General features: G+C 44.6%; 1 protein-coding gene across 2 annotated transcripts; it reads right to left on the reverse strand.

Annotated features, from left to right (window-relative positions):
- Window positions 1-27,449: 27,449 nt before the first annotated feature.
- On the reverse strand, window positions 27,450-104,731 carry LOC147457206 (Cytidine/deoxycytidylate deaminase family protein). 2 transcript variants are annotated; one of them, XM_086513543.1, is made up of 10 exons: window positions 104,487-104,731; window positions 104,086-104,402; window positions 99,360-99,435; window positions 98,391-98,430; window positions 40,502-40,560; window positions 40,392-40,429; window positions 40,252-40,315; window positions 40,061-40,114; window positions 28,614-28,719; window positions 27,450-28,537 (listed from the first exon to the last, which is right to left on the reverse strand). In XM_086513543.1, exons 1-10 carry the CDS (start codon window positions 104,616-104,618, stop codon window positions 28,491-28,493), a joined length of 933 nt encoding a protein of 310 aa, XP_086369669.1. In that variant the 5' UTR covers window positions 104,619-104,731; the 3' UTR covers window positions 27,450-28,490. The 2 variants fall into 2 exon arrangements, with proteins under 2 accessions (XP_086369669.1, XP_086369670.1); XM_086513544.1 differs by having other exon boundaries at window positions 28,614-28,712; window positions 104,487-104,730.
- Window positions 104,732-144,179: the final 39,448 nt, after the last annotated feature.

The raw sequence follows: 144,179 nt of genomic DNA on the forward strand, positions 1-144,179 counted from the left end.
CGGGAGTCTCCACAAGTGGTTTTTGTTTCATGCTTGGAAGTTCATGTATATCATGGTTGAGCAAGAAGCAACCTACTGTGGCCACTTCTAGTTGTGAGGCTAAGTACATAGGCAGTCTTCACACCTACAATTGAGTGTGTATGGCTCAGACGCCTGATGACTGATTTGGGTGTTGGATAGGACACTGCCAACACTATCTACACTGACAATCAGAGTGCATTGGTAGTTGTAAGGAACCAAATTTTTCATGCTCGCACAAGGCACATTGAGGTGCATTACCACTATGTCAGGGAGAGGCTCTCAACAAGATCAGCTTGGCTTATGTGCCAACGCAGGACAACCTTGCAGATCTTTTCACAAAGGCATTGTCTCGTGAGAAGTTCGAAGATTTCCGCAAAGCTTTGGGCTTACTCCCCTTTGTGGACTGATCATATCCTCATGGCATGGAACTTCCCTTTACTCATGTGCTAGCTCTCGTTCACCGCATCACTCCAGGGGGGATTTGTTACGATATACATGTGGTAGTGATGTGTGTGAACACACTAGGACCACTAGGGCATTTTTTCCCTCTTTAGGAGGTTTTCCCCCCCGTGCATTGTATATACGCCGATTCATTCTAGGGCTATCCATCTTTCCATTGCACAAAAGTAATACACTCTCTATTGTGTGCCTTGAGCTTCCTTCATCTTCTCGAAGCTGTGTGTGTTTTCCTGCAACCCTAATTCCAACACTATGGGTCTCCTGCTTGAAACCTACAAGCATCATTGTTTCTATCATCATGTGCATGGCTTCAAAAATCTTATATATGTACGTGAATTTATCGTTCTCATGCTTTAAAGAACTTACTCTCATGAAGAAATTTCTCTTGCTTTTGGATTATACCAATCGAGTAATTGAGCCACCAAGGACATAAGTGTTCTTCCCATGGCGCCACATTCTTTTCAAACAACGATGGAGAATACATAGTACTCTTATGGTAGAAATCAACCCAATCTTTTGTGAATTCTCGAACTACACCCAATCTTCTTTCTTCTACACATCGCAGAACCTGCAACAACTCTCAAAGAACAAAGCAAACAACAAGTATTGATCAACATAAAGAAACGCCCTAGCACAATTTTTTCGGTAGAGTCTTCTTGCTTTAGAAATCATGACTAAAACCTCCCTATCTTGGGCTTCCATGTGGAATTTAAGGCAATACAATGATGAAGAAAATCAAGACACAATTTTTTTTGACATTATCTCCTTTGTCTTAGTGATTCTATGTCACAAAATAAACAAACCACCCTATCTTGGGCTTTTACGAGGAATTTAAGGTATAATATATTGAAACATTAATGGACCTCTACATAGACTCCGTACACTTACTTCGGGATTGCCCAAAGCTACAAACATTCTAAAAGCAAAGTAGTACTTCTCATGCATGCATATCACAATATACAAACCACCATCAATAGAGAAGTAATCTTAGAGTCAAACCTATACACCACCTGTTTCGTCGACAACACAAGCTCAAGCATCTTCTCAACAACATTAGAAGTCTTCACCCCATCCATAAGATGCACAAAAGCTTGAATAGAAGTATCTCAAAATTATTCTACATGTAGACATATTCAGCAATTCAACCTAATCATTCACATTATGTGTACCTACACGACTTGATTCTTAAAGCTTATCTTGAAAAAAACCATCAAATGAATCGAGTAGTTGTGTACCTTCAACTTGTATCTTTTGGATTAAAGTGAGGCCTCAAAGTCCAAATGAACCCAATATGTCTCTTTCTTCACGTAGGTCCGAAATGCCTTATAATCTTGAAATTGAGGACATTGGGGGTCTTTGGATTTTTTCAAGATGCAGTAATATTTTCTTTTTACAATGCATATGAATTTCAACTTTAATAAAACATTGAATAAGAACAAATATAGACACATAAATGCATCCAAATGACCTCTCAGGAGAGATTTTAGAACTTGTAAGGCAGTACAACTAGTCTCTTGTAATTTTGTACATGCTTGTATCATCCCACTTTATGCCAATCAACACTTCGAAAAAATCCTCTCCATTGTGGGGATTTGCAATGCATAGGTACTTGTAGCCTCTGTCTTTGAGAAGCTCCTGATATGCTCTTGTAGCTTTATCTAAACATTTCTTCCTCTCGAACTCATCTAAACCAAGTGCCTGAATCTTTACCTTTTCCTTTGAGAGTAACACTTGAAATTTATCCTAACATCATAAAATGAATATGTAACCGTTATGTAATACAAAAAACTATAAATCAAAGGAGGAATAAGGAGAGTAGTCACCTTGCAAACAGGCTGTGAAATCAATCCGCAAGGAGAGTTATACCATGGGGCAACACCATGATAATATCGAACCTCTACATTCATCTCAACCTCTATCCACTTCTTCATTTCTGGTGTCAGTCTATCAAGAATAGATTCTTTGTTGGCAATACCAAACTTTTGGAACATGGATACCTCATACGAAATGCTTGGTGTCACATGTGCTCTAGAATCCTATTGAAAACAATTAATTATGTAACATGAAAAGTTAGGCACAACATAGGTCACCATGGAGCAAAGTTGATGTTAAGTGATTCACGCATTAGTTGTGTCTAACGCGAGAAGGATCTCTACCTCCTTTGTCTTTGGTACTTCAGTGAATGGACACCACACACTCACATGGTATTTAGCATCATTGGAGTACTCTGCCTATTAGAACAACAAACACAAGAATGATATAAAAGCATCATTCAGAACATGGATATGAGAAAATGTGAAATTATCATGTAATTTCTTTGATGCATCTCCGCCACGTCTTCAACCTGTGGTTACCATCCCAAACCAAAAATTTCTTACCATTTAGGTCATACCACTCTTTCCCAAGAGACACAACAAGAGTGTATTATTTAGTGTGCAATGGAAAAGATAGATAGCCCTAGAATGATGGGCGTATATACAATGCACGGGAAAAAAAACCTCAGCGGTCCTAAGTGTGTTTTCACACATAACTACCACATGTATATGGTAACTAATTCCCCCTGGGAGTGATGCGGTGAACGAGAGCTGGCACATTGAGTAAAGGGAAGTGACATGCCTTGAGGACATTATTCAGTCCACAAAGGGGAGTAAGCCCAAAGCTTTGCGGAAAGCTTTGAACTTCTCACGTGACAATGCCTTTGTGAAAAGATCTGTTGCAAGGTTGTGCCGTGTTGGCACATAACCAAGTTGATCTCTTTTGCTAAGAGGTTCTCCTTGACATAGTGGTAATGCACCTCAATGTGCTTTGTGCGAGCATGAAAAACTGGGTTCCTCGCAATTGCCAATGTGCTCTGACTGGTAGTGTAGATAGTGTTGATAGTATCCTGTCCAACACCCAAATCATCCATAAGGCATCTGAGCCATACACATTCAACTATAGTTGTGAAGAATGTCCTGTACTCATCCTCACAACTAGAAGTGGCCATAATAGGTTGCTTCTTCCTCAACCATGATATACATGAATTGCCAAGCATGAAACAAAAAGCACTTGTTGTGGACACTCACGTGTCAAAACAACCAGCCCAATCTGAGTCCGAAAAAGCATGTAAGTCTGGCGGCAATGATCCCCGCTTGGGATAAAACAAGCCAAGATGTAAACTGCCACTCAAGTAGTGGAAAATTGTCTTGACAGCCTGCCAATGCTTCGACCTTGGGCTATGCATAAATCTGCTGACTTGTGAGACTGCAAACTGAATATCCGGCCTCGTGCTGCATACAGAAATGAGGCATCCAATAGCAATTTGGTAAAGAGTGACATATGCATGATCACCAACATCATTGAAGACTCAATTTTAAACTTGTTTCCATTGGAGTGGCAATAGGTTTGCAATTGTCAAGTTCAAACTTACATAGCAATTTCTCTATGTAACTTTTCTAACACAAGGCAATACCACCATCACACTACTTAAGTTCTATATTCAAGTCATGATGCAACATCGCCAAATCTTTCATCTTGAAGTAGCATTCAAATCAGCCTTAAATTCAACAATATGTCTCTGATTTGGTCCAGTGATCAACAAATCATCCACATAAAGAACCACAATGAGAAGTACATCACCCTCATGCTTTACATATAATGTGCTTTCTGTTGGACTATTACAAAAGCCCCGTTTGACCAAATGAGTGTCATATTTCTCATACCAAGCATGAGGAGATTGCTTCAACCCATACAAAGCTTTCTTACATCTGCACACGTTATGCTCTTGTCCTTTATTGACAAAACTGCGAGGCTGCATTACATAAACTTCTTCAAATATGTCACCATTCAAGAAAGCAGTAACAATGTCTAATTGATGTACATCCCAACCAAAATGAGCTGCTAATGGACATAGAAAACGCACAGTAGTCATATGACAAGTGGGAGAAAAAGTCTCTTCATAATCTATGCCTTTTTGAGGTGCATAACCCTTTGCAACAAGTCGAGCCTTATAGCGATCAATCTCACCATCATCTTGCGTTTCAACTTGTAAAACCATTTTGTACCAATGGCCTTTTTTCAAGGAGGCAAATCACAAAGTCCATGTGTCCTTTTCTAGAAGTGCATCATATTCTAATTGCATGCATCATATTCTAATTACATAAACTTCTTCAAATATGTCACCATTCAAGAAAGCAGTAACAATGTCTAATTGATGTACATCCCAACCAAAATGAGCTGCTAATGGACATAGAAAACGCACAGTAGTCATACGACAAGTGGGAGAAAAAGTCTCTTCATAATCTATGCCTTTTTGAGGTGCATAACCCTTTGCAACAAGTCGAGCCTTATAGTGATCAATCTCACCATCATCTTGCATTTCAACTTGTAAAACCATTTTGTACCAATGGCCTTTCTTCAAGGAGGCAAATCACAAAGTCCATGTGTCCTTTTCTAGAAGTGCATCATATTCTAATTGCATGGTAGCCATCCAATTTTTTGAATTCTGTGCTTCATCAAAACATAGAGGTTCCTCAACATCATGTAAGCTAGACACAACCAAAGCATAACAATCTGATGCATGGCAAGAATCTAAACGAGTATGACTAGACAAAGGTGCATCCAATTTATTGTCACACAAAGTATGCACTAGCCATTTAGGCATACCTCTAGCCTGCTCATTCTTAGCCCTTCCCTCATCAAGTACATCATGTATATCTGCATCCGTAATAGACTGATCTGTAACATTTTCAAAAACCCCATAGGCTGTACATTTTCCTCATTGAAATTTACATTATAACTTCCACTAGTGAAAAGAGGCAACAAAGTGTCATAAATGTCATGTGAGCTTACATTACTGTCTCTAGTACATGACAACAAGGCCCGAACAAAATCTTTCACAAACACAACATCCCGTGAGACCAAGATACACATTGCTTATGTATGATACAACATGGAACCTTTGCTTTCAGCACTATAACCAACAAAATATCATTTGAGAGCCTTATCATCCAATTTCTTGCGCTGCGTTTGTGGCACCAAAGCATATGCCAAGCAACCAAAAATACGCATGTGCTCAATAGAAGGCTTTCTATCATGCCATGCTTCATATGGAGTCATAGATTGCAAAGCTTTCGTAGGACACCTGCTTAGTACATAAGTGGCACACATGATGGCTTCAAGCCAAAATGAATGTGGTAAAGCTTGACTCTTGACCATACATCGTGCCATTTTTGTAAGTGACCTATTTTTCCTCTGAACAACACCATTTTGTTGAGGAGTATAAGGCACTGTACATTGGTGTTTTATCCCATGACTAGCCAGAAATGCATTAAATTCATGAGACATATACTCCCCCCCTCGATCGGAACGGAGGGTGCTCATAGTACTTTTTGAGACATTTTCAGCCATAGCCAGAAATTGTTTGAAGCACATAAATAGTTCGGACTTCGCATTAAGCAGAGATACCCATGCATGCCTGGAGTAATCATCAATGAAAGTCACAAAGTAAAGGTAATTTCCCAAGGACAGAGTTTGCATGGGCCAACAAACATCACTATGCACAAGCTGCAACCTGCATGTGGCCCTAAATGAACCATCCTTTGGAAACTTCGAACGCTGCATCTTACCCAAAATACAGCCTTCACAAACATGTTTGACAGGTGCTTCAAGAGGTGGCAAAGAAGAAACCATATTAAATGTCATTAAACGCAGCAAACTGGAAAAATTTAGATGACCAAAACGTGCATGCTAAAGTTTTGCATCTGAAATAGCCTTGCTGAATCCACAATTGCATTTGAAAAATTTTTCCCACACTTGTCATACGAATTGAGCTTATACAGCCATGACATAAAATGCCAGATGCAACAATTTCATCACCAAAATTGAGATCATGTACTGTACATCTGTTATCCACAAACTTAACTACAAGTCCAAGTCTAGCAAGTGCAGGTATAGACAAAAGATTCTTCCTAATCCCAGGTACATAAAGTGCATCAACAAGTATGAAAGAACTGCCATTTGTAGCAGTAAGCACAATCTTTCCAACTCCTTGAAACAAAGAAGAGGCATTGTTGGCACAAGTAACTGAATTCCCATGAGGGACAGACTCAAGGAGAGGTGAACAAATCACTATGTGGTGTAATGTGCTTTGTAGCACCACTATCAGAATACCACACATGTGAATCTATAGCAATTGACATGCATGCATCATGGACAACAAGATTATAGGTACACTCTGTACTAAAAGCCCATTCTACATCAACATGAGCATCACAGTCTCCTTTCTCAGAAGACTCAACAATAGCTGCATTAGTAGTGGAACCAGCATTAGTAGTGGACCGGCCTCTTTCTTCTTAGCCTCTTTGGCCTTAAACTTAGGACACTGTTTGATGAAGTGATCATTAGCTTTACAATAATGGCAACGCATCTTGTTTTTGCCCTTATCACCAAAATTCCCAGACAAATTGCTGGCAGCAGAAGCATTAGAAACATGTGATTTTCCACTCGCAAAAGAACCATGAGAAGTGGTTGCATTGCTATTACCACCTTTTCTTTGAGCAGCAATAAAAGCATGTTCAACTGCACGATGTCTAGTCCTGTTTTTTTTGGAAAGTGACTCTTGCAACAACAATGTGCACAATGCATCAAACTTGACAACTTCAGGATTTCCTTGTGTCATGAGTCTCCAAGTACTAGCAAAAGTCTGCCAAGAATCTGGCAAGCCATCAAGGACAGTTTGCACAAGGGAACTGTCTGAAATGACTTCAGTGCAGAAAAAAGTTGCTCATTGATATCCTTGACACTAGCAAGGAAAGTGTCCATATCATCTTCCTTGCATATATTTGACTCTAGCTCTTTACGTAGCAATGCAATTTTGCCTCATTGCGACTTGCATAAAGAGCAATCAGAATATCCCAAGCCTGTTTTGTAGATTTCGCTGAACGAATGTGGGGAGTAATAGTGTGCTTCACAAACAACACAATCAATGCATGAGAATGCACATCTTTTACATCCCAACGAGCTTGCTGAGCCGTAGGCAAAACAACTCTAACATCAATAATCCTTGCAGCAAGACCTGCAACATCCTCAACATCGTTTGTATCCTCAAAATCAAGACGTACATCAATGCCCTACACAATGTTCCAAACGACCTTCGACACAAGAACATGTTGCATCATATAAGCCCACATAGGGCAATTGTCCCCATCCAATGTGTCCTCAGCCCAACAAACATTTTGAACACATATGTGTTTTTGTTAGCTATGGTAAATGCTGCACCTGATGTGAAAACTACCCGAAAAGAGGAGAAATAAAGCAAGAACAACACATGCTATATAGCACAAACCGTAGAAGACACTGGCAGAATTTTTGCACAAAATGACGAAATAGTATGTGTAGTACTGCCTGTAGTGGAAACGAAGGCTGAAATGAGCCCGAATAAAAAATCTGAGGAGATTGAGCTCTATGAGTGCACCCAGAGTATTTGTCAACTTGCGTACGCTCTCCAAAGCTCATTGAAATCAGAGAAAGTGAGCAGGTGTGTGTTGGAGCTGCTGGCGATTAAGCCTGGGAGGACGCAACCTGCTCTGATACCAACTATTGGAATTAGGGTTGCATGAAAACACACATGGCTTGGAGAAGACGAAGGATTCTCAAGGCACACAACAAAGAGTTTATTACTTAGTGTGCAATGGAAAATACAGATAGCTCTAGAATGATGGACGTACATAGAATGCACGAGGGAAAAAACCTCCTAGTGAGGGAAAAAAATGCCCCGGCGATCCTACACACATCACTACCACATGTATATGGTAACAAGTTTCCCATACCACTCGCATCATCTCTCCTCTAGCACCCTAAAAAAAAACATAAAAATGATCCATAGTTTCAAGGCAAGCAAATGAATCAAAAGAAGGTATCAACATGGTGCATCATTCGTTAACAGCTTCATGAGCCACCAATCTTCATAGAGGCATGGGAGGAGGCATTGTCCTTTTCTTCACAAAAAATTGGCTCAACACATCATGCATCAACCCAAGAGACACTTTTTTGCCTAACTGTCTTGAATGTTTCTTTTCCTTACCATACTCCTCTCCCCTTGATCACTATCATCACTCACCTCTTCATTTTCATCAAGACCCTCTTCATCTACATTAGCCTCTACTTACACAAACCCAAAAATAATGATCGTCTCAAAATATAACGAAGAAAAATAGACAACACTATAAACCATTACAATGGGTTAGTCACTCTCTTCATTTTCATCCAGACCTTCTTCATCTACATAAGCCTCTACTTACACAAACCCAAAAATAATGATTGTCTCAAAATATAACCAAGAAAAATAGACAATGCTATAAACCATTACAATGGGTTAGACATACCTGTGTGCTCTACTTCACCTTCAATATTATTAGAGTCTTCATTTATTTCTCCTTCATCATCAATGAAGACACATTTTTTTTGCACATGTGGGCCTTTTCTTTTTGGGGGTAGTGTCTAGGGGATGCACACGTAATGATGCTTCTTGTTCTATCATCCTTTTAGAAATACATCTTGAACGTAGTTTCATGTACACTTGGTGGCTATTATGTTGAAAGACATGGAGCTTTCTTTTCGTATTCTTCCTCTTGGGCACTGTTAAATACACTACAAAAATCATATAATCAAGACAAAATTGGTTTGTCAAAACCAAAAAAGAATCCAAGTATAAAATTAATTAATTAATAGGTAGAGTCTCCTTTGTTTTAGCATAAAACTCTCAAAAAACCCTCTCCACCTTCATCATGAAGGCCTCCACAAGAGATTGATGTTCATTACGATAAAAATACCACCAAAAATCTTATTAAATACATATTTTTGGACTAGTACCTTTCTAAAAGGTGGAAAAAAGCTCTCCATTCATCCACATGGATGCGGATGATCAAGGAGCTTTGGTACTTATCCATGATGTTGACATTTAACCACTTTTTCAAGAAATCATTTCTCAGTGTTAAATATATCATATGAGGTGTTCGCGCTCTCTGATCTGCATGCATGCAGATATAGGCAACAAAATAACTCCACTTCATGTTCCAAATTCAGTTTATGCTCATTTGATTTTGAAATAATTCTCATGTCCCCTTTTTTATCAACATATTGAATGAAATACATAACTCATCCACTTTTTGGCTTTATCAAAACCATGATTACGCTATTCACCATAAATTTTTGGTGTTTAAGATAACATTAATAACCATAAAAATGCTCATGATCTGCGATAGTTTTTACACATAGATGAAAAAAAGGGGGATCGAAGCCTCACTATCGTCCGCACGCACACAGACACACACACCCACACTATCGGAGCCCCCCCCCCCCCCCCCCCCCCCCGCCTTTTTTTTAAACATTTTTGTGTAAAAACTATTGAAGATCATGAGCATTTTTCTGTTGTCTCTCGAATGCCATTGATACATTCTTAGTACAAACCACAATAGCTCAAAAGTTTGTTGCATTCTATGCACACAAAATGGAGAAAAATGGGGGGCAGGAGCTTGTGTGCTTATATCTCATAGAGTGCAATAGCATAAGAGGATAATTGCTATGTAAGATAACATTGCAAACCAAGGAGATTTATAATGCTTCATCTTAGCAAAGTATCAATGCGCGGAGAAGTGATGGCAAAAAGAGGGAAGTCCAAAGCCCCCAGTCGTCCGTGTATGGAACCCCCCCCCCCCCCCCCCCCGCCCCTTTTTTTTTTCACCATCGCTTCTCTTTGTTGATGCTTTGCTACGGTTTACACATACCTTGCTCGGCAATGATGCTAATGGGTGGAGACCAGGGCAGAGATGCCAAACGACCTGGGGAACAATCACAACAATGATGATGAGGTTGACGATGGCAAGCAAGGCTACAAGAGAACATTGCAATGGAATATAATGGTTATGATAGAAAACATTGCTAACATACTAAAATTGGAAGTGCTTGATCTTATGAAAGCGTATCTCAGAGAATTAATGGAGAAAAGAACGGGGGGATTGGAGTCCCCCTGGTTGTTCACGCCAGGGGGCTTTTTTTCCCATTTCTTTTGCCATTGATTCTTTGAGATAACGCTTAGCTAGGAATTTTGCAAAGCTAGGGTCTACACACTTGCTTCTGCCTGACGATGGCGGAAATTCTAGACGAAAATGTTCAATCCTCCCAGGGCGGCAAGGCTAGAGGGCAAGGGCACAAGATTGAGATGGCGTAGGAGCAAAGGGGCAGAGAGAGCACATGGCTGAGAGGGCGCAAACCAAGGGGCATTGGAAGAGGGAACGGGGGGAGAGGGGCGCAAACGGGAACGGGCCGGGAGTAATGCCGATGATTGTGGAGAGAGGTAGCGAGGTGTTGGGCGCAAGAGGGAGGGGGAGACGACGGTGGCGACATGGGAGAAGAATAGGATAAAGAAGGTAAGAGAAAAGATTTAGGTTTAGTAGGATGTTCAAACTAGTACACTCGGTCAGATTGTTTCATAAAAAATGTTTTTGGTTTAAATTTAAAATAGAAATTATTAACTTTATATAAATCTTTCATTGTATTGATTTATTAATGTTTATATATGTATAGTAAGAAACACAAATATATAAGTGTGTGCATATATGTGTGTAGGAAACACACAAAATAAACTATATATTTAGGTATAAATATATACGCTTTAAACATAGTTAGATATTTTATACATAATTGATATATGTATATTTGTAAGCTTGTTTATAAATATATAATTTTAGACCCATTTATATTAAAATATATAAATTTGCACACACACACACACACACACACACACACACACACACACACATATATATATATATTTTATGTATGTATGTATGTATTTATGTATATATACATACATACATACATACATATATATATATATATATATATATATATATATATATATACATACATACATACATATATATATATATATATATATATATATATATATATATATATATATATATATATATATATATATATATGTGTATGTGTGTGTGTGTGTGTGTGTGTGTGTAGCTATTTTACTTATATAATAAAACGCAAATGAACTTTTAAGCTCAAAAGACAGGTGGCTTTAGACAAGTGACAATGATTAGTACGCAAACAACTCAGTCTTAGAATTATGTTTGTACGTTGCTATAAGAATGAGGTCTCATTCTAGTGTAAAAGTACAATAGCTGATCTAAAAAGTATATTCCAAGAAGTAGTAAGAGCCTGTGATGTCAAGGCCATACATTTGCTTCAAGCCAAAAAAATTCCAAGAAAGGATAGAATCCTCACCTACATCCATTCAAACAAGACAACATATACGTTAGCCTTGAGTGCGTTTTAAAGGTGTCAATGGACTATATCAGTTGTTATCCATGTCTAACTTACAACTTTTTTAACTTTAAAACAAATTTCCAAAGTACTCATATAATTCATATTTATTTTAAAAATGTTTTTTTCTTCTTTTTAAGGCGATAATTTAAAATATGGTTTCTATATAGCCCTAATTTTTTAATAGACCTTAATAAATATTATTGTACATATTATTTTGATCAGAGGACCACCACCCCTTCTGATCCAAGTGTCATAATAATAATTATATCGACAAAGAAGAATGAGCCTTACAGTGTCCAATTTTTTACTTAGTCGAGGAAGTTCAAAAACACTCTTTTTCAAGTGACCTTATTCTTGGTATTGAATACCTATTACATTATATCTTTGCATGGATTACTCATTAGACTTAACCTAATTAAATCAAGTAAAAACTGGAACTGATAAAAGCCCCTTAATTTGGGTTAGAGACATCCTCATCATACCTTGGCATTCATCTATATAAGTGTTACACAAAAATGAGGAGATTTTACTCTTGCTATCCTACTCAGTCATAGGAAAAAAGGCCCAATTTTGGTGAGAAGAGAAAAAAGGCCTACATTTTTATCACATAAGCATCCTGGCAGTTAATGGTATCACACAAAGTCAATTAATGCGGCATATGCCAACAACCCTAAATCAGAGGTGCTTCGAAAAGGTGGCAACCTTATTTTGCAAGCAGCCAGACCTTAGTTCAATCGAATATAGTCTCATCAGAACGCAAACATCAAAGCGGCTAAAGCCTTTAAACATAAGCCAGGGCCAAAAAACCAGACGCCCTTGGGGGCAAGGAACATCACCATATAATACTATGGTCAAACAACCATTAACCACATAACCTCCCCCTATTTTTTACATTAATCAATCAGCACAGTAGAGAATTTTTTTAATGCAATATCATGTTAGAGGACCAAAAACAATGCAGACGTACTAGAAATAGGCCGTGGTACTCGTAATTATAATATAAATAATATAAAGAAATAAATAAATTTAAATGTATATAAATATATTTGAAAATAAATGTATAAATGTGTTTATAAATAAATAAATAAATAAATAAATAAATAAATATATATATATATATATATATATATACATATATATAATTGTATATTTATGTATAAAAATATACGCTTTAAACATTTACTCAATAAAATTCTTGAATTAAAAAATAAAATAAATTTTGTGATCTATATGTATTATAAGCATCATTATGTGTATGTGTGTGTGTGTGTGTGTGTGTGTGGGATGGGACTTCAATTTTTCTTCTTTGGACGTCTACACAGTTAATGCCCATTAATTTCTAGTCCTCTCTCTCTCTCTCTCTCTCTCTCTCTCTCTCTCTCTCTCACTCTCACACACACACACACACACACACACACACACACACACACTCATTTTATTATGTGAGATCTTCTCAGTCATTTTAATCTATGAACTAACATGTTGTCCTTTGAGTTTGTCACAAAGAACAAAATACTTTTTTGTTTTTGTGTCTCTCACATTTTTGGTCCTCCATAGCTAACAACTCTCAACCATGATTGCTTCAAGCTTTGTGATGCTCTCTTGGCAAGGTGATGATTTACTATGTATTCCCTTTGGATGAGAGTTTGACACAAATGATACTTCATATTGGCAATCGCCAGTGTTTAGCTAGGAACCTTAAGAGCCAACAAAAGTGCAGAATTTGGTTTGTACAGTTCTTAAAATTGAGAAAGGTGGACTGCGAAAAATACAAATGCTCGTAGCTCGACAAATTTTGTTCAAATCTTTAACAAGAGGAGGTGAAGGTCACAATTGAGAGAGATCTACTTGGTTTTCTGGAGGAGATGATGCCACTAGTCCAGAAAAACGAGTATCGTGGAATAAATATAAGCAACTTTATATTCATGTGTCTTATATATGCCTTTGGTGTTTTATGTTATTCACATTGATATAGATATTGCATGTAGATTTAAAGGTCTAATAACCAAAGAAGAGGCAAAGCAAGGTGTTCATATGGGTGAGGATATGACAATATTTTTCAGCTGCAACGATGTATGTTTTCCTTTTTCCATGCTAGTAGATTCTTAGGACAAGGCAATGGTAGATAAAAATGCTACATTTTCAAGATGTCTACAAAAGGTCTTGCACGAGATGTGGATCTAGTCAATCAAATGAGACAAATTGGACAAGATGATTTGAGGAATTCTTGGGTTCACTTTAATTATACGCATAGGATAGACGGATGGGCAACATCATATTCCATGTATGATTCGGGGTATGTTTGTTTATGATTGGAAATATGAAATATTTGTCCTCCAAAAGGTTTGTCCTAACATTTGCATCATATTTGGCTAGCATGAAAACATTGTGGTTATTGAAATTTGTGAAGCAAAAGAGGAGGATGAAGAGTCTCAAGTACTGTTTTAGGAAAATCTCAATGCTACCATGGCTCAATGTGGGCAAGAACCTCTTGATTTTGCATAGTTCATGTCAGCTGGGGAAGGGGAAAATTGGTTGGCAATAAGGACAATGTACAATGGAGCAAAGAGGCTGGCGATAAGGAAAGTGTACAATGGAGGCCCACACAATATTATAGAAGGTAAAAAACGTTCTTTCCTTTTCCATTGGAAGCAAAGCTTGCAAAAGTACACTAGAAAATTTATGCGTGCACCATGGCAAAAATATCACATTGGGATATGTGAAGCGTGGAGACTCTCAACAACTGTAGAAGAGGCTACAATTCAAGCGAGGCATACCAAAGATTGGTGGTTGATTCATGTCCCAAAAGAGAACATAGAGGTGGGAACAATGATTGAGCATTGTGGAAAAATCAACAAGAATGTAAGTTTTTTTCTTTCTTTGTGATCCAAGAAAATACATGTTCAATTACTTTACAGTTTTATGGATAGGCTTATAAAAGTCTATTGGAGCAGGCACAAATTTCAAGCATAAACTTGTCTGAGAGCATCCATTCTAGCTAGCTAGCTGGTGAAGGGGAAAGAAGGAAGATTTCCTTACATGATGCATGCGTTAGTGATTTTTTAAACTCCTATATACAATATTCAAAGCATTTGGATTCTTGTTAGGTTGTTATATAGGCATGGGTCCCACACTTGGATCTGTGCTCTCAAGAGTTGAGAGACAGCAAACTCCAAGTTCACCCGTCACTGCAAGGGTGGTGCAAGGAGCTGTCGCAAGCACCCCACTGTATGAAGAGACCACACTACTTGGTGACAAGGAAAGCGTGCAACAACAGAAGAGAGGGGCAAGTAATGATGTTAGTTCTCATCATCCAACAATGCATAGTTTGAGATCATCATCCATGACATATTAGATTCAAAACCATGTACTTGAGCAATAGTGAAGAAGAGGAGATTGAAAAAGATTGTACCCCTAAAAATGATCATTTGACATGCAACGAAGAGCACTCAATCTACCTAAAGGAAGCTGATGTTTTCTGCGAACAATGGGCTTTGCGCATGATGTCAATTCATTGTATTAGAAATTTTTTGGTGTTGTGGGTAGAATTTTTTTTTATAACACTCTTAATAGTCGTGGCACAAGTTTGGTCATAACATGCATTTGTTGAGAAAGATCCTACAAAGACAAAACTATAGCGCAATGGCTATGGTTTTGCAATTATGATATGGAGTACACAAAGGCAGCTAAAAAGCAGGTAAAGGAGCTCTTGATTGCCCTTACAATTCGGCCCATTGCAAGGGGAGAAAACGTCTCAAAACAAGAGTTGGATAGTCTTACAATGATAGGTTTTCAAGTGGCTCTTATTACTACACCAAACTGCAAGAAGCAGGGTTTCCTTGCAATGTGAAGAAGGAGGTTGAAGTAGTAGGCGACGAAAGTGGAGGCATGGTATTGCAAAAGAAGCACAGAAAAGGAATGAGACAAATGGAGCGATGGTTGCAACCTTTTTGGAGGAAGTCTCTTTGATTCCAAAGGAACATGTCGTGTTTTGTATACTCATTGAAAGTTGTTAAGATGTTCCTATAAAAGATGAGCCAAAGCTGTACATTTCCAGATTTCCACAAAAGGGTGATAGTTCAAAAGTTACTCATTGCTTGTAAGCACATGTATTATGTGTATGTGCATGTCTTGGGCCTATGATTTAAGGAGCACATGATAATATATCAACCTACGCTGACCCTGATGGATGTTGCCTTCATACTTAGTCAATCCTGTATTGGAACCCCTATTCTGTAAACCCCTAAGTTTCAACATAAAAAATAGGCAACCCCATTTTGCCCCTTTCCCCTATTTAGTGAACTAGTATTCTCTCAAGTTTTTGATCACACAATGCTGGTTTTGTAGTGGTTTAAATGTTAAACGGTGCTATATATATATACATATACATATATATATATATATATATATATATATATATATATATATCTGTATATATATATATATGTATATGTGTATATATATATATATATATATATACATATATATATATATCTATACATATATATATATATATATACATATATATATATATATATTGTTGGGGTATAAAGCCCAATGTGGTCGCCCAGGTAAGTGGGCGGGCCGCCAAGTCTGTAGACATATTCTTTTGTAAAAACCTAATAAGAACTCACTATGCTCTACACATTACAGTAGAGTGAGTTCACCATATCGTCGTGCTCTTCTTCTCGCACTCTCTCTCGCGTCGCACTTCCGCTCGTACTCCTTCAACTGGTATAAGAGCTCAGATCGAGGCTCGGGGCAGCACTGCAGGAGGCTACAGTCACCAGCTCAGATTGGAGTGAAATTCGACAGGCGAAAACACGGCCCCAAATCTCGTGGGAGATCTCGAAGGGCTTGGTGTTGTCAGAATTTCATTCTGAGGTCATCTCGGCCACCGTTCGGCTACGACAAAGGTCTGCGCAGGCCATTTTCGACTACGTGGTCTCGGCGGGTGCAGATCCGACTCTGCAAATTTGGGGTTTTTCGGCCTACGACTGCAGGTGCTGAGGATATCGACACTCCCACTCCCAGAGTGCTGATTTGTGGCTGTCTACACATCGAAGGACGGCTCACAGTTCTTGGAGGCGTGTCACATACGACACGGGCACATCTACACACAGACTGTAGGCGACATCCACTAGTTCATCAGGTAGCTTGTGTTTGCTGCTTGATATTCCAGATTTCATCTTGACATTGCAGGTACTTCCACATGGGATGTATTGTCAGAGATGATGTATGTTTGTTGAGGGTTTGCTGGCTGTGAGTCACGCAGCAAACAACCGCAGCAGCGGTTACAGCATACAGTGGGAAATTTGTGGATGTATGACTTTGTGGGAAGTCTATGTACTGTCAGATTTACTGCAGCCTTTGTTGAGGGTCGAGTGAGGTTTTATTGAGCTGGGGGATTCTCGAATGTTGAGATCCTTTCGGTGATACAGGTCTTGGAGCGATCCCTCGAGCACCCTTAGATAGGCAGCTAGGATGTATTGACTGTGAGTTAGACAGTTGGGATTGCATCTTTGCTTTACTGCCGTTGAGGCATTGTCGCAGTCTATGCTTACAGGACAGTGACAGAACAGTCAGAGACAGTACAGGTGCAGGACAGGTTTACCCACAGCTTACAGTGTCAGAGAGACAATGTTTTTTTGAGCTGTTTTTGGTCTGTTTTTAGTACACCAGAGCCATTTTACAAAGGAGACTCTGCCAAAGTTTATGCAGAATCTGAAGCTTTCTTGGTTCATTTGACAGGTTGATATTGGTTCAAAGGTCAGTTTACAGGGGAAACTCTGCCAAACTTTTCCCAGGAAAGTAAACTACTGTGAAGCGTAGCTATGGCTGGATCACAGGACACTGCTCTTTACAATATCAAGAAGCTGGATGGAACCAATTTCCCATTGTGGAAGAAGCAGATTTGGCAAGTGTTGGAACAAAAGAAGCAGATAAAACCTATAAAGCTCAAAGGGATAACACTAGAAGATATGGACGAAGATGAATGGAGCGAAATGGATGAATTGGCACTTTCTACCATTATGCTGACTTTGGCAGAAAGCGTTTACTTCAATGTAGCAGACGAGATGTCGGCTTATCAAGCATGGTTAAAGCTGAGTGATCTTTATGAGAAGCAGAGTGCAGCTTCACAGGTATACTGGCTTAAGAAGCTTGTTGACTTGAAGATGAAAGAAGGGACACCTATGTCCAATCATCTGAATGAATTCAACACAATCTATAGTCAGTTGTCAGCTCAAGGTGTCAAGTTTGATGAACCTGTTAGAGCTATGTTCCTGTTGATCACATTGCCGGAAAGTTGGGACACTTTTCGCACAGTTTTGAGTAATTCTGCACCTCCAGATGGTTTGAGCATAGCAGGTGTAGAAGGAAGTCTGCTTACTGAAGAAACCAATAGAAAGACAATGGACAAAGACAAAGGAACAACCTTAGTTGTCAGGGGAAGGACCAAAGAAAAGTACAAAGGTGGAAAGAGGAATCAGTCTCGTAGCAAGTCCCGTAGTGCTAAAGGCAAGAGTGACATAGAATGCTACCATTGTGGCAAGAAGGGTCACATGAAAAGAGACTGCAGAGAATGGAAAGCAGAAAAAGGCAAAGAGAAAGCTGAAGACCATGGTGAGAAGAACAAGTCCTTAGTGAAGATTCAAGAAATAAATGTGACAAACTCTGTTGCAGAGGATGACAGTCTAGTGTCAGGAGACATCTACTTCTTGAAGAATACAATGGACTCAGCTCTTCTTACAACATCTGATGGAAATGCACTGAGTGACTGGATTATAGACTCAGGGGCATCACTTCATGTGTCTCCAAACAAGGAGTGGTTTACCTCTTATGTGACCACTAAAGATCATGTTCGGCTAGGCAATGGGCAGACATGTGAGATCTTAGGTGTTGGAGATGTTCAATTGAAGTTTCAGAATGGCTCTTCTTTCACGCTGAAGAATGTGAGACATGTTCCCGCAATTACAAAGAGCTTGATTAGCACAGGTTTACTTGATGATGCTAGCTACGTCACCACTTTTGGACAGAACATGTGGAAGATATCCAAGGGCTCTATGACAGTAGCACATGGAGTAAAGTCTGGAGGACTTTACATGATTTATGTATCAAATGTCTCTAAAAATGTAATCAATGTAACCAAGCAGCCGAACGTTTCTTTGTGGCATAGCCGGTTAGGAATGGTAAGCAAACACAGCAGCCACATAAGCATAGAAGCAGTAGAAGAGATACACAGTTGGCACTTGTTCTGCTGCATAGAAGCAGTAGAAGAGATACACAGACCAATGTTTGCTGTGTTTGTAGCAATGATGTTCACTTTAATGAATCCAAATATCATTCTAAACCAGAGAGGGTTGAGGAGATTAGAAGAGTTGTCTTCCAAGAAGATGGACCTGCACGTGCAAGACAAAATGTCAGAGCTCAAGAGGAGCAAGGACAGGATAGAGTGGAACCACAGGTTGTGGCTGAGCCTGAGCCACCTATTGTGCGTAGATTTGGACGTGTCATGCGACCTCCTGATAGGTTTGTTCCATCTATGAACTATGTCATGTTGACTGATTGCAATGAGCCTTCATGTTACAAGGAAGCAGTGCAAATGAAGGACTCCGGGAATTGGCAATTGGCCATGCAGTCAGAGATGACAGCTCTGCATAAAAACAAGACATGGAAGGTAGTTAAATTACCACAGGGCAAAAAGGCTCTACCTTGTACATGGGTTTACAGGTATAAGATCACCGCTCATGATAGTTAGCCAAAGTACAAAGCAAGGCTTGTTGCCAAGGGCTTTAAGCAAGAACAAGGCATTGACTTTGATGAAGTCTTCTCTCCGGTGGTCAAGATGACTACATTGAGATGCTTTCTTGCATCGGTTGCCATATTAGATTTGGTGTTGCACCAAATGGATGTCAAGACAGCGTTCTTGCATGGTGATTTAGATGTGGAAATTTACATGCAGCAGCCAGAAGGGTTTGTTGAGAAAGGCAAGGAAGATTGGGTATGCCAGTTGTTAAAGAGTCTTTATGGCTTAAAACAATCACCGAGGGCATGGTACCATAAATTCCACAAGTTTATGCTTTCTCAAGGCTACAAACGTAGTGAGTTCGATCACTGTCTATATACAAAGAAGGCTAAGGATGGCAGTTGGCTGATCCTTATTTTGTATGTGGATGACATGTTGATTGATGGCAAGCACTTGGAAGAAATTTCAGCTTTGAAGTCAAAGATGGCAAAATCGTTTGACATGAAAGACATGGGTGACGCAAGTCATATACTTGGTATGCGCATTGAGAGAGACAGATCAAAGAAGTTGATTTGGTTATCTCAAACAGAGTATATTTACAAGGTTTTGCAACGTTTCAATATGGAGAAGGGAAAGGCATTGAGTGTTCCATTGCCACCATATGTGAAACTTAGCAAACATGATTGTCCTGTGTCTGAGGAAGAACAGGCTGAAATGGATAAGATTCCATATGCGTCTGCAGTGGGTAGTTTGATGTATGCAATGATTGCTACTCACCCAGACATTGCATTTGCAGTGGGAGTAGTAAGTCGATATATGTCAAACCCAGGCAAGAAACATTGGGAGGCAGTGAAAGGAATATTGAGATACCTGAAAGCTAGAAAGAGTATGCGTATATGCTATGGGAGTCAGGAGCTAAGTGTAAAGGGTTTTACAGACTCAGATTATGCAGGTGACTTAGACAACCGAAGGTCTACGTCAGGGTATGTCTTTACATTGGCTGGTGGAGTAGTATCATGGCGTTCTAGATTACAAGATTGTGTTACTTAGTCTACTACAGAGGCTGAATATGTTGCAGCATCAGAGGCATGCAAAGAATCAATTTGGCTTAATCGACTAGTAACAGATTTGGGAATCAAAGAAGAGATGCCTGTGTTATATTGTGATAGTCAAAGTGCTATACAATTGGCTCGCAATCCAGTTTATCACTCAAAGACAAAGCATGTGGATGTGAAGTATCATTTCATCAGGGAAATGCTCGAGGATAAGCAACTTCAGCTTGTCAAAGTTCACACCACAGAAAATCCTGCTGATCTACTTACAAAAGGACTTCCCTCAGAGAGCTTTGCACATTTTCGCAAGCAGTTAGGTGTAGGGTAGTACATCACTTCTCTATATATATATGCTCTCAAGAGTTGAGAGACAACAAACTCCAAGTTCAACATTGCAAGGGTGATGCAAGGAGCTGTCTCGCAGGCACCCCAATGCATGAAGAGACCACACTACTTGGTGACAAGGAAACCATGCAACGAAAGAAGAGAGGGGCAAGTAATGTTGTTAGTTCTCATCGTCCAAAATATGTAATGGAGTCAAAACAATGCACAGTTTGAGATCATCCATGACATATTAGATTTAAAACAATGCACAGTTTGAGATCATCCATGACATATTTAGATTCAAATCCATGACATATTAGCTTGCATTCCCGATTGCCCCTACACTCTGGCCCATTCCAAGGGGGACAAACGTCTCAAGAGAAGAGTTGGCTAGTCTTACAATGACAGGTCTTCAAGAGGCTAGTATTACTAAACCAAACTGCAAGGAAAGTAGGGTCTCCTCACAATGTGAAGAAGGATGTTAAAGTAGTAGGTGACGAAAGTGGAGGCATGGTATTTCAAAAGAAGCACAGAAAAGGATTGAGACAAGTGAAGTGATGGATGCGACCTTTTTGGAGGAAGTCTCCATGATTCCAAAGGAACATGTTGTATTCTATACACTCATTGAAAGCTATTATGATGTTCATATCAAAGGCAAGCCCAAGCTATACACGTCCAAATTTCCAAAAAAGGGTGATAGTCCAAAAGTCATTTATTGCTTGTAAGCACATGTATTATGTGTATGTGCATGTCTTGGGCCTGTAATTTAAGGAGCACATGGCAATACATCAACCTACCATGACCCTGATGGATGTTGCCTTCATACTTAGTCAACCCCGTATTACAACCCCCTGTACTGTGAACCCTTAATTTTCAACATAAAAAATAGGCAGCCCCATCTTTCCCCTTCCCCCTATTTAATGAACTAGTATGCTCTCAAGTTTTCGATCACACAATGCTGGTTTTGTAGTGGTTCATATGTTAAATGGTGCAGCATATACATACATACATGTATGTGTATCTCCACACACACACACACACACACACACACACACACACACACACACACACACACACGCGCACACACACACATATGTGTGTGTGTGTGTGTGTGTGTGTGTGTGTGTGTGTGTGTGTATATATATACATATATATATATATATATATATATATATATATATATATATATATATATATATATATATATATATATATATATATGTATGTATGTATGTATGTTTTTTTGGTTGATAATACCTTTGTTTTTTTATGCATGCACTATAAGAGACAAGATCTAATGCGTAAACTTGTCAGATGGTTTTGGATTTATTGTTTAGAGCATGTATATTTGCACTAGGAAACGACTCTAAAAGGCTCAAAAAATAGCGCAACGTTTAAAAAGCACGAAAATAGAAGCTCATTAAATAAATGCGCTCACATGAAAGCATTCACTATTGATAAAACACCATTCACCAAAATTGTGACCTCAAATTTGGATAGTCAAGCTCCAAAATGGCATCTCCTTAATGTCATGTTGATACTTGCAATTTTTCTTTTAAGGAGCAACAATCAACAAGCCTCTTTAGTAGTGAATTCAATTGCACTACCCACAATAAGAGGACAATTTTCAAGTCATGATTGATTGGTTGGCTAAGATATTCACCTCAAACCTTGAAGTCGTCTATTGTTGCATAACCCTAAAAAATTCATGTTTAGTCTATATTTTGGCTAGTAGAGAGCTAGGGCTAATGTGCTAAATTTATGTAACCACATGCTTAGCAAAACCTACATCATTTAATGTTCCCTAGGAAGATAAAGTAGTTTAAGGGCAAGAAACTACAACTAATTGGGGAATAATAAACAACGTTTCAAAAGCTACACTTAAGTGTGGGGGACACTCCCACATTTAAAAAGGGTCTCTTTTTGCCACTATTCCCTTGGAACAATTTCCATAGCGAAGCGATGGGCCTCACAAAGAGAGCAACCGTCTTCTTTCCTACATACACATCAAATGTTGGTGAATAGATGGGTGGCCTTCCAAAGGGCTTGTTCATAGCGATGGGCCCCACAATGAGAGGATCCAATTGTCTTATTTGCTACATACACATAAAATGTTGGTGATCTGATGAGTGGCCTTCCTAAGGGCTTGCTCTTAGTGATTGTTATCATTTCCATTGTTGTAGCTATACCACCATAAGGAGAAAATATAGTAATCTATGATGGTATCTACGTTTAAATGTGTAATGGGTCATTGGATTCCTAAATGGCTCGCTCTTAGTGATTCTTACCATTGGTGTTGTCGTAGCCCTAGAACACTACACTGATTCATCTTACGCCTTCACCATGTCTCATGACATATTTGATAGCACTACAATGTACCCATGAGTACCATCACCTATTATAAAGGCATCATTTCATTACCACTACCTTTGTCTATTATGTAATTTTGTCTATATGAACCAAAATGTGCAAAGTGCTTTATTGCTTCTCATTCATGTCACCACTAGCTCAATTGGAGATTATTCAATTGGAGATCCCCTTACCAAGAGTGCATGAAGAAAGTAGTACAAGAAAGGTCAAAAGGATTTTTTGGAAAACTCGGTCAAAGTCCTACAAAGGGGTTATAGAGAGTGTTTAAAGGGGATTAAAAGGGGTTTCAAAGACCATAAAGTGGACACACCACTTTCCATATGCCTTAATGGAAGCATGGTCAAAAGTAATATTTGTATAGCACTTGAGCACATGGCTCTACAAAAATTAGACACTTTTATTTTTTAATCTTTGTGTCAAATTAAGTTGGGCCTCTACCTCAAACCATGTCTCAAGTGAGGTGTACTACTATAGGATGTGACTTTTATTTATCCCTTTATATTGAAATTAGGTTTTCATTAAGAGCCCTACTAGCGTGACCTCTAAGATCAATGTAAGAAGCCATTTTAATGAGCTTAGTGCTTGAACATGAATATCTATATGAACCATGCTTGTTTTTAGTGATTGTGTATGACCCATACATAAATGACCTATAATTATTCTATCATGGATAAAATTGTAATCTTGTCAGTAGTCCATGCCATGCCTTATTGTCATGCATTAACCTTATTCCTCCATGTTTTCATGAGCCGATCTTTGCAATAGAATTATCTACCACATCGATATGGAGTTGATACATCACTTCCTTGCATAATCATTCAAAAATTCACTTTTTGTATCTTAGATTAAGCAACCTATGATTCAAAGAGAAGGGCTTGTTTTATGCATAAGAAGCATACCTATTATTGATCTTATCTCTATTTGAGATAAGCCATGATTTCGTCCTAAAACATGCATTGGACAATGGGCCTAAAAAGTTCAATGTACCATGTGGCATTACTTGTATGCTTTTTGAAATCTAGTGATCTTAAGTCTTTGAAGGAAGAAATGGACATCAAGAAGGTTGATTGGTAGGCCATAAAAGAGGAGATGAAAAGGAAATTGGCCAAAACCATTGAGCTTAAAGTGAAGGCCACCAAAGAAGGACGCATGGATGTTCTTTAAAAGAAAGTGAATTGCAGAGGTGAAAGAGGAGCACCACTACTACAATGAAACCATATGGGTTAAAGAAACCTTAAAGTAAGAAAGGTTGAGGAAATTTTAAAAGCTCAATGTGCAAGTGATGAGGATATCAAAGGCTTATGGAACCTCACTTGAACAAGAGGCCAAGGAATTATGCAAGAAGTTGGGCTACTCTCAAGACAACATGAGGATGGATGTAGGAGGAAGGAAAAAAACGCAATCTCTTCCTTCACTTTGGGAGTGAAGAAGAGGTGACATTTGCACACAAGAAGGCAATGCTATGAGGCCTCTCATTAATTCCTATTTATTTGGATGATGATCTCACAAAACTCTAAGTGAGGCTTCCATGCCGAAATCATGCAAGGTAAGAAGGACTATTATAGAAATGGGAAGGTCTACATTGATGGGATGCCATTTGCACACGGATTTTTTGTCTATGAGACAAACGAGGATAAACCACTTGAGCTCACATTTACTGTATGAAAAAAGGATGATTCCTTGTGGACACATCTGAAGAGGGGATATACAATAAAGTACTTAAGGATCAATCAATGAGATGGATCCTTTGAAGGATCTAGTGGGATTGCCAATATATTGAATCTAGTGTTGCATAAAAGGGTGAGTACGGTGAGCAAAGATGAGGAGGTTAGATACACATGGGTTCTCTAATAAGGACCATACCTTCACACTTAGATGTTGATAGACAAGGCTAGCTTAGAGGGGCTTTGTGGATTCTTGTAAAGCTGTTGACATTGTTCTCAAGAGATTTGTTAAACAACTCCTATCTTTGGAAGTTTTGTTATAGATGACATGGGGGATATATGTATTGTCACTTGTAGAGTATGCTACCCCATAGGCCTATCCGATAGCATCATTAGAGCCATGGGTGTAAAGCAAGGCTGCCCTCTATCACCAACTCTCTTGGGACTACACATAGACATGGTGGTTGATTACATACACTATGGAGGTGATGATGTGCTGAAATGGTTCGCATACACGTCCACATCATGCTATATGCCGTATTGTCTTGATGTTTGAGTCACAAGAGGTCATGATAGCATTTACAAGTAGTGAAGTTTAAAATCTAGACAGTTACCTCAACGAACCTTAGGAAAACCATGGTTATGGTTTTCCACACCTCGACATAGATAAGGAGATGGTCAATCTTCATCTTTGAGGGTTGGTAAGTGGAGGCTTTAGACTCACATGTCTATCTCAAGATCACTCTCAGAAGTAGTGCAAGAAGGTTCTTTAGCATGCCTCTTAATGCCACTTGAAACATGCATGTGCTTCCTTGGCCATGCTTGACAAGCAATGCCATTAGGAAAATTGTTGGGATTTCTACACTGTCCTATGCCTTGTACCTTTTGGTGTGTATCTTCTCTAGTCTACTAGAATGCTTATGTGACATAAATCATGTGAAAACCATGTGACATGTGTCTCCTTTCCACCTATGATGATGATGTATATGGTGAGGTTTCACCACATGATGTCACTCTATGAATGCCTATGTAAGGCTCATAAGCTCTCTTTTCTACTACAAAGTCTAGTGCTTACTTGAATCTGCATCGAATCTCACACACTCGTGCATGCACACACGCACACACCAACCATGAATGCTACTCACTAATGCACCCTAACCTTGCAAGTAGTATCAAAGCTTGAAGGAAAGCATTTCCTTTAGTAATTAGTATTGTATCTTTCTAGTTAGAACTTCTACTTAGTCTCCCTTTATACTCATCTCCTGTGATTTAGTGCCCACTCAACTCATAAATGTGGGATATGTTCATAGCAAGCAATTAATGTGTGCGTGTGCGCACACGCATAAGAGAGAGAGAGAGAGAGAGAGAGAGAGAGAGAGAGAGAGAGAGAGAGTCTTTGCAATTGCATTTTAGCAATCTCATTAAGTTCACTAATTGAGCCTTTAAATTTCATCAGCAATGTGTATAGCTTACTTCAAACCACATGTGTGCACTGCTTTTGTAGTTTGATAGCCCCATTGAGTCAAACTCTATGGGGCTTGAGGGTCATATGTGCACATAATTTTCTTCCAATCTAATCTCCAATTTCAAGTTTCTTTCGCAACTTATCCTCTCAATTGCTGACTTGTGTGTGGATTGCTCTTAACAAGGACTTCCGATCGAACCCAATATCCTGGATTTTAACCTTATTTGACCATTCAATTTGAGCTTTAGGAATTCACTAAAGTTGACTAACTTAGCTGGTTTTTGTATGTGTTATATTTGATGTGAACCCTCCATAGGCCTCAAATGGAGTTAATTATCTTTGGATTTAATAAACTGCATCAAGTTCATTGACTAGGTTGAGGAGCATTGAATTTATTGAATCAAATGAAAGGGCAACTTTTTTAGTTTCAGGTTACAATGGTATATACCAATGCTACGTCCTACTTATTTGGAACAAGGAATGTAGAGAAGCTACACTACCAACCCACCTCAGCAATTCCTTTCGGCCACTAGTAAACATAAGACTAAGGGAAACCTAGCAAGGTCCATCATAAAAAAACATGAATCATAAAAGACAATGTCTGGAGTAGAAGTTACAAAGGATAGGTCAACTACTAGTAGGAAACAAAAAGTTTTTGTGGCTGTATACAACATCACCACTTAGCTCATGAACCCTACAATAATCAACCACCCAAAAATACTATGATTTTACTTCAATTTTGAGCAAAATTATAGAACCTAGTAAAGCAAAGCTCACTGAGGCTAATCATCAAAACAACACAACCCAAAAAAATAGTACTACTCGAGTCAAATGGTTAGCCTAGTCTTGTAATTGAAGCATGAGGAAGACAGGTAAGCCATTCAAGAAGAAGAGAACGCAATGCTCGCAAAGGGACTAAGGACCTCTCTTGTATCAACATAAGTGAGTAGAGCATCGTCCTCTTTTGATTGATTGACTTTCAAAATATGGCTTTAGCATAACCCTCTAACAAGAAAACAGAAAACTCAAAAAGAGATTCCCAGTCTTCACCTTAGCATTCTTGATCTACTCAAAACTATACATGATCTCAAGGGCATAGATTACAACAACTGTAGGTGTAAGTTTAGTGTGTGATGCTTGATTTTGCGCCTGGAGAAGCATGGATGAGGAGTGCAGTCACATTTGACTCGCTTAGTCACAAAATCTCCATGTGGATCCAAGAGTTTTCCATCATCAAAGGGACATAACTGAGTTAAATACTAAAGAAAGGAAAAGCAGTCAACCCATCTCATTGGGCCCTTTGGATTTGTATGCCAAACGTAACATGGCATTCGAAGTGTGATAGATTGGTTTATCCAATTCCCTCTTGAATAACACGTCTTGAGTTCACAGATAGATCTTTAATATTCCTTGGGATTGTTCCTACAACATTAAAAACTTCTCTTCTTTTTGTTTACACAGATGCACTCCCATTGTTCAAGGTTTGATCTTTAGCCTACCACCTCCAACTTGTCTAAGACACATGAAGAGATAGCTGGATGAATGCTTCAGCTACTAAGGAAAGAGCAAGTTACAGACTCATGGTAGTCATCTAGAAGATGCCACCGTCAGCTCCACCATGGGTTGTATTGACTAAATGCTACAACATCCCTGGTGAAATCTTGCACGGCCAAAATACTGTCGATAAATCACTTGCCTTATCAATGCCTAAGAGGGCAGAACTAGGAATCAATATATGCTCTCCCCGACACTCACACAGATGAATGAGCATACATACATACAAAGAGTTGGCGTACGGAATTTCCGCCATGGGTTAGTAGATGCATGTCTGACCACCATAATAAAGCTTGGAGATTCCATACCTCATCCTAGCTTTAAAAGGCTTTGAGTTCCCCTTTCCATTGAGGGATTTCCCCAAGCATCCCATAATCATGGATTGATGAGCATGTATTCTGGGACACCAGTAAGGCAACAAAGGATGTGATGGAAACTCTGTCTCAGAGTTTCATGGACTGGAAGGAGCACCACAAGGGCCTAAAAGGCTCGTCGGTAGATAGAAAATTCATTTAAAATCTAAAATGAGTCTCTTTTGTTGAGGTTGATGTTGCCAAACCTGCATTGCACATGAAACTAAGCTATCTCAGCCACAACATGGCAGTGTGTGTCTTGTTTTCAGTAGAGAAACGCACCTTGATGCCTGCCATAGATAGCAGTTTTTGTGATGCAATGTACGAGCAGTCCGACGATGAACTCTTGCCAGTGAAGTAAACAACTTCTGCTACACCTGCCTGCAAGCTAAACCATCAGTCAATGAACCTCTGTTTTGACTTGTTTTGACAAGACAAATTTCAGATGTTCGATAAGAGAAGAGAGCCAAGAGAAAGTTTTGATGTTGTATGAACAATCCCAAGCCACCCAAAGATCTATCCAACGATCCTTGAACTCAAGACCTAATACTCTGGAGGGAACTACGATAACAAATCTAACACAGTCGGGTAATAAAAAGGTTATTCCAGTTTCCTCTTCTTATGTACGCGCACACATATCCGAGGGGTCTCTTGGGATTGTTCCACGACGTTAAAACTTCTCTTCTCGTGTGTGTGTGTGTGTGTGTGTGTGTACGTGTAACAATCCCAAGAGACCTCAAATATCTATCCGACGAGTCTTGAACTCAAGACCTGATAAGGAAATAAACTTGTATGTATGGGCAACTTGCTTAGATATCAAAACTGATTTTCCCACAAGGTCATTAAAATGAACAGAATTACCAGTCACATTTCATCGTAGCATGTCAGTGTTCGGGAAAAGCATGTTCCGACTACCAATTGTGCCGCTTGAAAATTCAATAATACCGGTTGAAAGCAAGAGGAAAAGGAAATATACCACCTAAATTTTACTCAATAAAGTGAAAAAATAGCTAAAATCAGCATGTGCATTACCTCCTTGGAATGACTACACAGACATAAAAGACATCATAATGCCACAGATATTTTTTCAAAACACTCACCCAGGCCCCAGCAGTACAAGTCAGATGCAGTTGCCGGAGTGAAGAACGTCCGCTCACTTATGCACACGATAGCAAGCAAGGTGACACTGAGCCTTGCTGTAGAGGCAAAACCTTACAATCTCCCTCATAAAACCAAGGTAATGGTGCTCAATGCCACATAAAGCTTGGGTGATTTGAGTCAATCACCTTTGGGGCCGAGCTCATAGATTGCATACAGAGCCAATAATGCTATGCTAAGGGCTCTTACACGCCGAACTACCGCTCGCCAGCAAGTTGCCAAAATGAGCGGGTGGCCTTCACAGATAGGCCACCCGCTATTTTCAACATTTAAAACAAGACAGTCACTCCCTTTAATTACAAGCTCTACTGCCCTTTTTCAACCTTAGAATTGGCCTTCACTAGAATTCGGACTTCTTAGTAGTCAAGACATGGTCTTTGCGGGACCTCACTCTAGCTAGTGGCAATTGTAATCAAATTCCTTTATTATGAAGAAATTTAAAAAAACCTTTCAAAAAGTAAAATATGTTCCCAAGAGGATTTTATTTGTCAAGAAGCAATAGAATCTTGTTTCATCTTCAAATCCAAAGTCATAGTTTTTCCTTGCTGTGGAATAAAGTGATCAATATCTTTTGAGAATAGTCTTGTCCTTTAACTGGTAGGGGATCAAATTTCAATCAGTGGTGAAGCAAGAGTCATTATCTCTAGTGGCCAATTATACGGGAACTGAATGAGCAAGTTTGACATGGTCAATGTCTATTTCTCCTGCAAAGTGTTCTCATTGGAGATTCTCTGAAGCTTTTCGATCGAAAAAAATCAAAACTCTCTTTCCTTTTACTTGTCCCCAAGCTCTAATTTGCAGGACTCATCTTGAAAAGAAGCCACTAACTTATCCATAATGAGTTTGATAGAACGTTTAGTTTGTTTAAGAGGAGGTCAATTTGAAGTGGGATGTGGAAATCTAATTAGTGAACGAATACAAAAGGTGTGACCACTCTGGAAACAATGATGACAGTGGTTTTTGCATGTGACTCAAGGCATACATTGAAAATCCATGAGACTTGTCAAAAATGGCTAGGTGTTGCACGCATTTTGAAGACCCTTTTTTTTTTTTGCAAACATTGTATATGGATATGCTATGGAGTTACATGAGAGCGTGTATGCTTTTGTTTTGTGATATTTTAGCTTGGTGTACCAAGCACATGGACATACAAGGCAAGTTGCTGCTATAGTGCCAGCTAGCGGGTTTTTGAAGGTGCCCGTATGTGTGCAGTTGGAAGTGCTTTTTATAAATGTGACATTGCCCACATCCTGAGCTGCCCGCATTGCACTATAGATGTGGGCATAGTGGCCTCAAGGGCCGCAAGATGCTATAGGAGGGCCTTAACAGCTCAGGAATAACATCCGTGCATTGTCTACTGGGAGTTTTGGTTATAGCCTTTCCATTGGCAAAACAAAGGTTTCCTTTCATCATCTGACATCCTATTGCCACATGGTCCATCAGCTATTGCTTGTAAAGGAGAGAGTAGTCCATAAATATATTTCTCAAACCGATGAGGAAGAGTGCATTCCTTCAATATATATGCTATTAGATATGCATCTCAAGAATTCTGGTTGAATTTATCTATCCAAAGTCTTTAAGGATACAGTTGTAAGCTGATTCCAAGCAGAAAGTATGCCTTGTTCAAAGATTGCCTTCAAATACTTCTTGGTGAACCTTGAAATTGATTCCAAAGTCTTGGGTGCATCTTGGCATGCAATAAGTGCTTGTACTGCATCCTCCTTCAAGAATCCAGGAACTTGAGCAATCTTCGAGTCCTTGATATAATTTCCGTTGTTTGAAGACCTCATCAAACTGTAAAAGCTATAAAGCTTGATGACTTTCTTAATTCCAAAGAAGGTATCAAATTTGAAAGTAGAACCTTCATTTCTAAAGAATTTAAGATGGGAGTCATTGCCGGTGGATAGTAAGGGTAGTAACTGTCAATAGCAGTGGAAAAGATGAATCGGACAACGAACGGGGTAGCAACTAGTGATGATAGCCACTTTCCCTCGCATGGCTCATTGTGGATCTCACTCCACATCAAAGAACAGTCACATGTCAGTGTCACGGTGTGGATCTTCAACAACAGATGCATGGTGAAACGAATGCAAGGAGTGGATCTCCCGGCTACACGGACCTCCTACAGACACGCGCCCGACCATAGCCACCATCCGGCAGCTCCCCCGTGCTGGGGCCAGTGTCCGAGGATGTAGGCATGCACCTGTAAGACCCGGCGTCCCATACCACCCGGCCTCACCTCCTCGAGGTGACCTCGCGCACTCCTAGCCTCGCAGGCTAACCACTGGCACTCTACCAGTGGGGTCGATAACTACAAATGAGGCCTTGGCCTCCCTTTTATAATAATGGCCGGCCACACTGGCCGAGTTCACACTACTCCGTCCGGACACTGGACGCCCATCCCGACGACCTCTGGGCTAGATCCCCTCTCCCAAGAGCGGAACATAACATACTTCCCCCCTTAAGAACCATTGATATCCTCATTAATGAAGTGGGGATATTGAGCTTTTAGGGCTCCAACTGGTTCCCAAGTAACAAACCTTTTAGATTGACCCTTCCATTTAATTAAGTACTCGTCATAAGCTTTTTGGCATGAATGACGGGTACGATGAGCTAAAACTACCTCTCATTCTCGAGGAATATACTCAGTTTGCATATCTTGCCATACATTTTTCTCGATAGGCACAACAACGTTGGCTTCGCCTAATTTTACTTTAAGGCGGCTGACATGAAACACTGGATGTACACTAACATCCAAAGGAAGAGCCAATTTATAGGCAACTTGGCCAATTTTCTTTGTGATCAAGAACGGACCACAATATCTAGTTGAAAGCTTATAATGCTTTCCGGTTTGCATAGTCTTGGAATCCTTGGGTATCTTTAGATAGATCCATTGTCCCACATCTAGAGTCCTTGGAGATCTCTTTTGATTAGCATAAGTAGTGACTCGATCACGAGTTGTTCTTATACTATCTTTAGCCAATTCGAGCATTTCTTGCATGTCATACAGGAAATCACGAGCTTGGCGTTCCTTGACTTTTTCTAAGCCAATAGCAATTGGGGATTTAGGCTCAAATCCATACATTAGCATGAATGGGCTGAATCCAGTAGCAGAATGCTTGCTACTATTATAGGCAAACTCTAACTGTGGAAGATACCTTTCCCAATCAGACTGCCTATGGGAGACATAAGCTCTCAACATGTCCTCTAACGTCTGATTCATCCTCTCAGTTTATCCATCGGACTCAGGATGGTCAGAAGACGACATACTCAACTTCGTCTGAAGATGAGCAAATACATCTCGCCAAAATCGGCCAGTGAACTTAGTATCTCGATCATTGACGATATCCTCTGGCAAACCATACAGTTAATAAAGCTGATCGACAAATAAAACCGCCAACTCATGGATTTTCATTGTCGACTTCGTTGGTATAAACTTCGCCATTTTTGTGAGTCTATCGACCACAACCCAAATAGCGTCATTGCCCGGACTAGTATTTGGCAAACCAACGATGAAGTCCATGGAAATACTCTACCACTTGGCATCCGGGATTTCCAATGGATGTAGCAGGCCAGCTTTCCTAAGGCGCTCTCCTTTATTGACCTGACACTGAGCACATCTCTTCACAAGCTCTCTATGAAAGAGAGCATCCTTGGCCAATAGAAATATCCCTTGACCAAAGCCAAAGTTCTTTGAACGCTTGGGTGCCCAACGGTAGGAACATCGTGGCATTCGCACAAAATCCTTTGTCGAACCTCATCGATTTCCGGTACGCAGACTTTACCATTATTTACAGAATTCTGATTACAAAGTGACACAAATACATGAGGCATGTCATGCTTAATAAAAACAAAAGAGTGATGTACATAGTCTATATACAATGAGTCTTGTTTATCATAAAACCATGGAATTCCTAAAATAACATCTGCCCTATCCAAGCGCATGATGTGGAAATCTAGGCTCTTGTAGCGCGGATAGTGTGTCGTGCTCTCTACAGTAGGTGCTCCTCAATGCAATGTGTGTGACAATCTCACTCAAAACAGACTGAAAACAAAGAATCAATAGATAACAATTGAGCTCACAGAGACACAACAACAAACCAGAACATATGAAACATATGACTCGACTATCTCAAAGAACCGATACAGACTCTGGCGTGGCAACACACTCAGCTCCAAACCAAGACTCACAGTTACAATGGGGGTGTCGAGGCTCAGATGTGCAGGGATGGTGAAGACGTGCTGTGTGTATAGACTCGCTACTCTAGACGACGACATTGGACCCTATATGAAGAAGATGATAATCATAACCCCACAGCTACTCCTCATATGTACAACCATAAAGAGCCACCAACGGCTCATAAATGTCAGCCATCTAAGTCTATCCCCAAACTGAGCGGTGGTGACCTGGCCACGATGTCCACTAGACCACCGTCCGTATCCCTGCCACATATCACTGTCCAACCCCAGAGAGTCCGTCCAGTGTGAACTAGACCAGACCAATTGTACTAACTGTGTGTCCTGTGAAAGTGACATTGTAGCCTTGCTACAAGTTGCCCGCCACAAAACCACTCACCGTCTCGGTGAGAGAACCACCGAAACTGCTAAAAGACTGAACTGCAATAATATATGACTACTATACTGCCATGGTGAAAAGACTGTCAATCATCATCCCAGAGAAAGAGTAGTCGCTACAACTGCACCCGAAGGATCGGTCTCCGGAGGTGGAGCCATCAAATCAATGGTGGAACTTCGCTGCTGCTGGACTAGAGGCTGCTGGGCTCCGTTGTCCATAACCTGGCCGCCTGTGAAAGGAGTCGCCAGCTGCTGCAGGGCAAAGGGTAACACCTGTCCGGTGGTGTACTGAGGACAACGAGTGACACAACCATGGCGGTGTGCACCAGCAACACCGTCGCAACAAGGAACGCTATGCATATGGGACAATGGCGATGACTAAAAACCCCTGTTGACTGTAGTACTGAACTGGAGGCTGTGTGTAGAGTCCCATAAAGTGTTGAGAAGGACCTACAGTATGCCATGGTGGCCCGGATCCAGTCCATCCAAACCCCACGCCTGAGCTTGAGCCTGAGCCTGAGCTTGAGCAGACCTATCTCCATGTAGAAGCATTTCCCGAAATCCTTGTACTTGTGCTTTAAGGTCTTCAATGATGTCTGACTTCATTTTCAAAGCTTGTTGTAGAGCGAAAATCGTAGCATCCTGATCCGAGATGGCACTTTCGACAACCTTCAGAGATCTCTCCATAGCTGCGTATGGCAGAGTTGCGTTGGTGCGTGGCAGCTAACTGTTCCGCTCCAAGCTCTATGGTAGCGATAGCATTCCTAAAGTCTTGTAATACTTTCTCCGAAAGGTGTAACAGAGAAGTAGAGTCGGCCACCCCTGAAGATTATACTGGAGGACTCCTAAGTGGCACAGGGGGCTCGCTAGGAGTAGGTTCTACTAATGGAGTAGGAGTTGAGATGGTGGCCAATTGAGAGCGCCGCGGAAGATGTGTCACCTTACTTTGTTGGCTCTCACATATTGGCAAAGAGAGTAGAGACTCTGCTGTATCTTTCGCCACCTTTGCTTTGATCTTCTTTTTCTTCGTTATTTTAGAATCAGCATGAATGTTTAAGGATTTCCTTTTCCCTTGCACACTTCGTGTATCCTCATCTACTTCGTCTGGTGTAACATGTATACTTATGACCCACGTCAAGAGAGGGGCTGCGAAACATTTGAAGCTGAGCTACAGAGACCTCACCTGGGTCCGAAACCTTTTGGCCCTAGACTGTAACGATGAAAACAGAGCCTGGTGAAAACCACAGGGTTTGGCGTGGAGCAAACAATAAAGGCCATCCCAATGGGATAATGTAGTGGGCAGTTCACACTTTTCTTCAAGGTTGATGTGTACGTACTGTACGTTCTGTATATGTACGTACTGTACGTTGTTCCGTACAGGAAAATTTTTTATGTACGTAAAAATACGTACCATTGGTAAAAAATAGGACATTCAACACTTTTCTACATTTAAGAGACCTCAAACACTCAAGAACCAAAACAAACCACTTTGCATGTACTAATTTCAAAACACACATCAGATACATCATACTTGACACAAATTATAAATCCGAGCATTGAGCCGCAAGCGGCAATACTAAAAGCACATTGTACCATATGACATACTGCGAGAAAAGATGGATCATGGTCCACATACAAAACTGTGTCAACCAAAAAAGGCTCATACTAGAGCATACAAGTAACAAATGTCTGATGTCAAGACTCAAAAGTAACAAAGACTAAGCAATAACAAACTGTCTGGAATCTACACTCAGGACTCTACTCTCTGTAATCTTTGGGACTTAAATATTCGCCAAACATCAAATGGCCAGGCCCATCATATAGGCGCCCTAAAAAAATACTCTCGTTGGCAAGCGAATTCCCGAAAACCAAGAAAAAAAAAACTCACATACGGATCGATCCGTACGCGTACAGATCCGTACAGTACGGCCGTACGGTACGGATCGGATCCGTACGTACGTTTATATCAACCTTGCTTTTCTTTATCTTGCTGGAGATGGGTTTCACCCTCGGAAATTCGCGTAGTCGTCGATTGAGCCGTATTTTCCAGAGCGGTAAGTCAGGAACTAAGCCCCTTGCACAACCCTTCAAGAGAGGCCAAACGAATGTTCGTCTGAATGTTCGCGTTTTCCAGAGCGATAACACGCTAGTCGGAGGGCTGGAAGGTACTTGTAATCCATGTGTATAGAACATGCGTGAACGGAATTTGAACATTACCTGGCGCGTCGTCACGCTGCACATCCGAGCTGGAGGAATCCATGGCGAAGTCCGTGAAAATTGAAGGTTTCACGCGAAGCTGGGACCTTTTCTGCACTTTTCGATTGCGAAAAGTTGTACTGTGAGTAGCTCTACGCGTCTACGTGAGCGTTTGAAGGCAAGCAGGTGACGGCGGGAGCGCGAGAGGGTGAGAGACAGGAGCGGTAGGAGAGAGGTAGAGGGCTGAAAACTGAGTTCTTCTGGCAAAAACTCACTTTCTACAAGAGTTTTTTAATAGTCTGCAGGTTTCACACTTTTCTTTAAAAATTTTAAGATGTCCACACTTTAAAGGCCTGGCCATTTGAAAACATTAAAATGGTCACTTCATAAAGGGGCAGCGTTAAAAAATTGAACGTTCGCTGCTCGTACAGCTTGCCGCGTGGAGTCAAGGAGAGAGCGCACTCGCATGACTTGGGAGAGCTTGTGCTCGCGTGTGTCAAGCACACGATGGGTTGCTAGTTGAGCACCACACTGGAAAAAAAACAACCCACCCTAGAAGCCAACGCTGGCAGCAATTACTTTGCGCAAGGATCTTCTCTCTCTCTCTCTTAGATCCACCTTGGAGGTAACAGAGAGGAGAGCCAAACTCTCTCTCTCTCTCTCTCTCTCTCTCTCTCTCTCTCTCTCTCTCTCTCTCTCTCTCTCTCTCTCTCTCTCTCTCTCTCTCTCTCTCTCCAACATCGAAGCCCTGCTCAGTCCAACGAAGCCCGAAGCCCTACTCTGTACAGCCGCGGCCTGTTTCGGCTCTGCTCAGTCCAGCGCGGCCTCTGCCCCTTAAGCTTGAAACTTTGCTCAGTCCAGCGCTACCTCTGCCCATAAGCTTGAAGCCCTGCTCTGCACAGCACGGCTGTTTCGGCTGTTGTATGGCCCCGACCTCTGCTGTACGACACTGACCCGGTTCTGCTAGACTTGGCTCTGCGAAGATCTGGTACGAGCTTGGCTCATCAGCCGCCCACTCAACCCAAGCCCAATCTAACCTCACCCAATCTATTTGGTCCGATCCAAGCTCTGTTCGACCGGAGCTCTGTGACTCCACCCAAGCTCTAAAGTTAACATTTGATTTTTGGAAGAGTATGTTCTCACCAAAGAATCCAGCAAGGGAAAAGACGACGATCAACAAACCATTGGGAAGGGTACCGGATAGTTTTGCTGCTGCCCTTGCGGCCCCGAGCAAGACGGATCACATTGGACAGTTGCAAGCTGCCCTCGACATGGTCATGGACGAAAATCGTGACCTCAAAGCGCGCCTTAGCACGCTCGAGGCACGATTTGACTCCATGATCGGGCTCACAACAGACAAGGTGAAGGAAGTCGAAGAAAAGGTCACTCAAGTTCACACGATCGCAATCGCCAAAGTGGAAACCTGTGTGAAAACAGAAATAAGGGAACATCAGCTTCAAAAAGAGAATGCCCTCAAGCTTCGCATCGGAGGGCTGCCCCAAGCCTGGGATGAGTGCCAGCAAGATTTCTGCAAGTTAATCGATCTTCTCAATGAGACTCTCCAACCGGTCCATGTCGACTACGATGCAGTAGAATGTATCGTCAACAAGTTCAACACCAAGCGCACACCTAGTGGACACGCTATTCTTGAGTTCAAAGACAAAGAGGAGCGGCTCCGACTACTCCAGCAATCACGTCTACTTCGAGACACCAAGTTTTGGATCGCCGAAGAACTCACCCCGACACAAGTCAAGCACAAAAGTGAAGAGTTGAAAAAAGTACGTGAAGCACGAGCCAAAGGCAAGTGGGCAGTATATCGCGGAGGGAAGGCCATCATCCAGGAGTTTCGAACCCCTAAACTAGCCCCTGATCCATAGGACCCCCCCTTAGACTTTTCTTTTTCTTTTGATAGACCCTCAGTCCTTAACTGATATGTATCGACTGCCCCTACTTAGAAGAAGCGGTTGTAATGTTTTGATTTTGGTCCCATGGGTCATATCTGACCTCCGAGGACGATAATTCAATCTATCTATCTATCTATCTCTCTCTACTTCGCACAAAGAGCATTACAGAGAGATTTTAAAGCTTTCATTTGCTAAATTTAGTGTAAAATCAGTAAATCAATGAATAAGTCACTGATTTACATCAAAAATCAGCAAAAGCAATAAAAATCCACTGAGTTTTAGCACTTCCACCTGCTAAATTGCTGAATTTTATCAAATATCAACGAGCGGCTCATTAAATTTCACCTACAAACATGCTCACGAGAAGAAAACAATCAATTAAACAATTAATTCATCAATAATTGCATGAAAAGATAATTATCCGACTCTAACCAGCCCGTAGGTGTGCACACAGTCCATTCCATAGCCAAGCCGGCTCTGATACCATGAAACAAACGCAAGGAGTGGATCTCCCGGCTACACGGACCTCCTGTAAGACCCGACGTCCCATACCACCCGGCCTCACCTCCTCGAGGTGACCTCGCGCACTCCTAGCCTCGCGGGCTAACCACTAGCACTCTGCCAGTGGGGGTCGATAACTGTAAATGACTTGGCCTCCCTTTTATAATAATGGCCGGCCACACTGGCCGGGTTCACACTACGTCCGCTCGGACATTGGACACCCATCCCGACGGCATCTGGGCTAAATCCCCTCTCCCAAGAGCAGGACATAACACATGGGTAGCAAAATAATCCTCTAATCACACGTCTGAGCTGGCACGAATTGCCCCCTAAGCTCGGTCCCAACCTACACTAGGGGTGCCTACCCTTCTGAGAAAGTGTAGTCTGTTGATAACTAACGAAGAAAAACTGTGGTGATCCACATCTTGCTGCCCTTGAGGCCGCTATGCATTTCTATCATCTTAAAGATTATGGTACTTATGCCAATCATGTACAGCATGGCCATAGTACATCCATTATATTACAACTGTGCAGCTTTTAACCTTGTCTACATGAGAAAGGGAAGGATGGAAGAAGACCTTCAACCTCATGAATGCTGGAAATTTTCACCTTATATATATGTTTTAACTTCAAGAGCATAAACCAAGCCCCTACAATCTTTTTCCTGTAAGGCTAGAGCCTAGCCCTCTTATATTATAATCATAAAAAAGAATTGTTGCTAGTATCCACCAAAGTAGAGTGAATGTGGCTTTCCTGTCAAGAGCATGTTCTGCTTTGAAACCAAGAGGCTTCCTCATATGATTGCAGAAGCACCGTTTCCATCATGGAAACATGGAAAGGGTGCTTCTGCAATCATTTGGAAAAATCCTTTGATACAGACGTAGATATTCACAGCTGGATGTTGAGTTACTGTCATAACGGTACACTGGATCATTCAACTACTTAGTACTCTGCTGGAGGGTCAAGATTGACAAGAACCACGTAAGCTGGTAATCCATAAGCACACTCATGAAATCTCTGGCCCCTTGAAAAGGACGAAGCTAAGCTCTGGGGTTATGATTGGATTGACTCCATATAGTCCAGCATGCAGCACACTAAAAGACGACCAACATAACGCAACAGAAGCCATTACTACTTGAAGTCCAAGTCATGTGCCCAACACTACGTTTTTAGACGAAACTTGAACAATAACTTGGGAAATGTAATGCATGGGAATCAAATTGATCCCCATAATATTGCATGCAATATTATGGGGATTGCATGCAACCTTCCAGATTACCTTCTGAGAAACAAGCTTAGTCAAAATCATTACCCAGTCTAAAACAAGGATTCATTATTCAACATTTATTATGTAGCCAGCCAAATCTTAATTTGAAGTCTCAAAAAAGAACGAACCTGAATGATGATTTTGGCACACTCATTGCAAGGAAACATTGTCACATACAAACGCTGCAAAACAATCAAGTAAAACATCCTGAGTTTTGATTCTAATAGACACTATGTTCCTGCACATGCAAAGCGTATTGAACTATCGCATCTAGTGAAACTAAGAAGTTAGCAAGGAGAATCTTGGACGAGGCATTTACCTGACCACAAGCTGAGGCATGATTTTTATTAAGAATGGCATTAACCTCTGCATGGCACACATACCTGCCAAAGAAGCATCCATCTTCAACCTCAATGGAAGTGAATTCAGAACGCTCATGACGTTTAATGAGTCACTTACGGATATTTAGTTTGGAGTGGGTCACCATTCACTGCCATCTGGAACAAAATTAGAAATAAGAATGCTACTTAAAACTAGACATTGAGATTCTTATTGAAACATGATGTAACCTTTGCCCATGGAAGTTCATCATCTGAGCAGCCTCTAGGAAATCCATTGTAGCCAATCCCTGCAAAAAAATATAAGCCTCAAAAGCCATACTCGACCAAACGCCAATAGGAAAATATGTCAGTCAAATATTTGATTACCATGAAAGCTTCTCAAATAACATAACAGTTACATAGAGAAATGAAATGAAATGATATATTAACGTCTTCAAAAGGCCAAAATGACCTATGAGACCAATCCGTTACAAAATGGTGAATCTGATACCATGTCTAGGACCTAGGTACAAAAAAAGAGATACTAAAATGAATCTAAAAGTGCTACTAGCTGGAACTGTGTGGGGTATGTGTGACCACTGATACAATGGGTGCCCAATACAAGAGGGTGATATAATGGGTGATGGATCCATCCTCATCTGCACTCTGGATGTCGCAAAGCGCTCGAGACAAGCCCTGTTTACAAGGAAGGGAGCAGCTTGCCCCTCTCAAGCCAATTGCCCCATAGCCCCGCCCCATTACACATGTGACACAACACCACTAGATGATGATATATGGGAGTTTTCTAGGGATGGTGATATCATCCTCCTAGGAGACTTCAATGCCAGAATGGGCAACTCTCAGACAATCTTCTACGGCAATTCAGATGAGATGCTTAGAGAGCTGGATGTGGGTGACTTGGGGCTTGATAGATGCTCACAATTGTGCATGATGTCCGTAGCTTCTTGGGCTTACGCTCTTACTACAGAAGGTTTATCAAGAACTTTGCTGAGATTGCTTCACCCCTGCATGCTCTACAAAAGAAAGAGGTCACGTCAAGTGGACACAAAAATAGATTTCAGCTTTTGATCTCTTAAAGGAAAAGATGACTTTGGATCCAGTAATTGTCTTACAAGACCTCAAAAAGTCATTTTGTGGTCCAGTGTGATGTGTGTGGCAATAGTATTGGAGCAGTGTTAATGCAAGGTGGTCGGGTAGTAGCTTATGAGAGCAGAATCTTGCAAGAGCTAGAAAAGACTATGCAAATCTATGAGAAAGAGCTATTGGCCTAGATTCATGCGCTTTCTAGTTGGAACTACCTGTTAGGTGTTGATTTTAGTGTCCAGACAGATCATCTTCATGATCCACTGGGGTGGTGTTAAACACCATAACCTTGGTTTTACAAAGGTTTACTGACAATCCACTATCCTCCGCAAAGCTATGTAATGCATCCAAATGTCGCTGCATACCCTCCGATGAGTCAGAGATCAACACAATATCATCAGCATATAACAATGGAATCCATGCCCCTCCCAGCTAGGCACCTCTGTCACCCTCTCTGTCAATGTAATCGGAAATCTCATTTGTATACATACCAAATAGAGTAGGAGGCACTGGACAACCTTGTTTCACTCCAATAGTGGAGTGAACTAAATCAGATATCTCCTCTAGAGTGGGTACATGTCCCACTATTAATTTGTATAGAGGCATGATCCCACAAATCAACTCAATGGGCACTCGCATCTCTTGTAGTCTATGCTTCAATCTGGCTCTGGGCACCATGTCAAATGCTTTCTAAAAATCCACAAAGCTACAATAAATCCATCTCCCATGTGCCCTACTCTCCTCAATGATGGCTTTAAGTGTCCGAATAAAGTCAAGAGTGGAGAAGTCTCTCTTGAAACCGGCTTGTCCCGTTGCTCGTGTGCCCTAAATCTTTGCTCATCTGCTCAACTGTTCCTTAAGGATAGATGCATACGCTGTGCCAATGTGTGTCCAATCATAATAGTACGGTAGTTTCCAAGATCCGTAGGGTCACGTGCCTTGAAGATAGGCACAATATCAGACGGGGAGGGGAGTGCTCATGAAAGAAACGCCATGCCTCTCATGAGTCTACTCAAGAACAATTGGTATAAGTCTCGCTCCATCTGAGCTAGAAACGCTCGCTTCTTCCATTGCACAGGGCGCAGGCGCCGAGACTGTCTGTGATTGATGACCCCTAGGAGAAGATCCCTCTGAAGCTGTGCTCTTGTCTATCTACACTAGAACGACATCTCTGATCAAGCTAAGTGTGTGGGTATGCCTTTGCTATTGCATCATGCAATGTCTCAGCCAATAAAGTGGTGATCTCCACAGAGTGTCCAAGCCTGGCTGCTATACATAGATGATAGACGACTATAGATCTCCTCTGTATAAACAGAGTCAGTCTCTGTTATAAATGTATAGCGGGTATGCGTCCTCCTTGCTGACACCTTGGCTGTACTCTACTGAAAGGAGACGGAAAGTGTCAAGAGAGCATGATCGATTGCTCCACCCATTGCTTTGGGTTCGATTGCAGATTTCGTGTCACAGCTGGGATTGCCTCCGCCCATCTCTCGTTTATCCATGTTAGAAGAAAGCCGCATATTAGCTTCCCTCGCTCTCCAAGCAGAGCAACTTCGTCGCAAAGCATGGCATGATTGTCATCTTCGCAAGCCTAAAATAGTGCAAGGCTCGTTGGTGTTGCTCTATCAGGCACACTACCAAAAAAAAGCAAAGAAGTTGGTTCCAGCATGGCAAGGGCTATACAGAGTGCAAGAAATTTTACCACAAGGAGCGGTGCAATCAGCCACTCTTGATGGTGTTCCTTTGCCGTTGGTAAATGGCTCTAGGGTAAAGTGCTATTATCCCTCGAAGTGAGGCATATGTGGCTGTTCTTCTTTCTAGATAGTTCTTTTAATCCCGTACCCTACCCACCAGATCGTCCCCTACCCACTTACTCATCCCTACCCACTAGAGGGGCAAGTCAAGTGGGTAGGGCGCGATCTTGTGGGTAGGGACGAGTAGGTGGGTAGGGTACGAGTAGGTAGGTAGGGGACGACTACCCACCTACTCGTTCTAACCCACCAAGTCGCCCCTTGCCCATCTATTCGCCCCTACCCACTTACTCGTCCTCTAAACGGCTACTCGTCCCCTCCTTACCTACCTCCTCGCCCCTCTCTCACCACTCGCCCCTACCCAGCCCTCTCTCAACCGTCGCCCCTACCCACATCTCTCGTGCCCCTACTATCATCCTCCCTCACCACCCCTCTCTCACCCCTGGCTCTAGCCGCCTCTACCCACCTCTCTCCCCCTGCCCACTCCGCCCTACCCGCACCCTCAATCGCCCCTTCACCCCTTCAAACTTTCAAAAGTTGCTGCTCGAAAATTCGTCGCCCTCGCCCTATCCCAAGAATTGAAGGCCCTCTCAGTGCGTTATATTTGCATCACCCATCAATGTGATAGTGATTCAATCCTCTATTATGCTGAAAAATCAGCAGGAGCTATCTAAGTAAATATCAGCAAAAGACAGGTGCGATAGATACCTTTGGACAGATTGCATCATGAAATGCAAAGAGTGGTGTATGTTATCTAGGGATTAGGTGTACATAAATTTTGAGACTATGTGGTTGTTGTGAGCCTATGTATGCACTGTGAAGAAAAGGATTTGTGTACAGTACATATATAGTGGCAGTGTGAGTGCAGGTGTGCAGTATCAGACACAAATTGTACAAGAGATTTTTTCTGGCAGCATGGTTGGCAAAGCTAGCTGTCGCCAGCAAGTGCGTGCTTGCAAATTGCAAAAGTTAAAGGCACAGGTTACTGCTGCTAGTGAAAGTGAGGAAGAAGGTAGCTTCACTTCGAGTCCCAACGATGATAGCTGAGCTATCAAGTTGTGAGGAATATGAATCAGACACCTCTGCTTCCAGTGACAAAGACCGCACGTATCTCAGACTGTCAAAAGAGGCTATTATTTAGCCGTGTTAGGATCTATTACAGCCAGATCATCTCTAAATTTATGCATAGCTAAGCAGTTTTTGAGGTGTTTCGCTATTACCTATTACTGTGGAATCAGTCGCCGCGAAAGAAGAAGCTGGATTTTCCTACTACTATCGAGCATTGTGATGCGTTGTACTGTTGGTTGCATGCAATGCCTTGTAGGTATCACCAAGTACTCTACACTGCTCTACTGTCACGAGCTAAATGCTACTACACTCAAGTGCTATCAATTTTGGTCAGCTTTCATTGCTCTGCAGCCCCCATGTTGGCCTTGATCATCAACATCCACGTTAGCCCTGTCGAAGTGGATGATTCACAACAATTGCCTTTCAAAGGAAAAAGAAAATCTCTTGGCACTGCTGAAAATCGACCACAAAAGAAGCAAAAAAATAGGGCCAAGTGATGAAAGATATAGCGGAGTCACTACTTCCTTTGCCATTCTCCGAGAGCAGACTAGGGTGACAAACACTACATGCCGCTCTTCTTCTACTTCCCTCCCTCGTTCTACAGAGCAGGTAGTCAGCTCTGCCCTTCCCGATCCACCCCTTCCTATTACAGTTGCGGCCTCTCTCTCCCATGCACCTCTACCTACTACTCCTGTCTTCACCCCTGCCATAGTTACTACTTCCCACTCTCCACCTGTCACGTGCACATCTAACCCTATGTGCATGTGGACAAGCTATCTCAGGTCTAGGGTTCAGGTTAGCCTAGGAAGTGTTCTGGCACCTTTGTGAGCCTGTGCGCAGGCCATACATGTCCAAGCACTTAGATTAGTTGCATATCCTTTTATTGCACACATCATGATCATGAGCATGACATTCAGTACCCATCAGGAACATTTTTCAAAGCATAGAACCCTTTTTCGCAAAATACACATTTTTCACTTATTTATTAATAAGTGACTTTTGTTGGAAAAGTAACTAGGGCAAATTGTTAAGGAATTATTAAAGAAACCCAGTGGTCACTCAATACAAGCAGAAGACGCTGCAAAAGGAGCTCAAGCAACTTGCAATGCATTTTCTCAGCAAGACCGCCGGCAGAAGACCATCAGCGTTTTCCGCCCAAGTACCCAGCATTTTTGCATTTGCAAACCAGCTTGGCGTTTTTGAACTTGCAGATCAGCTTGACGTTTTTGCAACTCAGCAGATAAGCCTGGCGTTTCCTAGCTTGCAGAATTAAACCAGCATTTTCAGTTTTCAGCATTCCGCAGCAGTAGACCAGATCAACGTTTTCAATTTTCAGCCCTCTGCATCTGTAGATCAGCCCTCAGCCTTGCAGATTTCCACCTCTGTAGCAGATCCTCATCGCGTCGCCGAATTCAGCCAGCGTTTTCCAAATCAGCCAGTGTTTTAGAATTCAGTGCATCAATCCTTTCATTTTCAGATTTCAGTCCGTCCTCGTCGTTGCTATCATAGTTTTCTACATCGTCGGCAAGTCCATTGCATCTAGACTATTGTACCAGATTCGTGCAATCTATAGCATAGACCTCTCTCGCCATAGAGAGGGGGGCCCTTGGAGGAGGGTTTGGACACTGCTTGGTGTCGTATCTTTCTCTCTCTCTCTCTCTCTCTCTCATCTCAGCACTCTCATTCACAGTAGCATTCACTTTGTTTGTGATCATTGCACTTGCACTCTCTCTCTAAAAGGAACGGAAGGCTCTCTCTTTCGCAAGTAAAAGGAACCCTTGAGCACAGTTCGGAGCACTCATCCTGAGTACGATCAACATTCACTTCCGCTACACCTTACATTGGTATCAAAGGATTTTGGTAGTGTTCTGTATCACTCAAGGAAAGAACCACATAAATTTTTTTGCTTGTTGTGGTCGCACGTAACCCAAGTCCACTCGGGCGTGTCGATTCCTAATCGTGTTTTTGAAGAGTGGCAGGTAACCCAAGAAAGAAGGGCTTGTCCAGTCTCCCCTTGTTCCTCTTTTCACTTATCGAGAGCAGACCGTGCACTTAGCGGCAAGCCAATCGACGTGAGGTGGGAAAAAGCAACCTTGGTGTGAGCGCAAGGCCGCCAAGGGGTGCGCCCGCAAGGAAGAGTCGACTCGGGTAAGAAAAACCTTCTCAAACACCGATTGCAAGCTAGGAACTCAAGAGCCTCAAGAACCCAAGTCCATCAAGAATCCAAGTACCCAAGATCTCCATGTATGGTCATCACCCGAAGCGGAATGGATACTTTGCGTGAAGGTGATGAGAGTGGAGTTGGAGAAGAAGTTTCTACACCAAGATGATTGTTCCTCGATCCTCCCCCATCCCCATCTACACCACGGATTGCACCAAATCCTATGGAGGCTTTGGTCAAGACGATGATGGACATGATGCTACAACAAGAGGCGCAACGCGCCGCCATGGATCGCAACCGCGAAGAAAGAAAGGCAACCTTGGAGCGTGAGCGTGAGCAAGCGCGCTTGGGCGCCGAAGAAAGAAAGGCAACCTTGGAGAGTGAGCGTGAGCAAGCGCGCAAAGCTCTACGCATTGCAGCCGAAGAAAAGCGAGCGGCTAGGGAATTAGAACGTGAGGCGCAGAGAGACCAATGCATGCAAGAGTTGGTCCTACAGGCACTCACCTCGAAATCCGAGCCACTCAAGAACGTGGGCGATTCATCACGTAACATAAGTAGAGTGGCGGATTCCAACAACCTAGTCACTGAGAAGTTGACATTCAGTAAGTATGACGGTAAGATGGATGCTAATGTTATTCATTCTTGGTTGCATCAATTTAATGCTTACTTTGCGACAACTAAGAAAACAGGAAATAGCAAAGTTTTGACGGCAGCCACGAATCTTGCCGGTGATGCCATTAATTGGTCCCAAGTGTGGCAAAAGGCACAGTTGGCCGCGCACCTAGAGGAAGCCGAGGAAGGCGTGCCCTTTCTTTCAATTGGGCCGACTTCAAAGTTGGAGGTTGAAGCCGCAACAGATCATTTTGTGTCGCTTTTGGCACGGCCCAAAGAAGTAAGCATTGCAAACCTTCATAAAGTTCAAGTATCGCACAACCCACGCATCAAAGTGGGCCGGCGAAGCGTCTTCGCAGGATTCCAGGAGTTGTTGGCGTACTCCCTCGACGCCATACAGCTCGATACCAGTACCTCACTTTAAAAAGGAGGGTATGTCAAGTGCACATCTAACCCTATGTGCATGTGGACAAGCTATCTCAGATCGAGGGTTCAAGTTAGCCTAGGAAGTGTTCTGGCACCTTTGTGAGCCTGTGCACAGGCCATGCATGTCCAGGCACTTAGATTAGTTACATATCCTTTGATTGCACACATCATGATCATGAGCATGACATTCGGTACCCATCAGGAACATTTTTCAAAGCATAGAACCCTTTTTCGCAAAATACACATTTTTCACTTATTTATTAATAAGTGACTTTTGTTGGAAAAGTAAGTAGGGCAAATTGCTAAGGATTTATAAAAGAAACCCAATGGTCACTCAGTACAAGTAGAAGAAGCAACAGAAGGAGCTCAGGCAACTTGCAGTGCATCTTCTCAGCAAGACCGCCTGCAGAAGACCATCAGTGTTTTCAGCCCAAGTACCCAATGTTTTTGCATTTGCAGACCAGCCTGGCATTTTTGAACTTGTAGATCAGCTTGACGTTTTTGCAACTCAACAGATCAGTCTAGAGTTTCCTAACTTGCAGAGTTAGACCAGCATTTTCAGTTTTCAGCATTCCGCAGCAGTAGACCAGATCAACATTTTCAGTTTTCAGCCCTCTGCATCTGTAGATCAGCCCTCAGCCTCGCAGATTTCCACCTTTGTAGCAGATTCTCATCGTGTCGCCGAATTCAGCCAGCGTTTCAGAATTCAGCGCATCAGTCCTTTCATTTTCAGATTTCAGTCCGTCCTCGTCGTCACCATATTAGTCATCGACATCGTTGGCAAGTCCATTGCATCTAGACCATTGTACCAGATTTGTGCAATCTATAGCATAGACCTCTCTCGCCATAGAGAGGGGGGCCCTTGGAGGAGGGTTTGAGAACCGCTCGAGGTCGTATCTTTCTCTCTCTCTCATCTCGGCACTTTCATTCACAGTAGCGTTCACTTTGTTTGTGATCATTGCACTTGCACTCTCTCTCTAAAAGGAACGGAAGGCTCTCCCTTTCGTAAGCAAAAGGAACCCTTGAGCACAATTCGGAGCACTCATCTTGAGCACTACATTCACTTCCACTGCACCTTACAGTTTGGAGCACTCATCATGAGCACTATCAACATTCACTTTCGTTGCACCTTACACCACTTGCAATCGCCTCAACCATCATTTCTTATCTCAAGCTCAGCCTCTGAGCATGTTACTTGATCACATGTAGTGCCCCTTGAGAGCCCTCCACTTCCAGGCACTACTGTTGCTGCTTCGGTTGGGACTGACTCTACTTTGCTCTTCCAACTATCTGAAGGAAACTTGCACGAGTCAAAGAACGCTATTGCCATGATTGAGCTTGGAGCCGAGCGGTTGGCTGCTACTCACCAACATCACTCAGCCACATATGCAACCATAGAGGGTTGCCTGCGTGTTGCCGAGAGCGCAATAGCGGATTGGGATGCTACAATTTTTGCTTTGCGCCAGGCCTTGAGAGTAAACTCACAAATCATAGACGATCTAAAAGAGCAAGTGAAGGGATTTCGGGAGATGCTAGTATAGTAGCCTCATGTTGCTATGGGGGTATCGGACTCGTCCAGTGGGATAGGTACAGACTCATGTGCAGACTCCTATAGGGTATGCACATCTAGGTTCTTCTCCGCAGTTCATGGGACCTTCTACACAGTTCATGGGAGGTGCTCAACCTCAGCTTTTCCACTACTATCCTCGGGGGTTTCGATCGTCGGCCCACACAAGACACATACAACCAACACGGGGAGTTCCTTTCGACGGCTTTGCTGGTGCACATCGCCATGGCTATGTCAATTGGCGGCCTTAGTACACTTTAGTACAAGTGCTTTCATCTGGTGACATCAGATGGCTGCTTCTTTCACAGAGAGCCAGCTTGTAGAGAGCAAGGTGCAAACGCCTATAGTCCGGCGGCAAGCTCCCAACATCGATTTGATGGCCCTCCGGAGGTTGATACTTTGGGTGCGGTAGTGGCGACGGCTCTTTCTCTTGGGTGACAAGATCAAGATGTTCAGCTCAGCCTCTTTATTGTACATATGAAGTTCCTTCTTTCCAGCTGTTTCAGTGCACTAGTGATTTCTTTTTGCAATTTCAGTGTTTCTCTCACCAAGACGGTGAGTGGTCTTGTGGCGGGCAACCTGTAGCACGGCTACAATGTCACTGGCACATGACATGCATAGTTATAGTTAGTCTAGAGTTCACACTGGACGGACTCTTGCCTAGGCAGTGACACGTGGCAGTGATACGAGTGGCGGTCTAGGGGAAACCGGGGCCAGACCACCACCACCATTATTTGGAGATAGACTTAGCTGGACTAGGATATTTTGCTAGCCGTTGGTGGCTCTTTATGATTGTATATATTTGTAGTTGGTTCTAGTCGAGGGGGACGGCATCATTATATACTTCTATGGTCTAGCGTCGTGAGTCTTGAGTCTTATGTCCAACACCGCACATTAGCACTCTCCCTGCACTTTGCAACCTCTACACCCCCATTTTACTTGGGAGTCCTCGGCTTGGAGCTGAGTGTGCTGCAAGCCAGAGTCTGTATGGTTCTATGAGTTTGTTGAGTTCCATTGAGTTCTAAGTTTGTTGTTGTGCTTTAAGTTGTTGTTTCATTGCTATGTAGTGTTTATTTTCTGTTGGGGTGAGGTTTCATGCATATAACACTGAGGAGCACCCATAATAGACAGCACAATTCACTTTTCTTGCTACAAGTGTCTGTGATTGATGACCCTAGGAGAATATCTCTCTGAAGCTGTGCTTTTGTCTCTCTACACCTCGTTATACCAACTGTTCTGAGGCATGCTCCCAAAATGGCGTCTCTGAAGATCAGGCTGAGTGTGTGGGTAGCCTTTGCTACTGCATCATACAATGTCTTAGTTAGTAAAGTGGTATGTCTCTGGTGTAAATGTATAGCAGGTATCTATGCTTCCTCTTGATACCTCGGCTGTATTGTACTGGAAGGAGACCAAAAGTGTCAAGAGAGCATGATCCACTACTACACCCACTGGTCTAGGTCCTAGTGTGAGATTCTAAATGCAGGGAATGAAGCTCGGCTATGCCATGACATAGTCCACTGTGCTGGCCCCATGCCTGTGTGGAAAGCATGTAAAACCGGCCGCTCTAGCAAAACGTTGTAGGCCATTAAGTATGGCCAGACCATGTGTAGTCGCCATCTCCGTGAGATGTCTCCCATACTTTGTCTTGCGAATGTCTGTCAAGCCCCAAATCTCCTACATCCAACTCTCTAAGCATCCTCTCTGAAGTGTCATAGAAGATTGTCTAAGAATTGCTTGTCCGGGCATTGAAGTTCCCTAGGAGGAGGATGTCACAATCCCTACAAAACTCCTATATGTCATTGTCTAGAACAAAGAAAGATGATTGCCATCTAGGCCCAGCATAGACTAACGCAATAGGGGGAAAGTAGCATATGTCAATGTATAAAAATCAGCCTGTGTTGGCCCTCAACCTCACCCACATTTATCTAGCATGATCATCTCTTTGTACAATGTGTAGAAGTGGCTATAGCTCCTCTCTCTGTGTCACGGGGACGTGGCAACTGTTAACTATGTCACGAGGACGTGGCAACTGCTAACTTTAGTTGTTGGTTTCTTTCCAAGGGGTTTTGTTTTATTTTTGAGACCCTCTTCTTGAAGTAGCAAACGGTCGGACATTGCATGGCCAATGTGAACGGTAGTTTCACCCGCTGATGGGTAGTGGTTGGCATTGGAATTCGTATGGTAAGAGGATGTCTAGGCTCAGAGCAAGATCATATAGGTCCCCCCGTCGCACTTAGCAAGTTGGTGGATACTAGGAAGTGAACTCAATTAAGGCGTAAAGTCAAGGTGGGACTACCAACAAAAAGTATCCGACAGTTGGGCCACATTGCACTTTTGGATGCGGTCCCAATGAGGATAGATGGTTAGAAGACCAGTGGGAGCCCAACGGAAGCATCTCCTAAAATTTAGGGAACTGCTATTTTGGGCCGTGAAATGTGTTCGCGTCATTACCTCCGGTATGACTAGGGGAACATTTTACAACTCTGCCGCGAAGTCAACTAGGCAACCGGTCAGGATATTTTTAAGCGGCGAACCCGAAACGAGCAAATGCTTGTAAATGCGCCGAGTGTCGATTTTTCATGAACTTTCCCCTTGCAGAAAAATGGGCGCTGATTTTTAAGCTGGGAGAGGCCTCATTTCATCTTTTGTCACAGGTTAAGAGCTATGGAGTGCTTCCTTTCCCTCTCATGTACAGTGTGGTGCTAGGAGTGATGCCCTGCACACTACACACTGCTCTCTCTCTCCCCTACGTGTAGTTATGTGATGCCCCACAAGAGGGCTCCTCATTTGACTGATGTACAGCTGTGTGGGTTCATGCTTTTGTGCTGAGGCAAGAGCCTCCTTGAGCAGGAACAGGGATAGCTAGCTGCTACTCCAAAGCAGGCACTGGTGAGGGTCATAACCTCACCATACAGGTGCAAAATCAGCGTTGTGTTTGCGCTGTAATTTTACTGTTTTTCAGCCATACGGACGCCAGAACCTTTGGGAATCGTGCCCCACTGGCAGAGGACAATTAGGGGACTGTTTGGGGCTGAAAACAGGGCAAAAACCAGTAAATACAGCGTGCTGAATTTACTGTTTTTGGGCAGGAATCAGAGGGTATACGCCAGTAGAAGCGAGTTCCAGCAGGGGAATTGGTTTTGCGCAAGTTTAGAGGCTGTTATGCTGCCGAAATTTGTCCAAAACAGGCGGTATCTAGTGGGATACAGTCAAAGGATTCCCAGGACTCTTCTTTTTTGTACTTTACCCTCCTAAAGAATAAAGAAATACCGAAAGGAGCGCCAATTTTGGGAACTACAGGTTGTCGACGTCTGCTCCGAGCATTCTAGCTTCCGAGCCGTGTGTGTGATTAAGTGTTAATTCCCGTTACAGGTCTCCTTTGCAAAGTGCTCTGTGTGTGTGTCTAAAGTAAAGAATTTCGGGTGAAAGCCAACGTCTACCGGCGTACGGGCCGGTTTCATGGTTCGGTTGCCAAGACATCAATCACTTTTTCCTTAAAGAGTGAGCCTGGATTGTTTAGGGTAAAGACACAGAGTGCAAGAACGCGGGGATTACACTATGGCCGACAAGGGGAAGGGAATTATGGAAGAGGGTTCCTCTTCAAAGGACACGCAGGAGATTCCTATGGTTTTTGAGATTGGCGAGAGCTCACGGCGACGTTGGTCTGTACCTCCTGTCAACGTGAATGTCTCTCCACTAGTACAGGGCTTTATGACTCGGCAACTTGAGGATGATGCGTTCAAGACTCAGTTAGTTGCCACGGTGAATGTCTTTTCGCAGCTAGTGCAGAATCCGAGGTTTATGGAATTCTTGCAAGCGCCACCAATGCAACAGCAAAATAGGCAACCTACGCCGCGTACAGAGCTTGTTGATGCTCAAGCCCAAGTACTTCATGTGGCGCTGGAGAAAAGAGAACACTCGCATGTTGCAGAGTCGGGGGCTCCAAAGCAGGTTCCTCCCGTGCTTGAACAGGTGGCTAGAACGCCTATTCCACAGGTTATGCCAGTTCAGCCCGCCACCTTTCAGAGCTAGCATGCTGTCTTGAATGGACAGGGAGCTAGATACCAGGCTATGCACTCAGTTTTTCCACAACCCACGGTACATCCTGAGTATTTCGGGGGTGGATCAGTGTTCCAAAGTATGGCTGGTTATGTGCCTGAAAGTCAGCCGTACATGCCAGGAACAGTGTTCGGGGGTATGCAAGGCATCATGCCAAACCCCATGTATGGTAGTATCGACATGCAGCAAGGTTTCCACTGCAACCAGGGCCAGTTTGGGGTGCCACACGGTTATTTTGGCATGGCTCGTTTCTATGGACAGCAACCAAATATCGCACCTCTGACGCAAAATGTGAATGGCCAAGACGTGCCAATCATGCCTACTACAATGCCCATGTTGCAGACCATTCCGTATGACAACTTGGGGGCACTAGAGATGCCGAAGGCTTACAAAGAAGGTGGTGCAGCGGTAAAGTTCAGTACCTTCAGTGGTTTCGAGGATAAGACAAAGACTCTCACTTTCCTCCAACAGTTTGATACAGCTTATGCGGGAGGGAATTTTACAGAGGCCTCGAAGGTCAGGAAAGCTGCCACTTTCTTAAAGGACAATGCGCTTACATGGTGAACGACATTGTTAATGCAAGGACAGGCACCCGCCACTTGGGTTTACTTCAAGCAAATGTTTGCATCTGCTTGGCTATCAAATGAATTTGAAGCCGACGTCCTGACAGATTGGCACCAGCTTACTTCAGCTTCGTGCAAGAGCTTGTTGGAGTACAATAGGAGGTTTTGTAAAGCGTTACTCTCAGTGACCTCCTACAGATTTGTGCCATTGACAGAGCAGATAGAGAAGTACTGTTGTGGGCTGCCTAAAGGGCTTCGCGATTACTGTACAAAGAACAGAGTGGCTACCCTTACTCAGCTTATGGAAGTTGCAAACACTGGTCTTGCCTTGTTGAAAGGAGAGGACAGTGGATTTCCGAGCAGTGACAAAGGAGGGCAGCAAAAGAAAAATTCAGCGAAGAAGCCCATTGTGAAAACAGCTCTTGATGCGTCACAGGGGTCAGAAAAGGCCACCAAAGACAAGGATTCAGCCGGGACTTCTGGAGCGCAGGCAAAGAAACAGAAAAGCAAGCCTTTTGTGCGCAAGTCGCTGGAGGAAAAGAAGGTCCTAATGGCTGAGAACAAATGCTTTATATGCGAGCAGCCTGGTCACTTTTCTATCAATTGTCCACAAAGGAAAAGGCCAACTGACGCAGAGGATAAAGAAGACCAGAAAGGCAAGAAGCCAAAACCCACGGCAGGTTTAGTGCCAGACATGGTGGGTGACAAGCCCAGCACAGATGCCAGTGAGTTATGCAGGGCATGGGGTAAAGTTAGGGATCAGACGGCACTTATCTTCTTTGATCCAGGTGCCAAAGCCAACTTTATCTCACCAGAGTTAGCTATGAAGTTGGGCATCAGAGCTGAAGAGATGGGGTACACAGCAGAGGCAGGGATGGCATGTCCTGGCCACTCAGAGTGTGTTACTCCCATCATTGGAAAACTACGTCTGCATATTCAGTCGTATGTGGACACTGAAGAGTTTTACATCATGCCGCTGGAAGGTTGTGACGCCTTGTTGGGAATCCCGTGGATGTTCCGAGTGCATGGAGTCTTGGATGCCTACAACAAAAAGATCACTGTACAGCATAGAAGCAAAACTCACATCTTGGATGTAAAGCTTAAAGGAGAGTCAGTCCCTATTGTATCTGCTTCTGCTATCACATCTGTAATAAAGAATCATCTTTCTGTGTACTTGATTTTTGCACATGATGTCTCAGATAGTGATCAGTCAAATTTATCTGTGTTAGATAAAGAAAGGTCAGCATTTTTGCAAAAGTTTAGTGACTGTTTTTCTGATTCATTACCGTCGCAATTGCCACCAGAGAGACCTGAGGACCATCGGATAGATTTGGTGCCAGGGTGTAGCCCACCAAATAGACCTCCCTATAGGGTTAGTGCGACGTAGCAGAAAGAGATTATGGGCCAAGTTGAGGAGTTATTAGAGAAGGGGCTGATTCAGCCTAGTTCTTCACCCTTTTGCTCCCCAGTGCTCCTAGTGCAAAAGAAGGATGGCTCATGGCGCATGTGTATTGATTACCGTGCGTTGAATAAGAATACCATCAAGAATAGGTTCCCTATTCCTAGAATTGATGATATTCTCGATCGTTTAGAGGGTGCTACAATTTTCAGCAGGATAGACCTTAAGAGTGGGTACCATCAGATTCGTATAAGGCCAGAGGATGTGCACAAGACTGCGTTTAGAACGACATTTAGTCTTTATGAGTTTCTAGTGATGCCGTTTGGGCTAACAAATGCTACTGCCACATTCAACAGAATGATGGACCGGATTTTCCGCTTGCATCAACAGTTTGTTGAAACGTTCTTCGATGACATGACAGTGTATTCAAAGAATGAAGAGGAGCATAGGCGTCACTTGACCATTGTGTTCGAAGAGCTGCGCAATCTCACAAGTTACTTGTCAATCCTAAGAAAAGTGAATTCTTCCTCGAAGAGATTCACTTTCTGGGCCACATAGTCTCAAAGGATGTTGTTAGAATGGATCCCGCAAAGGTCGAAACTATCAAGACATGGCCAGACTTGAAGACTGTGCACGATGTCAGAAGCTTCTTGGGATTGTGTTCCTACTATAGAAGGTTTATCAGAAATTTTGCAGAGATAGCATCGCCTCTTCACGCATTGCAAAAGAAAGAGGTCACTTTCAGATGGACCCAAAAAGAGATTTCAGCTTTTAGTCTCTTAAAGGAAAAGTTGACTTCAGATCCAATTATTGTTTTGCCAGATCTCAGGAAGTCATTTGTGGTCCAATGTGACGCGTGTGGCAGTAGCATCGGAGCAGTGCTAATGCGAGACGGACGGGCAGGGTTGTTCTCGTCCGTCATACAGCTCGTCCGGTGTCGTACCGTCCAGCCATTTTTTTTATTTTATTTTTTATAAAGTCTGTTTGATCGGCTTAAAAAACGTTGATCTCGGACGGACTTTTCAGGGTGGTCTCGTAAACAGGGTGGAAGAGGATCGTGAAAGCTATTGCGGCTGTCGGTCCATGAGGGGTGGACGGGTCCATCCTATGCGGACATGCGCACCAAGAAGCTCGACGAAGAGCGGACTTGCAAGTTGCCTTCTTGTCCAATGGGATAATCAATTCTCTAATTGTCCCAAGTGTAAAATCTGGGGTTAAGAATTGCGTGTTTTTATTTTTGAACGTACGTAACCATGTCGTACGACATAAAATTTTCTAGTTCGATGAGTACCGTACGTCTTCGTACGTGGACAAAACGTACGTGACCGTACAAGACCACCCTGCGGACGGGTAGTAGCTTATGAAAGCCGAATTTTGCAAGGGCCAGAGAGGACTATGCAAGTCTATGAGAAAGAGCTCTTGGCAGTGATTCATGCGCTTTCTAGCTAGAAGCACTACCTCTTAGGTGCTGATTTTGTTGTCCAAACAAATCATCAGACCTTGCGATACTTCTTGACACAGTCAAAGTTATCCGAAAAGCATATGCGATGGGCAAACATTCTTTCCATGTTCAACTTCCAGATTATGCATGTGGAAGGCAAGAAGAATGTTGTGGCTGACGCGTCATCAAGAAAGCCACAAATTTCACCTGTGTCAATTATTTATCATCATGAGTTAGATGACATGAAGGAACAGTATACTGCTGATGAAGATTTTGCAAGGATCTTTGAACAGTTACAAGACGGGCAACATCACGAGCACTACCTCCTCAGAGATGGTTTTATGATGATGCATGGCAGACTTTGTGTCACTAGGCCACTGCGACATAAGGTCATGGAAGAGAGTCATGTCCCACCGTATGCATGGCATCGTGGCATTGATGCAACAGTTAAAGCGGTAGAGGCGCCTACCTTGAGGACAGATGTGGATGCCTTTGTGCGAGCATGCATAGTTTGCCAAAAGGTCAAGTTTGACAAGCAAAAGGCACCAGGGTTGTTACAACCACTGCCGATTCTGGATAAGCCATGGGAAAGCATTGCTATGGACTTTATATTTGATCTTCCAAGGACGCCAACAGGGAATGATGGTATATGGACCATTAGCATTGCTATGGACTTTATATTTGATCTTCCAAGGACGCCAACAGGGAATGATGGTATATGGACCATTATCTGCAGGTTCAGCAAGCAGACCCATTTTATCCCTGTCAAGAAGAAGATAAAATCTGATCAGATGGCACGCTTGTTCATGTACAAGGTGTTTAAGTACCATGGTATGCCACAATCGATTATCAGTGATCATGATCCTCGCATGACCAGTTTGTTCTCGAGAGGATTGTTTGAGAACATGGGCACTACGCTCAAATTCTCGTCTTCGTTTCAATCACAAACTGATGGACAGTCAGAAGAGGATAATTCTATTGTCTTAGATCTGCTCAAATGCTATGTGTCAGATAATAAGGGCAAGTGGGAACAATATTTGCCTATGCTTGAGTATGCATACAATAATACGGTGCATTCGTCTACTGGCAAAGCGCCTTTTGAGATTGTTGAAGGCGGCAAAAAGGTTCCTCCCATTTTGCATACAAAGGACAAGATCTTTGAGGCAGATCGATATGTTGAGAACATGGATGAGATGTATAAAAAGATTAAAGTTGCCTTGGAGAAGACTCGGGCAAAGAAGAAAAAAGCTGCTGATCGTCACCGTCATGAATTGCTACTATCACCTGGTGATTGGGTTCTGTTAAGGTTCGAAAAGGCAAGGTTAAAGAAGATGAAGAGCAAGGAACGGCTGTTTCCTAAGCTCAGCATGCGTTACTACGGGCCTTTTCAAGTGCTTGACAAGATCAACGATGTGGCTTACAAGCTGAAATTGCCTGATGCATGGAAGATTCATAATGCGTTTCACGTGAGTCTTCTAAGACCCTTCGTGGGTGATGTGCCAGAAGATATGCCAGATGAGGATCAGCCAGAAGTTGAGAAACTTGATGAGATCTTGGTACCTGAGCAAGTTTTGGCACATAAGGACAGAAAAGTTAAAGGACAAGTTGCAAGACGCTATATGGTGAAGTTCAAGAACTATCCGCCTATGGATGCAAAGTAGATGGAAGAGCATGAACTGTCAAAGTCACCAAATGTATTGCAGCTTTACCTTGAAGCCTTTGGGTTGCAGCCTACTTATGCCCCAACCCAACGTGTGCAAAGGAGGGGTAATGATAGAGCTAGCACATCAAATGTACCTATGAATTCAGTGTAATAGATGGAAATGACAAAAGTATGAAGGCCTCATTAAGTCATTTGTATCTATATGTTATGACCTTTCTTGCGGATACATGCGATGATAAAAGAGTGTTGATAGCACAAGATCATCAGTGGCGTGTATTTATGGTATGCAATCAAGGACGTTTGCGATTTCAAGAGGGGGGTATGTCACAGGGACGTGGCAACTGTTAACTATGTCACGAGGACGTGGCAATTGCTAACTTTAGTTGTTGGTTTCTTTCCAAGGGGTTTTGTTTTGTTTTTGAGACCCTCTTCTTGAAGTAGCAAACGGTCGGACATTGCATGGCCAATGTGAACGGTAGTTTCACCCGCAGATGGGTAGTGGTCGGCACTGGAATTCGTATGGTAAGAGGATGTCTAGGCTAGGAGCAAGATCATATAGGTCCCCCCGTCGCACTTAGCAAGTTGGTGGATACTAGGAAGTGAACTCAATTAAGGCGTAAAGTCAAGGTGGGACTACCAACAAAAAGTATCCGACAGTTGGGCCACATTGCACTTTTGGATGCGGTCCCAATGAGGATAGATGGTTAGAAGACCAGTGGGAGCCCAACGGAAGCATCTCCTAAAATTTAGGGAACTGCTATTTTGGGCCGTGAAATGTGTTCGCGTCATTACCTCCGGTATGACTAGGGGAACGTTTCACAACTCTGCCGCGAAGTCAACTAGGCAACCGGTCATGATATTTTTAAGCGGCGAACCCGAAACGAGCAAATGCTTGTAAATGCGCCAAGTGTCGATTTTTCATGAACTTTTCCCTTGCAAAAAAATGGGCGCTGATTTTTAAGCTGGGAGAGGCCTCATTTCATCTTTTGTCACATGTTAAGAGCTATGGAGTGCTTCCTTTCCCTCTCATGTACAGTGTGGTGCTAGGAGTGATGCCCTGCACACTACACACTGCTCTCTCTCTCCCCTACGTGCAGTTATGTGATGCCCCACAAGAGGGCTCCTCATTTGACTGATGTATAGCTGTGTGGGTTCATGCTTTTGTGTTGAGGCAAGAGCCTCCTTGAGCAGGAACAAGGGTAGCTAGCTGCTACTCCAAAGCAAGCACTGGTGAGGGTCATAACCTCACCATACAGGTGCAAAATCAGCGCTGTGTATGTGCTGTAATTTTACTGTTTTTCAGCCATACGGACGCCAGAACCTTTGGGAATCGTGTCCCACTGGCAGAGGACAGTTAGGGGACTGTTTGGGGCTGAAAACAGGGCAAAAACCAATAAATACAGCGTGCTGAATTTACTGTTTTTGGGCAGGAATCAGAGGGTATACGCCAGTAGAAGCGAGTTCCAACAGGGAATTTGGTTTCGCGCAAGTTTAGGGGCTGTTATGCTGCCGAAATTTGGCCAAAACAAGCGGTATCTAGTGGGATACAGTCAAAGGATTCCCAGGACTCTTCTTCGTACTTTCCCCTCCTAAAGAATAAAGAAATACCGAAAGGGGCACCAATTTTGGGACCTACAGGTTGTCGGCGTCTGCTCGGAGCATTCTAGCTTCCGAGCCGTGTGTGATTAAGTGTTAATTCCCGTTACAGGTCTCCTTTGCAAAGTGCTCTGTGTGTGTGTCTAAAGTAAAGAATTTCGGGTGAAAGCCAACGTCTACTGGCCTACGGGCCGGTTTCACTCTGAATCCTACTCCCCCAACTTCTCGGTTGCCTCCACTTTCTTTTGTGTCTGGGTGATGACCTCGACCCAAGATGAATTATTTTCCTCCTCCTTGATGACCCGCACTTGTTCTTTGATTGTGTTCAGCTCCTCCATCACGGAAGGCTGAAATTTCCCTTCTTCAAGTTGCCCATTTTTGGCTTAAAGAAACTCACCTTGTAAATATTGAATGATGGAAGCTTGGATGACCACTTTCTGCTCGAGCGAAGTGATCCTCCTTTGCATGCCATCTCTTTCTTCACTCCATCTTTGAAGAATAGCGCTCCTCTTCTTTCTCCACTCTTCCACTTCGTTTCTCCATTTTCTCATTTCCTTCTCTATTGTCGACATCCTCTTCCCTGCCTACATGAAGGAGGCTTTGTGGGCGGCTGGTCAGGTATGCGTCTTCTTCTTTTTTCCGAGAAAAAGATCCTTCTATTAGTTAATGAAACTGCCCACATGGCTACAACCACCTCTTCGAGAGAGGGCTACAACAACCATGAAGGGGAGACTCTCCCAATGAAAAAACAGCATATGTACAATGGGGCTAAATCACGAAATGGGAGGAGGGAAAAGCCACACACGTGGACGGGAGTGCCATCTGAGTACTCCCTGGACCATGGTGAAAAAAGGCCTAGGACGCCAGAGTCGAAGGAAGGCCTCTCTACGCTCCCGCCTGCGGTCGGAGCTGCCCTGGAGTCTCTCTAGCTGTCCTCTAAGAGTGTGGATCAACTCTAGCCAAAGATCGCGAACAGTCTCTTGCTGGTGGTACAAGGCGAGCCTCCAAGATGCGGAAACAGCGGGCCCGCCAGATGAACCAGAGTGTCAGGACACAGATGAGCTCCCAACACTCCTCTCTCTCACTACACCACTCCTGTGGAGTAAGCTCTGTGGCAGGCTGGAGTGTAGGCCACCCCCCCAGCATCACTATCATCCTGCTAGTGAAAGATAGCTCAAACTGAAGTGCAAGGCCCGTGAGAGTGGACCAAGCCGCTGCCCCCCAAGTGTACTGCCGAGCCGTGGAAAGAGCAGGCATCAGCCGAAGAACACGAAGCCACACCTGCTGTGCCAAAGGGCAATCCCAAAGACAATGACGCTGACTCTCTACAAGGTGGCCACAAGCTATACATGCGGCCGAGAGACCACTATGCACCAGCCAACTCCCAGCTGTTGTAGCTCTGTGTGCGACCAACCACTGAAACAAAGTGACTCGCCTCGGCTATCTGGAGTCCCACAACCTCTCCCAAAAAACTGTCAAAAACTCAGCTGTGAGACCCTCCTCCTGCCAATGAGGTTCTGAAGCGGGGTGAGCCTCTCTCTATGCTGTCAGTATGTGACGTCCCAATCGAACATTGTACTGAAAGAAAGGGACGCTTGGGTGGTCTGCAGAAGATCAAGGGTCCCTCCAAAGCCACTCTCCAAGGTCCCACTGTACTCGTGCCAGTGGACAACACTACCAGGCCCACAGCCTCCAATGTCCAGTCTCAAGAGCTGCTAGGTCAAGATCGATGACACAAGTCCTCCACAGATGCCCACCACTCGAATCCTCTGAAAGCAACACTCTGCCACCTGCGGGGCCTCTACTGCAACTCGCTGTAACCGTCCCTCTCCCTGTAGCTCGAAAAACAGGGAGGGAACAGTCTCTGAGCAAGCCCAAACAGAGATGAGAACCTCCGGTCGCGTGAAGACTCCCATCCATCTGCGTGCTGTGGACTCTAGAGGCGTGAGCCACTCAGCTGGTACTGCCTCTGAAATGTCTTGACACATGCTCTGCACCCCTCTCATGCCCTGTCGCTGAAAGCCGTGCAGCTCCTCTGACAAGCCTGAAAACTGTAACCAGTCACCTAAAGAGCGTGTTGGACCCGCTGCCATGGAACCCCAGGAAACATGAGGCCGACTACCAACCAAGTGCCCTCTCTGAGTGCTAACCGTGGGGTTCCAAACAAGTGGCTGTCGTAGGCGCTCCTCTGTGCAAGTAGATTGGCGCTGCTCCACGCCTCGACGCAAGTGCTCCCAAGATCGAAGCAACCCACAGCAAAGCGATCCTCCAGTCTCTTGCTCAAACCAACTCTACGCATCTCTGTGAAGATACATCTGGTCGAAGGTTGCCAGGGTCCTCCTGCCTAAGGCACCCTCGCAAGAAGCCGCTGTAACAAGAACTCCTTGCAGGGCTCCTCACCTGGAAGAAGACCTCGGACGATGAACTTCCCAAGAAGGGCTCTGCTCTGTTGTGCTGGGTCTATGATCCCTAGCCCTCCCTGTGAACAAGGAAGAGTGATGACCTGCCAACCCACTTTGGCCCGGGCTGTGAGTGTGTCTCGCCCTGACCAAAGGAAATTCCTGATCAGCCGCTCTACCTGGCTGATACAAGAACTCGAGAAGATCCAGCAAGAAGTGATGTACCACATAGTAGCCAACAGCATCTAGTTGGCCACTACAACTCTGCCAGCCAACAAAAGTCGTGCGGAGCTCCAATGTAACAACTTTCTCCTGATGGACAAGAGGAGGGGAGCAATCTGCTGCTCGGGAGACAAGTCCAAACCAACCAGACAACCCAAGTACCGAACTGCAGTCCTTGGGGGAATCCACCGGAAACCCTCACCTCGCGTCCAGTCAGGGAGCACTACCAACCGAGAAAGCCACGGTCTTTCTCCAGTTGATTAGTGCGCCAGATGCACAACAAAAAGTCTCAAGAGCCTGCTCACACCTGTGAAGGTTGGCCTCCTGGCCATCTAAGTACAAGGCTGAGTCGTCAGCAAACTCAGTGTCCCGTAGCTCATCTCCCCAAATAGGGAGTGCTAAGCCCCGTAGACCAACCTGCTGCGACACCAAAAACCTACTCATGGCCTCAGCATAGAACAGAAAGAGGAAGGGGGCAAGAGGACAGCCCTGTCAGACCGAACGAGTGAGCATGAAACGATCACCTCTACCTCCTGCCAAAAGAACCTGACTGTCTGTCTGTCTATACAAAGCTGACACCCCTCTGATCCAAGCATCTGAGAAGCCCATCCTGCATAGAGTGCCCTCTAAAAAGTCCCAATCAACTTTGTCGTGTGCTTCTCAAAATCGAGAAGAAGAATCATCAGGTCCTCACCACGAAGCCACGCTAGGGCAGAGATCTCCCAAAAAGAAAAGATGTTGTCAAGGATACTGCGCTCCTTGACAAAACCAATCTGAGTCCCATGTATAAGGCTCTCTAGAAGTGGCTGGATCCTCAAACTCAACGCCTTGGCAAGAATTTTGTAGGCTCAATTGAGGATGGTGATGGGACGCCACTGTCGAATCTCATCCAAGGAGCCATCCTCCTTGGGAATGAGGTAAATCAGACCCTCACTCATGCTGTCAGGCATCACTCCTGTGTGCAAAATGTACTGAAAAGCACTATAGAGAACTGGGCCAAGCAAGTCCCAATACTCCAAGAAAAAACTGGAGTCAATCCATCCTCACCTGGACAGCTACCCCAGGGGAGTGCACTAAGAGCCCTGTGCAGCTCCTCAAGCTGAACTGGCAGCTCAAGTCTCTGACGCATCTCCTCAGTCACAAGGAAAGGCATCTGTGCCCACACCTGCTCCCTGCAAGCATCCCGACGCTCTGACTGAGGCTCTGTTGACAATAACTCTCGGTAAAAGTCAGTAGCAACTACACGCATGTCCTCTGGCTCAGAAGCAACTGACCCATCCGGCCTCCTCAATTGATTGACCTTGGCATGCGAATGCCGAGGTCCCACTACCTCGAAGAAAGCACCAATCACACTATCCCCCACCTGTGTCCACTGAGATGCGTGTCGATGGAAAGTAAACTCATGTCGCCGCTGCTCTGTGCTAACAAGCTCCTGCCGAGCCTGCTGTAGCTACTTCTCCAACCAAGGACTGTCTGGACGCTGCTCCTGCATCCTCTGCAACGAAGCAATGCTCCGTCTGAGACGCTGCTCCTCTCTCGCTATAGCCAGGCGAGCCAAAGACTCCTGGAGAAAGAAACGACTAATCTGAGCAAGTCCTGAGGCCACTCTGTCAACAGGAGAATCCTGCATGTCCAAGCTCTCTGTCCAAAAAGCCTCAACTCTCTCTCTGAGTGCAAAGTCCAGCAAGACCCTCTCTGGGATGCGAAGCATCGTGCTCCCCCTCCTCTGCCTCTCTGCCACTGTGAGGATCACTGGTGCATGGTCCGAGAAGGACGTCCCTACCAGAATGCCAACTGTCCCACCCAAGTCACTAAAATGGTCACTAGTGTAGAAGCGATCTATCCGCGATAGATTCACTCCTCCCACTCTGCGGTCCAAACGAGAGAAGGCTAGGCTGTCTGGGAGCCTCACAAAACTAGAGTGCTACCACACATTCGAGACCCTCAAAGTCGTACAAAACCTCTCCCAAGCTGCTAACTCAACTCCATGCACAATAGCATGGCTACCACCAATCCTCTCAGAAGGTCCTCTTAACATGTTTGAAGTCCCCCCCATGCACCAGTGTTCTGTCTGCGAGACAGAGACTCAACTATCTGTGACCAAAACTCTGCTCGTGCACTCGCCACATTGGGCGCATAGATGTTCAGGAAGCCTGCATAGTGATCCACTGAGCCCTGCCGGGCACAATAATCCCTATGCCCACAATGGCGTGCTGCAAAGAATCCGCAATAGTCATACATACCCCACCCTTGATGCCTCCAAGTGCAAAATTTGCTGACCAAAAAGTGTCATATCGACCACGCAAGAGCTGACCACAACGTCTAATGCGGCTCTCACACAAATGGTGCTCCTGTAGCATAAGGAGATCAATCTCTCCTCCCTCAAGGCAGCGTTGATGCTCCTAACGCAGTCGGCCCCGCTGACGCTGAAACTGGGGCCCACCAAGTCCGTGCACGTTCCATGAGACGATCCTCATGGGGAGCGAGAGAGAACAGATGCTGCCGCAGCAGCTAAACGTGCTATCTTCGAGGCTGGCTTGGATGGGGAGTAATCCTCATCCGAGTGTCGTCTAGATAGGCGTGACTACAACGAGAGCCTGGCCCAAGCCCAAGTAGAGCGAGCCGTACGTAAAGCAACCTCCTTTGTCCAGGAGTCCTCATGAATGTGTACATAGCATGGCAAGCATTACGTATCGGCAAAGAAGTAAACCACAATGTGTCTACATCCTGTTGTATGTGGAGGGGTCACCGCAAACTTGGCCAATGGCCACAAAGTCTGAAGCATGTCTGTAACTCCTAGTTCTCCCATGTGGTGAGAGAACTCTAGGACCTGTGTGTGCAACCACCCCAACACTGAGTCGAGAGTCCACTCAGTCTGGTCCCTGCCGCAAAGGGGAAAAGAGAAGCCAACCGCTGAGTCCAAGGCCTCTGTCCCCCTAGCTGCAAGGAACAAAACATCGACCCTGAAGCAGGCTGCCTCGTGATCTGCTGAGGGGTCGCCGAGAAAATGAATAAAGTCGTAGTCGAAGAAGGCACATCGGCGCCGGATGTCGATGCTCGTCAGACCACGATGGATAGCTGCAAAGGGAAACGTTTGTACCTGTAGAGGGGGTCGCAAGAAAGGTTGTCCCTCTCTCGCCAAGCGACTCGTCGCTAAGGCGCTGCCAAGAGATCTCCTAGCAGCCGGAGATGGCCCTGCCCCTTGGGACAGCTGTGGAACTGGAGCGGGAGGGGGGGGGAGTAGGAGCAGGGGGCAGAGGTGGAGAGGAGGGGCGGGGGGAGCGGCAGAGGTAGAGGGACGGGGGGGGAAAGAGGCAGCGGGAGCAAGAGGTGGGGGGAAGGATGATGAGGAGGGGGGAAACTCTGGGGGCGAGGGATTGTCGAGGGTGAAGCTTTGGTGGGGTTGGAACAAGGACCTCATCTTGCTCAAGAGGAACGAAACAGTTCCCCGTGGGAACCCACTGTTGCTGGGCAATCGCCTGAGGATCACTGTGAGTGCCAGGCTGTCGCTGTGGCCCCTACCTTCGTCAACCACGGACCTGCTGTCATCCCTTCTCCGCTGGAGCCCCAAGCTCAGAGGGTGGCTCTGCATGTGTGCAATGTGTCTCTGTCTGTGGCTGCTGGCCAACCCTTGCAGGCTGGGGCTAAGTCTGTGGTGTAAGTCGAGGCCTTCTCCGTGGACAGGCCTTCGCGAGATGGCCCATTCGACAAACGAATCACTTGTTCGCGAGGACCGAATACTCCACGCTCTGTCTAAACCAACGCCCACTCACCCGAGGCAAAAGAATGACCTTCAGGAGCATGTGAGTGTCCCTAACCAGAACGCGAATTGAGGGAATGTCAGTCGTCTTGGCAGCTATTGAGGCTGCCGTGCGAGGTGTCTGTAGGACAGTCCCAATCGCTGAGCCTATCCTAGACAAAAGTGGTAAGTACTCCCTCCGCAAACCAGGAAAGCAGACGGAGGTGGGGATGTCTGCCTCCTCTACCAGAGCATCCGAAGCAGGGTCAAAACCATGTCTCCACTGTTCGAAAGTGGGCTCGAGCTGCTCGGATGGTCAATGGACTCATGGCGATGACCTTGGACGCCATGTCGGAGGTCTCAAACTCGATCTGATAGTAGCCTCATCCGAGTATCTGTACGTCCAAGATCTTGCCCACCTTTGCGAGAAGGGGGGCCTGGAGAAGGTCACGCAGCTCTCCTCTGCTGGGTCGAGTGCCGAGAATCTTGCAGATGACAGAAGTCGCCTACAAGCGCTCTACCTCTGCGGCTAGGCTCGCTTGCTCTGTCGGTGAAAGAGCAAGTCGAATGGTGGGCTCAGCGGGGTCGGGCGAGGGGGCTTCGACAGAGTCCCTCTGTGGCGGAGCTGGAGCCTCCATCTGTGTCTATTGTTGTCGGAGAAGCGGATAGAGTAATTTCGTTGCAACAAACCATGACGAGCACTGTCCAGAAAACCAGCACTGCCAAAGACAGTTGAAGGAAAGCTTCGGGAAGAAAGGCAGAGCGAAGAAAGTGGCGCCGGGGGGGGGGGGGGGGGGAGCGGGCAAGGTGGCCTGGCTGGGAAGCGGGCAATGGGCGGGGCGGGGCAGGGCAACGGGAGAGGCAGCGGAAGGGGAGGCTGCGGGCTGGGAAGCGAGTGGCAGCAGGCGGGAGGGTGGATTGCGCACGGGGCGGGCAGGGGCTGGTTGCGAAGGGTGGGCTGCACAGGGGGCGTGCACGGAGGGCTGCGCGAGGTGAGGCGAGAGTTCTACGCAGGGACAGGGGGCAGGCAGCGATGGCGAAAAGGGGGGGGGGGGGGGGGGGGGGGGGGGGGGGGAGAGGGTGTGGGCAGCAGTAGCGAGCAGCAGGACCGACGCGCGTATACTCTTTTGGGTATGCGTCTTCTTACACGTGGAGGAAAGGCAATTGGCACTTCTCCGCTGCTTCCCATGAGAGATAAATGAAATGAAATGTTATATTAACGTCTTCAAAAGGCCAAAGTGACCTATGAGACGAGAAAGTTACAATGTGGTGGATCAGATACAAAGTTAGAGTAACAAGATGACAGAATGACAAAATGACAAAATAAAATACTATGGAATCCTAAACTGCTAGATGTGGACTAAGCAGCTAAACAACTAGCTGGGATGGGTAAATCACAGGAGATCCAGCATCGGTCGCTAGCGGATCTCATCAATCTCCACCATGGAGAGAGAGAGAGAGAGAGAGAGAGAGAGAGAGAGAGAGAGAGAGATGATATGAAATGTTATATTAATGTCTTCAAAGAGCCAAAATGACCTATGAGACCAAACTGTTACAAAATTGTGCGCATTACCTCACATCGTGATTTGTTTACCTCTATTGAGTCTGTCCCTCATGGGAATACGATGACTTGTGCCAACAATGCCTCTTATCATGTTCAAGGAGTTTGAAAGATTATGCTTACTGCTGCAAATGGCAGTTCTTTCACACTTGTTGATGCATTGTATGTACCTGGAATCAAAAAGAACCTTTTCTCTGTACCTCCACTTGCTAGACTTGGTCTCGTAGTCAAATTTGTGGATGACAGATGTACAGTTCATGATCTCAGTTTTCGTGATGAAATTGTTGCATCTGGCCTTTTGTGTCATAGGCTGTATAAGCTCACTTTGTATGACAAGTGTGGACAAAATTTTGCAAATGCAAGGCTGGTTGAATAAGGAAAGATATAATAAGAGTGGCCCAAGTACGACGACCTCGACGCTCGTTGTTGCTGCTCCCGCACCTCGCCTGCTTTGCCCGCTATCCCCAGCCCAGCCCCGCCCCCCCCAACCGCTCCCCCCCCTGCCTCGCTGCCCTCCTCTTTCGCCCCGCCTCGCTGACTCCTCCCCCTGCTGTCCCCCTGCTCCTGCCCGCCACGCTGCCCCCTCCCAAACTCTCCCGCTGCCTCCTCCCCCGCTGTCCTGCTGCCTCCTCTCCCGCCTCGCTGCCTCCTCGCCCCGCCTTGCTGCTCCCACACTCTCCCGTTGCCTCCCCCTGCCCGCCACGCTACCCCCTCCCTCACTCTCCCGCTGCCCCTCTCACGCTATCTCCTCCCGCCCTGTTCGCGCTGCCCCTTTCCCTTCCCGTCATTTCCCGCTGCCCCTCCCCGTCATCTCACTCCCTCCCCTTGCTCGCACGAGTCTGTCTTCATGGCCTTCTGGGAGCTTCGCATCCTTCTCGCCTTCTTCAACTCAGCAACAGACACAAATGGAGGCTCCAACTCCGCCACAGAGGGACTCTTCCGAATCCCCCTCGCCCGACCCCGCTGAGCCCACCATTTGACTTGCTCTTTCACCGACAGAGCAAGCGAGCCTAGCCACAGAGGTAGAGCGCTTGCAGGCGACTTCTATCATCTACAAGATTCTCGGTACCCGACCCAACAGAGGAGAGCTGCGTGACCTTTTCCAAGCCCGCCTTCTCGCAGAGGTGGGCAAGATCTTGGACGTACAGATACTCGGACGAGGCTACTATCAGATCGAGTTTGAGACCTCCAAGATGGCGTCCAAGGTCATCGCCATGAGTACATTGACCATCCGAGCAACTCGAGCCCACTTTCGACAGTGGAGACATGGTTTTGACCCTGCTTCGGATGTTATGGTAGAGGAGGCAGACATCCCCATCTCCGTCTGCTTTCCTGGTTTGCGGAGAGAGTACTTACCACTTTTGTCCAGGATAGGCTCAGCGATTGGGACTGTCCTGGAGACACCTCGCACGACAACCTCAGTAGCTGTCAAGGCAGCCGGCATTCCCTCTGTTCGCGTTTTGGTCAAGGAAACTCGCACGCTCCCTAAGAATTCTTCTGCCTCGGGTGAGTGGGGGTTGGTTTAGACAGAGCGTGGAGTATTCGAGCCTCCCGAACCAATGCTTCATTTGTCCATAGATAGGCCATCTTGCGAAGGCCTGTCCACGGAGGAGGCCTTGACCTACACCACAGACTCAGCCCTTGCCTGCAAGGGCTGGCCAGCAGCCAGAGGCAGAGGCAGAGGCACAACGCACACATGCAGAGCCACTCTCCGAGCCTGGGGCTCCAGCGGAGGAGGGATGGCAGTAGGTCCGTGGTCGACGACGGCAGGGGCCACAGCGACAGCCTGGCACTCAGAGTGATCCTCAAGCGATTGCCCAGCAACATTAGGTTCCTACAAGGAACCGTTTCGGTCCTCTTGAGCAGGATGAGGTCCCTATTCCAGTCCCCCACCAGAGCTTCACCCCCGGCAGCCCCTCCCACCCCACAGTTCCCCCCCTCCTCATCATCCTCCCCCCCACCTCCTGCTCCCCCCGCCTCTCCCCCCCCCCCCCCCCCTCCCGCCCTGCGACCCCCTTTGCAGGTACAGACGTCTCCCCTTACAACTATCCCTCGTGGTCTGACGAGCATCGACATTCGGCGACGATGGGACTTCTTCGACTACGACTTTACTCGTTTTCTCGGCGACCCCTCAGCAGACCATGAGGCAGCCTGCTTCAGGATCCATGTTCTGTTCCTTGCAACTAGGGGGATAGAAGCCTTGGACTCAGCGGTTGGCTTCTCTTTTCCCCTTTGCGGCAGGGACCAGACTGAGTGGACTCTCGACTCAGTGTTGGGGTGGTTGCACACACAGGTCCTAGAGTTCTCTCACCACATGGGAGAACTAGGAGTTACAGACATGCTTCAGACTTTGTGGCCATTGGCCAAGTTTGCGGTGACCCCTCCACATACAACAGGATGTAGACACATTGTGGTTTACTTCTTTGCCGATACGTAATGCTTGCCATGCTATGTACACATTCATGAGGACTCCTGGACAAAGGAGGTTGCTTTACGTACGGCTCGCTCTACTTGGGCTTGGGCCAGGCTCTCGTTGTAGTCACGCCTATCTAGACGACACTCGGATGAGGATTACTCCCCATCCAAGCCAGCCTCGAAGATAGCACGTTTAGCTGCTGCGGCAGCATCTGTTCTCTCTCGCTCCCCATGAGGATCGTCTCATGGAACCTGCACGGACTTGGTGGGCCCCAGTTTCAACGTCAGCGGGGCCGACTGCGTCAGGAGCTTCAGCGCTGCCTTGAGGGAGGAGAGATTGATCTCCTTATGCTACAGGAGCACCATTTGTGTGAGAGCCGCATTAGACGTTGTGGTCAGCTCTTGCGTGGTCGATATGACACTTTTTGGTCAGCAAATTTTGCACTTGGAGGCATCAAGGGTGGGGTATGTATGACTATTGCGGATTCTTTGCAGCACGCCATTGTGGGCATAGGGATTATTGTGCCAGGCAGGGCTCAATGGATCACTATGCAGGTTCAGGATTGCCTTGTAGGCTTCCTGAACATCTATGCGCCCAATGTGGCGAGTGCACGAGCAGAGTTTTGGTCACAGATAGTTAAGTCTCTGCCGCAGGCAGAACACTAGTGCATAGGGGGGACTTCAACATGTTGGAGGACCCTTCTGACAGGATTGGTGGTAGCCATGTTACTATACATGGAGTTGAGCTGGCAGCTTGGGAGAGGTTTTATATGACTCTGAGTGTCTCGGATGCGTGGCAGCACTCTAGTTTTGTGAGGCCCCCAGACAGCCTAGCCTTCTCTCGTTCGGACCGCAGAGTGGGAGGAGTGAATCTATCGCGGATAGATCGCTTCTACACTAGTGACCATTTCAGTGACTTGGGTGGGACAGTTGGCATTCTGGCCGGGACTTCCTTCTCGGACCATGCACCAGTGATCCTCACAGTGGCAGACAGGCAGAGGAGGGGGAGCACGATGCTTCGCATCCCTGAGAGGGTCTTGCTGGACTCTGCACTCAGAGAGTGAGTAGAGGCTCTCTGGAGAGAGAGCTTGGACATGCAGGATTCCCCTGCTGACAGAGTGGCCTCAGGACTAGCTCAGATTAGTCGTTTCTTTCTCCAGGAGTCTTTGGCTCGCCTGGCTACAGCGAGAGAGGAGGAGCAGCTTCTCAGACGAGGCGTTGCTTCCTTGCAGAGGATGCAGGAGCAACATCCAGACAGTCCTTGGTTGGAGGAGCAGCTATAGCAAGCTCGCCAGGAGCTTGTTAGCACAAAGGAGAGGCGCCATGAGTTTGCTTTCCATCAACAGGCATCTCAGTGGACACAAGTGGGTGACAGAGTGACTGGTACTTTCTTCGAGGCAGTGGGACCTCGGCATGCGCATGCCAAGGTCAGTCAGTTGAGGAGGCCCGATGGGTCAGTTGCTTCTGAGCCAGAGGACATGCGTGCAGTTGCTACAGAGTTTTACCGTGAGTTATTGTCAACAGAGTCTCAGTTAGAGCGTCAGGATGCATGCAGGGAGCAAGAGTGGGCACAGATGCCTTGCCTTGTGACTGAGGAGATGCGTCAGAGGCTTGAGCTGTCACTTCACCTTGAGGAGTTGCACACGGCTCTTAGTGCACTTGCCACTCCCCCGTGGTAGCTATCTTTCTTGGAGTACTAAGACTTGCTTGGCCCAGATCTCTCTAGTGCTTTCCAGTACATCTTGCACACAGGAGAGATGCCTGACAGCTTGAGTGAGGGTCTGATCTACCTCATTCCCAAGGAGGGTGGCTCCTTGGATGAGATTCGACACTGTCGCCCCATCACCATCCTCAACTCAGCCTACAAAATTCTTGCCAAGGCTCTGAGTTTGAGGATCCAGCCACTTCTAGAGAGCCTTATACATGGGACTCAGACAGGATTTGTCAAGGAACGCAGTATCCTTAACATCTTTACTTTTCGAGAGGCTTCTACCTTAGCGCGGCTCCATGGTGAGGATCTGGTGATTCTTCTTCTCGATTTTGAGAAGGCCTACGACAGAGTTGACTGGGACTTTCTGAAGGACACTCTTCGCAGGATGGGCTTCTCAGATGCTTGGATCAGAGGGGTGTCAGCTTTGTACAGACGGGCACACAGTCAGGTACTTTTGTCAAGAGGTAGAGGTGATCGTTTCATGGTCACGTGTTCGGTCAGACAGGGCTACCCTCTTGCCCCCTTCCTCTTTCTATTCTATGCTGAGGCGATGAGCAAGTTTTTGGTGTCGCAGCAGGTTGGTTTACGAGGCTTAGCACTCCCTAATCGGGGGGATGAGCTACTGGACGCTGAGTTTGCTGGACGACACAGCCTTGTACTTGGATGGCCAGGAGGCCAACCTTCACAGGTGTGAGCAGGCTCTTGAGACCTTCTGTTGTGCATCTGGCGCACTGATCAACTGGAGAAAGACAGTGGCTTTCTCGGTTGGTAGTGCTCCTGTACCCAATTGGATGCCAGGTGAGGATTTCAGGTGGATTCCCCCAGGGACTGCAGTTCGGTACTTGGGCTGTCAGGTTGGTTTGGACTTGTCTCCCTAGCAGTAGATTGCTCCCCTCCTCCTGTCTATCAGGAGGAAGTTGCTACATTGGAGCTCCGCACGACTTTCTTTGGCTGGTAGAGTTGCAGTGGCCAACCAGGTGTTGTTGGCTACTATGTGGTACATCACTTCTTGTTGGATCTTCTCGAGTTCTTGTATCAGCCAGGTAGAGCGGTTGATCAAGAATTTCCTTTGGTCAGGGCGAGACACACTCACACCCCGGGCCAAAGTGGCTTGGCAGGTCATCACTCTTCCTTGTTCACAGGGAGGGCTAGGGATCATAGACCCAGCACAGCAGAGCAGAGCCCTTCTGGGGAAGTTCATCGTCTGAGGTCTTCTTCCAGGTAAGGAGCCCTGGAAGGAGTTCTTGTTACAGCAGCTTCGTGCTAGGGTGCCTCAAGCAGGAGGCCCCTCACAACCTTCGACCAGATGGATCTTCACAGAGATGCGCAGAGTTGGTTTGAGCAGTAGACTGGAGGATTGCTTCGCTGTGGGGTTGCTTCGATCTTGAGAGCACCTGCGGCGAGGCCTGGAGCAGTGTCGGCCTACTTGCACGGAGGAGCGTCAGCGACAGCCCCTTGTTTGGAACCCCATGGTTTGCACTCAGAGAGGTCACTTGGTTGGTAGTCGGCCTCATGTTTCCTAGTGTGCCATGGCAGCGGGTCCAGCACGCTCTTTAGGTGACTGGCTACAGTTTTCTGGCCTGTAAGAGGAGCTCCAGGGACTTCAGCTTACAGGGCATGAGAGGGGTGCAGAGCATGTGCCAGGACATCTCAGAGGCAATACCAGCTGAGTGGCTCACGCCTGTCAACAGCGCCCAGATGGATGGGAGCCTTCACGCGACTGGAGGTCCTCATCTCTGTTCGGGCTTGCTCAGAGACTGTTCCTTCCCTGTTTTTTGAGCTACAGGGTGAGGGACGCTTAGAGCGAGTTGTTGTAGAGGCCCCACAGGTGGCAGAGTGCTGTTTTCAGAGGATCCGAGTGGTGGGCATCTGTGGGAGGACTTGTGTCATCGATCCGACCCAGCTGCTCTTGAGACTAAACATTGGAGACTGTGGGCTTGGGAATGTTGTCCACTGGCATGAGTACAGTGGGATCCTGGAGAGTGGCTTTGGAGGGACCCCGTCTCTTCCGCAGACCACCCAGGTGTCCCTTTCTTTCAGTACATTGTTCGACTGGGACATCACATCCTGGCAGCACAAAGAGAGGCTCGCCCTGCTGCAGCACCTCATTGGCAGGAGGAGGGTCTCACAGCTGAGTTCTTGGCAGCTTTTTGGGAGAGGTTGTGGGACTCCAAACTGCCAAGCCGAGTCACTTTGTTCCAGTGGCTGGTCGCACACAAAGCTACAGCAGTTGGGAGCTGGCTTGTGCATAGTGGTCTCTCGTCCACATGCACAGCTTGTGACCATCTTGTGGAGAATCACCGTCACCCTCTTTGAGACTGTCTCTTGGCATAGCAGGTGTGGTTGCGTGTTCTTCGACTGATGCCCGCTCTTTCCACCGCTCGGCAATACACTTGGGGGGCAGCTGCTTGGTCCACTCTCACGGGCCCGGCACTTCAGTTTGAGCTATCATCCACCAGCAGGATGATAGTGATGCAGGGGGGCGACCTACACTCCAGCCTGCCACAGAGCTTACTCCATAGGAGTGGTGCAGTGAGAGAGAGGTATGTTGGGAGCTCATTAGTGGCCTGACACTCTGCATCATGATTGTTGTAGTCCTCTCTTGTAGAGGAGGTTGTAGCCCTATGGACAGTTTCATTAACTAATAGAAGGGTCTTTTTCTCGGGGAAAAAAAAAATTGCAAATGCAATTGCAGATTCAAGGGTTGTTTCAGATGCAAAACTGTGGCATGCACGTTTTGGGCATCTGAATTTTTCTAGTTTGTTGCGTTTATAGAAATCTAATATGGTTGCTTCTTTGCAACCTCTTGAAGCACCTGTCAAACATATTTGTGAAGGCTGTATTTTTGGGTAAAATGCAACGTGCTATGTTTTCAAAGGATGGGTCAGCTCGTGCTACATGCAGATTGCAACTTGTGCATAGTGATGTTTGTGGGCCTATGCAAACTCCGTCCTTGGGAAATTACTTGTACTTCGTGACTTTCATTGATGACTACTCCAGGAATGTATGGGTATATCGGTTGAAAGCTAAGTCCGAAGTGTTTATGTGCTTCAAGCAATTTCTTACTACGGCTGAAAATGTCTCAAAATGTACTATGGGCACCCTCCGTTCCGATCGAAGGGGGGAGTATATGTCTCATGAATTTAATGCATTTCAGGATAATCGTGGGAAAAAACACCAATGTACAGTGATGTATACACCTCGGCAAAAATGGTGTTGCTGAGAGGAAAAACATGTCTCTTAAGAAAATTGCACGATGTATTGTCAAGAGTCAAGCTTTACTACATTCGTTTTGGCTCGAGGTTGTCATGTGTGCCACTTATACACTCAACAAGTGTCCTACGAAAGCGTTGCAGTCTATGACTCCATATGAAACATGGCATGATAGAAAGCCATCTATTGAGCACATGCATGTTTTTGGCTATTTGGGATGTACATCAATCCGATATTGTTACTGCTTTCTTGAATGGTGACATTTTCTAGGAAGTCTATGTAACGCAACCTCGCGGTTTTTTTCAAGAAAGGACAAGAGGACAAAGTGTGCAGATGTAAGAAGGCTTTGTATGGGTTGAAGCAATCTCCTCGTGCTTGGTATGAGAAAGTTGACACTCATTTGGTCAAACGAGGCTTTCGTAACAGTCCAACAGAAAGCACATTGTATGTCAAGCGTGAGAGCAATGTACTTCTCATTGTTGTTCTTTACGTGGATGATTTGTTGATCACTGGTCCCAATGAGGCACATATTGCTAAATTTAAGGCTGATTTGAAGATGAAAGATTTGGGGCTATTGCATCATTACTTGGGCATCCAATTTAAGCAGTGTGATGGTGGTATTGCCTTGTGTCAGAAAAGTTACATAGAGACATTGCTATGTAAGTTTGGACTTGAGGATTGCAAACCTATTGCCACTCCCATGGAAACAGGTTTGAAGTTGAGTCTACATGATGTTGGTGATCATACTGATGTCACTCTTTACCAAACTGCTGTTGGCTGCCTCATTTATGTATGCAACAGTGCAGAATCCTAGGTTTATGGAATTTCTGCAAGCGCCAACTGTCTCATGTAGTAGAGCATATTGAGGCTGAAGCCCAAGTCCCTTGTGCGTCTCAGTGGGGCAAGCAGCACTCTCATGTGGCGAAGTCAGTTGGGGCTCCAAGACAACTTTCTTCTGTCCACGAATAGGTGGTTGGGACAGGTTTTCCCGCCACCCACGCTATGGTTATCCGCTTGGAAACCAGCAATATATGCGAGGAACAATGTTTGGGGATATGGAAGGCATGATGCCAAATCCCATGTATGGTGACACTGGCATGCAGCAAGGGTTTCAATACAATGAGGGCCAGTTTGGAGTGCCACAGGGCAATTTTGGCATGGCTGGTTTTTCCGACCAGCTGACATATATGGCACCAGTGACGCAAAATGTCAATGGGGCAAGGGGCGCCAATGATCCCTATTACAGTGCCCATGTTGCAGACGCTTCCCTATGATAATTTAAGAGCATTGGAAAAGCCAAAAGCATACAAAGAAGGTGGTGCAGCTGAAGTTTTATACTTTCAGCGACTTTGAAGATAAGACAAAGGTTCTTACTTTCCTCCAACAGTTTGATACAGCTTATGCAGGGGGGAATTTTACAGAGGCCTCCAAGGTCAAAAAAGCTGTCACTTTCTTGAAAGGCAATGCACTTACATGGTGGACGACACTTGATGCAAGGACATGCACCTGCCACATGCGTATACTTCAAGCAAATGTTTGCATTTGCATGGCTATCAAATTTTTTGAAGCCGATGTCATGACAAATTGGCATCAACTCACTACGGCTACTTGCAAGAGCCTACAGGAGTACAATCGGAGGCTCTGTAAAGCGTTGCTTTCAGTAACCTCCTACAGGTTTGTGCCATTGATAGAGCAGATTGAGAAGTATTGTTGTGGGCTGCCTAAAGGGCTTCGAGATTACTGTACAAAGAATAAAGTGGCTACTCTCACTCAACTTATGGAAGTTGCCAACACTCGTCTTGCCTTGTTGAAGAGAGAGGACAGTGGGTTTCAAGGCAACGTGAAAGGAGGTTAGCAAAAGAAAAATTCAACAAAGGAGCCCGTTGTGAAAGTGATTCCTTAAGCGTCCTAGGGATCAGAAAAGGCAAACAAAGGCAAGGATTCAGCCAAGACGTCTGAAGGACAGGCTAAGAAAAAGAAAAGTAAGCCTTTTGTGCGCAAGTCGTTCGAGGAAAAGAAGGCTTTAATGGCCGGTTTCATGGTACAAGAAAGGCAAGAAGCTCAAACCCACTGTAGGTCTCGTGCCATATATGATGGGTGATAGGCCAAGTTCAGATGTCAGTGAGTTATGTAGAGCGTGGGGTAACGTCAAAGACCAGACAACACTTATCTTCTTTGATCCAGGTGCTAAAGCAAACTTTATCTCACCAGAATTGGCCATCAAGTTGGGCATCAAAGTTGAAGAGATGGGGTACACAACAGAGGTAGAGTTGGCATGTCCTGGCCATTCCGAGTGTGTTACGCCTATCATTGGAAAGCTGTGTCTCTATATTCAGTCATATGTGGACACAGAGGAATTTTACATCATGCCACTGGAAGGGTGCGATGCGCTGTTGGGAATCCCATGGATGTTTCGTATACATAGAGTGCTGGATGTCTTCAACAAAAAGATCACCCTTCAGCATAGGGACAAAACTCACATCCTTGATGTAAAGCTTAAAGGGGAGTCTGTCCCTATTGGATCTGCTTCGGCTATCACTTCTGTAATTAAGAATCATCTTTCTACGCGCTTGATTTTTGCACATTTGATGTTTTAGATAATTGTCAGTCAAATTTATCTGTGTTAGATAAAGAAAGGTCAACATTTTCGCGAGAGTTTTAATGACTGTTTTTCTGACTCGTTACCGTCTCGGGTGCCGGTGGAGAGGCCCGAGGATCATGCGATAGATTTGGTGCCAGGTTGTAGCCCACCAAATAGGCCTCCCTACAGGGTTAGTGCGGCTCAACAAGAGATTATGGGCCAAGTAGAGGAGTTGCTAGAGAAAGGATTGATTCAGCCTAGTTCTTCACCCTTTTGCTCCCCAGTGCTTCTAGTGTAGAAGAAGGTGTTGGAATTAGGGTTGCAGAGAAATGCACACAACTTGGAGAAGACAAAGGAGGCTCAAGGCATACAACAGAGAGTGTATTACTTAGTGTGCAATGGAAAGATAGATAGCCCCAGAGTGATGGGCGTATATACAATGCACAGGGGGAAAAAACCTCCTAAAGGGGGAAAAAATGCCCCGGCGGTCCTAGTGTGTTCACACACATCACTACCACATGATGGTAACAAATCCCCCTTGGGAGTGATGCGGTGAATGAGGGCTAGCACGAAGAGTAAAGGGAAGTGCCATGCCCTGAGGACAGGATTAGTCCACAAAGGGGAGCAAGCCCAAAGCTTTGCGGAAAGCTTCGAACTTCTCACGAGACAATGCCTTTGTGAATAGACCTGCAAGGTTGTCGTGTGTTGGCACATATGCCAAGCTGATCTCTCCAGCTGAGAGCCTCTCCTTGACATAGTGGTAATGCACCTCAATGTGCTTTGTGCGAGCATGAAAAATTGGGTTCCTTACAACCGCCAATGCGCTCTGATTGTCAGTGTAGATGATGTTGGCAATGTCTTGTCCAACACCCAAATAAGCCATAAGGCGTCTGAGCCATACACACTCAACCGTAGCTGTGAAGACTGCCCTGTACTCAGCCTCACAACTAGAAGTGGCCACAGTAGGTTGCTTCTTGCTCAACCATGAAATACATGAACTGCTAAGCATGAAACAAAAACCACTTGTGGACACTCGCGTGTCATAACAACAAGCCCAATTTGAGTCCGAAAAAGCATGTAAATCTGGCGGCAATGATCCCCCTTGGGATAAAACAAGCCAAGATGCAAAGTGCCACTCAAGTAGAGAAAAATCCTCTTGACTGCCTACCAATGCTTAGACCCTGGGCTATGCATGAATCTGTTGACTTGTGAAACTGCAAATTGAACACATTCACAGTGGCAACCAACCGTGTCTTGAACGCATCCTCGTCTAGTTGCCCAGTCATATACTCTTGACCTTGTGGAGCATTCAAATCAACTAAAGGTACAGACAGGGGTGGCAGTGAACTCTCGCCACGCTCGAACACTGGAGGAGGAATAGCTTGTCTATCCTGTGAAGAGGAACCCTCTTCCCTGGCGTTGTTTGTCCTCTCAGCCATAGTGTAATTCCGAGTTCCTATGCTTTTTGTCTTCGCCGTAAACCAACATCAAGGCTCACTCTTTAAGGAAAAAGTGATTCTGTCCTGGCGACGGAACCAAGAAACCGGCCTGTACCGCTTTATCTTTCACCCGTATCTTTACTTGATAAACTTTACTTGACTTTACAACACAGAGGAAAACTTCATGAATAAACCTATGACTGGAATTAACACTTCACACAAACCACGGCTCGGCAGCTAGAGTGCTACCAAGCAGACAATGACACCATGTAGGCCCCAAAGACTAGTGCCCCTTTCGGTATTTCTTTGTTCTTATAAAACTCAGGAGAAAACCTGCAAGTTCCTACGAGCTCTCCTGCTTTTATCGGGCTGAAAATGGCCTACTCTAGCTCGATTTCGGCAACATAACCGCAATAGGAGGCTTCCCAGACAAAATCCCCATGCAAAAGGTGACTTCCCCGGCGCATACGAGCACTTTCCCAAACCTGGCGAGAATCTCCGGCCTTAATCGAGAGAGGAAGAGAAATCTTTCCAACCTTCTCCCCCTTGATGCCCGTACCACCTCTCCTACCAGTCATTCATCTCCTCTCCTCCATGACTCCTCGTTGCTTCCTTTGCTTCCAGCCCTTCGTCATGCCATCTCTCCTATTTTTAGGCTGTATAAAAAAATTCCCTTCTTTGCTTGTCACGGCGGCGTGACAAGCCTCCTATTGAGTGGCAGGCCGGCTTGGGACGAGAGCGCTGAATTTTGCAAGGCTAGCATTGACGAACAAGGGCGCCCCAACATGCTCAATTTTTTTGCCTTCTTCCTCGGCTTTGTCTGAGCACCGTAGCGCCGGCTACAAGCTCCTCCTTCCTCTTTCCTTTCTCTGCTCGCTGTCATTCGACATCGCCCTCCTTTTAAATTTTCGCTTATTCACACTATAATCCCTCAATTTTCATTGTCCTTGGGCGGCCTATCTTTGTGTGCCTATGGGCAGCAATCATCCTTGTGCTTTTGGGCGGTCCTGTAGCCTGCTCTACAGTGTCACTTTCACTTTCATACGACATTAGTTTACAGTTGGTCTTTGGTCTGGTCGGTTCACACTTGGGCAGAGACACGTGGCAGGGTGGTCTAGTGGACATCGTGGCCGGGTCACCACCGCCAACCAAATTGGGGATAGACTTAGATGATGTTCTTTATGAGCCGTTGGTGGCTCTTGATGATTGTACATATGAGTAGTCGTTTTGGGCCAAGTGGCATTATCTTGTACGTAGTCGTCTAGAGTGAGTCTTACACAGAGCACTGCTTCACCATCCCTGCACATCTGAGCCTCGACACCCCCATTTGTACCTGTGAGTCCTGGGCTGGAGTTGAGTGTGCTGCCACGCCAGAGTCTGTACATGGTTCTTTGAGCTAGTCGAGTCCACATGTTCTGGTCCACTGTTGTGTCTCTGTTGTTATCCATTGTTTCTATGTTTCATTATGTTTGAGAGAGTTTCCATTTGTTTGAGTGAGATTGTCACGCACATTGCACTGAGGGGCACCCACACTGTAGAGAGCACGACACATTATCCGCGCTACAGGTGCTCTCATTTTGGCGATCACGATGGGACCTCAACTGAAGTCTCACTCTGTTGAGTAGCTGGTTTCTTCGCTTCGCCTGTGCAGCCTGTTGGTCTGGTCCAGTTTCACCCGTGACAGCTTAATCTAGCTGGTCTAGTCTCTCGCCTTGTTGGTCTGGTCCTCTCTCGCCCTGGTCCACCCAGTCCTCGTCCTGGTCTAGTCCTTCTCGTCCTTCGTCTAGTCCTTCCTCGTCCTGGTCCAGGCCAAGTGGTCTAGTCACTCTTCCTAGTCTAGTAGAGTCTAGACCAATGTTCAGCCAAGTGAAGGTTGTCTTGCCCAAGTGAAGGTCTTCTTGCCCAAAGCTTCGTGGGGTTGGCGGTTACTGCATGACACATACAAGGAGGTCATTGGAGCGTTAAAGTGCACTACTGAGTCCTCTGAAGTACTACCACAGACGGCGTCAACCCTTGGTGCCCAGTAGAAGCATATTGACCCCATCACCCATACCTACTCATACGGCTACCTCCATTCCTTCGACCGGTTCTACATCCTCCAGGTCACCTTCTCCGGTAAGGCTCTCCCCCATTTTGTTACAGCAAGCTAGTGAGCAACAGACTCAGGAGCAAGAGGCCATGGAGGAGCTCACATGTATTCTGGCAAAGGTGAACATCAAGTTCCTTACCTTTAAAGGTCTCTCCACAGAAGATGCAGACGACCATGCTCGGAGGTTTGTCTCTCTTTGCAGAGGTCGTGGCCTCAACAGAGAAGACGCATACCTGGTGCTCTTTCCGTCCACCTTGGATGGTCTTGCAGATAAATGGTACAGTCAGTTTGCTGAAAACCACTTTACTACTTGGACCATGTTAAGACAACAGTTCTGTGAAGCTTTCCGACCAGGGGATTATCAAGAGAAGATTCTAGATGAGTTGGCCAACCTGTTGCTCCAACCCAAGGAGACATTTGCAGAGCTCATGACCAGAACAAAGTCCCTGGTCGCCAAGCTACCTCAGCAACCAGGGGAATTCATGGTGAAGAAGTGGGTAGAGAAGGCTCTGCCTAAGACTTCTCAACAAAAGCTCAGAGAAAGTCTCCGTCTTGAAGCCAGTCTGGAGGACTTTGTTGCTACTGCTACTAGAATAGAGGGAGCAAGAAGGCAGTTCGCTGACTCTCCTCACTTAGATACTGCCCCTGTACTCGTGGACAGTCCATCAGACCCCTTGACTTCTTTACGAAGGGAACTGGAAGCCCTAAAGTTACAGCGGGCCCTTCAACAAGAGAGATCCTTCTCTCTCAGACAGGAGAAGCCTCCACATCAAGAGGCTTATAATCAACTTAAAAGAGAGTTAGAAGAGCTCACGTCTCAGCAGGAGATTAAGGCTATGGTATGGTGTAGTTCATGCCGCTCTCCAGGACACCCTCCACAGGACTGTCCCCTTCGCTCTTATTGTCACTTCTACGAAAAATCGGGTCATGAAGATAAGGATTGCTACTATATAAAGGGATTGCACAAAATACAGCAAAGTCTTGGTTCTACTCTCCAACAGGGGTTAGCACCAGCATCCAACATGGTTTCCCACTACGGCCATTCCAACTACATGCCACCTTTGCTCAATACCCCTGTTGTCCAAAGTATGGCAAGTACTTTCCCGACTCAAAGTTTTTATAATGCTAATGCCACCTCAACCCCTCAGAGCTTCTACACTTCAGCCTCCAACTCCATGCAGCAACCACCTCGTCCCCCGTTTCGTCCTTCCAATCGGCCCATACTCTGCTACAGATGCGGAGAATATGGGCATTATCAAAGCAAGTGTCCTTTACCTGAAGGGTCCCCTCCTTGTCGTCATTGCCCTGATTCAAAGGATCACTACAGTAAGGATTGTCCCACGCAAAGGGCATCCACGTCTTCAGGCTCGACTCAGAACCAGCCAAATTTCACCTTCCCGAAGATAAATTTGATTACTGTGAACACCATGCCTCAACCATCACCTGCTACTCATGTGGTTAAGCCACTGCAAGTGGAGGAGCCTGCTGGTGTCCTTACTCGGGCACAAAGAGCAACTCTTGGTCTCAGTCTGCCCAAAGGACCACCTCGCCAGTTCCCACTTCCTCAATCTGGTCTACCTGACCCAAAGGACGAGTCCTTCAAAATTGCTCAGAGCAAACCAACTTCCCTGTTATCTGACATTGATGGAGCCTTCTTGGAAGCAGTGGCTGACTTGGAACAGATTAAGGTCCCAAAGGGAGCCCAGTTCGAAGGCGACAAGCCCGCAGAAGAAGCCATCTTGAAAAATACTTTTCAACAGGTGTCACTATACGACATGCTAAGGCTCGACGCAACACTTAGAAGTGACACCCTGTCAGTCATTCAATCTTTGTACCCGGGGGCTGGGCCTAGTGGCGGGCACCTCCCTGTACAGCCCTCAGAGTCTTATTTGATTTCCTATCCAACTGCTCCCCTCACCGATTATAAAAGTCCTCGTCTCACTGTATCTATTCTGGGGCACCAGCTATCCGGCGTCATCGTTGATGGTGGATCTGGAATCAATTTGATGCCCGAATTCACTATGATGGCCTTAGGTCTAAAGCCTACCCAACCTGCTCCTTTCACTGTTACATTGGCCGATCAGAGAACACTCTACCCAGTGGGCATAGTCGACAAGGTGCCTCTGAAGGTACAAGATTTCACTTTTAACTTGGATTTTGTGGTAGTTAATCTTCCCCAGGTAGAGGGAGGTTATCCCTTGCTGATTGGTAGGCCATGGTTGCGACATACGAAAGCACTTCACGACTGGGAAAACGACGCCATGTGGATACATGCTCCTGGCTTTCCAATGCAACAAATTCGTCTCGAAGGAGGTATGGATCCGGTCGTTCAGCATAGCTCTTTGTCAGTAGAGTCCAACCCTGACTTGGAGCAGCCGGTCCCTCCTGATGGGTCCGATGAAGACTTACTGCAGTGGTTAGAAGCTACCTCTTCGATGCCATGCTATGTAGTCTCTCTTCAACCTTTGCCAACAGATTCACCCTCTCCCCCTGATCCTACACCTGAAGCCAGTAATCCCAATCAGCTAAGTGCGCCAGAACCAAGTGGACCGGTCTCTAGTGACCATCCTTCAAAGGGTCCCTTGATGGAAACGGTCGGGCTGGGTGAGCCTATAACCCACCATAGAAGGGGGAAAAAGTCTCCCTTGCAAGAGTTGGCCAACACCCTAGCTCCTTCCTTAGCCTCTACTCCATCTGACTCTCCACCCATGCCGGAGCACTTTGAGGTATCTGAGGATTTACCATTCGCAAAGCTTCCATTAGGATGGTTGCAGGAAGAGTATGCTAATTTCAACATTGATCAGACGCCAGCTCATAATGTCCAGAAGCTCACAAAGGCGGCACGGTCTTCTCTCCTCGACGAAGCCCCGCCCACGGCACCGCCTGACCCAGTCAGAGAGGTCAACCTAGGCAGCCCTGACAACCATCAGCCCATCTTGTTAGCCGCTTGGTTATGGGATCACCCCGCTATACTCGACCTGGTAATCTCTTTCATGCGCTCTTTCAAGGATGTGTTTGCCTGGTCTTACCACGATTTGGAAGGAATCCCAGCAGAGCTAGGAGTCCACAAAATTCCTCTGGTTGAGGGGGCTAAGCCGGTTAGAGGACGGGCTTACAAACTAAATCCCAAGTATGCAGCAGTCAAAATCGAGTTGGAAAAAATGCAAGAAGCAGGTATTATTGTACCAGTAGAGCACTCAGAATGGTTGTCCCCTATGGTTATTGCCCCAAAGAAGTAGTCCAACAAAATTCGAGTTTGCGTCGACTACTGGGCTCTGAATAAGGTCACAATCCCTGATGGATTTCCGACCCCTTTCACTGAGAGAGTCCTCGAAGATGTCGTTGGCCATGTACTGTATAGTTTTATGGACGGGTTCAGCGGCTACAATCAGTTAGGAATACATCTTGACGACCAAGTCAAAACAGCTTTTGTGACTCCCTGGGGTATTTTCATCTACACTAGAATGTCTTTTGGGCTTAAAAATGCACCGCCTTCTTTCAATCGCATAGTATATCTCATCTTTTGTCCTCTGCTTACTGATCACCTTTGCATATTCATGGACGACTTTTCCACCTTCTCGGGTGCTCAATGTTCGACCCCAGTAGAAAATCTAAAGGAGCATCTTGCTCAGCTCCTTGCAGTCTTCCTCAGGTGCAGAGAGGCACGTTTGAAGCTTAATCCGAACAAGTGTCATTGTTTAGTCACCCAGGGCACACTGTTGGGCCATGTGGTGTGTGCTCAAGGTTTAGCACCTGACCCAGAGAAGATAGTGGCCATCTTGAAGTTACCTCCTCCCATAAATCCCAAAGGTGTTCAGAGCTTTGTGGGCCACACCTGCTATCATCGCAGGTTTATACGTATGTATGCACAGGTGGCTCAACCATTGACCCAACTCACTAGTGTTGTTGTTCCCTTCCAGTGGTCAACACCTGAGGCCGAAGCATTTGCATACCTCAAAAAACGCCTCACTGAAGCGCCTATTCTAGTTGCCCCGGATTGAGCCCTACCTTTTCATGTGCATACAGATGCCAGTCTGCTGGCTGTGGATGCTGTGCTGACTCAGCCTAGCAAAAAGTTCAACTTGGATCGCCCTGTACATTATGCAAGTCGCCTGCTCACCAAAGCAGAGCGCAACTATAGCACCACAGAGAGAGAAGGTTTGGCTATAGTGTATGCTCTACAAAAATTTCGTCACTATTTGCTAGGGGTCCACTTCACAATTATTACTGATCACCATGCCTTGCGCTATCTGCTTAATAAGCCACAGGTCGCGCAGGTCGAGTATGGCGATGGCTCCTCCTATTCCAAGAGTTTGATTTTGAAGTGGTACTCCATCCTGGTAAGTATCATGTAATGGCTGACCACCTCTCTCGCATTCACACAGGTGAAGAAGCTACCGGGATTGCGGATGACTTTCCACATAGCAGTCTTTTTAAAATCGATACAACACCGGAATGGTACGGTGAGGTCTTACATTTTCTATCTACTGGGTTGTACCCAGAGAAGGCATCTCCACTGCAGAAGAGGAGATTGTTGTTGAAGTCCAGGCCTTTCACTCTGATTGGGGGCCAGCTCTACAAATCGAGACCAGATGGTGTTCTGAAGCGTTGTGTCTCGCCTCATGAGGTGGAGCATATTCTGGAGGATGCCCACAATGGTCCCACTGGTGGCCATTACCCTGGTCACATCACCGCCCAGAAGATTCTCCAATGTGGCTTATGGTGGCCCTATATTTTCTGCGTTGCAATTGCCTATGTAAAGGTATGTGATGTATGTCAGCGATGTGGCCCTAAACCAAGCAAACAGTCAAACCGTCCTCTGCAGGTCTCTATGGCATGGCAACCCTTTGAGAGATGGGGCATAGATTTTGTAGACCCAATTACTCCCTCTGACCAACCCGGCAATCGGAAGTATCTCTTGGTGGCTACCGACTACGCAACAAAGTGGGTAGAGGTACTTGCAACAACGGACTGCACTGGCACTACGGTAGCCAAGTTTCTCTATGAAAATATTTTGTGCATGTTTGGATGTCCCTTGGAAATCACCAGTGACAGGGGTAGTCACTTTGTGAATGAAACAATTTCTACCTTGCTAGCCAACTATAAGTTTTTTCATAGAAAATCTTGTTCCTATTACCCTAGAGCAAACGGGCAGGCAGAGAGCACTAATAAGGTTCTGATAGCACTCCTCCGGAAAGCATGTCATCTTCATCCCTCAACTTGGGCTCAAGCTATCCACGGTACACTTTGGGCATATCGAACTTCTTTCAAAGCCACAACCAATCACACCCCATTTCAATTGGCTTTCGGTTTAGAAGCGATAGCACCTTTCGAATTCAACTCAGGATCCCCGCGAGTGGGGAGTCTTCGTGCCAATGGAAATTTGGGGTCAGCATCTGTCTCTCGTCTTTTCCTTTTGGAGGAAAGCCGAGGTTTGGCTTCACTGGCTCTAGAAGCAAAGCAGCTTCGTCGTAAAGCTTGGCATGATCGCCATCTCAGGAAGCCGCAAATAACGCAAGGAGCACTGGTGCTACTTTATCAGGCCAAGTTTTTGAAAAAAGCAAAGATTGGTCCCAGCATGGCAAGGACCATATAAGGTGATGGAGATTCTACCCCACGGCGCTGTACAATTAGCCACTCTCGAAGGAGTTTCTCTCCCTTTAGTCAATGGCTCTCGAATCAAATGCTATCATGCTTAAGAAGCCGCTCAAGGGTTTAACCGCTCATAGGTTCGATTCTGGATTTGGATCAACTCTATCCTACACTATCTCTGTCTTCAATCCCTGTTGGTCTTAGACATAACCAAATACCCTCAATCTCTACTCAATTCCTTTTCTTAGCTTTTGCCTCTCAAGTGAAACACAATTCTTTGGTATGCATAAATGCCTCTGTACCTTTGAGTGGGGTAGTGATTTATGAAAGTTTCGCATTTTATCTGCGTTTTATCTGCCATTTCTGAAAACCTCGAATATATCAATGCTTCTTATTATCTGGTCGTAGCTAAATCTTAGAGGTCTCTAGGTTAGTTTTCTAAGCTTTAAAAACTCCCTCCTTAATTTTCTATTCTCTAGGTTGTCTCTCCTCTCAACCCCATCCCCTAAGCCTAATGCTCGCCCTAGCGCATCCCAGCTCTCCTCGCCTGTGCCCCTTACTCTTGCCCTCGCCCTAGTCTTGGCCTTCCTCATCCTTTCACACTCAAAAACCCCCAGCTCACCAGCCTCCTCAAACTCCTCCTGGAAAATGCTGCACTTAATCTCTATCTCCTGAGGAACATAGCCACAAGTGACCTCTCGAGACGAGAAACACTCTACTCGTACACTTTTATCGCTCTCCCCCTCACCCTAGCCCTAACCCTCGCACCCCCTAGCCCTCACCCTCTTCCCCTCGCCCTAACCCTAACCCTCTAGCCCTCGCCCCTAGCCTAATCCCCCCACCCCTCACTCTCTCACCCTCGCCCTAAAACCTCCCACCCCTCGCCCCTCGCCCTAACCCTAACCCTCTCCCCCTCGCCCTAACCCTAACCCTAACCCTCTAGCCCTCGCCCCTAGCCTAATCCCCCCACCCCTAGCCCTAAAACCTCCCACCCCTCGCCCCTCACCCTCTCGCCCTCGCCCTCACCCTCCCGCCCGCTCTCACCCTTGCCCTCGCCCTCGCCCTCGTCCCCCTCATCTTCTCGCCCCTAGCCCTCCCTAACCCTTTCCCCTCGCCCTCGTCACTCCCAACCCTGGTCCCTTGCCCTTTAACCCTCGCCCTCACCTAAACCCTCCCACCCCTCGCCATCGTGCCTTTTCCCTCGCCCTAGGCCCTTCCCATCCTCTCGCCCCTAGCCCTCCCTAACCCTTTCCCCTCGCCCACGCCACTCCCAACCCTAGTCCCTCGCCCTCGCCTAAACCCTCCCACCCCTCGCCACGTGTGCGTTGGCTGGCCATCAAGTCGGCGAGCTTCCAGCTGTAGCCCCAAGGTCACCATAGAGCGGCGGTGACTGTTGATTGAAAACAAAGGGCGGCTCGCCTGGAGCACAAAAAGCTGAAAAGCGCCCGTTCTCCCTCGCCCTCTTCCATCACCTCGCCCTCGCCCTCACCCTAGCCCCTTCCCATCCTCTCGCCCCTAGCCTCGCCCTGGCCTTGGCCCACTCTCGGCCTCCATTCTCGGCCTTGGTTCTCACCCTCGCCTGGCTTAAGCAAAAGCAAAAAACCTGAGCACTGCTATACTCAAATTTCTCACTGGAAGTTCCCGCACAGTTTAGTAAGATGGTTCGTACTCGAAATAGGGAAAAGCATCTGCAATCAGAGGAAGAGTCCTCTGCATCTGGGGATAGCTCTGACAGTAAATCAGACTATACTCCTAGTTCAGAGCAGATTTCAGACGAATCTTCAGAGGAAGATTCACCACAGTGAATCTTCAGAGGAAGATTCACCACAGTCAGTCACTGCTGACAGAGTCACCACTCTCCAGGTGCCTCGCCCGTCTGGTGCCCTCTCCAAGGTACCTTTAATAATGATATATCATCTACAGACTCCGAATCCAGCACTCAAGGAGGTGTTCTCTCAGCAACAACTGATACACTTGGGTCTTCAAAATTTGGCTCAGACCGATTTGTCTCCCAATATCTCTACTGCCAAGCTATGTTCCCTCTTGCTAACTTTTCCAAAGCTGAATGCTACTGCACTTACAACGGAGGATATTGGACAGGCTATGGGAATATTGACTGTGTTGGCACCTCTGCCCGCAACAAAAACCTTCTCGAATCTCTCACCAGAAGAAACTGCAAATGCTTGTCAGGAACTTTTGTCGGACTCACATCCAGACTATCACAAGAGTCAGCAACTGTATTCGGTGTTACAGTATTATTTTTTACTGCGAGCACCTGAAAGAACAGGGGTCCCATCTTCTCCAGGTTCTCCAGCAATATGCGATGCTCTTTTTTGTCTCTACCACTGCCTGCCATACCCATTTCACAATTTGTTGTTTAAAGCGCTACAGGACAGGGCAAAGCGTTTTCGGATTGTTCTCACCCTTCAAGATGATCCAAAAGAGCAAGAACGTTCCAAAATGGCCAAAGGGAAAGGCATCTTGCGCAAGAGGGCAAAGGTACAAAAAGATTCATCGGAGCAGCTGGCAACACTACCTTTCTCAGAATCACAAGTCAAAATCTCGAACGTCCATACTACAACACCAGCAGTGCGTATGTCTACTTCGGTGGCCACCTCCACTTTCACACCACCTCTTGTGAGTAGTGTTGCAGTCACTAAAACACAACCTCCAGTTGTGTCGCCAGCACCACATACTACTCTTACTGCTGGGGCACTGAAGGGATACTGCAGGGGCATCTAGCTCTGGGGCGCCTACATCTGCACATGACATGTATGATATTGTTGCGCCTCAGGCCAACAGACTTTTAGAGGCAGACAGACGAGCTATTTTGACGATGATCAATGCAGCCCTCTCATTGCAAGGTACCAACGGGATACATCGCGCTTGCTATGATGGTATGACAAGGGAAGTGCAAACGCATCTTCAACGAGCGATGGATAGGGACAATTTCATTGCTACAGCTCAAGATCGCATAAGAATCTTAACTCAACAGGTAGTCGACCTCAAACATATTGTCCACACTCAGCAAAAACAGTTAAAAGAGGCAAATGATATGACAGCAGCAGTTCAGGACCTCTCTCCGGTGGTACATACACTATGTCCTTCTTGCGCAAAATACCAAGCTGTAGCCATTTCACAGGCAGTTCCAGCTACAGCTACAACTACAACCCCGGTTTCTCAGCAAGTTCCTGCTATGGCAACACAGGTACCGACACAGATGGACGTTTCCAAAGCACATTCAGGGGATTCTCGAACAGCAGAGAAAGCAAATCCTACCAATATGGAGTCTAAACCAACAGGATCGGTCTCATCACAATTTCAAGGACCCTCTATGGCAACCCCCTCCCAGTCTCCATCCTTTCCTCAGCACTTCTACGGCTTCCCGGGATTCCAACAACCTGTTCCACCCTCGCAACCTGCGCAGTCTTTTCCTGGCTTTCCACCAGCTCCACCTACTCACCCTCAACCGTCTCAGATGACGCAGCCTGCTACTCATGGGATGGCTACGCCATACCCGATGTACCCTCCTCATAGCCACTACCCCTCACCATACACTTGGCCTCCATCTCCTTACCCACCTTACTATCAGCCTCCTCCTCCTCCTCCTCCATCATCCGACCACCAACAGTAGTTCTTCAGTTCCGCTCTCCGAGACGGGCAGCGGTCTTGTGGCGGGCAACCTGTAGCCTGCTACAGTGTCACTTTCACTTTCATACGACATTAGTTTACAGTTGGTCTTTGGTCTGGTCGGTTCACACTTGGGCAGAGACACGTGGCAGGGTGGTCTAGTGGACATCGTGGCCAAGTCTCCACCGCCACCCAAATTGGGGATAGACTTAGATGATGTTCTTTATGAGCCGTTGGTGGCTCTTGATGATTGTACATATGAGTAGTCGTTTTGGGCCAAGTGGCATTATCTTGTACGTAGTCGTCTAGAGTGAGTCTTACACAGAGCACTGCTTCACCATCCCTGCACATCTGAGCCTTGACACCCCCATTTGTACCTGTGAGTCCTGGGCTAGAGCTAAGTGTGCTGCCACGCCAGAGTCTGTACATGGTTCTTTGAGCTAGTTGAGTCCACATGTTCTGGTCCACTGTTGTGTCTCTGTTGTTATCCATTGTTTCTGTGTTTCAATCTGTTTGAGAGAGTTTCCATTTGTTTGAGTGAGATTGTCACGCACATTGCACTGAGGGGCACCCACACTGTAGAGAGCACGACACATTATCCGCGCTACAGGTCCATGCTTGGTCCCTTTGTGGTCCTTTAGCATTCATAATAGACCACACTTGGAATACACATTGACCAAGGCATTTCTCAGCACGACATTCAATTTTTAGCAGCCCTTGATTGACATTATCATCATGAATTTTGTTGCCCATACTAGTGTCTTGGACAGTGCCACACGCCTTCAAGATGCAAGCATAAGTGATTGCATTGGGCGAAAGGCCTTCCCTTCGCATTCGGTTAAAACGACCCGCAACTTCCATGTCACAGGCATAATGGGCATCTCCTGTTATATTAATAGTTTCCAATAAACAACATTATAAATAGAGTTCATGAAGAACTCAATGTGCTTCTGTAAGGGCACTACATTTGATTACATACCAACCAAAGCATCGCCAATCACAAGACATTTGGCATACATCCTAACCAAAGAATCGATGATCATCACATTAAGCTTAATTCTCTGTTTTTCCCCTCGAAAATGCCCCAGATCACCCACACAACGATCCCATCGCTACCCCGAAGCTCCTTGGGGTATTAGGGATCAATTAGGGTCAAAACCTTGAACCTGCCAAAATACACAGCAGGCTGTAATTCACTGTTTCGGGCTCCATTTCAGGTGCCGGTCGCATCCGTAGCAAGCCCTCGTACTCCCGCACCTGTAGGGCTACTTGCCCTTTGAATTGAACGAGATCTCTCGCGTGAAATCTCTCTGAATTCACGTGTACCTACGAGGGATTAGCAATTAGCTAATCGAGTACCTGGACAAGAGGCTCTTGCCTCGGCATACGCGCATGAACTCGCACAATTGTACATACTACATACAAATGGAAAGCCCTCGAGCGGGGCATTACAATACTGTGTTCAATGGGAGAGAGAGGTGTGCGAGAGCGGAATCATCGCGCTACATTAGACAAGGGAGAAGGCAAGCTTTCCCTTAAAGTTGTGATCACCTGCACCCACTACTCACACCCACTTGTGTTCACTTATGAAGTCAAATCAGCCTCCTCTCTCAATTTGGGCGCCCCCTCTTCATGTAGACTTGGAAAAATCACCTGGAACTACCACGTGTCCACTTTGCCTCTTTTGAGTTAATTTCCTAGTACCCACCGACTTATAAGGTGTAGCGAGGGGCCTAAATGACTTTGAGCTGAGCCTAGACATCCTTTTACTGCTCGAATTTCAGTGTCGATTGACCCGACCATCTCATAGCGACTTGCGCTTCCCAACTGCGGGTGAAACTCTCGGACGTCAACCATTTCACACTGGCCACACAATGTCCAACCATTTGTGACTTCAACAAGAGGGTCCCAAAAATCAAATAAAAATAAAGGGAAAGAAACCAACTAAGGTTAGTGGTTGCCACAGCCTCGTGACAAATCAGGAGATTGGCACCTTCATTCACTTATGGTCAGGAGACTATGGAGTACACAGATGCATACACTTATTTAGGGGTAGTCTTCACTGAGCCAAGGTTTTCTTTGAAGAGAGCAGCAAAGCAAGACTGACCAGAGCGTATGCGGCCTTAAGAGGATTGGAAATGATGTGTTCGCAGGTTCAATTCCAGGAACCTCGAACAAAGCTCTGATACCTTGGTAGCTTCAGCTATGCTCTATGGCTTTCACGTTTGGGAACCCTTTGTGGGTCAGGATGGGTGGAGAGGTATGGAGAGGCCATTGGTATCTATGATCTCTCGGCTAATTAGAGCCAAGGCCTTTGTGCCACAAGAGATCATTAGAGCGGAATTAGCAACCCCCACTATGGAGATAGAGGCACTTACCAAATCAATCTCCTTTATGCACAGCTTATGGGATACTACCAGAGACAAATATGCCAGATTGGCCCTTGAGTCCTCCACACAGTTAGCTTTACAAGGGGACACATCATACTGGTATGCATAGATGTCATCATTACTCCCTTGATGCACCATCGTTGTTTTTACACGGTGGAGATTACTAGACTCATTCGCCAAGGCCTGACCCACTTGGACACCAAGAGGATGGATGGAGCTGACACAGGAGTTGGGCATGAAGATGGCTTTCTATAGAGAGCATTTTCTCCAACTCACAAGGGATGGGCTTGTGATTTGACCCAGCTATATGGATACACACCTATCTCATGGGTTACGTTGTGCCATTGGTCAGATACAGACATCTTCACACCAACTTGAGATTGAGAGTGGTAGATTCAGAGGGATACCAACGGCTAGCACGATATGCAACCTATGCCATATAGAGCCAGAGACAGAGATGCACTATGTATGTCAGTGCACAGTGTATTACGTTATCTACTTGAGTTATACATACACGGAGATAGTTTACTGAGGAGATCTGGAGAGAGACAATCCTAGAGGCAGATTACGGATTTCTTCACACCCGACACAGGACAAATAGAGAAGCAACGGCCAGCCACCACTGCAAAGCTCAACTCATACTCACACTTGCGGTATTCTCATTGACCAAGCATTGGAGCTAGGGAGATCAAGACGCCCACAACTGAGGAGGGGAGCTTCACAACATCGATGGAGACTACAACAGAGGATTCGAGCCATACTACCTCCACATCCACCATAATATCACCCTCTTGTATTGGGCACCCATTGTATCAGTGGTCACACATACCCCACACAGTTCCAGCTAGTAGCACTTCTAGATTCATTTTTGTATCTCTTTTTTTGTACCTAGACATGGTATCACATTCACCTGTTTGTAATGGATTGGTCTCAAAGGTCATTTTGGCCTTTTGAAGGCATTAAAATATCATTTCATTTCATTCTCTCTCATCTAGCTGGATACCAAGAGGACATGGATAGAGCCGCCATGGATAGAGCCGCCACAGGAGTTGGGCACGAAGATGGCTTTCTATAGAGAGCATCTTCTCCACCTCACAGGAGATGGGTTTGTGATTTGACCCAGCTACATGGATACACATGCGTCTCATGGTTTGCGGTGTGCCATTGGTCAGATACGCACATCCTCACATCAGCTTGAGATTGAGACTAGTAGATTCAAAGGGATACCAGCAGACAACACGATATGCCACTTGTGCCAGCTAGAGCCAGAGACAAAGCTACATTACATATGTCATTGCACAGTGTACTATGAGATTCGGGGCCGTTTCCACTGCTTATTCAGAGAAGGTTTTGGGCCTTTCTCTAGGGTCATGAGTTATGAGGATCAGAGATGTCTTGGGTTATATCTACTTGAGTTACATAGATATAGAGACACTTTACTTGGGAGAGCTAGAGAGAGACAGTCCCAGAGACGGATTACAGATTTCTTTTCACTAGATATGGGACAGCCAGAGAAGCAGCCATCAATGCAGAGCTCGGCCCACACTCATTTGACCACTACGGGCACTCTCATCGACCGAGCACTCGAGCTACGGAGATTCAGACGGCCACGATTGAAAAGAGGAGCTACACAGCATCGACGAAGACTAAAGCAGAGGATTCGAGCCAAGTAGTATTTTTGTTCTAGTCTTTTTGTACTTAGACATGGTATCAGATTCACAATTTTGTAACAATTTGGACTCATAGGTCATTTTGGCCTTTTGAAGACGTTAATATATCATTTCATTTCATTTCTCTCTCTCTCTCTCTCTCTCTCTCTCTCTCTCTCTCTCTCTCTCTCTCTCTCTCTCTCTCTCTCTCTCTCTCTCTCTCTCTCTCTCTCTCTCTCTCTCTCTCTCTCTCTCTCTCAAAACTGCGGAGTAGGGCTAGAAAAATACATTTTTCCTAACCGAAGAAAATAAGGGCAAATTCGAAATTCTATCGGTTTTCAGGTCAAAATTTGAAGCTTTTGCCGGTGATTACACTAAAACTTGTATAAATTTGCCGGTTTTCTTCAAGGCAAGCTCAAAATCTAGCCAAGATTTTATGATTTTAGCCGATTAAAATACATTGTACCCCGGTTTTTTTCTAACACTGCTGCGTAGGACTACACAGCATCGACGGAGGCTGCATCAGAGGATTTGGATCACTTTGGCCCGACATGCACGACGCCCGGTCAGATTACTAACCACGAAGGAGATTGATGAGATCCTCCAACGACCGATGCTGGATCTCTCGTGATCTAGCTATCCCAGCTAGCTGCTTAGTTCACACCTAGCAGTTTAGGATTCCATAGTATTTTATTTTGTCATCTTGTTACTCTAACTTTGTATCAAATCCACCACATTGTAAATTTCTGGTCTCATAGGTCACTTTGGCCTTTTGAAGACGTTAATATAACATTTCATTTCTCTCTCTCAATGGGAGACATTCACAGAGGGAGATCACTAGTAGGGACTCAGCAGTCAGATGAGCAAGCTTCACAGCAGACTTTAGAGCTCACCTATACCAGAGGTATATTACTTGATAGAGCCATTAAGCTCGGGACAGCTAGACGCCCACGTCTACGAGGGCGACCACGACATCGACGGAGGCTCCATAAAAGGATCAAGACTATTCTAGCACGACATGGGAGACGTCCAGTACAACTATTTACAAATTGACGATGCTCTTCACCGACGGATGCAATACTTTCTCAGACAATGCCCGATGTCGGGCATCCTCGGGCATTGATGATAAGTTAAGTTTTCCACTTTATTTCATTCTATTTTGTACCCAAACACTGTACTAGATCCACCAAGATTGTATCAGTTTGGTCTCATAGGTCATTTTGGCCTTTTGAAGACGTTTAATATAACATTTCGTTTCTCTCTCTCTAAATAAAAGTGGGGCTTTGACCCTTTGCATTACATGAAATCGACCATAGGTCCATCTACAAGAAATATGGGAAAAATCTTAAAAGATATACAATGAGATCGCGGAGTAAATCCCAAAACAAACCACAAAAAACATCTAGGGATAAAGATACTCTAATTAGCTGGTGAAATGTAGCTATCTGGATTGTGATCAAGTCTACATAAATCTGCCAAAGCTCTGTCTACCTCAAGCGATGTAGCAAAACCACAAAAGTCTAGCACTGTGTATCTGACTGATATAAATCATCCACTGTAAGAAAACCTCATGTAGCAGCTCACAAAAGCCAAGGGACTGTAAAATCCCTCGGCCATGCCTCCAAAATCATCCGCATCCACTCTTAACATTTCCAAATTATGTACCCCAAAAAAGGATGCAGACCTAGGGCACAACCATACTGTAAGAGAGGCAAGAGGGACCCACTCGTCGTCCACCTCAAAAGCCAAGTGAACGTACCAAGATGCACATCTCTCTGACCAAACCAACTTCCCTTAGGCCATACTAAACTGACTCTCAAACAAATCTACAAACTGTCTAATAACCATAAAGTAGTTGGCCTCCCATTGTCTACTCCTATATGGTATCAATTAAACAAATGCAGACTCCCTTGTCCAAAAGAAGTCCTCATGTAAGACATGCACTCTAAATCCGATCATGGGAGCTCTCTCTAGACCAAGGAAAATGTGACATGTTCCTGACAATTGCAAGCAAAACATGTCAACACCTAGTAGCCCACTCCTCAAAGAGACATTTGGAAATCTCCATGGACAAACCATAAAGAATTAAGCAGTAAAATCTCAAAGAAAGGGACAGCTCCTAGTGTGTAATCAAGCTTCTCTGCAAACTGAGAAGACTCATTCTCTTGCTTCCCCTCAATAGTGCCTACTGTAAGAGGCACCTGCGAGGACTGAATCTCCAACAGATCCAAAGTCTGTTGAACTGGCCTATCCTGCGGCAACTCCGGTTGCTCCTCAATTGCCATCAATTGTTGGTCCTCATGCTTTATCCCTCTTTCCAACTGCTCTGGGATCTCCTCTAGATCCGAATCTAATAACCTCTCCTCTAGAGGTCTGTTTGGGGGTTGCTCTGCCTCTCCCAACCTCTGTCTCGACTCTCACTACCTGTTTGTAAACAAGCATAGGCTGTGTCTGTACCTATCAACTTGCTTGTCTCTGTCTCTATCTCAATGTCTGATCAACATTAAACTTTTGCTAACTCTGGCCCCTCTGATCTCTATCATGCTGTCACACAAGGCCTTGTTGTTGTGCAGAACTCTGTTGGGTGGGTTGTTACTGTGAGGACTGCCTCTTCCTACAACCAAAAGATCTATAATGTCAGCCTCTAGGAAAATCCTTCACCAAATTCCCCATGTCATGGCATCTAAGGCACTAGTTCAATCTCGCCGTAACCAAAATCCTCTACGACTGCAACTCCCCTTTCCACTCAAAAGTGACGATATCTAGAAAGACTGTGGAAGCAATGGTAGCACCTATATAGATGGCACAAATGTGTAGATCTTTACTAAACACATTAATTAAATACCTAAGATAGAACCCATCCACCTCAACATATCTGGCAACCAAAACTGTACAGATGTACAATATTCGGTAGATTGGTATGATTGTGTGTGGTATGTAGGATGCGTGTGTGTGCATGTAGGTGTATGCTTGTGTGAAAATGCAAGTAACTGAGGTGTGTGGGTGTGGAAGTGTATTTGTGAGTATGAGTAGTGTGTGTGCGCGCGCGCATGCACGAAAGGATGATGGCTCTAGACGGAGAAAAAATGCAAAGTGCCGGCTGGCACGACAGGCAGGTATGTTTGGGCAGGCAGGGGCAGGAACGGGCAGCAGCAGGCAGGCACGGGCAGATGTGGGCAGCAGCGGGCAGGCGCAGCAGCGATGGGGAAGCAGCTCACAACAGCAGCAGCGGCAGCGAAGGGGAAACAGCAGCAGCACATGCAGCAAGAAGCAAGGGCCTTAGGGTTTTGCCACAGCAGCAGCACATTAGAGTTTCATAATATTGGCAACATGCTCTCAATTGTGCTGATTATCTCTTCATATGTCTCAGCCTGTCAACACCCTCTAAGGCTAACTACCACCCTGTATATATCTGCAGCATCAGCATCCCCACAGACGTGCGTCAGGTGCTGGTGAGATGCTCCCAAAGTGATGTTAACTAATCAATTTTTGACCGAGAATCTCACTTGCCAAAATGTAGTGCTTGGGTATCTCTAGAATAGGACACTCAGTAAAGTCCTTGGGGTCCTCACCTGATCAGCCCAACTGCCCACAGTAAGCATAAGGTACAACCTTTCACATTAGCAAGACAACTTTCCATGCTGAAATTCCCACAATGCTCCCGTGACAAATAAATGGCTCTCTTGTGCACGCAGTAAAAATCCTAAAAAGAAGCACTGTGCTAGCCTTTTTCATAGCAAATAGTAGTGAGAGAAGTAGGATCAAACAACAAATCAGACTCTTCAAATCGGGTCCCGGCCATGTAGACTGCAAAATAAATTGCAACAGACAGATTCATATGCATAAAAAAGTTTTCTAGGAACAAGCCATTTCTCCTTTTCAAAAATCACCTAAGCAAATGTTGATATCAACATTGCATAATGTCACTCCTCTTTAACGGTTGATGTTAACTTTGGCAAAGAGCTAGTAATTCTCTTTCTCAGGAATAATGCATGAATGGTGTCATAAGAATAGCCACATGTGATAAAGAAAAACAAAATTACGACCTAAAACATCTTAAAAACAAAAGTTGAGCGGCTGCATGGATGTATTACATACCAAGAATCACCCTGTCTTGACTTACCAAGCATGCCCCGACCTGCAAACCCATCCATGACCTTTTCTGTAAGTGTTTTGAATAGAAAGAACCGTGGTACATTGGCTATATCTCAAGACAAAGAAACAATAATAGATAGTTTTGTGTTAAAACAATAAAGGTAACAGGCAAAAGTTACATAGCAAGAACAGCGTACCAACCTATCAAACACTATATAAGAAAGGGTTTTAACAGCTAATGACACGTCTGAAAAGCTTGGTGAACGAAGTGATATTTGTGACAATGCTTAGCATGCAAGTCAGATATTGTTTAGAGAAGAAAGGCTGTCATTTATAGAGCTCCATGCAAGTCAATTCTTTCTAAAAGAAAAAGAAGCTACATTTATAGAGTTTCAATTTATGCAGCAGGGATAATAGAGTCTCACATGCAAAAAACAATGGAGCCTCATGATTTCAAAATCTTAACATGCTCTCCGATAAATCAAAGGTCTGGTGGACAGAATAATACTTGTTGATAAATGATGCTCACAAACCAAAGCTTAACAAAATGTCAAACTATAAACCATTAAACACTCGACACTTCTAAAAAGCTGGCAAATGGAATGATATTTGTACCAATGCTTAGCATGCAAGTCAGATATATACTGTTTAGAGACGAGAGGCTATCATTCATAAATCTTCATTCTTTCTAAAAGAAAAAGAAGCTACATTTACAGAGTTCCGATACATGCAGCAGGGATAATAAAGTTTCAATACATGCAGCACGGATAATAAAGTTTCACATGCAACAGGGATCTCAAAAAAGTTAAAACAATGGAGCATCATGATTTCATAATGTTAACATGCTCTACCGTAAATTTTATGGTTGGTGGACATACTAATACTTGTTGATAAAATGATGCTCACACATCAAAGCTTAACAAAATGCCAAATTATAAACCACCAGACGTATGTCATACTGCCTTCATATACCTGTCGATTAGGATCTTTGGACCGATGAGCAGACAAAAATGCTATCGCCATAAAATAATCATCCCAAGACAAATACCTGCAACCATAATGGCCTTGAGATCAAACAATTGGTGCAGAATGCGTGTTTGTGTGTGTGTGTGTGGGTGGTGCAATCGTTCTCTTGAATATACGAACACTGTAATAAGGTATGGAATATGAACAAGAGTGTTACTTGGTGGCGGAGTAAGGTCATGAAAGTGTGGCATGCAAAATTGCCTCTGAAGGAGAGACTGTTTAGGTGGAGATGCATACTTGGGGTTCTCCCGATTGGCAAACTTCTACGTTCTAGGAGATTGGCCTCTTCACAATGTGTTAGATGTGGTGCAACAGTTGAGACCATTCCACATTTAATGAGGTCTTGTTCTCATACGCTACAGGTTGTGGACTACATCTCTACTGCTCTTCGCACGCGTTTTCCTGGCATGTATTTCGGCAGATCTTTCTCGATCTTTGAAGTACTTCCGCCATTTATTCGGCCGTATGCATACTTTTTTGGCTAGGTCAGATTCTCGGCGCTTTGGACGGTGTGGAGAGCACGTAATTCCCTCATGTTTCAACAGATGCGAGTGGACCATGTTTTCTTCTTAAAGACATCTCTGTTGCAATCTCTCCGAGTGGCCTATGACTTGGATGAGATTTTGTCAGTCATTACGAGCTCTATTTCGACTGTTTTTGATTTCCCGTTTGTAGTGTTTTTCATGCGTTTTCCCCGTCTTGAGGTTTCCCATTGGTAATTCAAAATGACATTACAAAAAAAAGGGTGTGTGGGTGGGTGTGTGTCAACTTCCGTAAATCCAAGTTTAAAGGAACTTGATTGGCACAAGCTTCTTTGGCCAGGGGAGATTGTCCCTCCTCAAGACATAGTTCGTCATTTGGGATATCCGCTTGGCTGGAATGTCTCTTCAGCACAAAGGTTAGACTGGATGCTCCAAAGATTTTACAAAAAGCTTAGCTATTGGGAATAATCAACCTGGCCTTTGTATGTACGTCTCAAAATTGTCCAATGCATTATGATGGCCTTTGTGCAATTCTATTTGCCGCTTTTATCCTGGCCTCAACGATGCCTTGGGTCTCTTATGTCTGACATACTGGAGCATTTTTGGTGCACGTCCGACCGTAAGAAAGGGTTGTGGTTTTTATATATGGATAAGATATGCACACCTAAGCGACTGGGAGGGCTTAATATTTTGGATTTAAGTCGATGTGTTCTCGCCAGGAAAGCCATGTTCTTGCCTGTTTTGGTGGAGCGGCAACTGCCCTCGGCGTTATGATTTTGCAATTATGTGGTGGTATTGTCACGTCTTCCTTTGGTCAATGGCACCCCTCATATTGGGAGGTCATCTTTGGGCAGCTTGAGGGTCATGTTACGGGATGTCCCTTTACTTCATCCCTAGTTGCTGATTGGAAGGCTGTTACCTTGCACTTGTCCTAGCATGGTCGACAATCCTCTCAGGGTAACTCCCTTCGGTTGGCGAGCATTCACTGGAGCAAAGCGTTCACTCTCACTTCGGTTCAGCGCTCTCCTCGACAAGCATGCTTTCTTTCACAGTAAGGGGTGTGTCAAATGGATCGGGTGGTGGACGACTCAAGGCAGGTTCTCTCCTTTCCCGTTGCCGCTATTCGATATGAGATGGGACCTCATAATCACCATTTATGGCGGCAAATTAGGCAGTTGCTTGCTGGTCTTTCCCAAGTGCCTCCATTGCTTGCGGATTCTCGGCCTTCAGATTGGAATCTCGCCCAGACTAGGTTGGATTGCATATCGGCTGGCTCGATTTATGCTTTGTTGCAGTCCGATGCATGGATTGTGTCTCATGGAAATCAGTTGTGGTCACTCTCTAAGTCTTAGTTATGGTGGCAAAGAACGTTTTCTCCCATTTGGGAGAATCGTCTTCCTCTCAAAGAGCGCATTTTCTTATGGAGATGTATGATGGGGGCTCTACCTGTTGGTACTATGTTGCATGAGCGGCACATCACCTCCTCTCATGTGTCCGATGTCGTGTGGCTGATGAGACGGTGACGCATCTGCTTTGGGATTGCCGCTGCTCCAAGACTTTCATCAAGCAGGTGTCCTCTACGTTACGCCTTCGGTTTCCATTTGGCATCTTTCGCAGACGGTTTTGGATTTTTGGAGTGCTCCAACAACCACGGGCTTCGTTTGAGGTTTTCTTTAGTTTGGTCTGATTTTGGGTTATGTGAAGCATATGGCATCAACGTAACTCCCACATGTTTCATGGCATGGAAATTGACCCTTTCCCTTACTTCAAGTTCTCGCTTGGACAAGCACTTCACTTTGTCCATGATGTGGGAGACGTCTCTCTCGAAGTTTATAGGATTCACTTTGATTATTTCTAGTTTTCGGAACACCACAGTGCTTCTTTTCTTTCTTTTTTTTTCAAAACCCACAATAAGTGGGTGATTATATATTAAATCCAAAAAATTTACAACCAAATCCGTGCTTCTTCTTTTGTACCTCTTATTTGTAGTGGATTTTCCTTGATTTGAGGTTTCCCACATGTAAAGTCAATCAAAATTTACACCAAAAAAAAGTATGTGGGTGTGTGTGACTTTGGGGTGAAGGAGGTTGTAGCACAGCTACAGTGTCACTGGCATGGGACAAGCAGTTAGTTGCAGTTGAGCTTGAGTTCACATTGGGCGGACTCTCGCCTGGGCAATGACACGTGGCAAGTGTTACGGATGGTGGTCCAATGGACATCGTGGCCAGATCATCACCACCTCGGTTAGGAGATAGGCTTAGCTGGATTGGGATATTTGCCAACTGTTGGTGGCTCTTTAGGAGATACATATGAGTGGTTGGTTCTAGTCGTGGGTACACATCATCATCTACCTTTGTGTGGTCCGTCGTCTAGAGTCTACTTTCTTGAGTCATACATAGCATGTCTGCACCATCCCTGCACAGTTGAGCCTCGACACCCCCACTGTACCTACGGGGTCTGGGTTGGAGCTGAGTGTGCTGCCATGCCAGAGTCTGTATTGGTTTTCTTTCAGTTTGTCAATGTTCATGCTGTTCATGTTCAAGTTCTATTGAGTCGTATTGTTGTTGTTGTTGTTCAATCATCTGTATTTGAATTCTATGAGATCTCACGCACATTGCACTGAGGAGCACCCACTATAGAGGGCACGACACATTATGTGTAGGTATGTATGTATTTATTTATTTATTTGGCACACCTTGCACACATCCCTCTTCAAAGTTGGTCTACTCACAAGCACGAGGCTCATCTTTCCACAATCATGGCGGCATGAGTGCCACTTCCACTATTCGTGTGGCCTCTGCCCCATGGGGAGGAGACCACCAATGAGCAGGCAGCCCATAGGGAGTGAAACCTACAGCCCACCGGGCTCAACACCGGCACCATCAACCAAAACAGACAAGAACCACAGCAACGCCTCACAATGGGACCACAGCAACAACCCCACATGTATATACGAGCACACACGTCACCAAAGCAAGCCGCTACCATGGGCATGAGCTCAAGCTCCCTGAAGAGGAGCTTCCTCCCTTGTGAGATGCTTTTGAGGTTACACACACCAATTAAATATACCATGAACATTTCACCTTAAGCAAGGCACGTGGGTTCTTTCCCCTTCCACATGGCAGTTCTTGAGGCATTCCCATCCAAGCACCACCCCAAAGTCCACATAAACCCTCTTATTGGCTAAAGCTTGGGCCCATAAGGGATGCAAAACCCTGGCTCCCCAGCACCCAAGGTGCAAATCCCACCAAGGGGCTCTGCAAGGCCTCATCAAGCTCCTGTAAAAGCACCACATTCGGCATACAAATAGACTAAATCAACCAATCAACCTAAACTGGCAGCTAAAAGGTTCTCCCGATTTTTCACATTAAGGATGCACAACATCACGACAGCATGTGTGGACACATGAGAGAGATCGACAGCATGCACGACATCACGACAACATGTGTGGACACATGAGAGAGATCGACAGAGACTAAAAAAGCTGGAGAGACAGAGAAGAGCAAGTCGGTAATATTTAGCCATAAAACCTAGAGGATGTCAATAATGTACATGCAAAAAGCTAACCTAATCCCGTTCACAAAAACTCTAAGGTCTATCAAGATTGATCTCCAAAAACCAAATGCAATGGAGACTATCTACTCATTGACATGATTGATGATGAATTATGTTGGAGCTGAAAAACACATAATGACTTACTTTACCTCATGGACCTCTTATAGAAACTGTTTTGCAATCTTGCCACTTGATCCCATCTACTTGAGGACTTTTCCTGTTAGAATGCTTAAGCAAGGAATGTAGGCACAGCCTCGCTAAACGTCATGCAAGGGCTAACACCCACATATACATCGTTTTAGCCCCACATATACATCGTTTGCAAAAGCTAGTGATAGAGCTAATTTTATGCTCAGTTGCCCGAGTTGTTGGGGCACTTTATTAGCACCCTGAAATTTCAGCCACTCTATAACAAGAGATTTTATGTCAATTGTAGCAAAAAAGAATTGAGACCTACCCTTGCTTAAGCTTGATACAAAGTTTTAAGCCATAGAAGAGCTAAACATCCATAGCTAAATTCATTTGCAAAGCTCTTATTGAAGTGACTGTCCAGCTAAATTCATAAAAGTGATATATGTGATGATTGTAACCAGTGAAGAATATATGTGATGATTGTAACCAGGATTGAGGCTTACCCCTGACGCTTGGACTTGTCATAGGGATCCGGTTTGGTGTTGAGGCTGTATTGGGCATCATTGCTGCCACACTCACCAGCCAGCCTAAGAATGCCAGATGGGAGATCATCGAAGGCTTTTAAATTTGTCTTACTTTGCTCCTTCTTGGTAAGAGCCTCCCAGATGGCCAGAGATGTGTCCAATTGGCTTTGGCACGAGTTTGGGAGGGCTTTTTTATGTTTCTTTGTTCTTCTGTCGTTGTTCAAAAAAGAACGTGCCCCTCTTGTGTTCCTTCCGCCACATTCAGAGGCTGGTTTCACGCGGTTGGCAGAGACAATCTAGGAAGACGGAGCAAAATGGCTTTGATTCTCTCTCTCTCTCTCTCTCTCTCTCTCTCTCTCTCTCTCTCTCTTTGTGATTACCTTAAGAGCAGAAAAGAGCCATGTGAGCCTGAAATGCGCGGTGTATAGGAAGCTTCCAAGAGCGAGGGCCAAGGCTGCGAAGAGCAACGGAAACATCCACCCTTTAGCGTCTTCGGCGGCTTCAGCTGCCATGGCACCCTTGCACTCACAGATTGGCGCCAATTGAGACACTCTTCAAATAAGGCCGGATTCACAAACATCCGGACGTCGGGGACAAAAAAGCAACCAACAGGAGAACGCCACACTCGAATGGGTGTCCGGAGCTCAATGACTAAGTGACACGGAGCATTTAAGAGGGGGGGGGTGAGGGGATCAATGAATGGGAAGTTCACGTGCAGCCATCGAGGCGATCTGCACCGTAGATCGCTTGTTAAAACTAAACCCGGACATGGGGCTTGTCCGGGTTTAGTTCTAAGCCAGTCCAAGTTTATCGTTTATAATACCATGTAAAATGGCATTCCTTTCACATGCACGTGGACGGGCGACGTGGTTAGCTCAAGCTTCAAAAGGCATAGGGACGCGAGGTCGTGGGTTCCAAACGGCGCCCCCATTTTTTGGATAGGCGTGTCCACCTCGAGATGCCCGCCAAACTTCCCTCGCCGTCCTTTTTCCTTACCCGCCCCCACGTCCCATCCTGTATCACTTAGTGTCGTGGATGATCAAGGGTGCACGCTGCTGGCACGGACGTGACAGCCTAGTCACGGCTTTTGGGATGAGCGACCTCCCGTCACTAATTGACACCTCCCTAGGGAGGTGGGATCAATGGCCCACATTAGGCATCGCGAGGCGGGTGCAATCCGGACCGTCCGATTGCCGTTTGAACTAGGTGTGAACTAAGAGTGAACTCAGGAGGTATGTGCACCACACCGAACTAGGTGTGAACTCGACGTGAACAAAGTATGAGCTTGGTGTGAACTGGGGAGGGTATGTACACCACACCAAATTTTGTGAACTCAATGTGAACTCGGTGTGAACTAGGTGTAAACTTGTCTGCGACGCCGTGATCTATAAACTTACCACACACACACACCTTTCAACGAAGCGCGATAGCCTAGTGGTTAGAGTCAATTTCATGAGGGAGAGGGTAGTGGGTTCAAGCCCCGAATCTGAAAAAGTGGGAATCTTTTGCATTCCCTAGGTTGTGAGCCATTGATCGCACCTCCCAAAAGGAGGTGTCAATTAGTAACGAGCCCCCCTCCCCGCCCCCCCTCACCCAAGGGATGGGCGCCCCCCATAAAACAAGGGGCCAATAATTACTTCAAACAGGAAATGCGTCCATCCAGCTTGAACTTGCGCCACGTGTAGAAAACTCAAGCAAGTTATCCAACCTACCCATTTGCCTTCGATGTCTATCACGTAAAAAATAAAACATATGTCCGTGAGTTTGTGAATGCATATGTGCCCGACTACAAAAGGTGCTCACTTCTGTGAGCGCCCATGTAGGGCCTGTATAAGGGACGAGCGATGCCCGTTTGTGAAGCCGTCCTAAGTGCCTTTACACACTGCCAAAACAAAATAGACGCTTGTCCAAAATAAGGTGGCCCATCTTCCAATGGCGCGCGAGGGTTTCGACGGATACGCTACACCCTACTGACAAAATAGAGTTGCATGTGATTGGCATAGTGCAGAAGAGAGAGTGTGGAAAGTCCACCAAATCTAGGCACTTGGAATTCCTCGTTTAAAACCCTGCTCGAAATGGAGTCGACCTTGCGGCCAGCAAGGATCAACGTCTTTGGAGTTTTAGTTGTGTATAACTTGCACATCACCCAAATCAAATGTCTCACAACATCATTGTTTTGGCGAGCTCTCTCTCTCTCTCTCTCTCTCTCTCTCTCTCTCTCTCTCTCTCTCTCTCTCTCTCTCCCCCCCCCCACACACACACACACACCCCGCGAACATTATACGATTCAAACTCTTGTAATGCCAAACTAGAGTGCTTCATTGTCAGCAAATTTCATTGTGGTCTACTTAAATGATCTTCTCTCTCTAGAATTGGCCATTCTAGTGAGAGAAAATAAAAATAGTAGAAGGGTCAAGTATGTACAATGGACAAAGGAATGTGTTTGTGAACTAAAGAGTTCCAGAATTTGAATGCATTTTTCAAAATTGCCATCGGAATTCCATAAGGGTTCAAACAGGACTTTTTGGGACCAAAATAGTGAGTTTCCATGTCCGTAACAACGAGTTCTAGATGCCTCTGAAAACAAGTTGAATGGTCACTCCGAAGGGGGAATGTGGGCAGGGGGGACAAGTTGTGTGGCTCGCGAAGAGGTGTGAACGGACAAAAATAAAATTGTGTCTCCTCCTCATGCATGGCAGTTTGGCCACATGTCCCACTTCCCAAAGTGGGACTAGCTATGCAACTACTCCCAAAATAGCCTAAGGACGCACACACGCACGCACGCACGCACTAAGAGCGGGGATCGATTTGCCTCATGCAAGGCTAATCTAGCCTCAATTTCTCAAACAGGCAGGTCCATGTTGAAGCTCTCCATCTCCTCTCTCTCTCTCACACACACAAGTCTGTATAGTTATGGCTCCTCAAGCTTATGCATAATCAACTATACATGTTACTACTTCTTAATGCTTACGTTCTTGAATAGTCCTCGTAGATCCTATCACCCGTGAGGTGTTTAGGGCCTTACGATTGAGTTCAACAAGGTGTTTTAAGTGAAAAGCCTAATTGTAAATTCTAACGAATTTGAGAGCTTTCGTCTCTTTTATTTGTGCAATTGGTAAGTTTTATTAATCAAAAGCTCTCCTGGAGAAGAAAAATTGGGGAGTTAGGGCAAGGCCTGATAAAATCCCCACGACCCAACAGAAAATGATATATGGAATTATATGTGGGCGCCTGGACAAAATGGGCGGTCGGCCCCAAACTTGAGTGGTCGGACCAGGAGCAACCTAGACTATGGGTGGCCAGTCCGAAGACATACTAGCCGTACAAGTATGTCCTAGACTTGTGAAGCAGCAGAGTGGTGTAAGTCTAACACCCCCTCTTAGCACGTGATGATGAACAAACCACATGAAGCCAAAGATGTGAGGCAAAGGATGAAGATGTCTGATACCATGTCCACTAAAGGACAAGACTCCATGAGTGTAGCAGCAGTCTGAGGTGTCACGACCGCCAAGAAATCTCCATGTTAAAATGCCGTCACAATTTGTGTAGTAAACTGTTGTACTCCATTGATACAGGATGAAGATACTGCGTGAAGGTCCCAAACTGAGTGTGAAAACAACTCTTTGTTGTAAAAGAAGTGCCAATAGACCTGCGAGTGTCCTGCCCAATAGGATATCTGGTGTATGTAGTCAAACCGTCTAGAGAAAATGGAGAAGCCCAAGAACCATCATGAGAATGACCAGAACCCTATCAATGCATGGACCTACAACCCAAGGTGGCCAAGTGGCTAAGCTGTGTAAAACTCCAGGAAGGCCAGATGTAGTAATCTAGGCCATAAACTCCCTTTGAATCAAGAAAAGCCATACTAAATAGTATGCACTATAGAAGCTAACGTAAGCTGCAGCAGTCACCGATAGATCGCACGGACCACCACCTGATGGTGTCCTGTCAGTAGGTAGGGTAATCCAAGATGAGGGGAAAGCTAGACTCAACAGTCTGCGTTGTGAAAGGCCTCTGAGAAGAGGTGTGGCCATACCAAGCTGTCTGCACCGTAATCATCCTGTAGAAGTAAGGAAGCCAGACTGAGAAGTCTGTGTTGTGAAGATCCTCTAAGAAGAGGAAAGGCCATACCAATCTGTCTGCACCATCTTGCCTATATATCCTACCTCCAATCCTCTAGTGTCAACCAAAACAGAATCCACGCCAACAACGCAACCAAACCACAACTTGGTGTGGCTCTCAAGGTGAATGAGTTGGGAGTGTCCTACTGCCCAGGTCAGGGGATGAGTCTTCTAAAAGGTTACCGAGGGTGAGTGTAAGCAACTCTAAAGGTAGCAATCCAAATGATCCGAACTGTAGAAGAGCAACTGCACTACCATCCAAGCCAACAAGCTCTGGGTGACTCCGGATGTAGTTGTAGGATGATGCTTGATCTCCCACATCTCGCGGTTAAACTCTCCAAGAGAGTCCAAAGCACTGAAGTCCCACTCTAGTTTGTAGATCCAAGCAATGAACCTGTCCAAGAAGAGATTAAAGATCTTCTCCCTAAGTCCATGTAGATGCTCTTGTGTAAGCAAGTGATCTGACATGTCGAGGTCAAGTGGTAAGTGTTTGTCCACCCAATATGGTGGTGTCTTCTCTGGGAATGTCACAATCCCATATGCCATGAGCATGGCCATATCTCATGTGAACTCCTCTAATGAGTGCAAAGGGGTGTCCATAGCAAACCACAAGTCACCACCCCCTCTGGAGTGTGCAACCGCCGAATGATGGTTGGAATGAATGGATCTCCCAAGGATCGTACGCCTAGAGGTGATGAAGCTGATGTCGAAGATACTGTGTACTGCAACAGTCACTGAGAGACCGCACGACCACCACCGGATGGTGTCCTGGCAGGAGGTAACTTCATCCTCTGTGAAAAACACAAGCCATGTGGCTATTGTCCACCCAAAAACACAACTGCGAGGTGCTGGAAACACTGTTGTCCAACAATTTTCAGCGTGCTCATACGCTCTCGGCAGGGTCCGGAGCAATGTAGAGGGGTATGGGAAGGATGGTGAATCCTTGTCACAACCACGGATGGGCTGAAAACAGATAAAACAACAAGGGGTAATGGTTGAAATCTGATGAAGGCAGAGAGGATACTTGTCGGCAATGCACCGGATGCAAAGCTGGGTAGGTGGTGGCGAGATCCGGGGTCCAGAAGCTAAGCGCTGCCCTCCTGCTTGCTGCAAAAACGCAAGTCAATTTACAACCCACTTTTGCAGCACTTTTTGGCATCAAAAACCTTCTGTTTGTTGAAAAAACAAAGGCTTAATGGGTACCCTAGGTGCCTAGCAACTTGTGAAAGGTGTCAGCAACACAAAGTGACCAATAAAACCGCAAAAACTGGGTTGAAAACCTGAAAAACGCAGATGGAGTAGAGGAGGTTTTCGACGATGAAATGGTCCCAAAAGTAAAGCGCTAGCAGCCTAATGCAAAAACGTTGACCTGATCTGAAAAAATGCAGATGGAGGGAGATCCTCCGCGGTGAAAAATGCATATCTCATCGTGCACCTGGTTGGTTGCAAAACACTGGCAGAATTTGCATGAAAATGCTGGTTATGTTGATGTTGGGAGGAGAAACTGATGCGGAGATGCGCAGTCCCAGGCCATGGAAAGCCTAAGTGGCTGATACCATGTGCCCTGGAGACTGATACCATGTGAGAGTGCGCGTGTGCAGAAGCGTGAGAGAGAGAGAGAGAGAGAGAGAGAGAGAGAGAGAGAGAGAGAGAGAGAGAGAGAGAGAGAGAGAGAGAGAGAGTAGACACAAACGCCAGAGATGGTGAAGAGGGGGCAATTAGCCCCCATGACTACCATGAGTAGAAGACCCTCAATACAATCAGTATATTGGAAGTGGGTACCCCTCTAGCCCTATAAATAGGTGCCCAAGGTGAGGTAGGGCAAGGCCTGATAAAAATCCCCACGACTCAACAGAAAAATGATATATGGAAACATATGTGGGCGCCCGGACAAAATGGGCAGTCGGCCCCAAACTCGACTAGTCGGTGGCGGACCAAGAGCAACCTAGACTACGGGTGGCCATCCCGGAAACATACTAGCCGTACAAGTATGCCCTAGACCTGTGAAGCAACAGAGTGGTGTAAGTCTAACAGAGAGAACATGCAAAACCATGTGGAGAAGTTTTAGAATCTACATCTCAAAGCTACGGTGCATAAACGCATCAACTTCTCAAAGAATAAGTAGCAATTTTGTTTCGCGCTCCTTGAAGATTGGAGAGACTATGTCAATGCACAAACACGTTGTCGGAGTGGGCATATCTCCGGAGTCAACCGGGAAAGCGTCGAGCTTCTTGCTGTAGACAGAGAGGCAGCCGGGGTGCAAACCAAGCAAAATGAGTGCATAAAATCACAACTCAGAACACAAATAGCAGTGACAATTAAATTAAAACCAGTTATTGACACTTAATTGATGTTGGCAAACAGAAGATGCTTTAAATAAATTGATATTTGAAACCCTGTTCCAAATCTGTTGCATACTCCAACGTCAGTACACCTGTTGATTTACAAATCCATAATAAAAAATTTCCAACCCAATGGAAGCAAACTATAATCGCCAGACAAATTCCACCCTACACAACACCCTTGTTCTTCGATTCCCAAAAATTTCGGTCGTCCTCTGCTCGGTTGATTTTTTACTACTCTTCCTGGCAAAACGCGTCCCCTTTGCACTGATTGATTTCCTCGGTTGTGGCCGTCCCCAAGAACTTATTCAATTCAATTATTATCCCATCCAAAATCTCGCTATATGCCCTTCTGCTCGCCTTCTTATGTCGCTCCAGTCTCCTCTATCTTGCAGAACACGTCCCTTTTTTATCACAGCTATGCTTCACCTTTCAAAGAACTTTCATTGGCTTGTGCTTGCTAAGTTCAACTTCGCTCTCGCCTACCTCCTAATGATCCTCCTTGCTTGCCTTGATTTGTCGAGGGAGATTGAGACACCTTGAATCCCACCCTGTATTGCCTAATCTCCACAATAATGACCGCCTCAAGGTCTCAAAGCCGCCAAGGAAGATCCCTCTCTTGTTTTTGCGTGCTTTACCGGTGGGCTCTAAGCGAGAGAGAGAGAGAGAGAGAGAGAGAGAGAGAGAGAGAGAGAGAGAGAGAGAGAGAGAGAGAGAGAGAGAGAGAGAGAGAGAGAGAGAGAGAGAGAGAGAGAGAGAGAGAGAGAGAGAGAGAGAGAGAGAGAGAGAGAGAGAGAGAGAGAGAGAGTCCTTTCCTTCTTCTTCGCAAGCTCGAGAGGGTTCCCTTGTCCACGAAGCAAGCTTTCTCCTCCGCCCTACCTTCTTCTCCTCCCTTCTCTTGCTTTTCACCCCCCTTCACAACACCGCCCCCCCCCCAGATTGCCCTAAAAATTTCCTTTTTCATCCCCCTCCATAGCAGTCACGGTATCGTGGCATGGGAACAACCCTATGATGTGGCAGGTCGGATGTCGAACTGCATGAAACGCGACGAAAATAGGCCCAAAAAACTTTGTTGTAGCCTGCTCTACATTTTTCCCTTCTTCACCCGCTGTGTCCAGGCCTTGTAGCGAATGCCTTGAGCTTCTCTTCCTTCTTCCCTCTGCGCCCCTTGCTGCTTGTGCCATCCCCCCCCCCCCCCCCCCCCCCCCCCTTTACTCACAGCTTTTTGGGCGCCCACTTCATGGCTTTTTGGGCAGCCATTCTCAAGTACTCATTGCCTCACAAACACGCTCAAGCATTTTCGAGCACAATATTTTTCTCCGACACCCATCAACCAAGGCACTGCCTAGCATAACATGGTTTCTCCAATAGCAGCCGACTGGCTTAACTTAAGCAATCAAAACACTGTCGAACACGACATATTTCTTCAAAAACCCCGACTTGCAATCATACCGTTAATTCTCCCTCGTGAGGCGCTCACCTTCAAGGTGCAAGCATAGATGAGAGCGTTCAAAGGAAGACCTACCATTAGCATCCACTTTGAATAGATTAATGATACCCTTCCATAGCATTGTAGGGCTTATACTGCAATCAGTGCATTCTGAATAACGACACTCCAAATTGATAGCCCATCAAGAACTTTATGTGCATTCGTAAAAGCATCACATATAACATGAATATCAATGTCAAACACCACCAAGAATCTCAATTGGCATTGCCAAGCACCACATTAAGCATACATATCCGCTAAAACATTGCCAAAAAGGCAGCATATTAGGCCTGGATATTGACCAAATGGTTTTGAACACAACATTTGTTTCATTAAATACATTACATTTGGCTTATAATCATCCAAAGCATTGCCCATGTACCATATTTGGCACCACATTTGACATACATATCGACCCAAGCATTGTTGAGCTCAACTATTCCCAATTGAGCATCGCCAAATCACAACACATTTGGCATACATCCTGACCACCATTGTGCTAAGCACAAGTACAACCGAGCATACTGTTAGTGCCTGATCTGTCAGGGCACTTACTTTTGATTGTAACTAAGGTCTTAGCTTTAAGCCTTAGGGGTTTATTTACACGAGAACTTTATGCCTAAGTAGTTTAAAACATTCGAATGGTCATTTGGCGTGTAGCAGTTTTTCAGATGTAACCGATATGCAGTCTCGGCAGTTCCCTGTAGTCGTACTACTCTTTTTGCTATGTAGTTCAATGGTGATATTGAATATACAGTGAATGCATTACTCTCTTATCTTCATATGGTGTTTCGTTGGAATTAGGGTTGCAGAGAAACACACACAGCTTGGAGAAGATGATGAAGCTCAAGGCACACAATAGAGAGTGTATTACTTAGTGTGCAATGGAAGATAGATAGCCCTAGAGTGATGGGCGTATATACAATGCTCAGGGGAAAAAACCTCCTAAAGAGGGAAAAAATGCCCCGGTGGTCCTAGTGTGTTCACACACATCACTACCACATGTATATGGTAACAAATCCCCCTCTGGAGTGATGCGGTGAACGAGAGCTAGCACATGAGTAAAGGGAAGTGCCATGCCCTGAGGACATGATCAGTCCACAAAGGGGAGTAAGCCCAAAGCTTTGCGGAAAGCTTCAAGCTTCTCACGAGACAATGCCTTTGTGAAAAGATCTGCAAGGTTGTCCTGTGTTGGCACATAAGCCAAGCTAATCTCTCCTGCTGAGAGCCTCTCCCTGACATAATGGTAATGCACCTCAATGTGCTTTGTGCGAGCATGAAAAACTGGGTTCCTCGCACTTGCCAATGCGCTCTGACTGTCACTGTAGATAGTGTTGGCAGTGTCCTATCCAGCACCCAAATCAGCCATAAGGTGTCTGAGCGATACACACTCAACCGTAGCTGTGAAGACTGCCCTGTACTCAGCCTCACAACTCGAAGTGGCCACAGTAGGTTGCTTCTTGCTCAACCATGATATACATGAAATGCCAAGCATGAAACAAAAACCACTTGTGGACACTCGCGTGTCAAAACAACCAGCCCAATCTGAGTCCGAAAAAGCATGTAATTCTGGCGGCAATGATCCCCTCTTGGGATAAAACAAGCCAAGATGTAAAGTGCCACTAAGGTAGCGGAAAGTCCTCTTGACAGCCTGCCAATGCTTAGACCCTGGGCTATGCATAAATCTGCTGACCTATGAGACTGCAAATTGAATATCCGGCCTCGTGTTGCATACATAAATGAGGCAGCCAATAGCAGTTTGGTAAAGAGTGACATCAGCAGGATCGCTAGCATCATGTAGACTCAACTTCAAACCTGTTTCCATGGGAGTGGCAATATGTTTGCAATCCTCAAGTCCAAACTTACATAGCAATGTCTCTATGTAACTTTTCTGACACAAGGCAATACCACCATCACACTGCTTAAACTGTATACACAAGTAATGATGCAACAGCCCCAAATCTTTCATCCTGAAAGTAGCATTCAAATCAGCCTTAAATTCAGCAATATGTCTCTCATTTGGTCCAGTGATCAGCAAATCATCAACATAAAGAACCACAATGAGAAGTACATCACCCTCACGCTTTACATACAATGTGCTTTCTGTTGGACCAAATGAGTGTCAACTTTCTCATACCAAGCACGAGAAGATTGCTTCAACCCATACAAAGGCTTCTTACATCTGCACACTTTGTCCTCTTGTCCTTTTATGCCAAAACCGCGAGGCTGCGTTACATAAACTTCCTCAAATATGTCACCATTCAAGAAAGCAGTAACAATGTCTGATTGATGTACATCCCAACCAAAATGAGCTGCCAATGCACATAGAAAATGCACAGTAGTCATACGACAAGTGGGAGCAAAAGTCTCTTCATAATCTATGCCTTTTTGCTGTGCATAACCCTTTGCAACAAGTCGAGCCTTATGGCCATCAATCTCACCATCCGGCTTGCGTTTCAACTTGTAAACCCAATTCGTACCAATGGCCTTTTTGCTAGGAGGCAAATCACATAAAGTCCATGTGTCATTTTCTATGAGTGCATCATATTATGATTGCATGGCAGCCATCCAATTTTCTGAATTTTGTGATTCATCAAAAGACAGAGGCTCCTCAACATCATGTAAGCTAGACACAGCCAAAGCATAACAATCTGATGCATAAGATGCATGGCGAGAGCCTGAACGAGTACAACTAGACAAAGGTGCATCCAATTTACTGTCACGCAAAGTGTGCACCAACCATTTTGGCATACCTCTAGCCTGCTCATTTTCAGCCCTTTCCTCATCAAGTACATCATGTACATCTACATCAGTAATAGGCTGATCCAAAACATTTTCAGAAACCCCCATAGGCTGTACATTTGCCTCATTGGACCTTACATTCGTATTTCCACCACTGAAAAGAGGCAACAAAGTTTCATAAATGTCCTGTGAGCTTACATTACTGTCTCTAGTACATGACAGCAAAGGCTGAACAGAATCTTCCACAAACACTACATCTCGAGAAACTAGAATACGTTTTGTTTGCGGATGATACAACCTGTAACCTTTGCTTTCAGCACTATAACCAACAAAAATACATTTGACAGCCTTATCATCCAAATTTCTGTGTTGCACTTGTGGCACCAAAGCATATGCCAAACAGCCAAAAACACGCATGTGCTCAATAGAAGGCTTTCTATCATGCCATGCTTCATATGGAGTAATAGACTGCAAAGCTTTCGTAGGACACCTTTTAAGTACATAAGTGGCACACATGATGGCCTCAAGCCAAAAAGAATGCGGCAAAGCTTGACTTTTGATCATACATCGTGCCATTTCTGTTAGTGACCTGTTTTTCCTCTCAGCAACACCATTTTGATGAGGTGTATAAGGCACTGTACATTGGTGTTTTATCCCACGACTAGCCAGAAATGCATTAAATTCATGAGACATATACTCCCCCCCTCGATCGGAAGGGAGGGTGCCCATAGTACATTTCGAGACATTTTCAGCCATAGCCAGAAATTGTTTGAAGCACATAAAAACTTCGGACTTCGCTTTAAGCGGAAATACCCATGCATGCCTGGAGTAATCATCAATGAAATTCACGAAGTACAGGTAATTGCCCAAGGACGGAGTTTGCATGGGCCCGAACTGAACCATCGTTTGGAAATTTAGAACGCTGCATCTTACCCAAAATACAGCCTTCACAAACATGTTTGACAGGTGCTTCAAGAGGCGGCAAAGAAGCAACCATATCAGATTTCTACAAAAGCAGCAAACTGGCAAAATTCAGATGACCAAAACGTGCATGCCAAAGTTTTGCATCTGAAATAGCCCTCGAATCTGCAACAGCATTTGCAAAATTTTGTCCACACTTGTCATACAAAGTGAGCTTATACAGCCCACGGCACAAAAGCCCAGATGCAACAATTTCATCACCAAAACTGAGATCATGAACTGTACATCTGTCATCCACAAATTTGTCTACAAGTCCAAGTCTAGCAAGTGCGGATACAGACAAGAGATTCTTCTTGATCCCAGGTACATAAAGTGCATCAACAAGTGTGAAGGAACTGCCATTAGCAGCAATGAGCACAATCTTTCCAACTCCCTGAACTGGATAAGAGGCGTTGTTGGCACAAGTGACTGAATTCCCATGAGGGACAGACTCGAGAGAGGTAAACAATTCACGATGTGAGGTAATGTGGTTTGTAGCACCACCGTCGAAATACCACACATGTGAATCTGTAGCAACTGACAAGCATGCATCATGGACAACAGGATTGTATGTGCACTCTGCGCTAAAAGCCCATTCTGCATGAACATCAGCAACACAGTCTCCTTTCACAGAAGACTCAACAATGGCTGCACTTGTAGTGGAACCAGCATTTGCAGTGGAACCACCCTCTTTCTTCTTAGCCTCTTTGGCCTTCAACTTAGGACACAACTTGATCAAGTGATCATTGGCTTTACAATAATGGCACCGCATCTTCTTTTTGGCCTTATCACCAAAATTTCCAGACGAATTGCTACCAGCAGAAGCGTTAGGAACATAATTTTTGCCACTCGCAGCAGAACCATAAGAAGTGGCTGCATTGCTGTTGCCACCCTTTCTTTGAGAAGTAATAAAAGCCTGTTCAACTGCACGCTGTCTAGTCCTGTTTTTGCCGGAAAGTGACTCTTGCAACAGCAATGTGCATAATGCATCAAACTTGACAACTTCTGGATTTCCTTGGGTCATAAGTCTCCAAGTACTAGCAAAAGTCTGGTAAGAATCTGGTAAGGCATCAAGAACAGTCTGCACAAGGGAACTGTCTGAAATAGCTTCACCTGCAGAAATAAGTTGCTCATTGATATCCTTGACACTAGCAAGGAAAGTGTCCATATCATCTTCCTCATGCATAATCTTCGACTCCAGCTCTTTACGCAACAAAGCAATTTTAGCCTCATTGCGGCTTGCATAAAGACCTGCTATAATATCCCAAGCCTGTTTTGCAGATTTTGCTGAACGGATGTGAGGAACAATGGTGCGCTTCAGAGACAACGCAATCAATGCATGAGCCTGCATATCCTTAACATCCCAACGAGCTTGTTCTGCCGTAGGCAAAACAACTCTAACAACTGCAATCCTTGCAGCAAGACTTGCAACATCCTCAACATCGCCTACATCCTCAGAACTAGGACGTACATCAATGCCCTGCACAATGTTCCAGACACCCTTTGACACAAGAACATGTTGCATCATATAAGCCCACATAGGGTAGTTGTCCCCATCCAACCTGTCCTCAGCAGCAAACATCTTGAACACATCTGTGTTGTTGTTGTCAGCCATGGTAAATGTTGCACCTGATGTGAAAACTGCCCGAAAATAGAAGAAACGGAGCGGGAACAACCTGTGCTATATAGCACAAACCGTAGAAGACTATAAGACACCTGCTATGCAGAAAATGGCACTGATAGAAATTTTGCACAAAATGACGAAATAGCATGTGCAGTACTGCATGTAGTGGAAATGGAGGCCGAAATGAGCCCAAATCAAAATTCTGAGTAGACCCAGCTCTTCGAGCCTTCCCAAAATATTTGTCGACCTGCGAACGCTTGCCAAACCTCACTGAAATCGGAGAAAGTGAGCTGGCGTGTGCTGGCGACTAAGCCCAGGAGGACGTGACCTGCTCTGATACCAATTGTTGGAATTAGGGTTGCAGAGAAACACACACACCTTGGAGAAGACGAAGGAAGCTCAAGGCACACAATAGAGAGTGTATTACTTAGTGTGCAATGGAAAGATAGATAGCCCGAGAGTGATGGGCGTATATACAATGCTCGGGGGGAAAAACCTCCTAAAGAGGGAAAAAATTCCCCGGCGGTCCTAGTGTGTTCACACACATCACTACCACATGTATATGGTAACATTTCTTCTTCATCTACTCTGTAGTTCTATGATTAAACGTGGAGTCTTCTGCTTCGTTTTCCTTCATACTGCCTGTTTCTTGTAATTAATACCTGTTAGGGTTGTGAGCCCCTAACACTTTGGCGATCCTGCAATCGGTTTGAATTCAGCATGAACCATATGGCAATCAGGAATAAAATAGGGAATTGATATGCAAGTGGACATAGACCACCTGAGGGAATTCTCCAATTGGGTAACCCCGCATGAAGAGTTTGAGGGATATACAAACAAATTCTTAGAGGAGTTATTCTCGAATCTGCCATGGGAAATCAAAATTGCCTTTTGCTTCATTTTTACCTTTTGGGGCATGCAGTTTACATTCATGTTACAGTCTATATGAAAGGAAGGTGTTGGGTACAATATTTAAGATAGGAAAGAAGAAACCATGTATGAGTGGGTCAGGGCAAGGGTCCAATTTAACACAACACTCATATGGCACAAGGTTTAGACTGAGGAGAGAGTTTGCTGCAAGGGGAAGATAGGAAGAAGAGTCAAGTAGTGATGACCAAGAAGAACCTTTAAGGGGGCTTGCTGAAGGAATATCAACCTGTATGGAATCTCGTAAGTCCACCATGTAGATACCGCTTGCATGTCTAGATGAGACGCCTGCAAACCACTTCACATCGAACACATACTTTTGAAAATTTTGAAGATCTACTCGGTAGATTCTTTGGATAAGTCCACAATATCTATTTTCCATATCATTTAGAGTTTGCGCATCAAAATTGCCCATCACTCTACTATCATTTATCGTTCACCTTTTGTCTACATTATCACTTCAAAAGTGCCTTCCTTCATGCCACATCGAATTGAACATCGTTTCTTAGTTGAAAGTAGTACAAGTTTGAGTATAGATAGCTATATACTAATACTTTATATTGTGCATAATGAGTTTGATTAGAAATTACCTTTGGTAGACAACCTCGCGGATACTCCCACTCCTCATCGCTGTCATGCTCACCATTAACTTTAGCTTTAGTCATTTTTTCATGCAACCAATCGGGCCTTATAAGTTTTGGAAACATGGCAAGGTACGATGGGTAAACCACATTGTGATTTCTTCTGCAAGAGTGTATTTCCCTATACACTTCTTGATCTTCTTCACTTTTGCATCTTTGGTGCATTAAGGACAAGGTAGTTTTTTATTGCATCACGTATGTGCCTTTCCATGGGCTTTATCTTCCCCTTCCCATTCGGCATATGAGAGTGGATCCTTGGATCTTCTTTATCAGCCCATAAACGTGGTATCGTTTCATCCACTACAGCTAGGTACTCAGAGATGTACACAAACAACTTTTGAACAATCCATCCTTCGGCCATGCTAGCCTGTGGTTGTGAGCGTAGCCTCACAAAGTGCTTGAGTATCTTAAGAAAATGCTTAAGGAAGAACATCCACCGGGAATGGACCACTCCACAAACCTCTACCTCATCCACAAGATGCAATATAAGATTGAGTTGGCTCACTACTATGGACTTGGGAAAGCTCTCTTCAATGAGAACAACTGCTTCTTTGGCTAACAATCTTGTAGCTCGTATGGATGCAACTTCAATCTCCTTAGAGATCACCCACTTGACAAGCTCTCCCATCTTATATATAGCATCACGTACTTTCTTTCTTCCACATCCACTGATGCTCATTGGTAAGATGAGCTGCATAGTGTTTTCAAAAGTAATAACATTAGAGTAGCATCCAAGTAAGATAAAACGTAAAGGGTGGATAATCACCTGGAGCATCTTGTGCCAGTCGTGGGATTTCAACCCATGTAATAAGGGCCATCACCTTTCTTTGTCTTTGAGAATGCTCCCTTTAAAGACCGCATGTAACCTGTAGGTGTTCTGATGGAAGCAATAACTTCTTTCACTTTGATTTGGTCAATGTTTGATAGGATCCATGGTGCCTTTGGAAGACGATACTTCCCATTGTCTTCCATCGGCGGTGATAGCCATTTTTCGGCTCTTTGTAATTGCCACAGTGAGTTACCTCACCCTACCAAAATCACCCAAACACTGTGGCTATCCCTACCATTTCACTGTACATAGGCGTGCGTGAGTCACGGGACTTTTCCCATATCTTCTTTAAAAACCCTCAATTAGCTAGTCATTGGGCTAGTTGAGCCAAAAAAATAAAATAAAAATAAAAAATATAAGTATATTATGGCCCATGCGTATGTAAATATTTATTTGTATATAGGGCCTAAATAAAAGATTTTTTCATAATTATTTTGGTATTTATTTAAATATTTCTACCTAGGTGTGTGTTATTTATGCTCTGTACATTGCCTCACCATTACCACAATTTTTCTTACCATTTTTCATATTCTTTATTCCATATAGAAATATTTTCATGTAAGCTTCTCTTATATTTGGTGTAACTCCACCCCAACAAAAATCCAAAAAAACTAGTTTTATTTATGTGTATATTTTTTCACTATTGTGATTTTTCCCTTCCTACATCTATTTTGTTTTTTTTTCTAAAAAATTAGAACACCAAAAATATTTATCTTTTTATGTAGCCTCATAATGAGAGAGATTTCTTTTGACCCCTTTATATTTTTTCCACTTATATTATTTATATTTGACATGTACATATTTTTTAGACCCCTCAATATTTGATTTTCTTAGTTGAACTATTCACTTATATCATAATCTCAACAATATCTTCAATTATAGACCTACCAAATAAGGTCAAGGGTAGGTGGCATGCATACATGCACTATGGAGGGCTCACTCTTGGAGGTATTCAAAAGAATCATCCAAAGAAGGACCCCACAAGGACCTTGTGCAATGGAAAAAAACGGTCGGTTTTGCTGAATTTTTAAAGTTCACTTGCTCTCCGAATTTGAAAAGGTGATACAAACAAAAGTTGTAGCTCGTGGGCTGAACTTTTGCCTCAAATTTTTTCATATTTTTTTGAGCTACGAGCTGTGAGCTATGATTTTATTAGTGGACCCCAGTTTCCCATGCTATGCAGCCACACTCTCTCTTCCACTTTATCATTTTCCTCTTTCACACACACTTCTCCACTCATCATCCCCACCTCTCTCACCACTCCTCTCTGCACCCTACTCACCTTCTCCTCAACCTTGAAGAATAAGAGAAACCATGGTGAACTCATGCCTCCCACACACAATTCCATTCCAAAATTGACCACCTAGTCTCATTTTTCCTCCTCCAATTTACCCATATCTATCAAAAAAACCACAAAATTCAGCCTCTTCTCTTAAAAGACCGCATCATGGTGGTTGATTACTTAGCTTCAATTACCTTGTCTCTCAAGGAAGGTCAAGAGTGGAGAAAAAATGTACCGTCAAAGCTAGTGGACCGTCAACAAGCGTCAAAAATTGGCCCTACTCAAGACACTTGGAGCATCAACCTTGTAAGAAATCCACCTTTTCTTACCTCTTAAGAGTTTTTCTTCCTTATTTGTATCCTACATGGATACTCCCATTGTAAATATCCAATTCCATTTGTAAATTAATACTAACTCTACTAACACTAACCCACTATGAAAAGTCCTACCACCTCCATTTCTCTCCTCTCTCTTTCCCCACCAACTTCTTGATAATTCCAAGCAAAAGAAATTAGATAAATTGATGAAAATCTAACCCAACCATGGTTAGAGGAGTAACCCTAGCCTTCAAAATTGCTATAAAAGGAGGGTGTAGCTAGCACAAAAGGGGGAGCCATAAGCAAGAGCACTATGCTATAGCTTGAGAAGCCAAGCTCAACCTCTCTAGAAGGAGCTCTTGAGTGGAAGCTCATTGTCTTATGCATGTGCATGTGTTGTAATAGGGGATTAGCAAGGGAACTCTATGCCATTTGTAAGAGAGAGAGAGTGTTCATTCAATTGAGAGTAGGAAATCTATCATTTCTCCTACTAGTGTAAGCCCAACATTTGCTGAATCAAGGAGGGTGGATTTGGACTAAGCTTGGATACTTTGTCTCCCTTCCAATGTGAAGTAATGGACAACAATGATGCGTAAGTGTCTTGGTGTTTTTTGTTAAGTTCTTGATAGCTTGTCTCTGGTGTTGTCATCAATCTAGCCATAAATCCCACATACTGTAAGAGGGCGACAGGGTGGAGAGGACTCCCCTGGCCTTAAGACAGTGATTGGGGTGGTTTTTTCTTGTGATGCGTTGTGGTGAAATTTACGCAAGCTATGTTGAACAAATACTAATCTCACTTTGATTTGTCATGACAGATTTGTAAGAAGGTATTAATGCAACAAGCACCCCCTCCCCCTTTCTCTCTCTTTCTTAAATATATAGTTGTGTTTGCTTGATCATTGCCGATACATTTCAAAGCAGCCCGAGCACTATCTCTCTCTCTCTCTCTCTCTCTCTCTCTCTCTCTCTCTCTCTCTCTCTCTCTCGTGTTTTAGTGGGTGAGAGTGTTCCATTGGTTTAGGGTTAGTGTAAATTCCTTGCTTGTTTGTGGGTTGCTCTAACAATTCTCCTCTTTTGCGTCCTAGTTCGCTCTTAAACTAGGTGGTGCCCCTTGTGTAGGTGGGATTTGGCTGAGGGTTTGTTGTTTTGGTTTGTGTTGTGTTGTGCCCCAGTCCCATTGAGCAGCACGGGAGCCTTGAAGGGTGTCTAGAGGTTGCTCTTCTTGTTGCCCGCCTTGGACCGCCTCAAATTGGTGCCCCCACTGAGGACAGGCTTGTGTATGTTTTGTGAAGGCTCAACCTTTAGCATAATCAAGTAGCTTGCATGAATCACGAGAATTTGTATGATCCCTTCATTCCCATTGCAAGGCAAAAGGTACACATAATTGTTAGTACTAAGTTGCAATTTCAGCGAGTAATTTGTAGAATTTTAGGTCCTCTTAGGTTGGTAGAGATAAACGCATCAGTAAATCCTTTTATTTTGCCTCTCATTAGGTACGACCTTAGTTTGGACGTCTATATTTTTGTTTTGTTTTGAAAATTAGGTCATGCATAGACCATGGATAATGGCCCAGGAATACAGGTTTTTCCCTTTCATTTCACTCCACACATTAGAGTAAACATTGCAATTAGTAGAAAAATCCATTTTCAACAACGTATGGTATTCATGTTTGGTGCCCAAAGAGCAGGAGAAATTCTTGCGTCACCAAACCCTGTCATTCTACCTCTTATTGATTATCATAGGTCATTTGATGTGAATATTTTTATTTTGTTGTAGAATAGATTGCAATTTAGAAAATATTATTGTGTAAATCTTTTAAAGAAAGAAAAAACAAAAACGCGTCACTTTGAAATCAATTCAATGGAGAGCCAACGCCAAATGTCTGGATATCCTCTTTTCTTTGGAGAGCCTGGAGAGGATGCATAATTATTTTTAGCAAATTTCAAGATGTCTTGCCGTATCAAGAGGATAATAACTGATCAAGAACGTGTAGAAATGTTTGAGGTGGTCCTTAGGAAAGATGCTAGTACTTGGTTTGACTCTTTGCCTGAGGAAGTTAAGGGGAATTACACAGAAGTTTTGAATCATTTCAAGAAATACTTCTTTGATCCCCAAAACACTCAAAAATTATGGCAAGACATTGTTTCTCATAAGCAAAAAGACTTAGATGACTACTACTTGTACAAGCAAGAGTTTCTACGTCTTTGGGCTCTATGGATACGAAATGTTGCTAACCCTGGTGATGGTGCAGAATTTCTAAAGAAGGAGAGGTTCATAGCCGGACTCTTTCCTGACCTTAAGGTAAAAGTTGAGGCGGGTGCACCTGCTACCTTTGATGCAACTGAAACTAGGGCTGCTGAGAAATATAGGAAACTCAAGTGCTTAAGGGGAGAGGTTCCAATAGAAGGTCTTAGACCCAAAGGTAAGTCACAAGCATCAACATCTAGGGATCTTCCTGAGGTAACGGCTGAAGTGATTGAGAAGTTAAATGAATCTTTAAGCAGCCTGTCAATTCACCTTGCACAAGCTGTAGGTCCAAAGGGACAAGCAAAGAAGTCAGAAGAGAGAGAGCCACGAACTAGGAGAGTCTTGCAATGTTGGAATTGCGGTGAGTCTGGACATGGGATGTATAATTGTCCTTGGCCCCGTGGGGAGCCAGGGAGACCTAACTTGAATTACCCAGTGATGAATGCAGGTGAAGGAACTGGTCAACAACCAAGGCTTCTACAAAGACCAAATGGACTGAGACCACCTCCACAAGGGGTAGAAGGAGTTCCACCTTTGCCAGATCCAAATGTGCATGTGGTAGAGGTGACAAATTCAAATGAGGTTGACATGGAAGCCAATGGCATTAAGCGTGGCCGAGGAAAAGGTAAAGAGAAAGAAGGTGTCCCATCACAGAGTGACCATGGACAAGGCAAGAAGGCAAAGGAGACCAAGGAAGCTAAGAGGACTCGACGTCGTATCAATCTCCAAGACTTCCCTCTTGGACATGGTATGGATCCATACAACCTGTTGGAAGACATGCGAGGTAAGGGTCCTGATATCTCATGGCCTCAGTTTCTTGCATTATGCCCACAAGTTAGGAGGGATTTAACAAAGGCAGTTAGCACTAGGAGAAAGGTAAAAGAGAGTTTTCCTGTTGTAAAAATTGCACATGCTAAAATGAACGAGGATATTACACCTGTGCTAGATTGTTACATAAAAGGAAGATTGGTTAGGAAAGGTCTAGTGGATGGGGGTGCATAAATTTGCATCATGACAGAAGGGCTCATGCAAAGACTAGGCATGCACATCCATGAGACACCTGAAATCAAAGTGAAAATGGCAAACAATAGCAAGGCTAGGTGCGTAGGCATTTGTAAAAATGTTTTTGTGGAGGCCTTTGGCATTAAGAAGGCAGTGGATTTCTATGTCATGTCTACCAAGGGAAATGGTTACCCATTTATCCTAGGAAGACCATGGCTAATGAAAATGCGAGCTTTGCAGGATTGGGAGAGTGGAAAGCTAATTTGCAGGAATGACAATCACAAGAAGGTTGTCTTTGACATGAAGGAGCAACGCCAAGAGGAGCTCCATGAAGAATCATCTCGAAGTGAGACGGAAGAAGATTGGACTGAAAACACTTCAGAAGAAGAAAGTAGCGGCAGCATTACTGAAGAGGAGTCCTCCATTGAAGTCATGGGGGTAAGGTTTAAGCCAAACAACCAGGAGACCTCTTCTCAAGGTTTGGAAGAGGTAGGTTCCCAAGAGAACCAAAAGGTGGAAGATGAAGGAATGTTAGAAGGTATGTTGTCTACAACACTTACAAAGGATGAAAGAGAGGAGTTCAAATGTGTGCTAAGGAAATTTCCGAGGCTTTTTGCTAAAGACTACACCGATGTGCGTGGAGTAGATGTTGTTCAACACAAGATTGAGTTGAAGCCAGAGGCCACACCTAAGGCTCAAAAGCTACAAAGGCTAGGAGTCATTAAGGAGCAGGCTCTACTCAAGGAGGTAAGAAAGCTTCTAGCAGCAGGTTTCATTTATCCAGTGGAGAATTCAGAGTGGGTCTCTCCTGTTGTTGTCACTCCTAAGAAAAATGGCAAGTGGAGGGTGTGTGTGGATTACCGTCCCCTCAATGAGGCAACAAAAAGAGATCACTTTCCCCTCCCATTCCAGGATGAGATACTAAATGAGGTAGCTGGTCATGAGAAGTACACTGTCTGCGATGGTTACTCAGGTTACTTTCAAATAGGGATTGCATTGGAGGATCAATTGAAAACAACCTTTATCACTCCTTGGGGTTGTTATGCTTTTAGAGTCATGCCATTTGGTCTGACAAATGCTCCTGCAACATTCCAACGTTTCATGAATATGGTGTTTCAAGCATTCTTTGGAAAGTCAATTAGGGTGTTCATTGATGATTTCTGTATTTATAGCTCAAAATCATTGCATCTACAAAGGGTAGAAGAAGGTTTAAAGAAGCTCTACGACATGGGAGGTCAACTCAACCCCGATAAGTGCCATATAGGTGAGGATGAAGTAATCTTGCCAGGATCATAGGGAAAACACAAGAATTTCCCAACAATAGAGCATAAGCATGAATTAATCCATAAACCATCATGAACCCCACCTAGATCATATGGTATATAAGTCAACCACCCCTAATCACGAACACATACATCTCCACCCGGATCAAATGGCTATCAATCAATTGCCCCGGACCATGCATATAATTGTTTCCTCTTGGATCAAAAGCTAGCTCAACATCCCCTACAATCATAGGGTAACACAAAATCCCATCTAGCATCTGGAAACATTCTATATTTCCATCTCCCTTGTGCATCCTACTCATCTAATTGTTGATCATATATCACAGGTAGGAGCATTGGCAACGCAGCTTCACCCCCTCTAGTATTGGAATTCCGATCATGCATATCTGGATACATCAAGTCTCTAGAGAAATCCTCTTCATCGGACTCCCGAGAAGCATCAGAAAACATTCCCCTAGTTTGAATATGTTCAAACCCAAATAGAGCATCATCCAACAACTGCATAAGGTCATCATCAACCACATTTGGATAAACGTGCTTATGTATGAAACCAAATTTCTCAGTACCCTTTGCATCCATACTTGAGAAACCTTCCAAAGCTTCATCCAATAAGCACATAAGCTCAATGTCCACCACGTTCGAACATTCATCTACCCTGCACATCTCAGGATGCAAACTAGGCTTTCCACACATACGAAGCATATAAGACACGTCTATTTGTAGAATGCTGTTCAAGTTTCTCCCCCTCATCCAAAGATCTTTGAACTTCTGTAGCACAAAGCTCAGTATGCATATTGTAAATTGCATCTATGTCCTTTTCTATATCATTAGCACAATGAACCCAATCATATGCAACACCAAAAGATTGCAATTCATTATGCACCCCCTTTGAATAAGCATCATCGAGTTCACGATTATTTAGCCATATTGAGAGCTTTGCATCACAAAATCTTGATAAAGAAGGAGTCTGCACCCCCTCTAAATCATCAGCATGTGGATCGTCAAGCACATACCCTTGCTCATCCAAGACCTTAAAATCTGGTGTATCCAAACCCTGTAAATCTGATATACACAAGTCTTGTAGATGCTCATGTACATCCATACCTTGTGAACCCTCATGTGTGTATAGACCCTCTAAATTCTCACGCTTTTCTTGACCCTGTAAGTCTTCAACTTCAGCCATTAGAATGGAATCTGCAGTTCCAAGCTTTGCATAGACAGCGTGGATAACCTCTTCATCATCTTTATCCTGTAATAGCCTATCATCCTCAAGAAAGCATTCGTCAATAATAGTTTCAAGCTTAGCCCTAATATGCTTGCAAGCCTTTGCATAGGTGTTGGGGTATAAAGCCCAATGTGGTCGCCAGGTAAGTGGGCGGGCCGCCAGGTATGTACACATATTCTTTTGTAAAAACCTAATAAGAACTCACTATGCTCTACACATTACAGTAGAGCGAGTTCACCATATCGTCGTGCTCTTCTTCTGGCACTCTCTCTCGCGTCGCACTTCCGCTCGTACTCCTTCAACTGGTATCAGAGCTCAGATCGAGGTCGGGGCAGCACTGCAGGAGGCTAGAGTCACCATCTTAGATTGGAGTGAAATTCGACAGCCGAAGACACGGCCCCCAATCTCGTGGGTGAGCCCGAAGGGCTCGGTGTTGTCAGAATTTCATTCTGAGGTCATCTCGGGCACCGTTCGGCTTCGACAAAGGTCTGCGCAGGCCATTTTCGACTACGTGATCTCAGCGGGTGCAGATCCGACTCTGCAAATTTGGGTTTTCGGCCTACGACTGCAGGTGCTGAGGATATCGACACTCCCAGAGTGTTGATTTGTGGCTGTCTACACATCGAAGGACGGCTCACAGTTCTTGGAGGCGTGTCACATACGACACAGGCGCATCTACACACAGACTGTAGGCGACATCCACTAGTTCATCAGGTAGCTTGTGTTTGTTGCTTGATATTCCAGATTTCATCCTGACATTGCAGGTACTTCCACATGGGATGTATTGTCAGAGATGATGTATGTCTGTTGAGGGTTTGCTGGCTGTGAGTCACGCAGCAAACAACCGCCGCAGCGGTTACAACATACAGTGGGAAATTTGTGGATGTATGACTTTGTGGGAAGTCTATGTACTGTCAGATTCACTGCAGCCTTTGTTGAAGGTCGAGTGAGGTTTTATTGAGCTGGGGGATTCTCGAATGTTGAGATCCTTTCGGTGACAAAGGTCTTGGAGCGATCCCTCGAGCACCCTTAGATAGGCAGCTAGGATGTATTGATTGTGAGTTAGACAGTTGGGATTGCATCTTTGCTTTACTGCCGTTGAGGCATTGTCGCAGTCTATGCTTACAGGACAGTGATAGGACAGTCAGAGACAGTACAGGTGCAGGACAGGTTTACCCACAGCTTACAGTGTTAGAGAGACAGTGGTTTTTTGAGTTGTTTTTGGTCTGTTTTCAGTACACAAGAGCCATTTGACAAAGGAGACTTTGCCAAAATTTCAGCAGAATCTGAAGATTTCTTGGTTCATTTGACAGGTTGATATTGGTTCAGAGGTCAGTTTACAGGGGAAACTCTGCCGAATTTTTCCCAGAAAAGTAAACTACTATGAAGCGTAGCTATGGCTGGATCACAGGACACTGCTCTTTACAATATCGAGAAGCTGGATGGAACCAATTTCCCATTGTGGAAGAAGCAGATTTGGCACGTGTTGGTAAAAAAGAAGCAGATAAAACCTATAAAGCTCAAGGGGATAAAACCAGAAGATATGGACGAAGATGAATGGAGCGAAATGGATGAATTGGCACTTTCTACCATTATGCTGACTTTGGCAGAAAGCGTTTACTTCAATGTAGCAGACGAGATGTCGGCTTATCAAGCATGGTTAAAGCTGAGTGATCTTTATGAGAAGCAGAGTGCAGCTTCACAGGTATACTGGCTTAAGAAGCTTGTTGACTTGAAGATGAAAGAAGGGACACCTATGTCCAATCATCTGAATGAATTCAACACAATCTATAGTCAGTTGTCAGCTCAAGGTGTCAAGTTTGATGAACTTGTTAGAGCTATGTTCCTGTTGATCACATTGCCGAAAAGTTGGGACACTTTTCGCACAGCTTTGAGTAATTCTGCACCTCCAGATGGTTTGAACATAGCAGGTGTAGAAGGAAGTCTGCTTACTGAAGAAACCAATAGAAAGACAATGGACAAAGGCAAAGGAACAGCCTTAGTTTTCAGGGGAAGGACCAAAGAAAAGTACAAAGGTGGAAAGAGGAATCAGTCTCGTAGCAAGTCCCGCAGTGCTAAAGGCAAGAGTGACATAGAATGCTACCATTGTGGCAAGAAGGGTCACATGAAAAGAGACTGCAGAGAATGGAAAGCAGAAAAAGGCAAAGAGAAAGCTGAAGACCATGGTGAGAAGAACAAGTCCTCAGTGAAGATTCAAGAAATAAATGTGACAAACACTGTTGCAGAGGATGACAGTCTAGTGTCAGGAGACATCTACTTCTTGAAGAATACAATGGACTCAGCTCTTCTTACAGCATATGATGGAAATGCACTGAGTGACTGGATTATAGACTCAGGGACATCACTTCATGTGTCTCCAAACAAGGAGTGGTTTACTTCTTAGGTGACCACTAAAGATCATGTTCGGCTAGGCAATGGGCAGGCATGTGAGATCTTAGGTGTTGGAGATGTTCAATTGAAGTTTCAGAATGGCTCTTCTTTCACGCTGAAGAATGTGAGACATGTTCCCGCAATTACAAAGAGCTTGATCAACACAGGTTTACTTGATGATGCTGGCTACGTCACCATTTTTGGACAGAACATGTGGAAGATATCCAAGGGTTCTATGACAGTAGCACATGGAGTAAAGTCTGGAGGACTTTACATGATTTATGTATCAAATGTCTCTAAAAATGTAATCAATGTAACCGAGCAGCCGAACGTTTCTTTGTGGCATAACCGGTTAGGACATATGTCCAAGAAGGGAATGGAAATCTTGTCTCGTTCTGGTTATTTGCCTGGCTTTTCATTTAATGATTTTGAATTTTGTGAACATTGTCTGTATGGTAAGCAAACACAGCAGCCACATAAGCATAGAAGCAGTAGAAGAGATACACAGTTGGCACTTGTTCATAGTGATTTGTGTGGACCTATGCCTAACCTATCTCTAGGGGGAGCTTCTTACTTTATGACATTTATAGATGATTACTCGAGGAAAGTATGGGTTTACTTTCTCAAGCACAAGGATGAAGCGTTTAGTGTTTTCAAAACGTTTGTGACACTTGTGGAGAATCAGAGTGGCAAGAAGCTTAAATGCTTACGCACTGACAATGGTGGAGAGTATGTTTCAAAGGCCTTTCAGGACTTTTGTGAGTCAAAAGGTATAAAACGTGAACTTACTGCTCCTTACAATCCTCCTCAAAATGGTGTTGCTGAGAGGATGAATAGGACCATACAAGAGAAGGTCAGAAGTATGTTGTCTAATGCACAACTGCCAAATGGGTTTTGGACTGAAGCTGTATCAACAGCTGTTCATCTTGTAAATAGGTCTCCTAGCAAGGTTTTGCAGAAGGATTCAGTGCCAGAGATGGTATGGTCAGGCAAAATGCCCTCATACAAGCATCTCAGAGTCTTTGGCTGTGAGGCATATACTCACGTTCCAAAGGAATTTAGGAACAAACTTGAGCCAAAGAGTAGAAAGTGCATCTTTCTAGGCTATGGTAATTCTCGTGAGATGGGGTACAGACTTTGGGATCCCGAATCCAGAAAGGTTGTCCGCAGCAATGATGTTCACTTTAATGAATCCAAATATCATTCTAAACCAGAGAGGGTTGAGGAGATTAGAAGAGTTGTCTTCCAAGAAGATGGACCTGCACGTGCAAGACAAAATGTTAGGGCTCAAGAGGATCAAGGACAGGATAGAGTGGCACCACAGGTTGTGGCTGAGCCTGAGCCACCTATTGTGCGTAGATCTGGACGTGTCACGCGACCTCCTGATAGGTTTGTTCCATCTGTGAACTATGTCATGTTGATTGATTGCAATGAACCTTCATGTTACAAGGAAGCAGTGCAAATGAAGGACTCCGGGAATTGGCAATTGGCCATGCAGTCAGAGATGAAAGCTTTGCATAAAAACAAGACATGGAAGCTAGTTAAATTACCACAGGGCAAAAAGGCTCTACTTTGTAAATGGGTTTACAGTTATAAGATCACCGCTCATGATAGTCAGCCAAAGTACAAAGCAAGGCTTGTTGCCAAGGGCTTTAAGCAAGAACAAGGCATTGACTTTGATGAAGTCTTCTCTCCCGTGGTCAAGATGACTACATTGAGATGCTTTCTTGCATTGGTTGCCATATTAGATTTGGTGTTGCACCAAATGGATGTCAAGACAACGTTCTTGCATGGTGATTTAGATGTGGAAATTTGCATGCAGCAGCCAGAAGGGTTTGTTGAGAAAGGCAAGGAAGATTGGGTATGCCAGTTGTTAAAGAGTCTTTATGGCTTAAAACAATCACCGAGGGCATGGTACCATAAATTCCACAAGTTTATGCTTTCTCAAGGCTACAAACGTAGTGAGTTCAATCACTGTCTATATACAAAGAAGGCTAAGGATGGCAGTTGGCTGATCCTTATTTTGTATGTGGATGACATGTTGATTGCTGGCCAGCACTTGGAAGAAATTTCAGCTTTGAAGTCAAAGATGGCAAAATCGTTTGACATGAAAGACATGGGTGAGGCAAGTCATATACTTGGTATGCGCATTGAGAGAGACAGATCAAAGAAGTTGATTTGGTTATCTCAAACAGAGTATATTGACAAGGTTTTGCAACGTTTCAATGTGGAGAAGGGAAAGGCACTGAGTGTTCCATTGCCACCATATGTGAAACTTAGCAAACAAGATTGTCCTGTGTCTGAGGAAGAATAGGCTGAAATGGATAAGATTCCATATGCGTCTGCAGTGGGTAGTTTGATGTATGCAATGATTGCTACTCGCCCAGACATTGCATTTGCAGTGGGAGTAGTAAGTCGATACATGTGAAACCCAGGCAAGAAACATTGGGAGGCAGTGAAAGGAATATTGAGATACCTGAAAGCTACAAAGAGTATGCATATATGCTATGGGAGTCAGGAGCTAAGTGTAAAGGGTTTTACAGACTCAGATTATGCAGGTGACTTAGACAACCGAAGGTCTACGTCAGGGTATGTCTTTACATTGGCTGGTGGAGCAGTATCATGGTGTTTTAGATTACAAGATTGTGTTACTCAGTCTACTACAGAGGCTGAATATGTTGCAGCATCAGAGGCATGTAAAGAATCAATTTGGCTTAATCGACTAGTAACAGATTTGGGAATCAAAGAAGAGATGCCTGTGTTATATTGTGATAGTCAAAGTGCTATACAATTGGCTCGCAATCCAGTTTATCACTCAAAGACAAAGCATGTGGATGTGAAGTATCATTTCATCAGGGAAATGCTTGAGGATAAGCAACTTCAGCTTGTCAAAGTTCACACCACAGAAAATCCTGCTGATCTACTTACAAAAGGACTTCCCTCGGAGAGCTTTGCGCATTTTCGCAAGCAGTTAGGTGTAGGGTAGTACATCACTTCTCTACATCTCTTGTATATTAGCTTGTATAGTAGCTTCTCTCACACTTAAAGTACCACATTGGACTTTAAGTGGGAGGTTGTTGGGGTATAAAGCCCAATGTGGTCACCCAGGTAAGTGGGCGGGCTGCCAGGTATGTACACATATTCTTTTGTAAAAACCTAATAAGAACTCACTATGCTCTACACATTACAGTAGAGCGAGTTCACCATATCGTCGTGCTCTTCTTCTCGCACTGTCTCTCGCGTGACACTTCCGCTCGTACTCCTTCAATAGGTAGACACATTAACATAATCATCATCATCTTCATACATGCTTGGATCCCATCATTCTCGGATGACAGCAGCTTTAAACTTGTTCCAGCTATGCAGATGTTGATGTTGAAGCTCCTGGACTCTCTCAATAATATCTGGGATCACAAACCTATCAAATTTTAGAATCTTGTCCTCTTTCAGTACCCCATGCAGCTCCAGCTCCTCATCATAGCACTCAAAGTATCCAACTAGATCATAACCATCAAAATCCCGTGCTCATAAAAATTTGAGCATTTGGCATTTTCAAGGGCCAGCTGCTGCAACATCTCTCCCTTCCAGTCATCTGGCTCCTTAGATTCCCTCTTTCCCGTTTCTGACTTTGATGTTTGAAATATATTGTTTTATTGTGCTCTTGAAATCCACCCAGTTCACTTTCTGTAGATTGTTGCAACTCCCACTCCTCCGTTTTCAAGCCTGTGTCCAAATTTTGGTTCATATTCTGCACTTGACTTACATACTACTGCTGCAAAATAAGATCCATTAACCCCATAATTTGTTTCATCTCTTTCTCTTGGCTTGCTGGCATGCCTGGTTCCATCTCCATGATCAAGTTCACGTTGATTTCACCAAATTTTCGGAGTGCCCATGTCTCCGGAGTCGAACGGGAAAGCACCGAGCTTCTGGTTGTAGACGGAGAAGCAACCGAGGTGCAAACCAAGAAAAATGAGTGCCGAAAATCATGACTCATAACACAAACAATAGTGAAAATTATATCAAAACCAGTTATTGACACTTAATTGATGTTGGCAGTCAGAATATGCTTCTAATAAATTGATATATGAAACCCTGTTAAACCGGTTGCATGTTGATTTGCAAATTCATAATAAAAAATCCACAACTTGATGGAAACAAACTGTAATCGCCAAACAAATCCCACCCTATACAACACCCTTGTTCTTCAATTCCCAAAATTTTCCATGTCGTCCTCTCCTCGATCGATTTTTTACTGCTCTTCAACTGGCAAAACACGTCCCCTTTGCACTGATTGATTTCCTCGGTTGTGGCCATCCCCAAGAACTTATTCACTTCAATTATTCTCCCAATAGAGCCAAAATCGCACTATATGCCCTTTTGTTTGCCTCCTTATGCCGCTACTATTTCCTCTATCTTGCAAAACACATCCCTTTTTCACACCCTTTTTTATCACGGCTATGCTTCACCTTTCAAAGAACTTTCATTGACTTGTGCTTGTTAAGTTCAACTTCGCTCTGCCCACCTCCCAATAATCCTCCTTACTTGCCCTGATTTGTTGAGGGAGATCAAGACACCTTGAATCCCACCCTGTATTGCCTAATCTCCACAATAATGACCACCTCAATGTCCCAAAGCCACCAAGGAAGATCCCTCTCTTGTTTTTGTGTGCTTTATCGGTAGGCTCTAAGCTTGAGAAGAGAGAGAGAGATCTTCAAATGCCCTCCCTCTTTGTTGAGAATCTAGAGAGAGAGAATTCTTCCACTTCTACTTGCTTGCTTTTGCCCGAATCTCCTTGTCGAAGAGAGAGAGAGAGAGAGAGAGAGAGAGAGAGAGAGAGAGAGAGAGAGAGAGAGAGAGAGAGAGAGACTCTCCTTTCCTTCTTCTTCGCAAGCTCGAGAGAGCTCCCTTGTCCATGGAGCGAGCTTTCTCCTCCGCCCTACCTTCTTCTCCTCCCTTCTCTTACTTTTCACCCCCCTTCACAACACACCTCCCCCCCCCCCCAGCTGCCCTAAATTCCTTTTTCATCCCCCTCCATGGCAGTCACGACACCGTGACTGACGTGGCATGGGAACAACCCTATGACATGGCAGGCCAGATATCGAACTACACGAAACGCCCCAGTCTGCTCTGCATTTTTCCCTTCTTCACCCTCTGTGTCCAGGCCTTGTAGCGACCGCCTTGAGCTTCTCTTCCTTCTTCCCTCTGCGCCCCTCGCTGCCTGCACCATTCCTCCCTCTTCTACCCCCCCCCCCCCCCCCCCCCCCCCCTCTTACTCATGGCTTTTTGGATGCCCACTTCATGGCTTTTTCTAGTAAATAAACCTTGTTCCATCATGGGAAGAATTACATGATGGTTGTTAATTCTTCTTGAAATTGATTTTACTGTTGTGGTGAGACCCGATAAAACACATGTCATGGCGGATCATCTGTCTCACATACCCAATGGTGAAGCCCCTATTGAACTCAATGACGAATTGCCCGATACTTCCCTATTCCTAGTCGAGACCATGCCTGAATGAAGTGAGAAGATTGTGAAATTTTTAGTTAATGGTTTTCCACCGAAAGATCTTTGTAAGAAACTATTAAAGGTACGTGAACGTTATTCTCTAATTGCAAGAACTCTCTACAAGCTAGGAAAGGACGATATTCTTAGACATTGTGCTCATGAGGATGAATATGTATACATAATGCAAGAAGCCCACATGGGTATAGCCGGAGGACATTTTTTAGGGGAACTAACTGCTAGAAAGGTGTTGCAATCAAGTTATTGGTGGCCTACCTTATTCAAAGATGCATCACTTTTTGCAAAAGAGTGTGATGAATGCCAATGTTACAATATCACACAACGGAAGGATAAGATGCCCTTACATCCTGTTAAAGCGACTCAACCATTTGAAAAATGGGGTTTAGACTTTATAGGCCCAATTAGTCCGGCATTTTGTAACACTCAATCTCGATATATTATTGTTGCCACTGACTATGTGACAAAATGGGCGGAAGCTAGGGCAACATGCAAGGCTGATGCAAGGTCAACTGCCAAGTTTCTCTTTGAGAACATTATTACATGATTTGGTTATCCCTTTGAGATTGTGAGCGACAATGGTACTCATTTTATAAATGGAGTCTCACGACAAACTTCATGATAGCCCACCATAAGTCTACGCCTTATTATCCATAAGCAAATGGCCAAGCTGAGAGCACTAACAAGACTTTGATTTCTATCTTGACCAAAACAGTGGAAGCTCATCGCATAGATTGGGATTTGAAGCTGACTTCAGCTCTATGGGCTTATCGTACTTCTTACAAAGTGGCTATTAATTGTACACCATTCAAGATGGTATATGGCCAAGAAGTAGTTATGCCATGGAAATTTGTAATTCCTAGCTTCACAAGAAGGTTGGGATGGTAACCCTTTAGTTGAGCGTTTATATATCCTTGAGAGGCTAGATGAAGAAAGAAAATTGGCTGTGCAAAATGAACTTGTGGAGAAAGATAGGAGAAAGAAATGGTTTGACCGTCATCTAAAGAACAAAGATATCAAGGTTGGGGATAAAGTCCTTATGTATGGAGTGCGTAACGAGAAAAAAAAGTTAAAATATGTAGGAAAAGGACCATATAGAGTATGTGAAATCACCCCACAAGGTACCATTCGTGTGGAAACTCTTGATGGAGTTGAAACCATGGATTGCTCAATGGGAGTAAATTTAAAAGATACTATGATCCTTTAAGCCAAGAGAAGTACATGCCATCCATAAAAAAAGGCAACCAAGGAACAAGAAGAATTGAAAATGATACAAGCTCAAGGTGAGGCTAAGGAGCGACAGCAACATATTAGACGTCAACAAGAGGCCAACCTTGGAGTTACACATGCATTTTAGGTTAAAACAGAGGATGATTGGTTGGACTCTGACACACCTCTACGATACCCTATTGAGTTAAATAGCACCTATAGGAAAGTGCCATATAACACCTTAGTGGACACGGGTGCTAAATATAATCTGCTATCATATGGAGTGTGGTGTCAGTTAGGAAAGCCATCTCTTTCTGAGAGTGCCATCCAAGTCAAGGGTATCAACAAGAAAAAAAACTATGATTTTTGGAACTTGGGCACACTTCTATCAGTTATGACAATGGGATTGTAGCTCAAGACTTTTTTGTCATGCCTGCTGGAACTATGGAAGGCAATATAAACCTAGGATGCACGTGGATGATAGCAACCAAACGCACTATTGATTGCGGGACTAGGAGTGTCACAACACAGAAACCAACTTTTAGCCCTGCCAGTCAAGCAATATTCCCTGAGATATCACCTCCCGAGAAAATACAACCCAAAACAGTGCATGTCCAAGAGGTTGAACCATCTGTAACTATAGCCCAACCCTCTAGAGCTTCAACTTATGTAGCTGAAACAAAGCATGAGACACCCAAAAATCATCATAATTTAACAAAGATAACATGCAAATGGGTCCCTAAAGCTTCTTTGGCAACCATTTTTTATGCTAAAAAATATGAGCCTTGTAAGACGATTTGGTTGTCCCTTTGAGATTGTGAGTGACAATGGTACTCATTTTATAAATGGAGTGATAAAGGAACTCACTACTAACTTCATGATAGCCCACCATAAGTCTAGACCTTATTATGCACAAGCAAATGGCCAAGCTGAGAGCGATAATAAGACCTTAATTTCTATCTTGACCAAATCATTGGAAGCTCATCGCATAGATTGGGATTTGAAGTTGACTTCAGCTCTATGGGCTTATCGTACTTCTTACAAAGTGGCTATGAATTGTACACCATTCAAAATGGTATAGGGCCAATAAGCAGTTATGCCATGGGAGTTGTTATTCCTAGTCTGCGGGTAGCTTCGCAAAGAAGGCTGGGATGGTAACCCTTTAGTTGAGCGTTTATGTATCCTTGAGAGGTTAGATGAAGAAAGAAAATTGGTTGTGTAAAATGCACTTGTGGAGAAAGACACGAGAAAGAAATGGTTTGACCGTCATCTAAAGAACAAAGATATCAAGTTTGGGAATAAAGTCCTTATGTATGGAGTGCGTAACGAGAAGAAAAAATTAAAGTATGCGGGAAAAGGACCATACAGAGTATGTCAAATCACTTCACAAGGTACCATTTGTGTGGAAACTCTTGATGGAGTTGAAACCATTGGATTCTTCAATGGGAGTAAATTTAAAAGATACTTTGATCATTTAAACCAAGAGGAGCTAAGTACAATCCATAAAAAAAAGGCAGCCAAGGCACAAGCAAAATTGTACAAGCTCAAGCTGAGGCTAAGGAGCGATAGCAATGTATTAGACGCCAATGAGAGGCCAACCTTGGAGTCACATAGCATTAACATGTGAGTGAAGTACCAAATCAAGCTGAGATTTCTCTTCCAGCTTAAGATTTTACAGTGTGGCACTTTGATTTTTTGTTTGTTCATTTTCAGCATTTTAATTTTGTAACTTGGGGGGTCATATAACACTGATATACCTCCCCAAGCTCATCACACTAGTTAACTCCCTTTATAATACTTAAGCTAAAGGTCAATAGGGTCAAGCCCACTAGAAAGCCCTAGTACATTTCACACAATGCTGCCTAAATCGGATTAAGAACCTAAGTAACCATTGATTATTAGGAAGGCATTCCCCATGGTATTAAGAGAAGATTTCTAACACCTAACTTGGTCAAACTAGCTTAGTCGGACTGCTTGATTTTTAAACCTAGACAAGTGATTATGACAAAAAATTACATTGAATTAAATGTTTGATACTAAGCAAATGTGGTGAATATTAGGCTACCAATCACAATTAAAGCAGACAATCATAGATGCAAAAAAGATAAGGGGCAATGCTAATGGACAAGAAACACCTGTTTGTGTCGATAGTCGCGCTTGATTTGAAGAGTGAGTCGAGATAAAGATTCCATGAAGGTCCAAATCCTACCAATAGCAACACGCTCCTGTACACACTAGGAAACAAAAGGAATACCTCCAGGAGGCACATTAGTGGAAAAAGGTACCAACACTTATTGAACACAACAAAAAACATAAGGAATTCTAACCTTATTATTTGCACTCCCCCTAGAGAGTCAAGGGAATAGGATATTGTAGAGGTTGGGGGGAAACCCTAAGGCTAAACCCCTATCCTCGTCGTCGAGATAAACAAATTCATCATCCATGAGACCATATGTGCCATCCGTGTAGTCCTGTAAATTTTCTTCATCATCATAGGTACCCATGTTTACTAAGAAGGTCACTAGACGCCTATAGTCATCTTGGTCAAAAGGGTAGGCTTGTGCAATGGGAGAAACGCTCTCTACTAAGTATGGATCAGACGTGGTCAAGAGACGTATCAGCCATTCTAACTCCTCAAAATTCCTCTCACATGCTAGCGTACCTATCAAATCCCATTCACATGCAAGCACTGGAAAGACCATGTGAAATATTTGTGAAAAGTAACAAGGGTACCTCTCACCCAAGGCAGGAGTGGATGACTCTAGCGTACTAGCCATATCTGTACATGCAAATAGATGATGGTTAGAGTGCAAATATTACAAGGGTCGTGTTCTTGTGCATAATTTGTTTTTATGATTTGTGTTATGGCTCTTGCTCTTTTACTTCTTTATCTTGTTTTTGTGAGTATAAGGCTTTATATATACATTCCCTAAGATTGGAGATTAAGAGGTCAGGGAGAAAGGTTGAGAGGGAAGCAAGTGAATAATGGATGTCCACAAACACTCCCCCCTTCCTTGGGTAGATTATACCGTTTGAAATGATGTCATCACCCTTTGAAACCAATTGTTCCAGTTGGTAATAGGTGAGGATTTTTGCCAGTAGTTTTCTATTACCCTAGGTGCCTCGTCAAGTTGCAAGGGTGGTAAGGTACTCTCCCAGGATCGAACTTGAAGTGGTTCATCAGGTGATTCTTGAACATTGGGAGGTGTGGATTCTTTTGTAGCTTCATGGAGGTCCACTACTATAGATGGAGGCTGTGTAGAAGCTTTTACCTCTATGGATATATTACATGAGGAGCTAGAAGCTTCATGGAACTCCCCCCTTCCTGAGCTAGGTGGAAGAAATTTGTTTTGCCTTGGAGCCCAAACTATCTCTGGACTAGGTGTGTAGCATTCTGTGATCTTTCCCTTCCCACGGTCTGCCATTGGCTTTAGCGTTACACTGTTTGACTCATATGGGTTTGTTGTCGATAGGGAAGGACACATTTTACGTTTAGGTACACAAATTTTCTAATTTCCATCATAGTAGCCTTGGGCTTCTAATAGTTGTTTTGGAATCCATCGTGATTTGGTCTTGACTCTCCTAGGGCGCGCTCTTGGTTTTCCCGGGAAATTTTTTCTTGGAATGGATGGGAGGGTTGAGGTAGTTGGAAGTAAGGCCTTGGGGACCCATTGATATGTACTCTTAGGTCGTGCAGGTTGAGTACTTGCAATATTACTGCTTGCTGCAACTACAAGTGTTGAAGTGCTAGATTCATGGGTAGCCGGCAAAGACGAGTTAACCACCTTGGCTTGTGAATGTTGGCTATCCTTCAACTTTGCTAGAGTTTGCAACGTAGGTGACTTTGCTTGAATGATAGGGGTAAGAGTCGGTGGTCGCGTCGTGACACTACCAGTATCCCAATCAATAGTGCATTTGGTTGCCAACATCCACGTGCGTCCTAGGTTTACGTTGCCTTCCATAGCTCCTGCGGGCATGACTAGAAACCTCTGCACTATGCTTCCATTGTCATAGACAATAGGGGTCTGAAGGACTCCAAGAATAGCAATTTTCTTTTTATTAATGCCCTTGACTTGCATCGTACTCGGGGATAGGGTCGGTTTCCCTAATTGACACCAAACTCCATAGGATAACAAATTGTGTTTAGCCCCCGTATCTAATAAGGCATTGTATAGTACTTTCCCATAGGGGCTATTTAGCTCAATTGGGTATCGTAGGGGTGGCTCAGATTCTAATGAGTCGTCATCTGTGTCCTCGAAAAATGCTTGCGTGATTCCCAGATTAGCCTCTCGTTGGTGTCTAAGACGTTGTTGTCGTTCTCGAGCCTCAACTCTTGCTTGGATTTTTTTAAGCTCTGCTTGTTCCTTGGCAGCCTTCTTTTGATGGATGGCTTGCAACTCTTCCTGGCTTAGAGGATCATAATATCTTTTGAATTTACTCCCATTAAGGAATCCAATGGTTTCAACTCCATCTAGAGTCTCCACACGAATGGTACCTTGCGGAGTAATTTCACACACTCGATATGGTCCCTTACCAGCGTATTTCAATTTCTTCTTTTCATTACGTACCCCGTACATAAGAACTTTATCACCAACCTTGATGTCTTTATCCGTTAAATGGCTATCAAACCACTTCTTTCTCATATCCTTCTCCACTAGAGCATTTCGCACAGCTAATTGCCTTTCTTCATCTAGCCTTTCCAGGATATATAATCGCTCCACTAAGGGGTTACCATCCCAACCTTCTTCAGAAGCTACTCGAAGACTAGGAATGACAAACTCCCATGGCATAACTGCTTCTTGGCCATACACCATCTTAAACAGTGTGCAATTAATAGCAACTTTATACGCAGTACGATAAGCCCATAAAGCTGATGTAAGCTTTAGGTCCCAATCAGTGCGATGAGCCTCAACTGTCTTTGTCAAAATGGAGATGAGAGTTTTGTTGGTACTCTCAGCTTGGCCATTTGCTTGGGGATAATAGGGTGTAGACCTTTGGTGAGATATCATGAAGTTTGATGTGAGTTCTTTTATTACTTCATTTATAAAATGAGTTCCATTGTCACTCACAAGTTCAAAGGGCATCCAAAACGTGTGATAATGTTCTCAAAGAGGAACTTAGCTGTTGTTTTTGCATTCGCCTTTCGTGTTGCTTTTGCTTTAGCCCATTTGGTTACATAGTCGATAGAGACAATGATATATCGTGATTGCGTGTTACGTGCGGCCGGACTAATCGGTCCTACAAAGTCTAAGCCCCACTTTTCAAATGGTTGGGTTACCTAGATGGGATGTAGAGGCATCCTATCCCTTCTTTGTGGCTTGTTGAAGCGTTGGCATTCATCCCATCCCTTTGCAAAAAGTGATGCATCCTTAACAGAGTGGGCAGTCAACTTTCCTGAAAAGTGACCACCAGCTACGCCAATGTGTGCCTCTTGTAGAATATATAAATACTCATCCTCGCGGGCAGAGCGTCTAAGAACATCATCTTTTCCTCTCTTATAGAGAGTTCCAGCCAGTAAGCAATAGGGTTCGCATTCCTTGATTAATTTTCGAGCTATATCTTTTCACAGTTCTTTGGGTGGAAAACCATTAACTAAGAAGTTAACAATCTTTTCACTCCATTCAGGCATTGTCTCAACAATGAACAAAGGAGTATCAGGCAATTCATCATCAACCCCCGTAGGAGCTTCGCCATTAGGGATACGAGATAAATGATCCGCCATGACATGTTTCCTCCCAGGCCTCACAACAACGGTGAAGTCAAACTCAAGAAGAATTAACAACCATCGTGTAATTCCACCTGTGGAACACGGCTTGTTTACCAAATATAGCAATGCTTGATGATCAACATAAAACACAAACTTGGTAGCAAGAAGGTAATAGCGAAATTTCTTTACTGCGTAAATCATAGCTAGACCTTCACGCTCTGTAGTAGTGTAGTTCATCTCGGCATCATTTAATTGGCGACTTGCAAAGCTAATAGGGTAGTCCAATTTATGTTCTCCTGGTTGAGTTAGAACACACCCAATAGCAAAATTTGATGCATCAATATGCACATGAAAAGGTACATTCCAATCAGGTGTTCGCAGGATTGGAGCACTTGTTAGGGCCTTCTTTAATAACTCATAAGATTGATGACATTCTTCCGTCCAGTGAAACTCGATAAGAAGCTTGTACAATGGACGCGCTATCTCGGCAAAGTTTAAAATAAATCTTCGATAATAACCAACATGGCCCATAAATCTTTGAACTCCTTTATAGTTCGTAGGTGGTGGCAAATCGGCAATGGCTTTAATCTTACTCTCATCTGTGGATATCCCGTTCTTGGACACTATATGCCCTAGAATGACTCCATGCTTAACCCAAAATTGGCATTTGAAAGGGTTCAATGAGATGCGATAAAATTTGCACCTTTCAAATATTTTTCGTAGATATAACAAATGCTTCTCCCAAGAAGAATAAACACAAAGGTCGTCTAGGAAAGCTTCACAAAACTCCCTTAGAAATTCTTTAAACGCAGTGTTTATTAATCGTTGGAATGTAGCAGGGGCATTTGTTAAGCCAAAGGCCATAACACGAAATGCAAACACTCCAAACTCTGTGATAAAAGCAGTTTTAGCTTGGTCCTCTAATGCAATTGTGATTTGATTGTAACCAGAGTACCCATCTAAAAAGCTATAAGCTTCCTTGCCCGCAACTCTTTCAAGCACATGTTCTGAATATGGCAAGGGATAATGATCTCTCCTAGTGGCTGCATTAGCTTTCTTGAGGTCCACGCACACTCTTAGTTTCCCATTCTTTTTTGGCACAATGACTATTGGAGAAACCCATTCTGAGTGCTCAATAGGGTATATGAATCCACATTGGATAAGTTTTTCAATCTCCTCTTGTACAATTTTGGCGTACTTAGGATTCATTGGATAGGGTCGTTGCTGGACGGGTTTAGTAGTGTTGATCATGGGAATTGTATGTTGCACCACAGAAGGTGGAACGCCCTTCATGTCATGATATGTCCAAGCAAAGATATCCTTGTATTCCTTGAGGAGCTCCTTAAGTACAGCCTCTTCATTTCGGTAAGGTCTTGAGCAATAAAGACTGGTTTAGACTCCTCACCTGGTTCTGCTAATTCTATCTCTTTAACTACCGCTGGACCATCATAGACTCCACTGCTTCCATTGGTAGGTATTCGTTGGGCTTTGGCATACACAACCTTTCGCTCCCCCGTGGTATAAGATTTAAAATGTTCAGGAGCCGTATGTAAGTCAGCAGGCTCTTGTCCTGACAGAGACCTTTCTTTTAGTTCTGCCTCCTTTTGTTGTTGTGCTAACTCTCGGTTTTGACGTCTTCTTATAGTTCGACTCAATTTCGGCTCTGTAACCTCCAATTGAGCGAGGTCAATGGGTCGCGGGCTGCACCACATGACACTCTAGAGATGTTCACCCCAATTGTCTACTAGCTTTCGATGAGCATCACATGCCCCTAGATAGCTAAGCCATTATGCAGTAGATCTTTCCTTGTTTATCCTAGCTCTCACATTTGCTCGATACCGTCGTCTCTTATATGACCTTTGTTTCTTGTTAAGGTTTTGATTTTGGTAAATGTTTGAACTCGACTCGCTTGATAGGTCTTCGCTTGTATCTTCTTCACTCTCATATAAATTACCATAAATGGTCGTACTAGACCTTGAGTGTTCAGTTTCTATACTTGGCTCACTCGATGTTTCCTCAGGTTCTGAATCCATTTCTCCCTGAGATTCCGTTTCTGATGTGTATTGGCCTGAAGCCTTTGAGGAATCATCGGTTTCACTCTCAGGTAGGTGTGCCTCTTTCTTATCATCGGATGTTACATGCGCTACACCTAACATGTTTACTGGTGCAATGTGTGGTATCTCCTCCCCATCTGGTGTTACCCAGGTTG

The sequence above is a fragment of the Adiantum capillus-veneris genome, chromosome 5 (genome assembly GCF_014529385.1).
Source record: "Adiantum capillus-veneris isolate H3 chromosome 5, ASM1452938v2, whole genome shotgun sequence".
Taxonomy (NCBI): Eukaryota; Viridiplantae; Streptophyta; class Polypodiopsida; order Polypodiales; family Pteridaceae; genus Adiantum; species Adiantum capillus-veneris.

What these genes read in the sequence shown, in the direction of transcription:
- LOC147457206 (XM_086513543.1), bottom strand. Translation starts at nt 104,618, where the DNA reads ATGGCAGCTGAAGCCGCCGAAGACGCTAAAGGGTGGATGTTTCCGTTG. An exon ending in CCACTCCAAACTAAATATCC is followed by an intron (nt 40,316 to 40,391) that starts GTAAGTGACTCA and finishes CTTCTTTGGCAG; the next exon opens with GTATGTGTGCCATGCAGAGG. An exon ending in ATGCCTCAGCTTGTGGTCAG is followed by an intron (nt 40,115 to 40,251) that starts GTAAATGCCTCG and finishes ATTGTTTTGCAG; the next exon opens with CGTTTGTATGTGACAATGTT.